Source organism: Geotrypetes seraphini, chromosome 11, assembly GCF_902459505.1.
Source record: "Geotrypetes seraphini chromosome 11, aGeoSer1.1, whole genome shotgun sequence".
Taxonomy (NCBI): Eukaryota; Metazoa; Chordata; class Amphibia; order Gymnophiona; family Dermophiidae; genus Geotrypetes; species Geotrypetes seraphini.
The window spans coordinates 127,896,565-128,040,743 of NC_047094.1; the positions used below are offsets into that span (position 1 = coordinate 127,896,565).

Here is a 144,179-nt window from a genome sequence, read left to right on the forward strand (position 1 = left end):
ACCCAACGAGTGGTGGACAACTGGAATGCGCTTCCAGAGGGCGTAATAGGGCAGAGTACAGTACTGGGGTTTAAGAAAGGATTGGACAATTTCCTGCTGGTAAAGGGGATAGAAGGGTATAAATAGAGGATTACTGCACAGGTCCTGGACCTGTTGGACCGCCGCTTGAGCAGACTTCTGGGCATGATGGACCTCAGGTCTGACCCAGGAGAGGCATTGCTTATGTTCTTATAAGCCCGCCTCTTTTTCCAGTCTGGAAGAGAGCAGTGGCCATATTGCAGAGCGCATGGCTAGATGAGAACCTGAGTGTAGTATTATTTTCCCACCAGGTTAACCCTTTAATTCTAATGATCTAACACAGCTTAGATTTATTTCTAAGTCTGGAGAACGGTGTCATCTCCACAAGGTGGACACTTCCAGCTTAACTCTAATATACTGGTAGAGTAAGAAGATATATAACAGGCTTGAACTGCATTGAATTCATCTGACAGTAAGTTTGTTTTTGCTTCATGTATTAAAGAAACTGTTCAATCAATTCAGAGTCTGGTGGATGACACCAAGATTATAGAATTAGGGGTTGGCTGAATAGGAACCTTTTAATAGTGGCCAATATAACTCAGAAGAGTCCTTGCTTTCATCACAAAGACCTGAGATCTATACAGTATGGAGGAAGGGAAGCAGCGTGCACATGCATGCGTGTGACAGTGGGGAGCGGAGATGGAGCATGTAGGGGTGGGGGGCAGGGAAGGGCACCTCTCATCCCCACTATGCCACTGACTAAAGTGGTTAGGGCTCTTCAGCTTGGAAACGAGAGAGCTGAGGGGAGATATGATTACAGACTACAAAATCCTGAGTGATATAGAAGAATATGAGTGAATCAATTTTTTACTCCATCAAAAATCACAAAGACTAAGGGTTACTCAATAAAACAGGGAAATACTTTAAAAACCAATAGAAGGAAATATTTTTTCTCTCAAAGAATAGTTAAGCACTAGAACTCATTGCCAAAGGTTGTGATGGCGCCCATGCCCCCCCCCCCCCACCCTGCTCCCCCCTTACTATGCCACTGAGCATATTCTATAAACGGCACCCTTTTAAGCCTTCTTTTACTAAGCCACAATAAAGGTTTTTACTGCAGCCCGGGGCGCTAAATGCTCTGACACTCAAGGGAATTCTGTGGGCGTTGGAGCAACATCAGAGCATTTAGCGCTCTAGGCTGTGGTAAAAAACGTTATCGCAGTTTAGTAAAAGAAGGGGTTAATTGGCAAAGCTGTGAAAAGTCAATTAAATAATTGTTTTTAAAAATATAGGTGCTTAGGGGTGCCTACAAAAACGTTGCTTTCATCGCATCTATGGAGATGCCTTAGAATACCTAAGGTTGAATTAGGCATGGTTAACATCAGAAACAACCTTAGGCATTCTTAGGCACCTCCGTACACGTAATTCATGTTTAACAAAGATACCAGAAATATAGGCTTTCAAAATCTTGGCATACATTTCTGGTGCCTATGTTTAGGTAGCAGTGATTCTACACATAGTGCCGTTACATGATTGACATGTGACCATTGGTCATCTTTTAGGTGGACACTGATATCGGTGCTTTTTTGTAGAATCCGGCCCATAGTGCACAGACATATTTGTAGCATGGCCAAGGAGTAGAGGAGTAACCTAATGGTTAGAACAGGGAGCTGAGAACTAGGGGATCCTGGTTTAAATCTCACTCAGCTCTCTGTGATGTTGAGCAAGTCACTTAACTCTTCATTGCCTTAGGTGAAAATTTAGATTGTGAGCTCTCCAGGGGAAAAATATCTACTGTATCTGAATGTACACTGCGTCAATAGCTTTTGAGCTTTCAGGTGGTATAAAGGAAAAATAAAATTCCCTAGCCAGGCTGCCTGAACACTGTTCTACCCCCCTCTCCACATCATGTCTGCAGGCTATAGCTAGTCTAAATCTGATGCACCTTTCCATGCAGCTGACAAGAATAGAACTTGATGTCTGGCTTCTACAGAACCCAGGAGGTGGGGCTGCACCTGCAACTACCTGCTGCACCAAGGAAGCTACTGAAGGATGGACATTGGTATAGGCAGGGCCGAGGGTGGAGTCAGGTGTCCTTTTTTTATTTACTAAATCTGGCAACCCTAGTGGTAGGTGAAGGATCAACCTGCTGGGATGAGGAAAAGAAAAGAGACACATGGAGAGGTGAATGCTGCTGAGTATAGGGAAAGAGGGAAAAGGATACCATTCGATGTGAGAGGGAGTTCTTGATATTGTGAGGGGGAGAATAGATGAGACAGGGGGATAATAATGCTGAGTAGAGAGAGGAAATGCTAGGGGGACTGAAAAAGATATGTACAGTAAAACCTTGGATTGCAAGTAACTTGGTTTGCAAGACAAGTAAAACATTTTGTTAAATTTTAACTTGATATACAAGCAATGTCTTGCAATACAAGTACATATAGTATACACACATCCCAACTGAATCAATGGTTCTTCTCTCTCTGACGCTGCAAGAGTGTAGTGACCGTTCTAAATAAGCAAAGTCTTGCAATATGCATACATACAGTGTACACACATCACATCACAACTGAGCCAATGGTTCTTCTCTCTCTGATGCTGCGGGAGTGTAGGGAGACTGTTCCCTCTAAGCTGAGCAGGAGTCCTCCACCCACAGTCTCACCAATAGAGGGTGCTGTTTTACTGTCACATTTTTCAATTGTGAGGGACAGGCAAGTTCTGCAGGACTCCAGGGAACATACCTGTCCTTAGCGACTGAAAATATTCCACCCCCTAGTGGTAGCAATGCAGCTGGAGGACACCTGCTCAGCTTAGAGGGAACATCTTACAATACAAATACGTATAGTATTTTGTATTAAAGATTTGGGGTTGTGGAACGAATCGCCTGAGTTTCCATTATATCTTATGGGGAAATTCACTTTGATATATGAGTGTTTTGGATTACAAGCATGTTTTCGGAACGAATTATGCTCGTAAACCAAGGTTTTATTGTATTGCGTATTGCTACCACCAACTGAATTACAAATTTCAGTTTTCACACAGACTATGGGCTTTCTGTTAATATGAGAGGGGAGAGAGGGGATGGACTAGGGGCTTTGGGGATTCTGAAAGGTCTGTGTTCACTCTTCTCAGGAACCGTCTCTTCTCACTGCCCCCCCCCCCCCCACACACACACACACACTCTCTATGCATCTTTGTATGCTCCTCTCTCCCTCCCTCTTCTCTTTCTCTTCACTATCCCCTTTCGGTTCCTCCTCTGTCATTCCTCTTACTCTATTCTCTTTCTACTCCTTCCCCATGGATAATTTCCATAATTCTAATCTAAACGCTTATTTCAAAATTAATTCTGAAGAGTGAGAAAGGATTAATACTTGAGAACTTCCTAGCCAGTGTGAGTGGGGGGGGGGAGGGGGGTAGGGTGGCTCCAGCCTCTAGCCATGCACAGACTTCTCTTTTTTTCTTGGCCATGAATAGAACCCAGTATATCCACTACAAATGCCTCGTAATCCTCATCAAGGTCTTTGATGCTGCTCAGGCAGAGAGCAATGTGTTGTGGTAGGGGTCACCATGGGAAAAGCTTTTAAAAAGGGAAAGAAAACTGGGAGAGAGGGAGAGGAAAAGAGAGTTTCTGGGCATATGAGAACAATACAGAAAGCTGTTTTTAACGGCATAAAGAGAACTTGCCAGAAAAATAATACAGTATTACAGACTGTAGCTGAGAAAATTCCCTTCCTTATAGTGACTGCTTATATTATGAACTTGCTGATTCCTGCCTGTGTGTCTTCTTCTCTGGATCTCATTTCAAGGTCTCCTCTCTTTCCATTTTTCTTCTTAAAATCACGTGTAACCCTATTATGGCTAAAAACCCAACATTTAAAAATCTCCTTCCTAATGGGTGGTGGGGGGGAATCTTTTTGGTTTATTCTTGAATAAATTGTTGGTTGGGAGGGGAGGGATATTTTTTTTCTGTATTGTTATTGATGGAATTTAAGTGCTTACATTGATTATTAATGTCTATATAATTCCTAGCACTTTGTATTAGTTTTGAAAATTAATAAAGATTAAAAAAAAAAAAAATCTCCTTCCTAATTCTTCTTTTCAAAAGGAGACCCGATTATCAGTCCAGCAGAGTACTTACACTCACTCTTCTTTAAATCATTATTTTTCAATTTTTTTAAGTGTAGCTCTACTCGGGTCTCCAAGGAGTGACTCTGTGTGGAATAGTCTCACTAATCACCTATGACATGATGCAGCCTGACTGATCCACTCATTAGGAGATGAGTCCATGAAGTGATTGTCAGCATCACAGTTGCTATGGTCCAATCAGATTCAGCAGCTAGGTATGTGTGAGCTATGTTCTACACTTCTCCCTCCATATTCGCGGTTTCAGCAATTGCGGTTTCGATTATTCATGGTTTTTAGCTTGCTGGCTCCTCTCCCCATAATTACGTCAGCTTGCATAGAGAAATCACCGATTCTAAGCGTTTACAGAGAAAATCGCAGATTTCCAGGACTTTCTTCACCGTGTTTTGCCTCTCCTTCAGGAACAGGCCAGGTCTCCCTCCATGTTATTTGCGGTTTCACCATATTCACAATGGTTTGTAATAGAAAACAGCAAACATATGAAAAAGTTATTCACGGTTTTTCTGTATTTGCGGTTCTGTTAATTCCCTATCACAGGGAATACGGAGGAAGAAGTGTATTACTATTTATCAGTTCTCAGTGTTACTAGATGTCTGCAGCACTGTACAAGAAGCTGCCCCTCTCTTTCTAGCATGGCTTCTTCCATTCATGTGGGTTTGCAATGTACTGTTGAAAATGCATTCTGTTTTCCTAGTAATTAACAGAGGGGGGGGGTATTTTATTTGTACTTACTCATACTTCTGAAATAATGCCCACCATGAAGTGGGTGCAGCTTTCCTTAAAGGTTAAGGCACAAGACAGCTATTCAAAGTGCCAGCCCACTTTGACCTCACCCTTTTGAGAGACCAACACTCTGCTTTCACTTCTTTTCAAATATGATCTTTTCCCCTGACATTTAAAATCCATAGACCGACTCCCCCACCCCCTTTGTCCCTGCCCAGGCAGAAGGACAGTGGGCTGCTTAGCAACCCTCAGAACAGGCCAGCTTTGTAATTCATGAATGCCACTATAAGATATCCTAGCACCAGCAGAGAGCAGCACCAAGCATTTGTGAGTTTGTTCCTTTTGTCAGATTGTATATTAAAATTTTTGCATAAGTGGGTGAAGTGATTGGGTGTCTGTAGAAGATGTCATGCCAGAAGTTCTCTGTCAGCCCTGTTTGCCAGAGGGTGCAAGCAACTACAGGTCAAGCAGTCTAGAAAGTCATGCATCAATCTGCTGAAGGTCAGAAGAGGGAATCTTAAAACTATGACTGTTCATTACATGGACCCCCTAATGCTTCAGCTTTACACTAGTGCTGCCCAATTCAGGGAAAAATTGTATGGCTTGATTTGATTTTCTCACCAAATTAGGTGTTTTTTATGTCAAACATCCTGGCGAGTTTATTTTGTAGCCTTTCCAACCATCCCACCCTCCCTTTGCTCTCTCCAACCCCACGCCGGCGCAGTGGTGTAAACAAAATAAATGAAAAAGACTTTTTCTCTCTCTGTTAGATCCTAGCTCATGCTCTCTGTCTAACATGAGCTCTGGCAGGATACACATTTCAAATCTGACGTATTATAATCACAAAATAGAAAATAAAATTATTTTTTTCTACATTCCACTACCATATCCAACATTTGTTTATTTCTCATTGTCTATTATCTCTCTCTTTCTCTCTCTCCCTGCCTTGTGCCATAGGTCAAATCTCTCTATTCCTCTCCATGCAGCATCTTTCCTTCCTTCCCTCTATTTTCATGTGCAACATTTCTTTCTCTCTCCCCATGCACCCTCTCTCCCTGACCTCCATCCTATGTGCAACATTTCTTTCTCTCCTCCATTCTTCTCCCTCCCCTCCACCATATGCAGGATTTCTCCCTCTCATCCCTTTCTAACTCTTTGTTTCATCTCTCCCTTCCTCTCTTCCACCCAACAATTCTTCCTTTCTCCTCCTATATGTAGCATCTTTCCCAGTGGGGCAGGCTGTGAGCAGCCTGTTCAGAATGCTGCTTCTGCTGACCAGCCACAACAGCCACTGCTGCTGCTTTAAGAGGCCGGGAGGTATGTCAGGTCTCACTGAGGGGGGGGGGGGGTTGATGAATCAATGAATCTAATTTTTTTCAGACAATGAATCGATTCAAATTGATTCACCAAAGTGAATTGGTGAATCAATTCAAATCAGCAAATCGGGCACTACTATACATAGAGATACAATTTGGTTGCACTCCTCTCTTGAGTACATGCCTAGTAGGGATAGGTATGCATGCCTTCAACACAGACTCACCACATCTGTGTGCATACCTTGTGGTAAAAATGATAGTTGGCTCATATTCGGTGCAATACACCTTACTAAAAACTTAAATGAATCAAGCCAGTCAGATCAGAGTCACCTGGAAATTTAAATTCAAACTGGATTAGAAAAGATTCAGAAATGTGGAGACTAATCCATATTGGAGCGCTCTTCCATCCATAATCTATATACATGACATTATTTGTATTCTGCTGGACATTATCTTCTTTCAGTCTAAAATGAAATAATATATCTAGGGCATTAACATAAGAACATAAGAATTGCCACTGCTGGGTCAGACCAGTGATCCATCATGCCCAGCAGTACGCTCACGCGGTGGCCCTCTGGTCAAAGACCAGCACCCTAAACGAGACTAGCCATACCAGTGCACGTTCTTGTTCAGCAGGAACTTGTCTAACTTTGTCTTGAATCCCTGGAGGGTGTTTTCCCCTATAACAGCCTCCGGAAGAGCGTTCCAGCTTTCTTCCACTCTCTGGGTGAAAAAGAACTGCCTTACATTTGTACGGAATCTATCCCCTTTCAACTTTAGAGAGTGCCCTCTCATTCTCCCTACCTTGGAGAGGGTGAACAACCTGTCCTTATCTACTAAGTCTATTCCCTTCAGTACCTTGAATGTTTCGATCATGTCCCTTCTCAATCTCCTCTGTTCGACGGAGAAGAGGCCTAGTTTCTCTAATCTTTCGCTGTTCAGCAGCTTCTCCAACCCCTTAACCATCTTAGTCACTCTTCTCTGGACCCTTTCGAGTAGTACCGTGTCCTTCTTCATGCACGGCGACCAGTGCTGGACGCAGTACTCCAGGTGAGGGCGCACCATGGCCCGGTACAGTGGCATGATAACCTTCTCTGATCTGTTCGTGATCCCCTTCTTTATCATTCCTAGCATTCTGTTTGCCCTTTTTGCCGCCGCCGCACATTGCGTAGACGGATTCATCGACTTGTCGATCAGAACTCCCAAGTCCCGTTCCTGGGAGGTCTCTCCAAGTACCGCCCCGGACATCCTGTATTCGTGCATGAGTTTTTTGTTATCGACTTGCATCATTTTACACTTATCCACGTTGAACCTCATCTGCCATGTCGATGCCCATTCCTCGAGCCTGATTATGTCACGTTGCAGATCTTTGCAATCTCCCTGCATCTTCACTACTCTGAATAACTTCGTATCGTCCGCAAATTTAATCACCTCACTCATCATACCTATGTCCAGATCGTTTACAAAGATGTTAAAGAGCACGGGTCCAAGCACCGAGCCCTGCGGCACCCCACTGGTGACACTCTTCCAGTCCGTTTTACCCCCACTCTCTGTTTCCTATGTTCTAGCCAGTTTTTAATCCACGTGAGTATTTCACCCTCGATTCCATGGCTCGTAATTTTCCGAAGTAGTCGTTTATGCGGAACTTTGTCGAACGCATTCTGAAAATCCAGATATACAATGTTGACCAGATCGCCCTTGTCTATCTGTCTGTTTACTCCCTCAAAGAAGTGCAGCAAGTTCGTCAAACACGATCTGCCTTTGCTAAAACCGTGCTGACTGGTCCTCATCAGCCCGTGTCCGTCAAGGTGATCAATGATGCTGTCCTTTATCAGTGACTCTACCATCTTTCCCGGTACCGAGGTCAGACTCACAGGTCTGTAGTTTCCTGGATCTCCCCTCGAACCTTTCTTGAAGATTGGCGAAACATTTGCCAACTTCCAGTCTTCCGGAATCTTTCCTGATTTGATCGACAGATTGGCTATTAGTTGAAGCAGTTCAGCTATGGTCCTTTTCAGTTCCTTGATGACTCTCGGATGGATGCCATCCGGTCCTGTGGATTTATTGCTCTTAAGCCTATCAATCTGCTTATACACCTCCTCTAGACTGACCGTCAATCCTGTCAGCTATCCATCTTTGTTTCCAGCATATAGCCTGATGGGTTCCGGTATGCTGTGTACATCTTCTTCGGTAAATACAGATGCAAAAAATGTGTTCAGTTTGGCGGCAATTGCTTTGTCCTCTTTTAGCGCTCCCTTTATTCCATGGTCATCCAACGGTCCCACCGCTTCCTTCGCGGGTAGTTTCCCCTTAATATATGGAAAGAACGGCTTGAAGTTATTCGCCTCCTCAAAGTTATTTTTTCCTCATAGTCTCTTTTGGCCCCTTTTACCGCCTTATGGCACCTGCATTGATGTTGTTTATGCTTGCAGTTTCAGGATATCCACAATGAATATTTATGAGTTAGATTTGCATACAGTTGGCAAGGATTGGGTCACAAATGGCTGATCTAGGGTATCTGTTCTGTCTACTACAGCATTTTTCTAAACTAAAACTTAACTTTGTATACCGGGTCATCACCTTCATGCATTCAGTCCTGTATCTACCCCTTCTGGTATCTCTCTAGTATCCATCTGATTAGAATAGCTGGTTTTATGCCTGTACTTTCTGCATCTAGCCATCTGCCTATCAATAATGTTTAGTACTATTATATCAAAACTGGGTTGCTATTTATTGTGTCTATCCTTTTACTGTATGTGTATGTCTGCTACAGGATCAGCTCTGCAGAATTTGTCTATGTGAAGTATCTTTCAAGTACAGTACATCATGCATATCCACTCCAGCTATTAATTTACTTTTTACTAGCTAGCTTGCTCCCTCTCCATGGTCGAGGCTGAAAGATTTCCTAGAATCTGTCTCTTTAAGAGGAAAAAAGGGCTGAGGAGCAGGGAGTGGGCTTGCAGTGTGCTTTATCCGGACTGAAGGGAGGAGAGAAGAAGAGGGAGTGGAGGACAAAGCAGGTTACTCCAGCTCCGAGAAGAAACCTGAGCAGAGAACTACAGCCTATTTTGGATTGTTTTAGCCTGTTTTTCCAAGTGAGGTGTGAAGATCTCATGTGAAAGAAGAGCACTAGCAGGAAAGAACAGAAGAAAGCGGGGAGTGCCGCTGCTGCCTCTGCTAAGCCTCCATGGTAGATACAAGTGAGCTGAAGCATTATAAATAGCTGTGATTTATAACCTTCCTGAGAGCCAAACACTGCACACTGCTTCCCTGACATGATACGCGTGCTTGGAAAAGAGGGATAGATGCTCAAGGATAATAGACAGAAGCAGTGAAACAGTGGGAAAGAACCCTAAGTAGATTTTCTATCTACCTTCAAAGTTATTTTTCAGGCAATTTAGAGGATGTTTTAGTCATTAAATTGTGACAGAGTCTGTGGTAATGTTTGCATTTGTGTGTTCCAGAATTGAATGGGAAAGTTTATTATATTCTGTTAAATCCCTCATTAGCTGTCAGAGTTTATATATAAACTAACTAATGGCAAGGAAATGGGGGGCTTCTCCATACTGCCTTTAAGCAAGGACAGTGTGAGCTGAGAGGGGATGACATGTGCACCACAGCTCTTTCAAAATGTACACAGGATAAACAATTTTTGGGAGTTTTGTTAGGTCCCCTTTTACTAAGCTGCGGTAGAGGTTTCTACTGCGGACCGGAGCACTCACAGAATTCCTATGAACGTTGGAACATTTAGCACTCCGGGCCGTGGTAGAAACTTTTACTGTGGCTTAGTAAAGAGGGGATTTATTGTTTCACACATTTTAAAATACATACTTTTTAACCATTGCCAAATCGACTTATCATGTGTTAATTTATAGGTTAACAATGGGATCCTTTTACTAAACCGTGGAAGAGTTTCTTAATGCAGGTCAGCGAGGTAAATGCTCCATTCAATTCCTTGGAGCGTTTACCTCGCCAGCCTGCGGTAAGAAGCTCTTCTGTGGTTCAGTAAAACCCGGCAAATGTTATATCTACTCTCTGCACTAAAAATTTTAAAAACACAAATGAACTGAATGCGTGCTATTTTACTATATGGTAACAAAGAGTAATAGTAGTGTTTCCGGACAGATAGAAAACTCAACATTTCCTTTTGCCCTAGAAACCTGGATTGGGTTTCTACTGAAGATTAAAACAAAAAAAACCCGCTAAGTTTTTGACAAAATAAGGAGGATTTATCTTTGGCCAAAGTGCAGAGGTTTTGAAAAAAATAAAGAAAATGGTGTTTGTGATGACTGTGATAACTGCCACACTTTGACCGATGACTTCAGATACTGATCCTGTCAGTAAGTTTTCTCTATATCTGATGTCATGAGCAGTGCAATTCTATTAAGTACACAAGAACAGTAATGCACTGATTCTTTTATGTCATTAGAATAATGGATATATTGTATATGTATATGTATGCCCCTAATTCTATAAAGTGCACAAGGATAGTTATATCATTAGAATAATGGCATGCAGGTGTGTATATGTGCACACATGCATTTATATGACACTATTCTACCTAAGTGCAATTCTATAAATATGTGCATATCTTAGCATACATTTTTCAGCTAGGCATACACATGGATGTGTCTGCACAGAGTGTGGGCAGGAGCTTACATATGTAACTTATGGGCATCTTTAGTGGTTAGCGCATGCTAATATGCTTAACGCCTTTTTATGAATCCCCCTCTCTCCAGGTGGAATAGTCTCTCCAGGTAGAATGGTTAAGAAAGAGAGCGTATTGTTGGTTAGTTCCAAGATGACCTGCCAGGAGTTATTAGGGGGGGGGGAGAATTTTTTTTGTAATTTAGTTGCCTCAAAGTCTTATTTTTTGCACAGGTTTTTACAGGCTAATATCCTGGGGTTTGAGCCAGGCGTCTCTGTTTTACATGATTGTATTATTGATACTTTTAGTAATGAATGATTGATCTTGAATGAATGTTGATAAATGTCTCCTATCCTGAAATGGAGCTCACAGTAGTTGTTTTTAAATTGTCTTTATTATTGTAAATTGTTTGGAATTGTAATGTTACATGGTTTATCAAATTTTTTGAACCTTAAACTTATAGAATACTATAAGTTATATGTGTATCTCCAGCACTTAGAGGCTCACTCAAAACATATCTATGGCTGGCATAAGTGTTTGTGCCTAAGTTATAAGTGCATATGTTCACTATTAGACTAATATTTTGTGAAGGAGAGTATGGTAGTTGCCTGCATTCCTTTTATAGAAGAGGTTCCTAATAGAGAGTGATGCGGGAATCATTACTACAGTAATGCTGCAGTTACCTTGGTAATTACCACAGTAATGGGGAGAGCTACAGAAAACTCCCATAAATGCCACATAAATGGTACAACATTCCATGGTAGTGCTGTGGGGGCAGGAACCATTCTTGCTGTATTTATTTACAGTATTTACTTATTTATTTAATTCAATTTATATCCTATCCTCCCTAAGGAACCCAGAATGGGTTACATGATAACATGCTTGACAGCAATAAGACTTTTTCCCTGTATCTTTTTCTTTTATTTTAATATTGTATTCTTACCTTTTTTCCTTTTGTTTCAATGTTTTGTTTAATAGTTGCTTTTAGTTTGTTTATCCATTCCCCTGACTTTTAATTAATTTTTATAATTCTGTAAGATGTAAACCGCTTTGGTACTTAAAGCGGTATATCAAGTCATAATAAACTTGAAACTTGATATATAGGGAACAGAAAACTAAGGCAATAAGGTACCATGAGATGCATCTAGTTCAATTGTTCTGGATTAGCAGACACTTGGAGCCTGAAGCATGCACAGGGAGAGAGTCAGTGTGTGTGCAGGGAAAGAGTCAGTTGAACATATATTAAAGATACAGTGGTTTTAACAGTCTGAACGCTAGCTTGTCCTGAAGAGTCAGGTGAAGAGGTGAGTTTTTATTGCTTTTCTAAAGCTCAAAAGTGTGTTAAGGGATTTGATGTTAGGAGGTAGTTGATTCTACTCAAAAGTGTGTTAAGGGATTTGATGTTAGGAGGTAGTTGATTCTAGTACTTTGGTAGGAAGTGAGAGTATGACCTTCATCTGGCTCTTTCTAGTTGGAGGCTCCGACCAGGGGGTATTTGAAGATGCGTTTCCTCCTGGGAGCGGAGGGGTCTGTTTGGGACATAAGGCAGGAGTTTGGCTAATATGTAGCCAGGTGCCATGTTGTGTAAGGACTTGAATGCAAGTACTAAGCCTTTGAAGATGCTGTGTTTGGCTACAGGTAGCCAGTGGGCCGACACTAGAACTTGGAATATCAAATCGCGGATGTAAAGGTTCTTCATTAGTCTGATTGCTGTGTTTTGTACACATTGGAGACGCTTTATATTTTTTGCCGTCAGTCCATTGAGTAGTGCATTGCAGTAGTCCATGCAGGAGAGGACAAAGGCATAGTGAAGTTGTGTAAAGTCCGGTTCAGAGAAATAGTTTCTTATTTTCCATAGTTGTCATAGATAGTAGAACGAAGATGAGACCACTTGCAAGATATGGTTAGTAAGTGATAAGTTAGAGTTAAGAAGTACCCCTTGGCTGTGTACTTGGTCTTTGGTGATTATGGTAGATGATTCCCAGAGGAGAGAGGGACGGTTGTAGGCGCAATGTTCTTTGTGGATCCAAAAGAGTTCAGTTTTTGTGGCGTTTATTTGGAGCTTGTTTGTGGACATCCAGATTTTGATTTCTGAAAGACAGTTGTGAAGTTTTCCATGTGCAATCTGGGAGTCACGGTTCTTTTCTTTAATGGGGAGCTGGATTGCCACTGCCACTGATACCATTCCAAAACAAAAGAAAACCAGAGGTCCACATTGTACTTACCTGTGGCTGCTAGTCCCAGACCTCTTGACGTCACTTCTTCTGCAGCAGAGCCAGCAGCCATGAGTAAGTGCAATGCGACCCTCCAGTTCTCTTTTGTTTTGCCGCTACTGGTTTGGGAAAAGAAGTGGGGAGGAGAGGGAAGTACATGCAGAATGGACATAGGGAGGAGAGGGGGGGCACATGCAGGATGGACATGGAGCTGAGAGGGGGACACATGCAGAATGGACATAGGGAGGAGAGGGGGCGCGAATGCAGGATGGACATAGGGAGGAAAAAGAGGCACATAAATGATGGACAAGGGGGAGGAAAGAGGGACAAATGTGGGGCACATGCAGATGGACATGGGAAAAGGGGGGCACATGCAGGATGGACATGTGGAGAAAAGAAGAGCATATGAAGGATGGACAAGGGAGAGAAAGAGGGACTCATACTGGATGGACATGAGGAGAGGAGAACACCTGCAGGATAGACATGAGGAGGAGAGGAGGGCACATGCAGGCTGGTCATGGGGAAAAGAAGGTGTCACATTCAGGATGGACATGGGGAAGAGAGGGGAACACATGTTGGATGGATATAGGGAGAGAAGACACATGCTGAATGGAAGCAGGGAAGAGAGAGGGGCAGATACTGGATGGAGGTGGGAAGGAGAGAAAGATCAAATGCTGAATGGTAATGGGGAGGAGAGAGGGGCAGACAATAGATAGAAGTGGGGAGGAGATAGAGGCCAAATGCTGAATGGAAAGAGGGAGGAGAAAGGACAAATGCTGAATGGATGTGGAGAGGAGAGAGAGGGCATGCTGAATGTGAGTGAGGAGCAGAGGAGCAAATGATGGATAGAATCGGGAAGGACAAATGCTGGATGGAAGCAGGGAGAAGAGGGGACAGACACTGGATGAAAGCATGGAAGAGAGAGGGGGCATACGCTGGATGGAAGTGGGCAGGAAATAGGAGCAGATGGGTGGAAGAGGGAAAAGAGATGGAAGATGCTGAATGGAGAGAAGAGAATACAGTTAGTCAGAATAAGAGGAAGTAAAATAGGAAAGCCAGGGTGAGTGATAGAGGAGGTAAGCTGTAGGGATATTGAGGATTGGGCATAAGAAAAAATTAAGAGCCAGATTCAATAAAATCCCCTACCGATCCGATCCAAGTCAGATCCGTGGCCGGGGGGCTGATTCACGACACATCCTCATGCAAATGGGGATAATCGGAATCATGCCCCCAACTGACTGCATGGATTGCTGAATAGCGATCTTGATGCATGCGCATACCATCTGTGAATGGTCTGCGCATGCTTACAGAGCAGCAACCTTTTTTAAAAAAAAATAATATTTTTTTTTACTTATACTTCATGAGCCCGTGGTTTTAACCCGCTTTAAACCCGCAGGTTAAAACCACAGGCTTGCACTGCAGGGAAGGCAAGGAGAGTCTGGGCAGAAGCAGGGCGGTGATCAGGAGAGTCAGGGCAAAGAGCAGGAGAGTCAGGGCAGAGAGCAGGAGAGTCGGGGCAGAGAGCAGGAGATGCAGTCGAAAAGGACGTGAGCGACTGGTCCCCATCAGTCGCTTGTTTCTTGATCAGCTAGCCCAGTTGGTGTTCCAGATTTTTGTTAATGAATTGCTGTTTGCCTACTTTACATGCCATTTCCCCTCATTTGCATGCATGGATCGGATCAGAGGATGATCGGCCATGAGGTTAGTGAATTGGGTCAGAGGAAAATAGGGTCGCAAACTGGTCTGGACATGATCGGTGTCCTTAGTGAATCCAGCCCTAAATCTGGTCAGAGGCAGAAAATAAATTGAAGAAAGCTGAAAGGAATAGGAGAGAAAATTGTCAGATGGACATGAAGTCATAGCAAGAAGAAGAAAGCAGAAACCTGAGACTGGTACTGACATAACTGAAAAATACAGTTTAAGATAAAATAGTGTGGTAGCTGTATTAATTAATGATAATAAGTAAAAGTAGAAAATGGAAATAAAGATGTTTCTATTGGATTAATTTTAATACTTTACTGACTAATTTTAGAGACCAAGACCTTTCTCCTCAGATCAATATTCTGTTCTGACATGAGGAAGGGGGTTTTGGCCTCTGAAAGCTAATTAAAATATATATTTAGTCCAATAATATGGTATCATTTTCCATTTTTTGTTTTATTTGCATTTGTTAATTTGTTATGTAGTAGTTGGAATATGTCAATTTTCTTACGCCTATTTCCTCCCCTCCCCCCCTTTTTTACAAAGCCATGCTAGCGGCTTCTGCTGCAGTAACTGCCCCAAAGCTCATAGGTATTTAAAGGGCTTTGGGACTTTTGCCGAGCGGCTTTGTAAAAGAGGAGGTCTATATTGTATATAGTACAAAAGGAATGCATTGCCTTCTCTTTCTCTGGTGTTGTATTATATGAACAGCCTGGCTTCTTGAATGTTCAGTTTAATTTTTATTTTGTACTTACTTAGGGCTCCTTTTACGAAGGTGCACTAGCGGTTTTAGTATGCGCTACAATGCCACGGCACTAGACGTTAACGCCTCCATAGAGCTGGCGTTAGTATTTTCCATGTAGCGCGGGGTTAGCACATGCTAAAAATGCTAGCGCACCTTCGTAAAAGGAGCCCTTAGTCTATCCTGGATGAAGGTCTCTGTTCTACACGTGTGAAAGAGATATGATTTTCTGTTAGCACTGAATGCATGATTGATGTGTTCTAATCTGGTTTGTTTAGTTTTCCAATAGGTTTGGTGATGTTCTAGTGCTTACTACAGTGTTTGTGGTACTATGTTTCCTTCTTGTTGTGTGACTTGTGGAAATTACTGCTATTATGGTATGTCGGAATTGCTCTATAGGTCCTGAGTGGCATTTGTAGTGTTTTGTATTACTTCACAATCTGTCATCTGCTATTGGATTTTGGATTTGGATTTAGATTACACCTTTTTCAGTAAGGGTGTTCAAGTACAGTAGGTATTTTCATGAAGGATTAAGTGACGATCTCAAGCAACATCAGTGGGAATTAAGCCCTGGCTTCCCGTGTACTCAGCCTGCTCCTCTAGCCATATTTGATCACTAATCAGCAAACTAAAGGGAAGAGAAGCTGAAGCCTGGAGGCCCTTTGGCAACCTACCAAAATCATTGCTTGGTAAATTATTTTATGATTATTAGTAATCTCATTGTGAGTGTGGCTAATACTGTAAGTGGCATTAGGTGGCCTAAAGTGCATTTCCAGTGCCTACCTTTGCCAGAGGCACAATTCTGTACCCGGCGCTGTTGTGTGATTGGCAGGCGATTGGCAGCTGCTTTTAAGGTGTCTGCTGACAACAGCATTGGTTACAGAATCCGGGCCAAAATGTTTAATTGCAATGCCTTAGGCCTATAAAATTGCATAAAATCATCTTTCTATTTTGAGTGGGGATATGTGAAGAAGAAAATTAGGCTTGCAGGGACAGTGTTTGGATTGGATTTATTTTCCTGATACACCGCTTGTAACAATATGAGGTGGTGCTGAAAAGTTCTCAGTCCAGCTAAGAAGACAGTGGTGTGGATATGGTTCAATCAATGATCTGAAACAATGTCCAAACATAGAATTTCGTTTCTGCAAATTGGCACTTATCAAAATAAGATAGCACTCTTTTCAACTACATTGGCAAAATAGCGCTCAGAATTTAGGAAACCGATTGGTTGGGTTGAGACCTTTACAGCACCCTCTCATATATTAAGTGGTTTACAAAGCTACAATCTTCTAATTTGCTCTTGTAGGATGAAACTGTACTCATCATTTTGCCAATGCATTTGTTTTTACCTTGTAGTTCAAGGTTCATATCACTTAGTTTGCCTGTAAAGTCAGCGAGAAATGCCAGATCACATAACCACTCTTCATCTTCCAACTCTGCTTGGTCATCTCCCCTCTCCTTCAAAAAACTTCTTATTTCATTCAGCAAATCATGAAATTTGTGCCTACTTAACCACCTTACATCTGTGTGCAAAATGATTTCCGCTGCCCCTTCATCAAGAGTAAGATTGAAAAGCCGTCTTTGAAGTGATCTTCCACAAACTGAATTTACAATTTTGAAAGTGATATCCATGACAGTCTGTGTATTGAGTCTCTTGCTTGCCAAAATTTGCTGATGAATGATATAGTGTTAAGAAAGGAAATCTGGGAAGTCATCATGCTGTCTACAGAAGGCTATGCAACCCTTAAGAACATAAGAACATAAGCAATGCCTCCGCTGGGTCAGACCTGAGGTCCATCGTGCCCAGCAGTCCGCTCACGCGGCGGCCCAACAGGTCCAGGACCTGTGCAGTAATCCTCTATCTAAACCCCTCTGTTCCCTTTTCCAGCAGGAAATTGTCCAATCCTTTCTTAAACCCCAGTACCGTACTCTGCCCTATCACGTCCTCTGGAAGCGCATTCCAGGTATCCACCACAAGTTGGGTAAAGAAAAACTTCCTAGCATTCGTTTTGAATCTGTCCCTTTTCAACTTTTCGAATGCCCTCTTATTCTTTTATTCTTTGAAAGTTTGAAGAATCTTTTCCTCTCTATTCTCTCTATGCCCTTCATGATCTTGTAAGTCTCTATCATATCCCCTCTAAGTCTCCTCTTCTCCAGGGAAATGAGACCCAGTTTCTCCAATCTCTCAGCGTATGAAACCTCACCTGTCATTGCTCTTGCTCCATCAGTAGTGATAGAAACAAGTCTATGCAATGGAAGATTACACTTTGTCACAAAAGAATGGAAAGAACTGAATATTTCATGACCGGTAGTTCTCCCTTTTAAAGAAATAATTTCAAGTAGTTCTTTAACACTGAAGTCTTCAAAAACCATCCGGATAAAGACTAGTAACAGGGCTATGTCTCTTATGTCTGTAGATTCATCCAGTTGGAGTGAGAAAGCAACACAATTTGAAACATCCTCCAACAATTGTTCAGTTGTGTCTCCACATATCTTTTCTATTCACGGCACGATGGTATTTCTTGACAATTGTACATCTTGAATAGCAACTATGATCTATCTCTTTTTTTTCTTTTTTTTTTAATCCTCCAAAAAGATTGTCAGCTGCTTCAAGAAAACAATCTTTTACAAATTCCCCTTCAGTGAAAGGTTTGCATTTCTATGTGATCAGGTTGCTGACATTGAAGGATGCTATGGTTGCACTGACCGAATGTGACCTTGGCTTTGCCATCGACTGTTGCTGAGTAGCCAATTTCGATTTAAATTCTTTGAGCTTCAGTTTACGAATTTCACTTTTGGTGGAAAATCAGCATCAAACTTATTCCTATGCAGAGCCTTATAATGACGTTCCAGATTACCCTTTTTGGGCAAGGATACTGGGGCATTACAAATTAGACAACAACACTTGTCTTTCACCATCATGAAGAAGTAGTCCATTTCCCATTCATCATGAAAGTGGTAGGTTTTGCTCTTCTTTGAAACACTCATCTTCGTTATACTGGGGTGGCTGGATGCAAGAAGGCCAAATCTGCTAAGTTAGTATAAACACTGGCTGAATCTGGTCCAAAACTGTCACTGTCCCAAAGTATTAAAAATCAACAGGAACTGAAGACCTCTGGATGATGTGCAATACAAGGACTGGAGATGCTAAAACCACACATGCAGTTCTAAAAGTAAAAATAAGAATTCATCATACTAGCACCAATAATCAAATACCACCAAACAATCATCAAAAAAACTCAAACACCTGTTCAACAAACCAGATAAAATCAAATGCTGCCAAACAAGTTCAAATACCACCACACACGATTTAATAAATTCTGCATACAGTGTAGAATCAATGCAAAGGCAAGGCAAAATAAAATTTCAGTTCAGAATCAACGCAAAGGCTAGGGAAAATAAAATTGCAGAGACAATCAAAAGGCACAGTGGTTTGAATCACTTCAAAGGCAAGGCATAAGCAAGTTAGAACAAAATTGGAAAAGCCCACCAAAATCACCAAATTCTTGACACTTTGTTGTGTCTGCCCGAACACATTTAATGAAAGCGAATTATAAAGTGACCAAAGACCAGCATACGACACAACTAATACGGTAAGTATATTCATGTAAAGCCCGGGTGAATGGATATTGCCCGGTATATAACACACTTTTAAGGGGTGTTGGGGCGGGGGCAAGAATGGGCGATTCTGAGAGGCAGGAGACCAGGTATGACGTCGGACCTGTGGCATATCGTTGCGAAGAGCAGATGGCAGCCCTATGGGGTACCCACACACTATTGGTACGAAAACAACAAGCGCCCCTAATACACCCAAAGGCAAGATTCCCGCAGGCAGGGAAAAAAGACAGTCAAAGGATCAGCAGCAGTGGCAAGCCCTCGGCAGATGACCTGCCGGCATGAGCTCTCTCCTAGTGAAGGGGCGAGCTGCTGGAGAAATGGAGCCAAGTGGGGCTGGCGATCTACCTCTGACCCCTCCGCAATCTGCAGGTAGATTAAGCTTTTGGTATTCTTTGTTCTTCTCCAATATCCATCTAACATTGGCAATAATGGCAGAAGAAAAGAAGTGGACAAAATGCCCAATGAAACAAACAAACATTCTATAGGAAACAAATTCATAATCTCCCTTTTATAAAATTGGTAAGATTTTTTGAAAATACAGGCCAACCCAGCACCCCTTTTCATCCCTCTTATCTGCGAAATACATTGATATTCTGAAGGGCACATTTGTAATGGCGAAATAGGGTCACCCTCAGTAAGCCAAGTTTCAGTTAAACTCACATAATCTAGACAAGTGGATCTTAAACCTGTCCTGAGGGACCCCCAGCCAGTTGGGTTTACAAGATATCCCTAATGAATATGCATGAGGTAGATTTGCATACTTGTCACCTCTATTATATGCAAATCTGCCTCATGCATATTCATTAGGGATATCTTGTAAACCCAACTGGCTGGGGGGTCCCTCAGGACAGGTTTAAGAACCACTGGTCTTGACTATTATCTAGAAATCAAATCATGAAGCTGACATTTTTTTGAACTTGCTGTTCTAGTATTCAAAAGCCCAATGTGCAATTTAACATTTGAATCAGTAAAACAATTAATAATATACTGAACAGGAGAAAGAAAGCCTCTAATTGAAGACCTACAAGGATGGGGATGAAAAATGTGGGGATGGTGAGGAGACGGGGATGAATCTTTGTCCCTACGTCACTCTCTAGTTCCTAATTGACCTTTATTTTAGAAGTGTCCCATGTATAAATAGTAGCCTATTCATGTTTGGACTAGTTTAAGTGTGTAAATGTTAGTTCATAATGGGGACTATTTACATGTGCTGATGCTTATCAATTTTTATTTGTGAGACGGCATAATAGGGAGAGGGAGTGATTTCGCTGTCCTAATACATCAATGTCCTAACACATCTTAAAAGGGGAATCCTCTTCAATGTGAAAAAATAAAAACATCGCCTTGTACAGCTACTCCCCAAGACATACTTAAAACCCTGTTTGAAGGGCAGATGTAAAGGCCAAGGCGTAGGAGGAGTAGGGTTAAGAATTGAAGACAATCTCAAAAGATGAGTTTTCATCCTACTTTTCAACAAGGTAAGGGAAGAGGCATGGAACATAATAATAATAATAATAACTTTATTCTTGTATACCGCAATACCATGGAAGTTCAATGCGGTTAACAATAGAAGAGACTGTACATTTACAGCGAAGTTACATATTACAGCGTTGTTACATTTACAGCAATGTTACATATATGGCATGAAAATTAACAGCGAAGTTACATACATTTACAGTGAAGTTACATATTACAGCGTTTTTACAATTACAGCGATGTTGCATATATGGCAGTGAAAAGGCATGTGCTAAAGAAGAGACTGTACATTTACAGCGATGTTACAAATTATAACGGTGTTACATTTACAGCGATGTTGAATATAAGGCCGTGAAAAGGCATATGCTATGGAGGCCTGAGGGGCCATTAGGTCAAAACCGAGATTGGGTAAGAGTGGCCATATCGAGGTAGGGAGGGAGCAGGGAAGGAGGGAACGCAGAGTTAGCGGAATTTGTCGAAGAGGTAGGTTTTTAGTGACTTCCTGAACAGGTGATAAGGCGGGGAGTTGGAGATGAGGTCAGTTAGGCAATTGTTCCATTTGCCCGCTTGGAATGCTAGGGTTCTATCAATGAATCTCTTATAGAGGCAGCCTTTTAGGGAGGGAAAGGTGAATAAGTGGGCGTTTCGTGTGTGAGAGGGACCTGCTATTTCAAGATGCTCAGACAGGTAAATTGGGGAGGAGCCAGTTAGAGTTTTGAAACAAAGGCAGGCGAACTTAAAGATGATCCTTGCCTCAACTGGGAGCCAGTGGAGTTTGGTGTAGTAGGGACTGACATGGTCATATTTTTTGAGATCGTAAATGAGGCGGACGGCTGCATTTTGGACTATTCTTAGACGTTTGATGGTATTTTTATAGGTTCCGAGGTAAATAATGTTGCAGTAGTCTAATATGCTTAGCACCAGAGATTGAACGAGTAGTTGGAAGGCTTGGTGGTCGAAGTAACGTTTGATGGTGCGCAGTTTCCAGAGGGTGCAGAAACATTTTTTCACCTGGGCACTGGTATGGTCATCGAAGGTTCAGACTCAGGTAGTCTATTCCAGGCATATGGGGCAGCGAGATGAAAGGAACAAAGTCTGGAATTGGTAGTGGAGGAGAAGGGTATTTGAGATTTTTTTGCAGTTTTCCGTATATGTGTGTGTTTAGGGGGTGGGGGTGGGGAGAGCAACAGAGTGTGCAAAAGTTTAGAATAAGCAACTCTATGCTGCTTTGACGGGCAGAAGATTAGCCTATTAGAGCTCATATGCAGGGGGAACTTTTACTATAATAAGCTGCTGCATCCTGTTGACATCCTCAGGAGAGTGGTGAAGCAATAGTGAAATGCCACTTGGAGAGTGTGACTCCTGATGCAGGCCTGGTGCTGAAACACAGATCCTCTGTTGGGTCTTATGGTTCAACATTGCTTTTTTTCTGTTGGACTTTTATGAAGTTGTATTCAAATAAAGACTTTGTATTGGAACCTTGAGTAACATCTTTACTCTGTGGAAGGCCTGTGGTTCATACCTACCTTACAGGACTTTGGTTTGGGGGAACTAGCACACTAATGTTATTTTGATACTTTAGTATGTGATTTTTTTTATATAACATCTTATTATGGGTAATTCTATAACTTGGCACCAAATGGGGTGAAGTGCACCAATTCTATAATAGCAGAAAGGGTGAACCTAAGCTGTTTATAGAACACTAGTACACAGCTGCGTTGGCACAGCAAAATATATGCGTACCCACTTATGGCAGGTCAATGGCTGATGTAAGTTGGCATTTCTGAATGATCCATGCAATCCATGCAACTGATAGTATTCTTTAAATTGTGAACATTGCTTGACGACACACTCATGGCATGCCCATACTAAGGAAGTCTGATATGTACTTTATCCCAGGACAAGCAGGCAGGTATTCTCACATATGGGTGATGTCACTGAGCCCGGATGTGGATGCCTCACAAGCAGACTTGCTTGAAGAAACTCGAAGTTTCGAGTCGCACGCACCGCGCATGCATGAGTGCCTTCCCGCCCAGCGCAGGGCGCGTCTCCTCAGTTCTCAGTTTTCCGTGGAGCCGAGAAGTCCATCTTTGACTCTATGTGTTTAACTTCGTTCCTTTGTGCCTTCTCTGAACCGCGATTTGTATTTTTTTCCTCAAGAAAAAATAATAATTTTTTCCTCTTCCGTCTGTTTCTCGGAACAAGCCATTCAGCCACAGCCCGAGTGCTCCGATCTTGCAGCAGCTATTTTTCCTTCTATGTCCCGGCCTGCCACGGGCTTCAAGAAGTGTAGCAAGTGCCAGCGTGCGATCTCTCTTACGGACCCACACCGTCGATGCCTTAAGTGCCTTGGTCCGAGTCATCATCCTAGGTCGTGCCTGCCTTGCTAAACGCTTCAGCCTCGTGCTTTCAATCGTCGTTGTATTTTGGTGGACAAGCTCTTTGAGATGGAATCTTCTACTGATCCCTCGACTTCAAAGGCAGCCTCGGCCTCGACTCCTACCGAGGTTCCTCCTGCTCCTACTGCTTCCACCTCGAGCCTCATCAGACTTCATCATTTGCAGCGGCTCTTTCTTCGACGACATCTGCTGTATCTTCCCCTGTTTCCTCAGGTCAGATAGCTCAGCAGTTGGTTCCACCGGTAGTGATTAAAGTGCCTAAGACTCTCAGGTCGAAGCACACTCACACTACCTCGAAGGAACCTTCAGCCAAAGCAGGTGGTCCAGTTTCAGACGTGGATCCATCCTTGCCGGCTTCTTTCCAGACCATGTTAGAGAAGCAGTTTATTTAGTTCCTTACAAATATGGGACCAAAACTGCTTCCTCTTATCCAGCCTGGGCATTCAGCAGACTCCCGCGAGGTCGAGCTGCTTCCTTTGCCTCAGTCTGAGCTTACACACTCTTTGCAGGGAGCAGAGTCTCTGCGAGTGTCTGGTCTGGTATCCAAGCACATGAAGCAAGGAGAAGATTCTTTGCGAGTGCCTCGGCAGGAATCCTCACACTCTATACAAGGAGCAGAGTCTTTGAGAGTGCATCGAGGTTCCTCCATCAAGCTTCTGGAACTTCGATCTACAGCCTCCAGTCCTATCCATTCTTTGATAGCATCGGCTGCTTCCGTCTCCGAGGCGAAGTCTCCTCGATCCTCGAAATCTGATTCCAGGCACAGTTCTCACCAACGATTGAGGCCTTCATCGAGGCATCCTTCCAGGCATAGTCCTTCTTCTAAAGAAAGACCTTCTTCAACTAAGCCTCGATCTACCCCAACTTCGACTAGACCACCGACTCCTCGTTCGAGGTCTCCAATGCCGGACCTCGAGGATGTCCCGGTTTTGATTGCCTCGTCCAAGTCACCATGTTCTTTTGATGCCTTTTTTCTTGCCGAGGCTTCATCTTCGACTCAAGCTGCCTCGACGTCCTCGAGTCCTTCTCGAGGCAAAGCATTGGCGGATCAGCTATCTTTCTCATCTTTCCTTCATCAGATGGCTGTGGACTTGGATCTTCAATTAGACACTGGCTCTAAATACTCTAAGGAGTATCTCGAAGTCATACATCTCCCTCAACCTCCGGCAGAGTCACTTAAGCTTCCTCTTCATAAGCTTTTGAATCAGACTTTTGGTCGATGCCTGGAAACACCTTATACCATACCAGCTGTTCCAGGAAAGTTGGACTCTAGATATAAAACTCTGCATCGCAAAGGGTTTGACAACTCGCAGTTATCTGATCAATCCCTGCTTGTCGAGTCCTCCTTGAAGAAGTCACATCCTTCCAAGATTTATGCCACCGTTCCTCCTGGCAGGGAAGGAAAAACTATGGACAAGTTTGTACGTCGCATCTATCAGAATGCTATGATGTCCTCTAAAGTCCTCAATTATAATTTCCATTTTATTACTTATTTTGAGTTCCTCATTTCTCTACTCCCAAAGTTCTTGAATTATTTGGATACTCCAATGCACTTTGAATTTCAAGAAGTCCTTGCTTCTTTATCTCAACTGCGTTTGCATCTCCTCCAGTCATCTTATGATGCCTTCGAGTTGTCTGCTCGAGCAGCTGCTTGCTCGGTAGCTATGCGTCGTCTTGCCTGGCTTCGTACCATCGACATGGACCCTAATCTTCAAGACCGCTTAGCTAATATTCCTTGTGAGGGCAATGACCTCTTTGATGAATCTATCGAGGCAGCCACCAAGAAATTGTCTGACTATGAAAAATCCTTTGCGTCTATTGTCAGACCCAAACCAAAGCCAGCTCCTGCTAAACCAACACACCCTGCTCTTATCTATCAACGGCGTTTTGCTCCGAAGCCGGCTCCTTGTACTTGCCCTCCTCTTAAGAATCAGCAGCCTCAGAAGCAACAAAAACCTCAGCCTACTGCTGCACCTAAGACTTCTCAGCCTTTTTGACTGTTTAAAACAAAGCATAACCTCCACCGTTCTGACTCTGCCTTCTTTTTCCCCTATAGGAGGTCGTCTCCATCTTTTTTATCATCGATGGACGACAATTACGTCTTACCTCTGTGTACTTACCATCATCCTGGAAGGATACTCTCTTCATTTCACTCAGGTTTCTCCAGACCTTCCCTCCAAGAGAGTATCCTTCCAATCCTTCCCAGACCGCCCTTCTTCTTCACGAAGCTTGAGCTCTGCTTCGTCTCCATGCCATTGAACCAGTCCTCTTGGAGCAGCAGAACAGGGGTTTTTACTCCCGTTTCAAAGTGTTGTACAATAAAATTCAAAAAAAACCCCACATACCATATAGGACAGACTAACTTGGGAGGGGGGAAGAAGGTAATAACAAAAGGATAGGAGGGAAAAGTTACAATTCCTAGAAAATATATATATATATATAAGGATAAAAACAAAAGGGTAAACCCTCTAGTCTCAGAGATGACAGGCTCTGAATCCCTGTGCCCATTCTCTAGGCCCAAAGGCGATAGGTTCTGTATCCCTGACCCAGTCTTCTATAGCCTCTAGTCCCAGAGGTGACAGATTCTGTATCCCTGCATCCCCTAAACCCTCTAGTCACACAGGTGGACAGGCTCTATGTTCTTGTGCCTATCCCTTATAGGTTCACAGGTGACAGACTTTGTATTCTGGGCCCATCCTCTAAACCCCTCTGATATACTGGTATGCATTTCTATTGTTGTGTTTTTAAATGATTGTTTTTAACTACTATAATGTAAACTCCCTTTCAAGGAAGTATTCACGTATCCTATGTATAGTTGTATTTTCCACTGAATATTCAGTACTCTTATGTAAACCACCTAGAACTGCTGGTGATGGTATAAAAAAATAAAGTTATTATTATTATTATAATTCTACAGGTAACAGGCTCTATCCTAAGCCCTATATCCCTGGGCCCATCCCCTATATCTCCTTGTCCAAGAAGTTATAGTCTCTATATCCCTGTGAAATAGTCTGTAGCTGATTTTTGAAGGCTTTTTGTTCCACGGAGAAGGCTGTGCAGTTAGTGATGGCTCATTGTGCAGCATGTGACTAATGCTTCTCCCATGTGTCTTAGCATCTCTTGGGATTTCTCTTATAGGCCTGCTGCATAAAATGTGCCTGATGGTGTGTCAAAACTTGGCTAGATACTCATCTTAAAGCCGAAAAATAAACTTGATGTGTCAGAGAATTGTACTTCCAAAACTCTTGGGATGTTTGTTTAGCACTGAACCCCAACCTTATAATCCAGAAAGTGCTTCAGCTAGAACAGCTGTAGTCTCTTTCCTTGCAATCTCTCTTCAGCTGCTTCTATAGATGCTGGGTGTATCCTGCTGCATGTGCAGCATGAGGTGTGAATGTATGTACATGGTACATGTGCAGTATACACAGGGTATATATTCAGTGTATATGTATTTACATACAGAAGGCATGTGCAGCACTTCCTATACATGTTTTCCTGGAGTGTGTTCTTTCTTTCCTCCCTGACTTGAAGATAAAGACTTTCTTTTCTTTATTTGCAGTTGGATACCTCCTCTGAAGCACTGCGAGAAGCTCAGAAGCTGGCCTTCCTTGCCAGAAAGGTGGCATAGAGTGTGGCAGAAAGAGAGTGTGATCGTTCATGTGTGCCAGGGCCAACAAGGCCCCATACATGGAGAAGGCATGTCTAGTGCAGGCAGCCTGTCTCTTCGAGCTGCCTGGCTCTTCTGGCTCTGTTCCCTGCTGCTGCAGCACTGTGAGGGTCGCAGGACAATAAGGTGGAAATGTCCATCCTGGTGCACTTGTACTAAGGAAAATGTGCTGTGTGAGGGCACCCAGCTCATCCCCCAGGACTTCGGACCTGATATTATGTCACTGTAAGGTTCCAATTAGAAGTCTTACCTGGGGTGGCTAAGACTGAATGCAGGCATTATCAATGTTAGAAAAAGGAGTTATTTACCTAGGGGGGCAAAGTTTGGAACATGCATGCATATTAAAATGTCTTGTGTCTATTTGTGCAAGATAACAAAATCATACCATCGTCACACTGAAAACAATATTTCACTATCATTTATATTGTGATCAACTATTCCTGTGCACATTTTCCCACTGGCACTTCAGTTTTCTGACATCATTTACCAATCTTCTACTAAGTATTGTGTGCTCATAAATGTGTTTTGGTTCAGAGTATTTGAAAGCTTAAATTACTTATCTCATATAAACCTTATAAAAAGACAAAATACCTTGTATTTTTTCACTCAGGGAAATTCTGTAAGAGGTGCCTAGGTTAGGCATCTACAATGAGGACACCTAGAGATGCCTAACTTAAATCTTCACCTAAGTTAATTGTTTTTGTAATGTATTAAATGGTATGGTAATTGACCATGCCATTAAAAACAAATAATTAATTTGGATTGTACATGGAATACTGCGTGTCACTTAGCAACATCTAAGTCAAGGTGTCCGACACCTAATAATGCCTACCTGAAAAGTAGGCATGATTAAGGGAAGAGAATAGGCATCATTAAGGATCTGCGGTAGGTGCTGGGAAATTGGGCCAGATTAAATATACTGGCGCCTACCTCTAGGACACCTAGGTCTGCTTAGGTGCCGCTAGGCATGATTCTATAAATGATGTCACATGGTTGATTGACAACCACGCTGACCGGTACATACAAGTTAGGTGCCATTAGGCACCTTTTATAGAATTAGGCTTTCAGTGCACTGGAATTCATTACTGGAGGATGTGATACATGAGTGGGATGTGGAGAATCCCCCAATTGCTTACTGATATAAACAAACCATGGCTATACCATCCCTCTGAATTTGGCATCATAAAGGCACAGGGGCTAGTAGGCCAATATTATTGGAATAGATGCCAGTCTATAAGTACTTTTGGTTTGACCCAGTATGGCAATTCTTATGCTATTATGAAATGGTCCAAATCCTTTGATTTTAGCAAAAAGGTCTCCAAGGATGTAATTTACAAATCCATATTCATCCATCTAAATAATGCTATTTTGATGAATATGAATTTATCAATGACATTATCAGGTACATTTTTGGTGAGATTAAAATTCCATATATTTAAAAGGCATAAAAGATTAAGGGCTAGACGCACTAAATAGGATTGGTAAGACTGCGTGGGTCCGATCCAATTTTTGCCCAATTCTTAAATAACTATTGATGCGTGCAGGGGTTCGTCGTAATCCCCATCTCTCCCATCTAATTGATTGCTGTGAGAGCGACACTTACACATGCGCAGAGCTGGCAGGGGTAGCCCGAACAGCTGAGAGGCAGGGGAAGTCCCAAAGCAGCCTCCTGCCCCTCAGCTGTTCGGGGCAGGAAATCTTTTTTTTCTTTTTTTTGTTTTTAATGGACATAGATGCTGAGGGGCTCATAATAAAAAAAAAGTCTAAAAAGTGGCCTAAATGGGTACTTGGACGATCAAAAAGCCTGATCGTCCAAGTACCCATAACCAAAGCTCGTTTTAGACTTATCTAAAACCAGCTTAGGCATTTTCCCCTGTCTCTAAATGCATAGAGCGAAAAAAGGCATTTTTAGAGGAGGGGAAAGGGTGGGAGATGGGCCAATCTAAACCTAGGCGTACAGCAGGTATAACCAAACATTTTGACAGGTTGCCAAGTTGACCAAGTCAAAACAGGTATAAGTGCCGAAAAAGGGCCCGCTGAGCTGATGGCGGCTGGCGTGATCAGCTCAGCGGCCTGGAAACCTACCTCCCCCCCCCCCCCCCCACAGCAACCATCGTGGCAGGATAGATGGCTCATCTCCCATGCCACGATGCAATCACCCCTCTACCCGAACTGCCACGACCCACCGCGGTTTGTGGCAGTTCGGGTAGAGCAGTGATCGCATTGCGGCAGGGGAGATAGACAATCTCTCCTGCCATGATGCCTCACCTCCCCCATACAAGATCGGGCAGGAGGGAGCTCAACCCCTCCTGCCCAGCGACTGCTGACACCCCCCCCCCCGGCAATTACGATCAGGCCAGGAGGGAGCCCAAGCCCTCCTAGCCCAGCGACTGGTGACACCCCCCCCCCCCACGGTGATTACGATCGGACCAGGAGGGAGCCCAAACCCTCCTGGTCTAGCGACCCCCACCCCCACAACAATCCAGCCAGGAGGGAGCCCAAGCTCTCCTGGCCCGGCGACTGCCGACACCCCCCTCCCCTGCGATTACAATCGGGCCAGGAGGGAGTCCAAGCCCTCCTGGCCCGGTGACCCTTACCCCACTGACTATGACTTGGGCAGGAAAGAGCATAAACTCTACTGCCCAGGTGACCCCCCTACCCCCCAAGCCCACTAAGATCCGGGCAGGAGGGATCCCAGACCCTCCTGCCCTCGGCGTACTCCCCTCCCATGATCGCCCCCCCCCCTGAAACCTCGATCGGCCCCCACCCACTGACCCTGTAACCCCCCTGCCGACTCCTAGAACCCCCCTCCCCGTACCTGTAAATACGTTGGCCAGACGGACGGGTCTCAAGCCCGTCCGTCTGGCAGGCCCACCATCTGTTGAATGGCGGGCCTTAGGGCCTGATTGGCCCAGGCGCCTCAAACCCCGCGCAGAGGTAGGACCTGAGGCTCCTGGGACAACCAGAATCGGCCCAGCAGCCTTAGGCCCCTCCTGTGGGCAGGGCCTTAGGCACATGGGCCCAACCCAGCAGTCTTCCATCACAATTCAGTGAACTTCATCACCGTAAACTGCATTAACTCAGATATGAGTTTCCCTTCAAATGAAAGAATTTTATCAAAGCATAATACTCAATTTTGTCTATTTTTTTTATAAAAAGGAGCAGTTGTTCACTTTATGTTCAATAATTTTTATTAAATTATAATAAACCAAACATACACATAATAAATCTTACAAATGATATTATACCAATATAGTTAATACATATGTACATGTGTGTATATTACTCCCACCCCCCTTCCCATCTCTCCAATCCCCCCTCCCCTCTACCCACTTCCTAATTACAGATGCAATGAGTTTACAACAAAACTATGAGCTCTGGCCGATAGCTGCTGTATATAGGGTTCCCAGGTCATCCAAAACCTACGCTGTTACTTATAGGATGGGGAGGTCGCTCTAGTTTCCATAAGCGTAAGAGCGTGAAATGCTGCCCTCCAATGCCAAAAAGTGGGTGGGCTTTTCTCCAACCAACATTGCAAAATGCATTTCTGACCCACAATAAATGCCTTACGAAACCACCCCCTAACCCCTTTCCTAAAAATCCCTTAAAATACAATACCTCAAAAAGGTCAGAATTCCCTCAAGATCCTACCATCATCATGTAACAATTTACCTGTCCGATCCCTAAGAGTCAAAACACAATGCGAACCCCGCTCTCGATGTACCATACAGGCCAACATACCACTAGGTTTACAACAAAGTGGTACAATTGATATTGATAATATATAGCAGATTTTTTTTGGCTCTCTGGTGAAGCAATTCATTCAATTCATCTTATGTAGCAGGTTAGACTGTAATCTCTCCTTAGGCCAACTACCGTAAACCCGTCTCAGCCGACCCAACCTCTATTCTAACCTCAAAATCGCACGATCTCATAGTTTCCACTTGGTACTAACATACGCTATTATATGTCCCCTTAATACAACTTTTGCAGCCTCCCAGTAAAGAACTGGATCAGTCCTATGTTCCGCGTTATGCTGTTGATAATCAGCCCACTTTTGATGTAAATATGCTAGGAAGGCATAATCCCCATACAACTCCAAAGGAAATCGACAAGGAACTTTATCCCTCACATAAGAATCCTGAATTATAGTCTACACTGGAGTATGATCAGAGATAACTGTTGGACCTATAATAGCCTCTAAAGTTTGCCCAAAGGTCCAATGATCCAGTAGTATATAATCTAAACTCATCAAGTGTGCCTGAGATAAATGGGTATAATCATGAACTGTAGGATGTAATACTCTCGACACATCCACCACCTCCAGGGCTTCATACATCAAAGATACCCCTTTAATCCCTTCCCCTAGAGTGGACCGAGAGTGATAAGATTTATCAAGAGCAGGATCAGCAACACGGTTGAAATCACTCCCTATGACTAGCTGTGCAAAACTTAACTGACCCTGCAACTTAGTAATGAAGGACTGAAAAAAACCCTTATCATAAACATTGGGAGCATACAGATTACATATGAGAAAGTAATTTCTATCCACTTGTACATGAGCTATAATGTATCTACCATGAGGTTAAATAATCATATGTTTCTTCTGCACCTGCAAACATTTATGATATAATATAGCCACTCCAGCTTTCCTCCCCACCGCCAGAGCCTCAATAATATCCCCCACCCACCACGTACACAGTTTTTTATGTTCTTCCCAGACAAATGTGTCTCTTGAAGTGATGGTATTTCAACCTGTTGTTTTTTCATAAAACGAAGCAACTTCTTATGCTTTATCCGAGAGGTAAACCCCCCCCCCCACACACACACACACACATACACATTCCACGTCATGATTTTAATCATGAGAACTAATAATCAGATACATCAAATCATGAAAGGGAAAATACAGAGGAAGCTGTCACAGCCTCCTAACTCTCTCCATACAGACCTTGCATATATCCAATTACATCCAAGTGAAGCGCATATTTGACACATTTTCCCCATCCCCATCCCCCCACCCTCTTCCCCTAACTACCTCTACTAACCCACCCCCCTTATCACTTCTCTTCCCATCCCCATCCTGTATTAAGTCAAATACTGTACCATTATTTTCTGGAGTATTTTTTTATCCAAAGTGGCTTCAACCGCTGCTGTAATCTCTGCCACCAACTCAGCAGTCCAAGACTCGCTCACCAATGAACTCGATGGGGACTTTAGATCTGCCATTTTAAGCGCTCACACCTTCACCTTTGGCTTCTCTTTCTTCCCCGATTTTGTTGCCATAAAGTTCCTTGTTCGCCCCCCCAACTAACAGGACACATTGCAAGGGCAATAAAGCTTAACTAATGGAAGGCTTAAATCAGGTAGTCAGCAGGGAACCGGCGTTTCAGAGATTCAAGGGGAGAGCATGGTGGAGCTCAGCAAGACTGCTGCTACTCCATTCCTCGGCGCCACCAGAAGTCTCCAGTTGTTCAATTTAAAAGGTTCCCAAACAAAACTCTGGGATAAGTTATATATCTCCCATGGTGATATGAACTCTAGTCAAAAAATGAAAACACCCAACTATGTATTTGTTAAACTCATTCAGAGATGCGTAATAAAGTGCTCAGGACCTTTCGGTAAAGAGACCACTACTGATGTCAGGTCCCAAAAATGTGCCTCTTTGATGCAATCAAAGCACTATATATATCTTTATGCACTTATCTGAAAAATGGCTTTTCAAATCTTGCAAGTTCTGACACGTTTCAGCAAACCGGCTTCTTCAGAGAACCCACTCCGCTTCATAAATTTTTAATATCAAAGTGGTCTGTGAAGTACAAAGCAAACTTTTAAAATGTGAAAACAAAAAACCAAATAAATAATACCTTACTCACGACACTGCAGAAGAGTATCTCACATCCTTTCCATTTTATTTCCTCTTCCGATCTGTAGCTTTCCACTTAATTCATTTATCCCCATGCTACCCTGGAAATGACATCACAAAATTAATGAAGGGACGCCCACCACTCAAAATCATGATTGAAATCATCCTTTTGTTCCATTCATATCCAGTTCTCATTTTGTTACACTTATATTCATTCATACGCCATTTACCCGATATATTTCCAGTTATCATTATGTTCAATTTAAATTCAGTTTTTATTTTCTCACACTCATCATATTCATTCACATACCATTCACCCAATGGATTTCTATATGTCATGTTAGTCATGATCACACATTCACGGGTACGATTGCACACTCACAGGTGTCATTAATGATTTTTTGATAGATATCACATTTTAGTATTCCTCTTTATTTATTATTTTTTCAAGACCCCTGAAGAAGGTTTATTGAAACACGGACAGTGTTGGGTCCCAAGTTTTGATACAGCTGGTTTTAGATTGATTTGTCTCATGTATTTGTGTGCATTTTAATGTTTGGATATTTTAAGCATATCCAATAAACTTTGCATTCATTTATCTGCTTCCTCTGTGACATCCAGGAGCTAGCGTTCCACTTTGTTTTGGTTTTGGAGTTTCCCGATTTGTTTGTGGAACACAGGTCCTCCTTTTTTTCTTTTGGATTGTGGTCATTATGTTACTTTGGAACTTATTTTCAAAGCATATTGGCATCTCAAAATGCCCAAATGGATGTCCATGTACTTGAAATATCTATACCCTAATTTTGCAAAGGCTAAAAAGAGATGTCCAATACTGCAGTATATCCAAATAACAATGGGACATGTAAGTGGGCATCTATTGCATGGGGCTAGGGAGGGCTCTAAATCAGGATGTCCAACAGTAATTATCATATGGGAAGAAATGACCAGGCTTAAAAAGAAGGACTTCCTAAATTAGACTTATTTCAGTCACATCCAGGGTACAAAAAAAGGTGTTCTGATTGAACAACAGACCACTGGAGGGATTAATCCCCTAGTGGCGGCTCTCCTCTTCTCTCTCCTCTGAAAGTGAAACTGTGGATATGGTGCGGTATACAAACCTAAGGTTTAGTTTAGTTTAGTTTAGAAAGGGGATACCAGGCACTATGACAGCTTCAGGTATTATAGCAGTGTCCCGCAACTTTCTCAAGCCTTGGCACACTAAATGTAGGCATCCGTAAATACGTGGATGTTGATGTGATGACGTCTCACTCAGGCATGACATCCTCACGTCACCATCCGCGATAACGTGAAGTCCCTCCAGACAGGCCCTGAGATGCCAGTGGGAGGTGCCAGCAGGGAAGAGGGTTGGAGAGAAGGAGAGGCACGGGTGCTGGCTGATTGCCTACAGAATGTGCCTCTCGCCACAAGAGGCACGTCCTGAAGGCAGTCAGACAGCGCCAGTGCCTCTCCTCCTCCCCAATGTGCTGTGGCACACCTGAAATCTCAAAAGGTACACCAGTGTACCATGGCACACAGTTTGTGATGCACTGTATTATAGGCATTCTTAGCAAAGCAAGTCTAAAGAGTAGCCAAGTGGTTAGTGCAGTGGACTTTAATCCAAAGGACCCAATTTAAAATCCTAATAACTATTTTTTTATTGTGAACTCTCCAGAAACAGAGAAATGCTTACTGTACCTAAATATATAAAATACCTGCAAGCTTGAAAATTACTGAAATTGTGTACATTCAGGTACAGTAGGTATTTTTCTGTTCTTGAAGTGCTCATAATTACAAAATAAGAGGGTTAAAGTGTGATTTGAATCCAAGTCTCTTTGTTTAAAGTCTACTGCCTAACCACTGCATTGCAGGGACATCTAAGAATGCTGACAGCTGCCCTTGTCCTTGATTTTTTTGCTGTTCATATGGTGGACATTCCAGTTTGTAAAATCACCATTCATGCTGACCGTCCTCAGTACACAGATGTCCATATCACATATTTTCAAACAGGAAATCCTGATGCATTTCCTGGGTAATATACATGTGAGATGGACATCCATTTTGGGCCTATAAATGGGCCGGATTCTATAAATGGCACTGTCAGTGGCACCTGCCTAAAAAATGGCCTCCGATCGCACATTATTCACGCAACGATGCTATTTCTAGAATCGTGGCTTTGTGTAAGGCACTGGAAATGTAGGCCAGGGTTTTAGAGGCCTACATTTCCAGCGCCTACCTTTATGACACCTAATACCACTTTCGCTGTTAGCCACACCTACAGTGACATTGGGCGTCGCAAAGCGCCTCCATAGACACGATGTAGATGCTGATTTTCTAGGTGGCAATAGGCACCTCCATTTTTTTTTAAAAGGTTTTAATAGTTTTAAAATGGCATTTTCCACTTAAGTTAGGTGCCGTTAGGGCACCTACTGGCACCTAACTTAAGGCACCATTTATAGAATATGGACCTATTCTGACTTGGACATCCTTTTAAAAATGTCCATTTTATACAGTTTATTTTCTCCTCAGGTTTCCAGTTTGTGCATTATACAATTATGTTTGGAAGAGGGTACACAATCTCCACCCCTCCTTCCTAGTTAGAGATGCTATGTGGGCCAAAATGATATTTGAGCTATGGCTTAGTGAGCCATCTTATTTCACCACTTGTGCCATTATCCTTCTCTAAGGGTTTTTCATTATTAACCTCAAGATCCAAGCAGATTGTACCAATAGGAGAAGATTACCTGAAGTTCCACTACAAAAAAAAATTTCACTGTTTCTTCTTTTTCTGCCTTCTTCTGTTCTAGGTCCTTTGTAAGATCTGGATTTAGCAGAATCCTTGAAGGGAGTTTTCTGCATACACCATCTCTGGAGCTTCTGTGAGGACCAAAATAATTTTTAAAATATATAAACTATTGGTACTGTAAGAGGAACATGGCTGATAGGGACAGTTATTACCGTATAATAGAACAGAGTACAGAATGGGGCTGTGCACACCAGCTGCATTTCATTTTATCCCTTGTCATTTCAGGGTGAGAATAGGGAGTAAGAATGTTGCTTTGTTGAGATTTGTTTTGTTTGTTTCATTTTTAGCATTTGTTATTTGCAAACAATTTGTGACAAAAATGAAATAAAAATCTCCCTGAATTTCATTAGAAGCATTTTTTATTTGTTTTCAAATGAAGCAAAATGAAACAAGCCTGTTTGCCTGAGATTTTCATTTCATTTCAAAATGAATGCACATCCCTAGTATTGAACGGCATCCTTCTGAAGAAAAGTTCAACTGGTGAGAGCTGTTCAGCTTGGAAAACACAGCTAAGAAATGTGATTCAAGCCTGTAAATTTAATCTAATCTAATCTGGCATTTCTGAATTGCAGTGTCTAAACAGACTCAAGGTGACTTACAGTTCGAAATTATAGGGATACAGGGAAAGGATCTAAGAGATTAGCAAAAGATGGTTGGTAGAGGAAAGGTCAGAGGAATTGATTGTGGCTTGACCATGGCGTGTTTAGTTTTCCCTTATGTGTATTGATGTTTTAGAGTTCAATATGTTTTAGTGCCTGCCACAATGCTTAAGGTGATACCTTTTCTTAGGTAGGCTCTTGTTGTAAATGCTGGGAGGGGAGAGGGACCTTGGGGTGATAGTGTCTGAAGATCTAAAGGTGAAAAAACAGTGTGACAAGGCAGTGGCTGCTGCCAGAAGGATGCCGGGCTGTATAAAGAGAGGCGTAGCCAGTAGAAGGAAGAAGGTGTTGATGCCCATTGGTAAGGCCCCACTTGGAGTATTGTGTTCAGTTTTGGAGAACGTATCTGGCAAAGGACATAAGAAGACTTGAAGTGGTCCAGAGGAGGGCAATGAAAATGATAGGAGGCTTGCACCAGAACACGTATGAGGAGAGACTGGAAGCCCTGAATATGTATACCCTAGAAGAAAGGAGGGACAGGGGAGATATGATTCAGACCAGGGGTGCCCAACACGTCGATCGCGATCGACAGGTCGCTCGCTCAGGAGACCCCAGTCGATCGCAGAGGTCATGCATATAGGGAAAAAGAACCCGTTGTTCAATTACAAATTGGGGGGGGCATTGTTGGGAGACAGCAGTCTTGAGAGAGACTTGGGTGTGCTGGTGGATGCATCACTGAAGCCATCTGCACAGTGCGCAGCAGCCTCGAAAAAAGCCAACAGGATGCTGGGCATCATAAAGAGGGGCATAACAACCAGGATGCGGGAAGTCATCATGCCATTGTATCGAGCAATGGTGCGTCCACATCTGGAATACTGCGTTCAATATTGGTCGCCGTACCTCAAGAAGGACATGGCAGTACTTGAGAGAGTCCAAAGGAGAGCAACGAAACTGGTAAGGCAGGGAGACAGAAGGAAAGAAGAGAAACAGAAAAAAAGAAAGGGGGCATGAAGAGAGAAAGAAAGAGAGGGCAGGGAGAGAAGAAGAAAACGTTGGGGGGGGATGAGGTCAGGAGGAGAGGAAGCATACAGGCTAAAAGAAGGGAAGAAAGATTGGATGCACAGTCAGAAGAAGAAAGTGCAACCAGAGACTCATGAAATCACCAGACAAGGTAGGAAAAATGATTTTATTTTAAATTTAGTGATCAAAATGTGTCTGAATTTATATCTGCTGTCTATATTTTACAATATGGTCCCCTTTTACTAAACCGCAATAGAGGTTTTTAGCGCAGGTAGCCTATGAGCGTCGAGAGCAGCGCTGGACATTCAGCGCAGCTCCCTGCGCTAAAAACTGCTATCGTGGTTTAGTAAAAAGGGAGGGGGTGGGTATTTGTCTATTTTTGTATGGTTGTTACTGAGGTGACAGTGCATAGAGTCATCTGCTTTGACCTCTTTGAAAAAACCCCGGAATAGGAATGATAATTAACAATTCTATGAGTACAGTGTGCGTTGTGTTTTTTTAAAATTTTATTGTTGGTAGATCATTTTGAGTTGGTCATTTTAAAAGTAGCTCGCAAGCCCTAAAAGTGTGGGCACCCCTGATTCAGACGTTCAAATACATGAAGGGTATCAACGTAGAACAAAATCATTTCCAGAGAAAGGAAAATGGTAAAACCAGAGGACATAATTTGATGTTGAGGGGTGGTAGATTCAAGAGCAATGTTAGGAAATTCTACTTTACGGAGAGGGTGATGGATGCCTGGAATGAGCTCCTGAGAGAGGTGGTGGAGAGGAAAACGGTGACTGAGTTCAAAGAAGCGTGGAATGAACACAGAGGATCTAGAATCAGAAAATAATATTAAATATTGAACTAAGGCCAGTACTGGGCAGACTTGCACAGTCTGTGTCTGTATATAGCCGTTTGAGGGAAGAAGGGCTGGAGAGGGCTTCAATGGCTGGAAGGGTTTGGATGGGATGGAGTCGGTTTTAATGGAGATTTTGGCAGTTGGAACCCAAGCACAGTACCGGGTAGAACTTTGGATTCTTGCCCAGAAATAGTTAAGAAGAAAAAATTTAAAAAATTTAAAATTAATCAGGTTGGGCAGACTGGATGGACCATTTGGATCTTTATCTGCCGTCATCTACTATGTTACTATGTTACTTCCCACTCCACCCCATGGTCTGGCATCTCTATCTCCTTCCCTTCCCTCCCCTCCTCCCATGCCCTGGCATCTCTTTCTCTCCATGCTCTGGCACCTCCTCTCCTTTCTCTCCCTCTGGTCTGGCATTTGTCTTTTTAGTTTCCCTTCCCACACCCCATGCCCTGGCATCTCTCTTCTCTCCTTCCAACTCCCCCTCCCCCTCCATTATCTGGCATCTCCTTTCCTTCCTTTCTCTCCCTCCCTCCTACCTTCCTTTCCCCTGGTCTGTCATCTGTCTCCTTCCCTGCCCCCATGCCCTGGCATCTCCCCCCTCCCCCTCCATGGTCTGGTTTCTCCTTTCCTTCTTTCCTTTCCCTCCCTCGGACTTGACATCTCTCCTTCCTCTCCCTCCTCTCTCTCCCTAATTGGGTGCAGCAGCAGCATTTCTCTTCCCCCTTCCCTGTGCAGCAGCATTTCTCCCCCCTTCCACCTTCCCTGTGCAGCTGCAGCACTTCTCCCCCTCCCCTGTGCCACATCAGCAGCATTTCTCCCCCCTTCCCCGTACAGCTGCAGCATTTCTCCCCATCCCCCTTCCCATCCCCCTTCCCTGCGCAGCAGCAGCATCCCCCCCATGCAGCAGCAGCAGCATTTTTCTCCCCCTCCCCCCTTCATGTAAAGCAGCAGCATTTCTTTTGTGCCTCCATCTGGCAAGTTTTTCATTTCTGGCCGGCTCACTTGCTGCCTATTCAAAGCCACGGGTGTCAGCTCCTCACGTGATCCGTGGCTGTGTCAGAAGTGTTCCCTCTGATGACATGACATCAGAGAGAAGGCTTCGGACGCAGCCGCGGATCGTGAGAGGAGCCAATGCATGCAGCTTTGAACAGGCAGCAAGGGAGCCTGCCAGAAACAAAGCACTCACCGGAGGGAGGCACAGAAGGAAGGAATGAAAAGAGAAGGGAGCACAAGCTGGGCCTGCAAGGTTGGACACTTCTGATTTAAAGGTTTGCTGCCGCTGCTGCTAGTTAAGAAAAGCAGCAGCAGCAAAATAGGAAGGGTGGTTCCGGCGTCAGGCCCCTCCTGACCATTTCGGGCCCTAGGCACATGCCTACTGGGCCTACCCATTAATCCAGCCCTACACATATGCTCAGAGGCCCTCCAGACAAGGCCAGGAGGTTGGGGCTTCCAAACTTAGACAAACCACCAGGTTTTGAAAAGTCCATCTGGGCACCCAGACAGTCCTCTAAAAAGAGGACATGACTGAGTTTTCCCAGATGTCTGGTAACTCTAATAAGGTTCCTGTTCCAAATATTCCTGTTCCAAATATGGAGAGGTATGATTTCCAAAACCTCTTTTAAAGTGTTTATACACATAAATAAGCTGTCTGAAACATGCCTTCCTCTATGCAACATCCCTGCCATCTTAGTTTCCAAGTTTATTAAAAATTTGATATCTCGCTTTATCATAATGAAAGCAACTTACAAAAAAATATAAAATCCAAGATTTATGGGGAAATCACAGACTATATGACTGACAAAATGAAACAGGGTTAAACATAGGTATCTAGGGGAGAAATACAATGTGTGATAGAAAAGATAAACAATGAAGGGAAAGTACAATAGGGAAGGGGAGTAATCTTCTTTCTGCATGGAGGGAGAATAAAGTGTTTACAGATTGAAGGCGTCTCTGAATAGAAAACTTTTTAGGCTGGATTTGAATTTATCTAAAGATGACTCCTCACGGAGAGAGGTTGGTAATGAGTTCCAGAGAGTGGGTTCTTTAACTGAAAAGATTGCTTTTTGTGTAGTATCATAGAAAAGATGATGTAGGGAAGGGGTAGCTAGTAGATTTTGAGAGTTTGATCTTAATGCTCTTGTTAAACTATAAGGGATACAGGATGTCTGGTGCAGTACTTGGAGAGACCCCCCCCTAGGAAAGAGACTTGGGAGTACTAGTCGACAAGTCAATGAAGCCATCCGCGCAATGTGCGGTTGCAGCGAAAAGGGTGAACAGATTGCTAGGAATGATTAAGAAGGGGGATCATGAACAGATTGGAGAAGGTTATCATGCCGCTGTACCGGGCCATGGTACGCCCTCACCTGGAATACTGCGTCCAGCACTGATCGCCGTACATGAAGAAGGACACAGTACTACTCAAAAGTGTCCATAGAAGAGTGACTAAAATGGTTAAGGGGCTGGAGGAGTTGCCGTACAGTAAGAGATTAGAGAAACTGTTTCTATTCTTCCTTGAAATGAGGAGACTGAGAGGGGACATGATCGAAACATTCAAGATAATGAAGGGAATAGACTTATGAGAAGATTGATGCTAACCTTTTCACAAATTGACCTTGCAACAACCCAATTGCTGTATATAATATAAGTTTATTAGCAATAGACAAAAGTCAGCTTTCATGAAAACAAAGTACAGCACATTGAGCCAATCGATAACATACATAATGGCCATCTCCTGTCATGAATCCATCCTAAAGTCTAAGGCAGCTGATATGCTACTTAAATACTTTAGTTCAGTAGCCTAAAGTATCACCTAGTTACAGATTACATACTCACTTTCTATTGGGTTGACACATCTATTGATTGTATAGTCTGCATACTTATCTTGGAGCCATATTGAAGCATGATACCACCCATTGTCAAATCTGACCTTTCTCTATTTCCCTGACGCATTCGTAATACTAAGTTTAATAATTTCTGAGAGTATGCCCCCTCCTTCCTGAGCTTCATTGTCCTTCGTTAGCAATTCAGATAACTTTTGGCAGGATATTTTATTTTGGTTTGTCGTCTTCTTGGACAGTCCTGAAATAACCAAGGCTGTTACAGTCAGCAAATATCTTCTAGCGACTGGATCAAAGTTGAACCTCTTACATAGCCTTCTTGTTTCTTGCTGACAGGAAGAGATATGATTGTTCAGAAGCTTGAATTCATAAGCACAATGTTTCTTAAAAATATAACTTTTGGGGTCTCATAGAGGTCTTCACCTTCATTCTCATAAGAACATAAGAATTGCCGCTGCTGGGTCAGACTAGTGGTCCATTGTGACGAGCAGTCCTCTCTGGTCAAAGACCAGCACCCTAACTGAGACTAGCCCTACCTGCGTACGTTCTGGTTCAGCAGGAACTGTCTAACTTTGTCTTGAATCCCTGGAGGATGTTTTCCCCTATGACAGACTCTGGAAGAGCATTCCAGTTTTCTACCATTCTCTGGGTGAAGAACTTCCTTACATTCGTACGGAATCTATCCCTTTTCAATTTTAGAGAGTTCTTATTTCCTATTCTTCCTCACTTAGTAGATAAAGACAGGTTGTTCACCCTCTCTAAGGTAGAAAGAACGAGAGGGCACTCTCTAAAGTTAAAAGGGGATAGATTCCGTACAAATGTAAGGAAGTTCTTCTTCACCCAGAGAGTGGTAGAAAACTGGAATGCTCTTCCGGAAGCTGTTATAGGGGAAAACACCCTCCAGGGATTCAAGACAAAGTTAGACAAGTTCCTCATGAACCAGAGCGTACACAGGTAAGGCTAGTTTCAGTTAGGGCACTGGTCTTTGACCTAAGGGCTGCCGTGTGAGCGGACTGCTGAGCACAATGGACCACTGGTCTGACCCAGCAGTGGCAATTCTTATGTTCTTATCAATCTATTCAGGAACCCTGGGGAATGAAAAAATTTTGTCTTAAATGTTAGCAGAATTATTGTATATGTGATTTAGTGACTGAGTGGTAGGCAGTAAGCCTTTATCAAGTACCCTCACACACCCCACATGTACCCCACTGTCTAACACATCAAAACCATTGCCTCCTACATACTCCTACCTCTAGTATCTAATCTAATCTGTTATTTGTGCATCGCACAATACCTATATAGGCTCAAGGCGACTTACAAAGAGAAGGGGAAATACATAGAACACCAGAGGATCAAGAAGGGGGAGAGGAGGAAATTAGCGAGATATTGAGAATAGGACAGAACCTATACATAGTAGTTTAAGTTTTTGAATAATGGGGAGGAGGGGATTGTAGTAGATGCAGTAGGACTTAGTTTTATGTATAGTTCAGGAATCAAAAAGAAGGGTTTTCTGTTTCTTCCAAAATGCTGCTTAGTTAGGTTCAGTTCTGATAGCTACTGTGAGATCATTCCAAGTTTTTACTCCCAAGAAGGTGAGCATGGAGTGGAATATTCATTTATACTTGAGATTTTTTTGTCATTGGGAGGTTTAACTGCATCATGTTAAGATTTCTACGTGAGGTGGACCATGCTGTGGAGAATAGGTTGATAAGTGGTGCAGCCAAGTTCCTGTAGAGTATGTAATACAGGATGTTTTGAATTTTATTCGAGATGGGATGGGTAGTCAGTGGAGTTGCTTGAGGTAGGTGGAGACTGAGTCATATCTTTTCAGTTTGAGTATGAGTCTTTATAACAGTGTTTTGAATGAGCTGCATTTTATGGACAAGGGTGGCGTTGATTCCCATGTAGGCAGAATTATAGTAATCCAGCTGAGGCAGGATCACCATCTGCACAATTAGGGCAAAATTGTGTTGATGAAAGTATGGTCTGATGATACTTAGTTGTCTCATGGCGAAGGTTTTCTTCCAGAGGTGAGAAATTTGTGGTTCCATAGATAGTGAGTCCAGGATACAGCCTAGGATTTTGGAGGTTTTGTCTACTGTGAGGGTGTTGCCAGAATGGAGGGTGATGCTTGTCGGAGCTGCTTGTTGGAAGGCATGAAAGTAGAGAACTTTGGTTTTCGAGGATGTTGCCCAGGTTTGAAGTCTTTCAATGTTATCTGAGGTTATTTTGGTAATGTCCGTTAGGTTGTTGGTTATAGGAATGAGGAGAATGTCATCCGCTTGATGTCAGTAGTAAGGTAAGAGGAGGTAGATGCGAGTAAGTCAAGAGTGTGACCTTTTTCATGTATGGGGCCGAAGGGCATGATTGTGATTAGGCAGTTTCTGAGTAGTGTTATGAGTTTGGTGACATCTTTGTTGGTGGTTGATTCAAGAGTAAGCTGACATCTCCGAGAATGAGTAGTTTGGTGTAATGGCAGGCTAAGCTTTATATTATTTCTATCAATTTGGTGATTTTGTTTGATTGGGAGTTTGGGAGTCTGTAGAGCAGAAGGATTCCTATGTTATTCAGTTGGGCTTATCCTCTAGTTTACATGATATGTATTCCAGATCTGGATGATTGGCAAAATCAGTCTCTGTAATGGTATATGAGTTTTTGTATATTATTGCTAGGCCTCCTCCTCTCCTGTGTTTCCTAGGGAACTGAAGTATGTTGTATCCTTGTGGGCAGAGGTGGGGAAGCTCTGGACTAGTTGGTTCTTTTAACAACGTTTCTGTAATGAATGACAGCGCTAGGTCATTTGTTGCAATTAGCTCATTTAGGAGGAATATTTTATTTACTTCTGATCTCACGTTAGCGTACATGCAGAGGATAGAGTGAGGAGTTTCTCATTCTTGGAGTTTTTTATGTGTTCAATAGGCTTTAGATTGTTGTATGTTTTGAAGGGGAGCTGTTTTCTCTGTCTATTGTTGGTATGGTGTTTGTTCCAGAGTATGGGGATGGGATTTTGATGAGATCCATAGCATTCCTCAGGTGTAGCAGAAGGGTTTTGGGGTCTATTCCTTTGTTGTCTATACCTTTGTTGAGATGGTGCAGCTTGTGGGAGATGTGTTATGAATTGCTATTAGGTTGGTGAGGCATAGCACTGGTAGGATTTGAGTGAAAGTGAATTTCATCATGAATTATGGGATAGATGAGAAAATTAGATTAGAGTACAGTGGAATGGGTGTTGCAGGGTAGCCTTTTTGCTGGTGAAGCTTTGGACCTGTGGTAGCATGATCTGTGTTGGTGTCAAATAGCGTTGCTTTGAAAAGCTTTTTGTAAGTCTGGGTAGATGTTGATTCCTACTTCCTAGTCTGACTGGATTCCCAGCAGCAGGAGGAAGCACCTGGTTGTTCAATGGACTTTCAGGGTGCGGTGATGTGCAGTAGCATTGTGATGATTAACTGGAGGAAGGGCTTTGTTGGCATGTTTGTCTGGGCCCCTGCTCTTTGAGAAGCCTCACTGTGCTCAGTCACTGAGCAAAGGAGCACGCCTGTGGCTTATATCTTAGGCGGCGCACCAAGTGGTGCTGTGCCGCTAGGCGCATCACCTTAAATAGTGTTGCTCTACAATGCAAGGGGCATCAGGCTGACGGAGCCCTTTTCCCATGCCTGCCCAACTTCCGCCCCTTGCGGCCAATGGCTGGGTTCTCGCTGGGGCAGCACCCAATATTTACACCTACACACTCACATTCTACCTCAGATACTCCTCAGTTCCCCCTTCCCCCTCCCAACTCCCTGACTAGAGCTCTGAAGGGTACCCTAGCCCCTATTACATTAGGAAACATGATGTTAAAGAGGACCATCTTACTTTTTCCACTCAGAGTGCATTCAGTCCTTGCTACACTGCTTGCTACAATTATAATGAAGTCCGGATCAGGATGCAATTACATAGAGCCCCTTCAGTTCAGAAGATCTCAGTTCCTGATGTGGATGTCATGTACACACCTGTGTAGATTTTCTGAAAGTGGAGGAGGTGTGACTATAAAGAGATGAGATGCTTGGTCCTTGTTCACAGGAAAGACAAATTTTTAAAGCCATCTACCAATGTAAAGGGCATTGCATCCAGGAAAAAGGGCTTTCTAAAAACTGCCTACCTTGTATGTAGGTAGAGGTGTGTGCTCTGTTCCTATTAATATGCATAATTTGAAATGGAGGGGTAACCTAATTATTAGTGCAGTGCCCTGGGAACCTGAGGAACTAGGTTCAGTTCTCCTACAGCTCCCCTGTGATTCTAGGCAAGTCACTGAACCTTCCATTGCTACATTGCACACATTGCATTGCTTCCAGTGCTACATTGCACTGAACCTTACATTGCTACATTGCACCTACTATTGCTGCACTATATAAGTGCCTATATACTTAATGTGTATACCTTCACCAAAAATAGCTGTAATTTTTCAGCCATTATAACAACTCTCCGTCCCTCCTGTTCTCCCTTCCACCCTCCTCTCCTCCCTTCCCCTCCCAGCAACTCTCATTGTCGTCAGCGCAGAGATTCACTTAGCCAGCCTTGGGTCCTTTGATGGGTCACGCCTGCCTCTGAGGAAAGAGGAAGTTGCATCATCAGAGGCGGGCCGTGACTCAGCAAAAGCCCCAAGGCTGCTGAAGTGAATTGCTTCCCGGTACTGGCTCTGCTCTTGCAAACCCGCCTGTTCCCCTCTTCTGGCAGCGTTGGGCAACGTGGCCTGGGATCTGAGTTTTGCACATTGCATGCTGGAGCATGAAGTCGGCCTGCACTTTTCCCTGGGAGGGCTGCAATTGCCCAAGAACACCACAAATGACAGCAAATAGGGTCACACTTTGCTTTTTCCACCCAACGAGCCTCCAGAAAGATATTTGAACCTCGATTGTTCTTCACACCTAGCCTTAAGATGCTTCTGAGCTCTCACTGTTTCATTTTTTTTAATTTTTCTTTGTACAGACCTTCTATGCACTGTTTCCGTTGTCAATAGCTGTATGGGAGTACAACCTGCAGACGCACACTAAATCTCACCCTTTGCTCCCCCCACTTCCCCATTAGAGCTTCTTTCAGATCGCTGGTCTTTAGCTGAGCTCACATCCAATAAGATCAGTGAGAAAGTGGTAAGCAGGACGTGAGGCACTCAAATGTAATTTGTTTGAACTGGAACTTCTCTCTTTTTCACTAGGGTCATTGAAGTGATTGACCCGGACCAGAAGTCACATAACTTGGCTCCTTTTAGAACACTTACAACCAAGACCCCTGCTTGTGGTCATCTAGGCATAACTGCCATGGAATGACCACAAATACACACACCCAGACCTGTGCTCTACTAATTTGGGGACCAGGCATTCTGACCCAGAAATTGTAACTGAAGACTGCCAGTGTCAATGTATCATATCCCCAATGGGAATGTGTACTGGGGAGTTAACTCTGCCCTCTAAAGCAGTGTTCTTCAACTGCCGGTCTATAAAATAATTATTTTATTTTCACCAGTCCACAGGTGTAAAAAGGTTGAAGAACACTGATCTAAAGGTAACACTTCTCCCTGCTTCGCTGACACAGTAATAGATCAGATGCATGCAGCAGGACTGCACAAACCTCCCCCCCCCCCGATGTCAATTCTGACATCGGAAAGGAAGTTCCAGGCCATCCTCTCCAACGTCAGAATTGACATGGGGGTAGGGGGAAAGGCTTGTGCAGTCGCTGCATGCACCTGGCCTGTTGCTGCAGCAAAGGTGGCGGCAGCTTGGGAAGTGAACAGTGTTCAAGCTCCTTTTTGCACTTCTGTCCTCTGCCAGCTGCAATTGTCTAGGACAGTTCACAATGCTGGTTGCTGGAGCACTTCTGCTTGCTTCTGAGCATTTGTACTGCCAATGCCAAAGAGGGCCAGGGCCAGTCCCTGTCCATAGCAGATCTTTAAGCCACTCTTTCCTGCCGCAGCTTGATGGCTCCGCCCCCTCTCTGTCCAGTCTGGGTGGATGTTGATTCCTACTTCCTAGTCTGACTGGATCCCAGCAGCAGGAGGAAGCACTTGGTTGTTCAATGGACTTTCAGGGTGTATGGGAATTTTCTGTGATGTTTTGGTGATGTCACACAACCCAGAGAGACAGAGAAAAAGGGCAAAGAGCAAGTCAGGCATTCCTGTGCGGCAGCTGCCATGTTATGTGTGTTATGCTTGGGGAGGGGAGGGGGAGGGAGAGAGAGAGGGGAAGAGAGATGGAGAGGGAGCGAGAGAGAGAGAGGTAGAGAGAGAGAGGGGAAGAGAGATGGAGAGGGAAAGAGAGAGAGAGGGGAAGAGAGAGACTGAGAGAGAGGGAGATGGAGAGAGAGAGGGTGAGAAAGAAATGGCAGGAAGAGAGAAAGACAGAAAGAAAGAAAGAAAGGATGCACAGTCAGAAGGAAGTCATGAAATCACTAGACAACAAAGGTAGGAAAATGATTTTATTTTCAATTTAGTTATCAAAATGTGTCAATTTTGAGAATTTATATCTGCTGTCTATATTTTGCACTATTTTTTTCTGGTTTTCTGTAGTTGTTACTGAGGTACATTGCATATTTTAAAGCCATCTGCCTTGACATCTTTGAAAAAACCCAAAATATAAATGATAATTAACATTTTCTCTGTGTACAGTGTGCTTTGTGTTTTTTTAATTTTGTGGTTAATATTATGTATTAATAAGATTACATTATATTAATAAGATTATATAAAAATGGATGGAAGAAATTGCATTACAATTAGTATTATTATTATGAGGGTGTACCAGGGGCGGAGTTTGGGTGGGATTGGGGTGGGGCTATGCTGGGATTGGTGGTGGGACTGAAAATTAGTAGATGTCCCGTTTTGAGGGAAAAAATAAATGGTCACGTTATATATTCTGTATAACTTGTAAACTACGTTAATGCAGAATGGCAGTATATCAAATTTCATCTCATTGCCTCATATCTACATTGTCATGGAGGTATTTCCTGGATACCAAAAAGGACACAGAAAAAGCAGTTCTAAATCCCAGATGGTTTGTTTTCTTTGTGCAGTTTTCAAAAGGAAAGCATGCTGACACAATCTCTTTGAGAACTGATAACAAAATCCTTGAACTTTTCACCTACTAGGCATAGTTTTGAAAATTGTCTAACTCAGGGAAAAACACTAGGGATGTGCATTTGTATGAAATGACATTTCCAATTGTTGTCAAATGAAAACTAGCAGAAAAAAACCCCATGAAATTATGGTTTTTTTTTCCTGTGCTTTCAACAGTATTCACTCTTCTGAAAGAATGCACACACTTAACATTGCTTCCAAGATGACATAATGCCTCAATCCAAATAAAACTAACATTCCCTGAACACAACAACACAAGCATTTTCGGATACACACCCCTCAAAAAACACAACGTCGAGAAAAAATTCCCAGTGAAACCTAGGGACATATCCCGAGAGATAGCCTTCATTTCAAAAGGAGACAGAAGTTTCAATGCTCCTAAAATGTGCTAGACTTGGAAAAGATTTTTTAGATAAAGGTCTACAAAAGAAATTAACGTTTACAATCACTTAAGAGTGCTTCTCTCTCCTTGAGAAGTTATTAAACATAGCTTATACCCTTATTGTAGAATAGAGTAATAGATGAGTAAAGACGATGATGTCTAATTGAGTCATTCTCCCCTCCTCTTAGTCTGTGGTCAGTCGCTTGTCTGTCCATTGCTGGGTGCTCTTCATGTGTCATATTTCTTTCAACAGATTATTTAACTCCAACTCGTTTGATGCAGTTGTGGACAACGCCTTTGTGGGGCTTTATAAACTGGAGTATCTGTAAGTGAGGCTCTGTGCAATATTAAAGATTTTACTGTCTTTTTTTATTATAAAAAGCAATTTTAATATCTGTATTTCTTTTTAGCTTTTGCATCACATTTGTGTAGCAGTACTAAAATGAGGACTCCATTTGGTTCAGTGATAGAGGGACTCAGCAGGCTTTGGGGCTAGGGAGAGCTCAGCATAGTGAGAATGGGTGTAGGAACCAACTGGTCGCTATTCAAAATGATTTAACTGGCTAGAAACAGCTGCTGACCAATTAAATTGCTTGGTAAAGGCTATTTTCTAATTTTCAACAGCATTTAACCAGAAAATTAGTGATTAAAGCTTAAGTGAAAACTGGCTATTTTGGGGGCATTCTGGGGATGGAGTCAGCACTTGGCTGGTAAAGTGCCAATATTCAATGATTAACTAGCCAGGGTAATCATATAAATGGAACCACATACAGTAAAACACAGTCCTATCATTATGCTGCAATCCATGGCCGGTTAAGTTCTGAATATCGACTTAACTAGCTATGTGTTTGCTAGCTGGTGCCACTTAAACCAGATATTCCATACTTAAGCATGGATATGGCCCAGCATTGAATAACCAGGAATAATTCCAGTGGTGGTCAGCAAAATGTTCCTCACCCTAGCTGAATATTTATCCTCATGACATTATTGTACTGGGTTGGGCTGAGTTTGGTAAGTGACTGTAGGATTTATGATGTTATTGTCCTGGGGGCTTTACTAGTGAAAGTGAGTTTAGACCCATGAGATTTAGTATAGGGAGAATTCCGATTGCTGGTAGTTAAGTGTGGTGCCCTGGAGGCTATTGTACCTGAGTGTCCAGCATGGTAGCAGAGAGTATGGAATCAAGGTGCCTTTCGCATTAGGAAGAGTTTGACTAGGAGGCAGTGTAAGATCATTTTACTAAAACTCTTTTCAAATTTGACATTTGCAGATTTATTGAAAACAACAAGATCAAGTCTATCTCTAGAAATGCATTTCAGGGGCTAAGATCTTTGACTCATCTGTAAGTAAGGGGTAACACAGTGGTTAAACTGATGCATGCCTGCTGTTATTACTATGTGACACTTATTCAATATAACAAAAAAAAACAAAAACCCCAGTATAAAATGAATTAAATAAATTATAGTTTTGCTCAGAAAATTCCAAACTTTTTCACTCATGAATAAAATATAAAGATTTCAATCATAGCACCAGTCCAAAGTTTTGCAAAATGAAACTCACTTAGCTGTATGATGCTGGGCCAGATGTGTTACCAAAGTTCTCAGCTATGGTCCAACTTTTAGATTTCATAATATTTTATAACATTTAATCACATGAACAAATTTCATTTTGTGAATTAATTTGGGCATAGGCGTCAGGGGCCATGGCCTCCCCCCAAAAATTGGCAATAGAACCTCTCATTATAAATGGTTAGGGAATGTTGGGATATCAATGGTTAGGGAATGTTGGGGATATCAATGGTTAGGGAATGTTGGGGATATCAATTCCCCTGTGAAATATACCAAAACTTTACAGGGCCTCCAATGGATTAAAACTGATGTTGCAATGCTCCAGGAGACACATGCTAAGTTACGGCACGGATGGGTAGGGACTTGTTTTGCCATGGCGGGACTGGAGAAAAAGGGTGGAGTGGCGATCCTCGTTCAGAAGAGGGTGGCAGGCCAAATCACTACGCTGGCAGTGGATCCGGAGGTTAGGTATGTTTTATGTATGGTACATCTGGTGGGTCAACAAGTCTTATTGGGCAGTATTTATGCTCCTAATACTTATGATTGAAAGTTTTATCAACGATTGTATGCTGTTCTTTCCCCTCACAGTCAGGTACCAATGTTGTTAGGGGGTGACTTTAATGTGGCCTGGAAAACATTCTTCGATAGATCAACTCCAATCTCAGGCAGACTTCCACCGGAGGCTAAGGGGCTTCCGGCTCTTGTGTCAGTTCTTGGAATTAGTGGATGTGTGGCAGATCCTGCATCCTCTGGATTGGGACTTTACTCATTTGTCCAGAGCGCACTTGACTCAATTCCATTTGACTACTTGTTGCTCTCCCGGACCCTATTCTCTCAAGTTGTGCAGGCAGAGATAGGTCCGTACGTAATTTCGGATCATGTGTAGGTGAGGATGGAGTGGGTCCCCTTGGCTCAGGCTCGTAAGAGTTTACGGTGGACTTACCCAAAATTTTATGATTCACTAGTGGCTTGTTGGAAGGATTATCAGCATCACAATCGCAAACATTCTGATGATCCAGTTTTATACTGGGAAGCTGCTAAAGCGGTCTTCGTAGTCACATTATTAGCTATGTCAGTCAGACTCACAAAGTTAGGGATCGCGATATTTTACATTTGTCTCGGCAACTAGTGGCTCTTCGTTCCACGTATGGGCTTTATCCTTTCGGAGTGAATAGACAGGCTTTACTTGTCATGCAGGTTATCTTGAATGAGAAGCTTCACAAGTGTACGGTTAAGAAAATGGCGTATTATAAATACAAACTTTATGAGTATGGGAATAAGTGTGGCCACGTACTGGCCCAGCTTCTCTCTCATAGAGAGAGCAGACAGAACATTGTATCTCTTTTTTTTTTTTTTTTCACTGCCATCTCTGTATCAGACCCATGGTCCATCGAGTCCGGCGAACCGCACACACGGAGGCCTAGTCAGGTGTACACCTGATGTAGTTTTAGTCACCCATATCCCTCTATACCTCTGTTAAGGAGATGTGCATCTAATTTGCCTTTGAATCCTAGCACTGTGGATTCCATAATAACCTCCTCTGGGAGAGCATTCCAGGTGTCCACCACTCGCAATGATCTGTCAGGTATTTCGGGATTATTATGCAACCTTATATGTTTTGCCATTAGAGTCAGGTTTACCGGGTTAATTATATGTAGATACCCTAGCTCTACCTCAGGTGACACCTCATCAGCTGGGTCTTCTGAACGCCCCGGTGTTGGAGGATGAGGTGGATTCTGCGATCAGACAGAGCCCCACTCTGAAAGCCCCTGGGGTAGATTGGTTCAAACCCTGTGGTGTACCCCAAGGATCGCCATTATCCCCAACACTCTTCAATCTCTACATTGCATCCCTCGGCCCTGCCTAGACAAAATAGGCTTAACCTCCTATAGCTATGCAGACAACATCACCATGCTCCTTCCTTTTGATCAGCTAATGCCCACCATGACAGACACACTACACAGAACTCTAGAAACAGTGGCAACATGGATGAAAGATCACAAACTATAACTGAACCCAAACAAAATAAAATTCATACTTCTCAAAAAAAATAAAACCCCAACCATAACAAACCTAGTAATAAACTCAATCACATACCCCATTCAACCCACTCTAAAACTTCTGGGAATGACTGTAGACAGATGCTGCACCATGCAACCACAAATGAACAAAACAATACAGAAATTATTCGCAGTCATGAGAAATCTAAGGCAAGTTTGAAAATTCTTCGACAGAAAACAATTCCAGCTCATGGTCCAGTCCCTTGTCCTAGGTCTCCTTGACTACTGCAACATCCTATATCTCCCCTGCCCTGCAACAATGATAAAACAACTACAAACAGTACAAAACACAGCCCTGAGACTAATTTATTCACTGAGAAAACATGACCACATCACCGAGGCATACCTTGACTCATACTGCCTCCCAATTCAAGCAAGAATACTATTTAAATTCTACTGTTTATTATTTAAATCCATAAATGATGACAGCCCAGCCTAATTGAACAACCGCCTAATCCAAACTACCACAACCAGACGCAGGAGAACCCAGACACCATTCACATACCCTTCAATCAGAGACATCAAACGGAAAAAACTGTACGATGGCCTTCTAGCCACACAGGCAAGAAAACTAAACCACCAACTCTCCAATCTACTAATCGCGATCCCAGACCACAAAACTTTCAGAAAAGAAATAAAAACCCTGCTATTCAAGAAATCCTTGAAGACTAATTAACACCGTATGAAACATTTCAATCCTCTGAAGCAACCCGCTCTACTCTGTAACACCGCTGGACATGTCCAGATATCCTCTTCTGTAATCCACCTTGAACCGCAAGGTAATGGCGGAATAGAAATCACTAATGTAATGTAATGTAATTCTACAAGCTTTAAGTGGTATATATATACTAAAATAAATACAATATATTGGTAAGATATTTTACGATACGACCCACAAAACTCGGTAATAGCACCCTTCCTTCATATATGAGACATGAAACTAATTTGGCCAAATTTAAAGTAAGCCTCAAAACCTCTCTTTTTAAAGATGCCTATGGGGTAAAAATATGAGTTCTGATTTCAGCTTATTCACCCTCCTCTTTGTTTTTACCCTTCACCATTCATTTTTTTAATTTTATGAGGTGCTGTAATGCTTGCCATCTTCCTTTTGTATCCTATGTTATCTTCCTTGTTATCATTATTGTTCATGTTAGCTCCCTAGGTTTTAGATTATTTTTTGTATTTAAACCGCTTAGGATTGTTTTAAGTGGTATATCAAACTGAAATAAACTTGAAACTATGAGAGCTTTGAATACACATATTATTTAACACAGAAGTGCTATCAAAAGACATGCCACTAATAAACCCTTGGTTGGATTTATGTTAATGTATAACCACAAATTTGATGACTTGTGTTTTTTTGTACTGCATAGAATATAAATAATCATTGGCGAGGTGGTGACATCAACAAGATTTTACCACAAGAAGAACAGAAATGGATCTTTAGATTTAATTCAGTTGCTCTGAATGGGTTAAATTAAGAGCTTGATCTTGCAGCTTTTTTGTAAAACCAAGAAAGACACTTTTTTTAGTCATTCACATATATTTTACATCAATGTCATTCAGTTAATAGTTGCTTTTTATGTTTTGAGTAGTTTGTGACAATGCAATATTTTTTTTGTTTAAATCTTTATTGATTTTCGAACTTTGATAGTGCAATACAATTGGTAAATCATAAATACTGCATAGAACGTACTAATAACTATACAATTATTACATTAAACAGTCATTTACTCCCATCCTCATCTTAAGTATGAATACAATGATACATATGATGTGATTTCAATATTATAATTAAATAATTTAACTCCTCAAAGTACATTTCCTCCCCCCACCCACCCACCCTCCCTGGATGTGTAAAGAAATCTAATGAAAAGGGAAGAAACATGACCCTTACTGTAATGCAACAAAAGTAGTCAATGGACTCCATACATCATTAAAGGACTAACTAGTCCCCAAACGTTCTGCCATCATTCTTTCATACTTATATGTGGTACACACATTTACCTACCAAAAAGTGTAATTAATCCTGTCATGGTTCTTCCAATTATGTGTGATCAGTTGAACAGCTATTCCCGTCATGATCAGGAAAAGGCGACTTTTATACTTATCTAAAGTAGGCTTAACATGTAGTAACGTACCACAAATTACAGCTTCATAGGTTTATTGCAGAAAGTCACAGAAATGTGTGAGCATTGGAATCTATTACATCTGTCTTGAAGGGGGAGAGTACAAACTGTTAAGATGATGATTTTGCCTGTGGTTTGTTACCAAATGGGTATGTTGCCAGGTTTTTTTTTTTCCGGGGTCTTTTTATAAAAAAATAAATAGTATTCTGACAAAATTTATTTGGTTTGGGAAAAATGCAAGAATTGCTCTAGTATCTTTACAAAAACCAATTGTGGAGGGTGGGATAAATTTTCCCAATTTTTATAGATTTCATCAAGCCTATATAATGCATCAGGGTATGTATTGGATCCTCCCTAGCTCATGGAGCATTTCCAGACTGGCTATATCTAGAATGGAAAATTATGTCCCCTATGTGACTATCTCATGTATTAAGTATCAGACTACCTAGATATGCTAAGGCCAACATAATTTTATTGGATACATGGAAAACAATTAAATTTATTGGTAAACTAACAGATGCTCCTATAATGAAATCTACCTTGCAGTCCTTATGGTTAAACTCCAAGATTCAAGTAGGCTGTGCTGGGATTGCCTGGAAGAATTGGATGCAGGCAGGTATTCAGACATTGGATGATGTTATATTTAATGAGAAACTGCTTGATTTTTCACGGCTGCAACAATCATTTGGCATACTAAAGTCTCAACAGTATAGGTGGAAAAACTTAAAAACGTATTACAGCTTGCAGATCCTTTGCTACCAGATAGATCTAGTAGGGCATCTGGCCGCCCAGTGGTACAAACTGATTTCTGAATTTTTAAATAAGAAGCCAAAAAGTAGTCTTAGAGATATTTGGAGCATCGAGATAAAACAGTATATTTCTGTGTCTCGTTGGCCACGAATTTGGACTTGGAGGTTGAAATTGTACAGCATCAGCATCTATGAGACAAACATCGTTATTTGTATTACATAGGATTTTTTGTACCACAGTTCGATTACAAAAAATAGATAATTCTAAATCTAAACTTCTCCCTCCGGATTCGCGAGGGATAGGGGCAGAGCCAGACCGCGAATGGTGAAATACCGCAAATATCTTCTGGTCCGGCTCTGACCCACCCCTGCCTCCCTCCTGCCTTCCCTCCGGCATCCCGGCCTTACCTGGTGGTCTAGCAGGCTTTCGGGGCAGAAGCGATCTTCCTACACTCCTGCCCCGTGCAGATCGCCAATAGGAAATAGCTGCCATGAGTTCCCGTAGTCTCTCGAGACTACGACGGGAACTCCCCACAGCCATTTCCTATTGGCGATCTACACGGGGCAGGAGTGTAGGAAGATCGCTCCTGCCCCGAAAGCCCGCTAGGCCACCAGGTAAGGCCGGAACGCCGGGGGGAAGGCTAAACTGTGGGGGGGGTTTCTTTTTTTCTCCCTCCCCAAAAAATCGTGAATATGTGAAATCGTGATTGCCAAAACCGCGAATGGGGAGGGGGAAGTGTAATAGGTGCTGGCAGTGTCATATTAATATAGGGACTTTGGATCATCTGTTATATTTTTGTCCATTGATACTTAGTTTCTGGAAGTCAATTTGGGGACAAATAAATCTTATTCTTAAGTCATCTATTCCCTTAACCTATGAAGCTGTAATTTGTGGTACGTCACTACATGTTAAGCCTAGTTTAGACAATGCAATTTTAATGAAGTTTTTAAGATTTATTTTAAGTTTAGTTATGATCAGAATCTTATTTTTTATGTACAATTAATAGTTTTTAATTTGTTTGTGTCCCAGTATGTGTTTTCTGAATTATTGACATCATTTGTGTTATTGGAATGCATCCAAAAGGCGCTGGAATGCATGGTATTCTGAGTTTATTTTTAATGTTTTTTCAGTGTTTTCACAATTTTTCTTTTTAAAAACTAGTAATTGGCAATTGGCAATGGATAATGATGTTGCTTTTATAATCAGTTTTAAGATAGAAGAATTTTGAAAAGATCAATTTTCAGTGGATTTAAAAAAAAATAATTTTAGTTACATTTATATATAAAAAGTATTTCATGTGAGCTGTCATTTCATACTTTGTCAGCTTAATTTTGGTATTTTTTAATGATTCTATGGATCTGCATTTTTCATGCATTCCGATGATGCCATTTGCATCATTGGAACACATCCAAAATGGTGCTGGAACGAATTATATTCCAGGTTTATTTTAATACAGTTACAATTATTTTATTTGATATACTGCCATTTTTAACAAAAGTCAATACAATTAATAAAAACAATGGGCAATCAAAGCGGTGTACAGTAAATAAAAATAGTGGGCAATATGTAAAATAAAAACATAAGGGGGAAAGTACATGAACAAATTAACCAAACTAGACACAAAAAGGACAAAAGGATAGGAAGGGTTTATAATATCTTAAGGAAAAAACCAAGCAAGATAGGAACAAGAGGGTAGAATACAGAAAGAATAAGGAAAAGAAAAGTAAAGATAAGCATAAGATAGTGACTATCTGATCACCAGGGCCGGATTAGGGCCTGAAAATATCAGGGGGGCCCAGGGCCGGCATTAGAGGGGAAGCAAACAGGGCAGGGGGCCCTCGACTGCCTGATAAAAGTCAGCATCCCTCCCTTACTCCCTCACTGCTCACTCTCCCTCAAGCAAACTTAACTCAGGCTGCAGGGTTCTAACTGCGTGTGGTGGCTTCTCTTCTTCGAAACAGAAAGTGCAGTGTTAGACCGAACTGAATGGGGGGGGCTGCTGGCTCTAACTGTACGTGCTGGCTTCCCTTCTTCAAAACAGAAAGTTATGTCATTCCTAGTTTCGTGTTCCTTTCTTCGCGATCTCCCAATGAGGACAGTAAAAATCAAATCCCATGAATGATACCACTTTTGTCATCGGCAGCCTCAGGGCAATGGGTCCCGGGTCACTGGGACAAGGGAATTACTCTTGTGCGCCGCTGCAGGCAGCACAAGGAAGAAAAAAATAAAGTAAACGTTCAGTGAAAGGATCCACCAACCCACTAGGTAAGTAATAGTCAAATAAAGGACTGGATTTATTTCTTAAATCAAAGCAAATGGGCTGCTTCACTGGTTTGTCCACAAGCCAGTCATAAAATAAAAACAAACATGTCAGGATTCTTGATAGGCAAACATAGTCCAAAACATCAAACTGGCACAACAAAACAGTCTCTGAGTTGAATGTAAACTCTAGGAGGTTTTAAACCCCCAAACATGCAAACCTTCTTCACAAGCTGTTATGGGCTCCACAATTAACTAATAGTCCCACCTTGGAAGGTTTCAAAAACAAAATATTAATACAACAGTCTTTTCTTTTAGGCAGCTGACCTTGGTGTATACCAGTGCTACGGCACTGGCTTTCCCAGCAGAGAAAATGCTGGTCAGGCGGTGTGCTCCACGTGGTGATACTATTGCCAAACTTAGGCCCTCGATCCCACCTCTTTGAACGCGGGGCAAACCCCACCACCTTGACTTGAAACAGTCCAACTTCCCAAAAGGAAGAAAAAAAACCAAAACAGAATAAGTCTTTCACCGTTCTTATAAAGGTTCCCACCCTGCTTCAAGCTCAACAGGGTAATCAAGGGACACTTTCAAAATAGTTCAAAAACAAAACACAGGATTTTATAATCCTCCTAGGCAGTTTCCATTACTTGCCTTTTTGGACCAGCGCACCTCCATGGGTTGGACTCCGTTCTCAAACACCACATTAGGCTCCAGATCCAGCTCCATGTCTTGAGGGATTTCAGACGGGTCAGGAGATAAATCTGCTCCGGCTTCTGTTAACTTCATGCATTCCAGTTGTTGGCGGCCTTGCAGAGCTCTCAGCCCTGAGCTTGGCTGCCAGTTCTTCAACTGCAGCTGCTCCTCTGCCCTGAGTTTCTCCCTCTGCCTCTCTAATAGTTCAAACTTCAGGTTTAGAAGCCTGCAACCATGCCCCAAACTCTCAGGTGCAGAGGATATCCTGTTAGGTGCTCTGGGACAGTGTGGGGGAGGGGAAATCTGCAGCTTAGCTCCCTGGTTCCCTCTACTGGACAAAGAAGGAAAGTCGGGGAACTTGTCAGAATGGGTTTTAAATGTACCCGAATGAGAAATGTCTGCTCTAGAAATGGGTCTTACACTAGGGCCAGACCTAGCAGGCACAGCCTGCATATCACAAGATGCCATATGGAAGAGAGAGAGGGTGGACACTGGATGGAAAGGTCAGAGAAGGCAGTGAATGGAAGGGCGAGACAGAGGATGAACAGGAGATGGAAGGGGTAGAGAGATGGGGACAGACACTAAATGGAAGTGTGGGGAGAGGGGGCAGACACTGAATGGAAGGGAGGGGGAAGGGGAGCAGACACTAGAAGGAAGTGGGGAAGAGAAATAAAAAAGGGCACATGTTGGATTGGGGAATTTTGTGGGTGCTTGTGCAAAGCTTTTTGTGAAAGTGAATTGATTGCACATAATTGGTTAGACGCTGAACTCCCGAAACCGGGCTTGTTTGAACCTGGATCGGACCTGGTATTAAGGGGGTTCTACCAACTTCCTCCTATCCTGGCTGGTTTACCCTTGAAGATAATTTAAAGCTAAGTCTATTTTCATCTTGGGGAGTTGGCTGGGGGGTTCCCTGAGTGGTCTCAATTGCGATTACACTGGTATTTATTTATACACTTCACTGTGTTTGATTTAGTTTTCATTTAAGGTATACATGCGGTGCTCGATGATGGTGTGCAAGTGAGGGCATGGTGGCCTCTACCTTATGGAGTAAGCGCTGGAGATATTCTCCCATCGCTGATCCTACACACTGAGGGCACCGCATCACTATTATTAATTATTTATTAGTAGATTTTTTTCAAGTTGTGTTTACACTTCCAGTGGTTTTCGCTTTTGAGTTTCCTCTCTCGGAACCTAGTGACTTTTGTTGCCTCATTGTTGGTATCTTTTGCAAGCTCCATTGGCAGTTTTTGGGGGGTTAGTGAGTTTACTATAATTATTAACAATAGCTGGATCAGACTTCAAAGATTTAACAACAGGAGTGACTATTGCATGCTTCCAAGTTACAAGAAATGTTCCAGAATCAAGACTATTAGAAACAATAGCAAGCAAGGGATACAGTAGACAATCCAAAAATCTTTTAACAAGGAAAGATGGAAATGAATCATTAGGAGAAGATGTAGAGGGTGAAGAAGAAACCACCCTCTTTACTAGGCAAGCAGATGGTGAATTGAAAGCCAAAAATTCAGAAACAGGAACCGTTGCAGTGGATGAATCAGTACTTGAGGATGGAAAAGGCACCTTTACTAATGAGTTCCTTAAGCTTGGGACCTTATCAGAAAAACCCTTTGCGAAATCGTCAGCAAGTTCTGAGGTAGGAACATAGAATTATGAGTCTTAGAAGAACCCGAAAGGGAATAGAAAAGACAATAGAACTGGGAGTTGTTCAAGTCACGTAAAATCTTATCTAAATAATTCCATTTAGCTTTCCGTGAGGAAGAGGAATATAGCCTTGAGAGAGATTTAAAGCATGTTTCAGATAAGACTGAAGGATTTTTCCTCCATAGGAGTTCCATACTACGTTATTGGCGTCGCAACAGTGATAAACCTGAATGATACCAGGGCTGAGATGGGTGATGTTTAGAAGTTATTAATTTAAGGGGGGGCAGAAAGATCCAAAGCAGTTTGCAGGGCATTGTCCCAGGTTGTGATCTGCTCAGATAACCCAAGATCAGAATAATCATCTAACCCTTTCCCTGGAGTTCCTTTCTCATTACAATCCCTGTAAACCGTGCCGAGCTCTATGACCATGGAGATGGCGCGGTATACAAACCTAAGGTTTAGTTTAGTTTAGTTTAGAATAATCATCAGGAAATTTTCTTCAGTGAGGGTTGAAAAATTTTGAACATATTTAGTTGTAGTATGGCTAGAGACAAGCGGTGTAATTGTAGTTTCAATAGACAGGATAAACCAAACTAGAAAATGATCAGGCAAAGTTGAAAGGAATGAAATTCTAGAGCTTAATGAGGAGTCAGCAATAACCACATCAAGCAGATGACCTGCGGTGTGAGTAAAACCGGAAACCAGTTGAGAGAGAGAGAGTAATCTTGAAGAAGGATTAGAAATTCCTTTGAAAGGTAATTAGAGACATCATCAAGATGGATATTTAAATCTCCAAGAATAAGAAACAAAGAAGCAGAGAGAGAAAATAGGAGATAAGATAAAAAGCTGAGAAACAGCTGAAAGTGTTATGGGTGGTGGGGCGTAGATCAAGAGAAGTGACAAATATTGTATTGTAAAGATAATTTGAAATTGTTTCCCTTATATTTTATCAACTTAAGGTGTAGGGAGGGGAGAATTTTATTATTACATGTTTTATATGATAATGGAATATATGGGGGTAGGGATGGGAAAGGGGAAGAGATAAGAATTTATGAAATGTATCAATGATTGTTTGTAAGTGATATATTTATTGTTAATGTGAATGAATATATTTAACACTTAATGTAATTTTGAAAATGAATAAAGAAAATAAAAAAAAAAAAATTAAGAGAAGAGAAGTGACAAATCTGATGGTGACAAAATTTTTAAGGCAAAATATTCTATTGTCAAGAGGGAAGAGCAATGGTCCTCCTGAGCAATAATCAGACTAGATAAAAATATTGTGAATGGTGATGATAAAAAAAACTAAATAACTGGGGGGACAGGCCTGATGAAGTAGATCCTCATCCCCTGGGGATAACCAGGTCTCTAAAATAGTTAGGACTTCCAGTTTTTCAGATAATAAAAGAGCGTAAATTAAATGTATCTTTGAACGAAGAGCCCATACATTTAAACTCGCTATTTTTAGGTTCAATATATTTGAAGTGGAACAAGAGAAAGAATAAACCAGAGACTGGAGCCACGGAACTGAAATAATATTTCTGGATTGGAAGGAAGGGCAGAAAGGCCTCAAATGAGGCAACCTTCGTACCCAAAGAGTAGGGATACATGAAAAATTATCCAGGTTTAAAGGTTGAAGTAATACAAATAAAATATAAAAGAATAAGGACATAGTTTGGAGACGCACGAAGGAGCGTGAACCAAGGAGCATGTCACACCGCTGAAGAGATTGGCAATAAAAATAGTCACCAGAGAATGAGGTCACCTTAGTGGGCGGAGCTAACTCAATCGTGAGAGAGTAAGCTTGGAAAGCAGGCAGACACTAGAGAGATTGGAATCAAAAACCAAAGAAAACCAAATTAAAATCAGAAACCACACAGCAGGTATGCTCTTGCCAGCAGTACTTTTAAAATTTACCCCACTGAGGAATTGTCTTCTCAGTGTTTTTACAATGTTTCTTTTTGAAAACTAGCAGTTCATGGTTGGCAGTGGTTAATAATGTTGCTCTGATAACTGATTTTTAGATATAAGATATTTGAAAAGATTGATTTTAGCGTTTTTTTAATAACTATTTCAGTTATATTTTTATACATAAAGTAATTCATTTGAGCTGTTATTTTATGCTTTGCCAGCATAATTTTGGTTTAAATTGTATCCAACACTATTTTTATATTTTTATATCCTTTTTTGAGATTTTTTTAACCTTTGACCTTGTAAGTCTGGGTTAAAATAGTTGCTGACCTCATATGGTTGACATTTTATGAAACGTTTGTTAATGTGTAAGGAGAATTATTACTTTTTTTGCACTTCCAACAGCAAGTTTTTCTTTCTGATGTTTAAGCTTTATGAAGCTGGTTCTCATTGATTTTGCAAATAAACAGATAGAGGAACCAGTTCAAAAAATACTTTCCACTTTCAACGGTGCTCAGAATCCAAGATGGAATGTAAGAACTCAGAGTGGGGGATTAACCCCTACCAGAACTCTTGTGGTATCTATCATTGCACCATGACTGCTGTGAAAAGTTGTTTTGAAACATTGAATAGAATAAGTGATACTTTGTAACTTGCACACTTTCAAATTGCTTATAATGTATGAATGGTTCAAAGGTTAAGTAACTTAGCTGAAGATTGCTGCTAGCGTTAGTTTGGCTGGGTCCTGACGCGTTTCGCCTTACTGGCTTCCTCAGAGAACCCGCATACAATCTTGCATATTGTTATTTATCCTGGTTTGAAATCAGTCAAATTTTCTTTTCCACAGGAAAAGAAAATTTGACTGATTTCAAACCAGGATAAATAACAATATGCAAGATTGTATGCGGGTTCTCTGAGGAAGCCAGTAAGGCGAAACGCGTCAGGACCCAGCCAAACTAACGCTAGCAGCAATCTTCAGCTAAGTTACTTAACCTTTGAACCATTCATACATTATAAGCAATTTGAAAGTGTGCAAGTTACAAAGTATCACTTATTCTATTCAATGTTTCAAAACAACTTTTCACAGCAGTCATGGTGCAATGATAGATACCACAAGAGTTCTGGTAGGGGTTAATCCCCCACTCTGAGTTCTTACATTCCATCTTGGATTCTGAGCACCGTTGAAAGTGGAAAGTATTTTTTGAACTGGTTCCTCTATCTGTTTATTTGTGATTCCGTTTTTTGGAACTAGGCTTTTTTGACCTAACCCAGTCGTTTATATTGGGATTCAGCATCTCATTGATTTTGAACATTATATTTTGTGATTGATGATTTCAATTAGTTACCGTATTTTTCACTCTATGAGACGCACTTTTTTTCACTAAAAAATTGGTTGGAAATAAGGCTGCGTCTTATAGAGCAAATACCCTCCCCCCATCCCCGACCTTAATTCATTTGGCGGTCCAGCGCTGTAGGGCAGGAGCTTTCAGCCTCCTGCCTTTTCCTCCGGCTGATTCCCTCTATGTAGACATCACTGTCTACAAGCTTACCCTCAGCGCCGCTCCACGCCTGCATGGAGGAAGAGCTGCTGAAGCACGTCTCTTCAGCTCCCTGTTTTCGGCACCGGCGGGGGAAGGCAGCATAAAACCACCAACCACCACAACAGACAAAAAAAAAAAAAGTTTTTAGCTCCGGTGGCTCTGTACAAAAGGGAGAAGGACCTCTGATGGTGCAGAAGTTAAATACCGCCACTGCCACTACTTGAAACGTGAAAACTCCTGCCGACCGCAAGATAGCACATCGGGACTGGAAAAGAACCGGCGAAGCGGCAACATCTCTCTTCAACTCCCACCCCTCAGGGCCCTTCCTCCGGCTGACTCCCTCCTACCCTTTCCTCCAGCTGACAAGGCAGGAAACAAAAAGCTCACGCAGCGTCAGAGTCAAAGTGCAGAAGGCAGGTGTGAGCTTTCTGCTTCCTGCCTTGTCTCACACCATGGGAGTCAGCTAGAGGAAAGGGCAGGAGGGAGTCAGCCAGAGGAAAGGCCCTGCCACTCAGGAGTCAGCTGGAGGAAAGGGCAGGAGGCTGAAAGCTCCTGCCCTACAGTGCTGGACTGCCGGAAGAATTGAGATAAAGAGGGGGCCCTGCCTGTCTCGGAGTGGGGGCCCTGTTGGGGGAGGCCTTGCCAGGGAGGGCCCTGCCTGCCTGCCTGCCACCAGGCCACTAGGCCTGCCTGCTATTAAGCCTGCCTGACCTGTCACTGCCCCTGCCCTGGGCCCTATCCCGGCCAGCCCTGTGCCCTGTCCCGGCCTACCACTAGACCACCAGAAGGGGGACAGGGTGCAGAGCCTGGCAAGGAGCGTGGGGTTGGGTGCAGAGCCTGGCAGGGAGAAATTGGTTCAGAATGTTTTTTTTCTTGTTTTTCTTCTCTAAATCTAGGTTGTGTCTTATGGTAAGGTGCGTCTTATGAAGCAAAAAATACGGTACATTTTTGGTTATTTTTCAGGCTATTTTGGATACATTTCAGCTAGTAAGATAAAGTTGTGTTTTTATCCCTTATAGGTATGTGGCTCTCTTGGTTTATCGTCCTTTTTGTTCACGTATATCCCACATCTGCATGCAGTTTATATCATAAAATGCTGATGCATTCTCTTTGCATGTACTGTTTATATTGATGTTTGTTATTCTTTTCTGATCACTTTCTCTGTTTTTATACATGGCACAGATAATGTTTAATTCATTTGCATATATTTAACTTATTTTTATTTGATTCATTTTAATTATTAAGTGGTTTGATTTGTTTTATTTTGGTGTTATAGCTTCTGCCCCCGAAGCAGCCCAAAGGGTGAAACGTGGCCACATCAAGCTATTATTAAATTGATTGCATGCATGTCTATTGGCTTGTTACAAAGTATTATAAGACTCTTTCCTGCAAACTGTATCCCAGAATGAAGCTGAGTTTCTCTGTTTGCTGCTAACTTCTGCTTTATAACACCATGTTCTCTTTCTTTATGTTTTAGGAGCCTAGCTGATAATAATTTCCAGGGTCTTCCAAGGGGCTTATTCCAGGGTCTGGATACGCTCACCAATGTGTAAGACTTCTCTCATGGAAATGCAAGTGGGAACTCAAATATAGCAAGTTTTCCAGTACTGTACACCATAATCAGCCAAAGCGGAATCATATCTGTACAAATCTCAGCTATCTTTATTCACGGAATCAATCTGCCAAATTAATTAACAACGCATTTAAAATGGAAGAAAACTAAGGGCTAAATATTCATTGGGTTTATATGTTAAACAGCTGCCTCTAAGGGGGATAATTCTGTAAAGTGGACACACATTTACATGCTAATTAGGCATGTACATGTTTAGAATACTGGCATAGAAAAAATATATGTGCACATACATGCCAAATTCCCTGTTCTGCAAATATGCACATACCTTATATAGGCAGTCCAAAGAAGCAGAACACATGTCTTGATGTCTGAAAGACTTCAGTTCATTAAATAAGATCAGGCACACTTGAACCACATCAGGGGTGACTACACTTTTAACAGGAAATAACAAGTATTAACAATAAAAACAAACAATTATAAAATCATGTTTAAAAATAATAATATATAATGTTACTCACAAGTAGTTCACACACAAACTGCAGTATGGTATTCTAAAATGAGCACTGGACAAGCTAAACAATAATCAGTCCAAAAGATTACAAAATATATGGACATAAAATCAGTATGGAACAATTAAATTAGTTAAAACAGACTGTATTTGTTTAAAATAAAACAGACATATACCTGTAACCTGTTCCGAGCTCTTTGGGGAAATTGGGATAGAAAACTAATTAAATAAATAAATTACAATTTATACAAATAAAATTTTGACAGCATACTAGGTGCCCCTTTTACAAAGAAGTGATATTGAGTCCCAGTGTGGCAAATGTGATTTGGGGGATTTGGGGATTTCTGCTGCAGGCGCTCAGATGATCACAGCAGGGAGATTTTCTTGCTACGATCAGTTTAGCAGCTGCGTCTATTTGAAATTTCAGGCACCTATCACAGCCCTAGGGAGATGCCTAATGCCATTTAAGCTCACCTAAGGCCGCTTCTGGGTGAAACCATGCCCATGCCCAGCCTAGGATGAGCTTAAACATCCCTAGGTCCCTCTCTGCACCCGCAACAGATGCCTATAGTGTAGGCGGCCTGCCTCAGGTTGTTTTTTATTTTTTTTAGAAAACATGCATCCTGATTGGCTGGTTAAACAACCGTGGGACATCTACCACTGCCTACAATTGGACACCATTTATAGAATATGGCTCTTAAGGTTCTACTCCAAAATTGGGGAGGGAAGCCAATGATAGACAGATCCTCACTTTGCTGACTAACTGCCTGAGATAGGGTTAGGGAAGGAAGGGATCCAGCCACTCAGGAGTAGCACTCTCCAGCCATGAGCAGGAAAGAACCAGGCATTCCCTGCCCACTTCCCTTTCAGGGGACTTACCTGTTATTAACTTTTCAAACAAATTCAAATAAGGCCAAAATGAACACTTCTGACTAGACCTACCCCATTAGATCTAGACTGAACTTGATAACACATCTACCAACAGTGTGAAATTGAGGTATACTGGTTGTTGTGGACTGTTTAGGATACTTTGGGCCAAAACATACACATGTCCCTCACCATTCTGAAACAGGGAATACAATTCTGAGCACCAAAATCAATGCTAGGATTGGGCACCTGCTTTTGGGCATGTCTAGGATTTGGAAAAGTGCTTGGTTTGGGCAGCGCTCTATATGAGGATTAAAAGAAGTCCTCCTCCATCCAGAATTATGAGCTCTGTACCTAATCCTAATGGAATAGTATAGATATCTAGGTTTCCATAATGACTGAAATGCACATCTAAGTGTTGGTACTTACAGTATAGGTGCATGTTGTCTAGTTGCTTCTGTCTATAAAATAGACAGTAGAACGAGTAGACGTGAATCGCTTGTTTACTCCTTCCAAAAACACTAGGAGTAGGGAGCATGCAATGAAGCTACTACGTAGTAAATTTAAAACAAACTGGAGAAAATATTTCTTCACTCAACATGTAATTAAACTCTGGAATTCATTGCTAGAGAATGTGGTGAAAGCAGTTGGCTTAGCAGGGTTTAACATTCATTGCTAGAGAATGTGGTGAAAGCAGTTAGCTTAGCAGGGTTTAACACACACACCCCTCCACCCCCAACCCCCGTTTGGATCATTTCTTAAAACAAAAGCCCATAAGCCATTATTAAGATGGACTTGGGAAATGCACTGTTTATTTCTAGAATAAGCAGCATAAAATCTGTTTTACTCTTTGGGATCTTGCCAGGTACTTGTGACCTGGGTTGGTCACTGTTGGAAACAGGATTCTGGGCTTGATGGATCTTCAGTCTGTTCCAGTATGGTAACTCTTAGCTTCATATGTTTTTATGATGTTTTAGATGTTGATAAATGCAAAATGGGTGCTGCCACCATATATACCCAACACATACGTATCTATTTATGCATGCATTTTAGATAAAGCTCTACATCTGCAGATCTTTTTATGAAATATTACTGGCATTTGATGTGTCCCAATGTGAATATCTGAATTCCAATTTTTACATTCTTTCTAATCTTTGCTTTTATATGTATAGTACAAAGTGTATAGTTACTGTTCTCCTGTGTCACTATAGAGTTTATAGTATAAAATTAAGCACAGGGTGTAGTGATATACTCAAGGACATATGCTGAGTGGAGGAATGGGAGAAGGTCTCCAAGATTTGAGCTCTCTAAGCACTGTTCCTCACAAAAGCTTTACAGAATCATAGGGTAACTCTACATGAAAGGATCTCTTTTATGTTGCAGGGATCTTCGTGGTAACACTTTTCATTGTGATTGCCGATTGAAGTGGCTGGTGGAGTGGCTGGGCACCACTAATGCCACAGTGGAACCCTTCTATTGTGAGAGCCCTCCAGAGTACAGTGGGCGCAAGATCAATGACCTGAAGCCTAAGGACTTTGATTGTATCACCACAGGTAAAGCTACATATTAGAACTCAGGAACCAGAAATACACAGAACTAGCATTCCTTGTCATTTGGAAAAATAAAAGAATTTCAAGAAGCTGGCAAAGAGTCAGGAATTCATCCAAGACAGAGTCACACTATTCTTCTGCTATGAGATCTATTAAAAGGTTGGAATTCTTTCAAGAACTGTTGACTTCCCAAATTACAAATCTTGGGGATTTTCATATTACTTGCCCTGACATATAAGGCCTCAAAACTGCACATCTAGAGAACTTGTCTCCCAAGAACATCACAGTAATATAGTACTGTATATCCCTGTATCAACCAACAGGGAATACTGATCTCAGAAAATCTGATTCCTTCATTGTATCATTTACTTTAAATACAGTAGTTCTCTGTTTTGTGTACAAATAGCATTAAAGAAAGACCTTCATATGCCCAAAGAGCATTTCTGCCAGCTGTAGGAGATGACATTAGAAAATGATTAGGGTAACTGAACTCAAACTATATAATTGCACTCTATCCACAGCAAGTAAAGAAAAAAAATTACCCAGCACGATGGCTTGTGAGTGTGACTGACTAGCTCAGAGCAAAGAACTCAAACTTCAAGAGTAGAAAAGGTTATGTGGCCATGGGGAAGAAACAGGAAACCAAGGAAGTATCCAAAGTCCCAATTTTCATTTCTGGTTCTATCCAACAGTCTTTCCTTTTCTCGCTCCTGTCGCCTATCTATACTATACTCTCTCCATCCCAGCCTATCCATACCTCATGTCCCCATTAGCTAGTCTTTATCAGTCTCTCTCTCTTGCAGGCCTCAATGCAATAAATGCCAAATAAATCTACAGTGCAAACTATCATTTTGTTAAAAACTAAGCAGTGTGTACTGCTGCAGTAACATTCATCAGTTTGCTGCATTAGGTGAAAATATCTTCCTTCATATCTAAGCATGAACAGGGGATTAGTTCACACATTGACAGGAAGAGATTATTTGTAAGCAAACATGTCAAACTCTCTGTATCTCTCCCCGCCCCATCTTACCCTGCTAAAGTTCCCTGGTGATGTAATAGGCCTAGACAATGACATGTGTCCCCATTCCCGTGTGCTCTATCCCTATCCCCATGGATTCTGTCCTCAGCTACATAAGCCTCAAACACTTATGATTTTATATTTTTATTAAAGTATAAAAAGGGACAATACTTGGTACAACTGTTTGTAAATTACAAACAAAGCCGTCCATGTCGATCTGGTCTAGGAAGATAGTTGGATTGTCTTTCAGACATGGGTGCAGAAGAGAACCAACACCATGTAGTGGATGAATAGGAAAATAAGGGTCTATTAAATGTTGGAAATGTTCCTTTATGCCAGCATCAGTGGATGAATCTGTTGCAGTAAGATGCTTGAGCAACTGCTCATGTGATGGAAGGATGTTGTAGATGGTAGGCAGGGCCGGATTTAGATGAAAAGAGGCCATAGGCTATTTCACTTATGAGGCCCTTTCACCTCCCATTTTTAAGTTTGTAAATTACATGAGAGATAATAAAATACATCATTACTGTGATATATATCAATATGTTAAATGAAACATGTTGTTATTGGTACTAACCTTTATAAAAAATGTGACACGGATAATAAATAAAAAAAAGTTGAGAACACTTATTTGGACATTTATTCTCAGCACCATATATAGTACTTGTAACAATAACTAATCAAACATAACACACAACATAGTAACATAGTAGATGACGGCAGATAAAGACCCGAATGGTCCATCCAGTCTGCCCAACCTGATTCAATTTAAATTATTATTTTATTTTTTTTTTTTCTTCTTAGCTATTTCTGGGCGAGAATCCAAAGCTTTACCCGGTACTGTGCTTGGGTTCCAACTGCCGAAATCTCTGTTAAGACTTACAACATTGCCCCTTCCTATGTCCATAGTGCCCCAAGTGCATCCTTCTTCACCTCACCCCCCCTCCGATGCCCGCCTGTCTCCCATCCCCCTTCCATTGAACACCCCCATGCCATCCTGCCTGCCTGCCTTCCATTAAACCCCCCCACTCCCCCTCTGATGCCAGCCTGCCTCCCATCCCCCTTCCACTGAAACCCCCCCACCCCCACCCCTGATGCCAGTCTGAGCCGCCCTGTCCTGACGGATCCACATTTTGTCTCTCTCCCCGTGGGGCTGACGTCTTTCCCTCCCCGATCCTCCTCCCAGGGCGAGAAAAAGAAAGGGAGAAGCCGAGTCTGCGCCCTGTTGCGGCCGGAGCCGGTTCCGATCCCGAAGCGTAGAATTTCTCCTTATTTTCGGTTCAGTGTTTTAGTGTTCACTATTTTTAGAATAGTGTAATTTTAATTTTGCTAACAATTTGAATGTAGGCCCCTCTTGATCTTGAGGCCCTAGGCTGAAGCCTAGTTAGCCTATAGGAAAATCCGGCCCTGATGATAGGAGTCTGATCAGTAGATAAGACTCTTGTCGCCAAATCAAAAGCAGGCAAGACACAAATGATGTAATTTAACAGTAGTTCATTTAAATCCAAAAACAGCTTCTTCAGTATTTTTTAATCATTGAATTCAGTTGCCTATAGATGCTGTTCCATCTAGTTCAGGGGTGTCAAACTTAATCATATAAGGGGCCGAAATCTAAAACATAGGCTAAGTCGCAGGCCAAATTTTTTATTAAGATACTTAGGGATCCTTTTATCAAGGTACACTAACCGATTTAGCACATGCTAATTCTACTGCTGTCTAACCAACCATCAGGATGCACATTTTTTTAAAAAAGGTCCCAAGGTAGGCCACCTACATTGGAGGCGCCTTCGGGAGACTAGGGAGGCCCGCATGCCCACCTAAGCTCACCTAAGGTTAGGCTTGGGTGTAGTTTGCCCCGGAACTAGCCTTAGGCAAACCTAGGCGGCCATAAGCGTCTCCCTAGTCCAGCGGGAGACGCGTACAATGTAGGCTAGCAAAATGCTGGCCTACATTGTAAGTAGATGCGGCCGCTAAGCTTATAGCGGTAAAGGATCTCCCTGCTGCAATAAGTTTAGTGGCCGCAGCTGCGGCCGCCAGTCCCACCCCCACCCCCACATGAATGCAGCATGTGGGATGCCCAATTCCTCCTGCCCGGAACATCCCCCATCCCCCCAAACAAATGTGGCAGAAGGGATGCCCAATCCCTCCTCCCCAGAACACACCCTCCACCCCGAATGAATGCGGGAGGAATGCCCCCTTGAAGATTGCCAGCAGGAGGGTGTCCAATCCCTCTTGCCAGAACACCCCCCATAAAAATCACCGGCAGGAGGGAGCCCAATCCCTCCTACCAGAACACCCCCAGCCCCCCTGAAGATTGCCAGCAAGAGGGTGCCCAATCCCTCCTGCCGGAACACCCCCTAAAGATTAACGGCAGAAGGGTGGAAAGACCCATTCGGCCATCATTAAAGGTTAGGTGGATCCGCGCATGGGAAGGGGGTTGTCGGGGTGGGGGGTCATCAGGTTATCTATGGTGGGGGTGGGGATTGTGCACCCTCCTGCTGGCAATCTTTAGGGGGGTCCCGGCAGAAGAGATTGGCCAGCCAGCGATCTTCATGGGGGGTGGGGGTGTTCTGGCTGGAGGGATTGGGCACCCTGCTGCCGGTGATCTTCAGGGGGGTGGGGGGTTTCCAGCAGGAGGGATTGGGCACTCTCCTGCCGGCAATCTTCAAAGGGGGATGTTCAGTGCAGAGGGATTGGGCATCCCTTCTACTGTGTTCATTTGGGGTAGGTGGAGGGTGTTCTAGGCAGGAGAAATTGGGCATCCCTCCTGCTGCGTTTGTTTGGGAGGGGGACTGGCGGCCGCTAAACTTATCGTGGTAGGGAGATCCCTTGCTATGATAAGCTTAGCGGCCGTGTCTACAATAACCCGATTCTCTAATCGGTGTCTGTAACAAGGATGTCAGTTAGAGAATCGGGTTTACTTTAGACAGTGTTAGGCCTGATTCTATATAGGATGCCCATCAGCTTTTGAGACCAGGCATCCTATACAGACTCTGGGCCTAAATGCGCACCTTAATAATAGGACCCCTTAGTCTTAGTAGATGTATAGGGTTACAGCTTCTCCAACCGAACGCCGGTTCTGTGGTGTAAACAAAATAAATAAAAAATACTTTTCCTCTCTCTTTTAGGTCCTAGTTCACACTAGCTGTCTAACACCAGCACTGGCAGGATACACATTTCAAATCTGACATATTGTAATCATAAAACAGAAAATAAAATTATTTTTTCTACCTTTGTTGTCTGGTCATTATTCAAGTCATGTTGGTCCCAGGCTCTGGTTGTCTTCTGATTACTTGCTTGCCGGGGTTTCCAGCTCTCCTCTCCCCCCACCCCTCCCCCCCATGGGTCCAGTGGGTCCTGCGGAGCAGTAAAAGGCTTTGTTCCCGCACTGGTGGTAAACAGACAAAATTGTTACCCATTCCTGTGGTTTTACTGTGGTTTACCACTGGAACGGGTCACTGTGTCATTCTCTAATCTGGATTTCAGCTTTCTACCTAAGAGCCTCAAGGGCACGGACTCGTTCTCTGAGAGCTAGGAGCTCTTTGCAGTGAGCATACACATATAACTTCTCGCCAACTGAGAGAAAATCATACATGTAACACTCAGTGCAAGAAACTGGATAACACCCTCTTACTGGTGGACTACTGTCTGCATCTTAGTATTATTTAGCTGATTAATTAAACCTTAATAAGGTAGGAATATTAGACCAGTATAGGGACCCTTAGGATTATATTGTATGCTTTATTTTGTGTTTGATTCTTAGCAAGTAATGAAATGTAATAAGAATATGTAATAAACAGTTCTCCTCTTATCCTAATTAGAATAACTGACTATTAATAAAGAGTATAAATAAAGAAATGGGCTAAGGGTGGGCAGGAGTGGGGAGGGTGAGTGGGAATAAAGACTAAGCCATACCCTGCTTTGCCTGCCAGAGACTATCTCTAGCAGAAAGTTCAAGTTAAAATTAATAGAAACATGATGGCAGATAAAGGCCAAATGGCCCATCCAGTCTGCCCATTTGCAGTAACCATTATCTCTTCCTCGCTCTAAGAGATCACACATGCCTATCCCACACTTTCTTGAATTCAGAAGTCTCTGCCTCCATCACCTTTTCCGAGAGACTATTCCATGCATCTACCACCCTTTCCATAATAAAACTATAAACTTTATACTACGGAAACTAGCTAAGTAAAGTTTGGTCTTTTAATATCTAAATTGTCTTTATAAAGGAGCCTATAATTTAGCTTTTATCCCCAAAATTATCAAAGCACAGAGTAGAATAATGTATACCTATCCAGAAAAATGTCCTCTTCTCCTCCCCTCTGAGAAAGAGAAATGTCCTCCTTTCCTTTCCTCTCTCTCCTCTCAGAAAGAATATACAATATATGTGTGACAATTAAATTTTGCATTTGTATTAAGAGTACGATAATATGCTTTTCTCTGAGATCTATAGTAAATGAAGTATTTATAATATAGTAAAAGATCTCTATCACCTGGCCTCTCCTCCCCCTACAACTGGGTTTGACTTCATCTTTCCCTTTCCAAACGGGTCCTACCTCTCTATTCCCCCTCCCCCCTCCCCAGTCTGGTTGCTTTATCTCTCCCCCCTCAGTGGATCTGGCCTCTTTCTCTATTTATTTCCACTCTTCTTAGAGGGTCCTTAAACCTTATCTTTTGTTGCTAGCAACAGAAGCATTAAAGAAAGGTAGCCGCTGCTGGGGTATAGGGCCACAGATGTACAGCCTTTAATGGAGTATGGGGCCACAGTGGTGAAGATAGGCATCTTCTGGCAGGGTAAGGAGCCACAGCGATTAACACAAATAACTTCCAGTGGGCTTCGAGGCTGCAGCCTGTCTTCACTGCTGTGACCTCATAACCCACCAGAGGTTGTTTGTGTTAATGGCTGTGACTGCTAGTTACCGAAGGCAAGTTTTAAGGACTGCATAAGGGGAGGGAGAGTAATGCTATATGTGCGTAGTGAGAATAGATTAAGAGAGATAGATCGGACCTGAGAGGGGAAGCCTATATTTACTTCTGCAGCTGCTAGCGACTGAAGGAACATTTTAAGGACCCCCATAGGAGGAAATGGAGAGGGATATTTGAGTCATGTGAAGAAGAGGAGGGGGTGGAGAAGAAAATTTAGTTCTTCATTCATTTTACTTGTAATGAAACTGCAGTGTAACGAAGTAAAAGTACTTGAAATTGAACATAAGAAATGCCTTCACCGGATCAGACCGAGGTCCATCAAGTCCGGCGATCTGCTCACGCGGTGGCCCATTTAGGTTCTCTATTTTGAAGACCTGAAATTACCGTATCCCTCAATATGATTTGCAAGAAGGTGTATATCCAACTTATGCTTGAAACCCAGAAGAGTAGTCTCCGCCACAACATCCTCCGGAAGAGAATTCCAAGCGCCCACCACTCGTTGTGTGAAACAAAACTTCCTGACATTTATCCTGAACCTGCTGCCACACAGTTTCAGGCTGTGACCTCTTCTCCGTGTCACATCTGAAAATGTTAGTAATCCTGCTTCTTGGTCTATTTTATCAAATCCTTTTAATATTTTAAAAGTCTCTATCAAATCGCCTCTCAGTCTTCTCCTCTCGAGTGTAAACAGTCCCAGTTTCCTGAGGCATTCTTTGTAGCTCAAATTTTTCATTCCTTTGACTAGTTTCGTGGCTCGCCTTTGCACCTTCTCCAACAAAGTTATGTCCTTCTTGAGGTAAGGAGACCAGTGTTGGACACAGTATTCCAAGTGTGGTCTGACCATTGCTCTATAAAGTGGCATTATGACTTCTTCCGATCTACTCATGATCTCGTTCTTAATCATGCCCAACATCCTGTTTGCTTTCTTCGCCGCCGCCACACATTGCGCCAATGGCTTTAGGGTTCTATCAATCAGTACCCCCAAATCCCTTTCATGTTCGCATTTTGCTAATGTTATCCCAAACAATCTATACTCGTGTTCTTTGTTCTTCTTTCCTAGATGCATCACCTTGCATTTATTTATGTTAAAATTCATCTGCCACTTTGTCGCCCACGTTTCCAGCTGTCTTAGATCCTTCTGGAGCTCCTTGCAGTCCCTTTGAGAGCCAACCGCCCGACATAGTTTTGTATCATCGGCAAACTTTATTATATTACATGTTGTTTCCTCCTCAAGATCGTTTATAAAAATATTGAACAAAATAGGCCCAAGAACCGAGCCCTGGGGCACTCCACTAGTCACTTTCACCCAGTCCGAGAATTTCCCTTTTATGCTAACCCTCTGCATTCTGTTCTCCAGCCATTTACCGATCCATCTGTGCACTTCTCCTCCTATTCAATATCCCTCTTCAATATCTACCTCATCTCATTGGGTCACCTATTACAGAGCTTAAATCTCACTTTCCACATTTATGCTGACGATATCACCATCGTACTGCCACTATCCGATATTTCGCCGAATTTCAACATTTACCTATCCAATATCCTAAACCAAATAGAACTCTGGATGAAGGCCTACAAACTTAAACTGAACACAGAAAAAACCAAATTTTTCCTAGCCTCTCCCAACGAGCAGATAAAGGACAACAAGATTCACGTGAATGGTAAAGATTACGAAATTGATCAATCTATTAAAATACTCGGGGTTACCCTTGACAGACACCTAACACTAGAAAAACACACGGATCTAATGTTCAAAAAATGCATCTCTACCCTCTGGAAACTCCGCACCATCAAAAAATTCTTCGACGGATCATCCTTTCGTCTACTAGTACAAGCCTCCATCCTGAGTACGCTGGACTACTGCAACATCATATTTCTGGGAGCATACAAAAAGTCCCTCCACAAGCTAAGATTAATCCAAAACACTGCCGTCCGTCTCATCTTCGGACTCAAGAAATGGGAACATATCTCGCCATATCTCCAAATACTCCACTGGTTACCAGTTGAATCCAGAATACTCTTCAAATTCGCCTGCATCAGCTTCAAAGCAATCTTCGGGATGCTACCAACTTACCTAGCTTCCCAATTCCTCACCTACCGTCCAATAAAGACCTCCCGCAGAACAAACCTCTTTACTTACCCATCCCTTAAATCATGTCACTACAAAAAGTACCTAAACAGAATGCTTTCTTTCCAGGCTGCCCAATTGAACACATGGCTAGCAAAACCAATACTCGAAGCCACATCATACGCGGACTTCAGAAAATCCCTGAAGACCCGCCTCTTCAACATCACCTAAACTCTCCCCCTACCAGTTGTAACACTCCTCGAAAGTCCTCCCCCTTCCTCTCCCTTCCCCTAATGCTTAATGCTGTACACCTCTCTTACGCACTTTACACTTATCCAGTTGTAAACAGCATTGATCTCTAGTGACTGTTCATACTGTACCAGCCTAGAACTTACTTTAACACCCTGTATCCTATCGTAATCATCCCGTAACTGCTCTCTGGTAAATATCTTGTACCTTTTGTAACACCCAATACCCGCTCACTTTGTTTTATCCTGTATCTCTTTGTAAACATCCTGTAACTGTTCTCATGTTATTATCTTGTACCTTATTGTAAACATCCATTACCCTGTATCTTATTGTAAACACCCTGTAACTGCTTTCTTGTTATTACCTATTGTAATCACCCAATACCTGCTCACTTTGTATATCCTGTATCCTACTCTCTCTAGACACGACTTTCACTGTAAACCGCTTCGAACTTAGGGTATAGCGGTATATAAGAAATAAAATTATTATTATTATTATTATTCCATGGCTTAGTAGTTTCTTCATAAGCCTTTCATGTGGGACCTTGTCAAACGCTTTCTGGAAGTCCAAGTAAACTATGTCTACTGGATCACCATTATCCATATGTTTGTTCACTTTCTTAAAGAATTGTAGTAAATTTGTCAAACAAGACTTCCCTTTCCTGAAGCCGTGTTGACTAGCCCTTATTAGGTTGTGATCCTCCAAGTGTTGCACAATGCTGTCTTTAATAAGTGTTTCAATTATCTTCCCAGGAACCGATGTGAGGCTCACAGGTCGGTAGTTTCCTGGCTCACCTCTTGATCCTTTTTTGAAAATCGGGATGACATTTGCTGTCCTCCAGTCTTCTGGTATTTGCCCTGTTCTAATTGACATGTTAGCTACGGTTTGTAATAGTTCACCAATTTCCACCTTAAGTTCCTTTAATACTCTTGGGTGAATTCCGTCTGGTCCAGGGGATTTGTCATTTTTTAGTTTTTCAATCTGAACGTATATCATGTCCAACGTCACATTTACCGTTGCGAGGTTCTCCTCTATGCCTCCGGTTAATATCTTTCCTGTGTCTGGCACTGATGAAATGTCCTCATTTGTGAAGACCTAGGCAAAGAATGAATTTAACCTATTGGCAACCTGTTTGTCCTCTTTAATTGACCCCTTCATTCCTTGGTCGTCTAGAGGGCCCACTGCCTCTCTTGCTGGTTTCTTTCCTTTTATGTATCTAAAAAAGGACTTGAAGTTTTTGGCTTCTTGTGCTATCTTTTCTTCATAGACTTTTTTGGCGTCTCTTACCACTCTGTGACACTTTTTCTGGTCGATTTTGTGACAGTTCCAGGCCTCCATTGTTTTTTCCCTTTTCCATTTTTTAAATGAGTTCCTCTTCTCCCTCACTGCCTCTTTCACCTCTTTGAATAACCAAGCTGGTTCACCTTTGTTCTTTTTTCGTTTTCTTTTGGATATCCTCGGAATGTGTAGATTCTGTGCTTCTATGATGGTGTTTTTCAGCAGAGACCATGCTTGATCGACTGTTTGGTATTTGGTATTTGCTCCGGATAATACTTAGTTACAGTAAAAGTGCTCATTCTTATGTACTCAATAACGAGTAAAAGTAATGAAATGTTTATTTAAAGTATTTGTAATGCATTACATTTATTTTGTTACTGATAATTTGGACGTCTATGTATGCCAATGTATTAAGGAACACTAACCAACTGTATCACCATGTAATATAATGTATAATTTAAAACACCTGGATGAAATATGTTAAATTATTTGCTAGATGAGCTGCTGCAAATGTACTCCACTATGTCTCTAAAATGCCAGTCCATAAACAATTTATCATATTTTCCTCAGAACTTGCCTTATACCAGTCCCTGCCTTACCAGTCACTGTCCATCAATGCTTTTGCATACCTAAAGGATCAGTATGTGATCATTGCACAACCTAACACAGGAAAGTGCAGTGTCCTGGAGTGGGATCATGTGGAAGCCATGTTCCGAAGCTATGATAACATCACAGGTAAGAGAAGGCCGCTTCTATGTTCCTTCTAGTATGTAGAACGTTCTTAGCCATTCTTTGTCAGTATTCTCTCTCTCTCATTCATATTTCTTAAAGAAAGGGTTATCATATGATTATAGGGCATCAAGTATAGATTATATTCCATCATTCTTATGAAGATAAATATCTATGAGCATCAGTTACTAATGTGTGTCAAGGCAATTCAATATACAATGAATAACCCACACCCACTATTCCTCTAAGCTGTCCAACTGCACTGCAGTCAGTGGGGAGTGATATTTAATTATTGCATTTTCAATTGCCAGGGACAGACAAGTTCCCTGGAGTACTGTAGAGGTTGCCTGTCCCTCACTATTGAAAATGTGATAGTGAAACAGCACCCTCCCCCATTTGCAGGACTATAGCTGGAGGACTTTTGCCTACACACCATTATTTTCAGTGGAGGCTATTTACTAACTATAGGAGTAATTCAATAATTGGATTTCTCCATTTAGGTGCACCAATGCTATGAGGTGAGAGCCTATTCTGTAACAGCATCTGGACACCCTAATTCCATTTTAGAACACTAGAGTAACCCAATATAGGCATACCGTACATTTAGGTACCCATAGTTGCACCAGTCATAGACCAGCTTGTGGCACAATTGCGAGCATCTATATGTGGCAAGGGAGTACGTAACTTACTGTACTCTATAAGTGGCAGCCACAACCAGTCCATCCCATACTCCACTCATTCAAATCCCTCCCTTTTCTTTACATACTGTGAAGGGCATTTTCAATAGTGCATCTAAGTCCGATTTTGGACATTTCCTGCAAGATGTTCAAATATCAGGGTGAGGAAACATCCATCTTCAAAACCAATTTTTTTTAAAATTACTTATTTGGACGTCTTGGCTTTTAGGACAGCTAAATTGACATCCCAACAGAGCAGTGGAGCAACTTAGAGGGTACTTCTGTGAATTTCACTGAAAGGGTGATAGATATATATCTCACCATAACCCCCTTATAATTTATGGTGTGCCCTCCAAAACCTACTACACTTCTCCCTCCATATTCGCAGTTTCTGTATCTACAGATTCGCTTATTCGCAATTTTTTGGCCGCTAACTCTGCCCCCCCAAAAAACATCATCCCTAAAGTTTTTTCCTTTTACTGTACAGTACCGATAAAAAAGTTTATCACTTACCATTAATGTACTGTAACTCTGAAAATCGCTGCTTCCATGCTTTCTCTCACAAATTTGCTGCTTCCATGTTTCCCAAAGTGCACTGAGAAAAACGCTGCTTCCCAGCATCCCTAGAAAGGCTTCTTCCCAGCATGCATGAAATCGCTGTTTGGCTGCCCTGAAATCGCTGCTTGTAATAGTGGCAGCTTAATTCAAAAACTGCGAAGAATAATAATATTCATGGTTTCAATAGTAAAAACAATGTCACTTTCCAAAAACCGCAAATAACATATAAAAAAGTTATTCACGTTTTTTTTTATATTCGCACCTATTGCCAGAACGCATACACTGTGAATACGGAGGGAGAAGTGTATACCCACCTGGCGATTAGGATGTCTAAGTGCCGATTTAGGACGTTTATATTTTTTGATTATGAGCCCCTATGCCTCTTTGACACACCCCTACAAAATAGCATTTGGGTTTTTTGCTGCCACTTACATGAATAAGTGTACACTTATTCACCAAAGTTAAACTGGAGACTTCCTCTCTTACAGCTACTAGCTGTTCAGCATTGCTTTTAGTAATCAGCTTAATAGCTTTCAGCTCTGCCATCAGATCCAGTAAATCAATTTCTCCATCAGTGTCAGGTAGTGGAACTTGGAGGGAGTAACCTGATCCTGTTTCACACGTTTGCTCTTTCTTCCAGACACAAAAGCCACCTCTAATTTAGTTTGTTTTGTTCCAGCCATCATCTATTATTAGATATGAAAGGATTTTTCAAAAAATAAATAAATAAATAACTTTTAAGGTTGAAAATAACTGAAAAATAGCCTGGGTGTGAGGACCATTCCACAGCGTTCTCAAGCCACGCCCCCCTCTTCCCATTAATTTTAATCAAATTACTCATGTCCCTTTCTCTGTTAAGAAAAGGTTTCATGCCTCTTCCCCCTTTACATCTGCTGAGGTTCTATAAGATCTGCCCCCTTCCCTCAGCAATCTCCACTCACACCCTTTCTTTTACATGCACACAACAATCAGCCACACCAAATAAAAAACTAAAACCCAACAAAATTAAAATTAATACCTTCCAAACATTTTCCCTTATCTGCTTGCCTGCATCGCTCTCTCAGGGAGCAAGCTCAAGGAACATAAAAACATATGAATTGCCGCTGCTGGATCAGACCAGTGGTCCATCCTGCCCAGCTGTCCGCTCACGCGGCGGGCTTTAGGTCAAAGACCAGTGCCCTAATTGAATCTAGCCTTACCTGCTTATGTACTGGTTCAACAGGAACCTGTCCAACTTTGTCTTAAATCCCTGGAGGGTGCTTTCCCCTATAACAGCCTCCGGAAGAGCGTTCCAGATTTCCACCACTCTCTGGGTGAAGAAGAACTTCTTTACGTTTGTATGGAATCTATCCCCTTTTAACTTTAGAGAGTACCCTCTCGTTCTCTCTACCTTGGAGAGGGTGAACAATCTCTCTTTCTCTACTAAGTCTATTCCCTTCATTATCTTGATCATGTCCCCTCTCAGTCTCCTCTTTTCAAGGGAGAAGAGGCCCAGTTTTTCTAGCAACTCCTCCACTCCCTTAACCATTTTTGTCGCTCTTCTCTGGATCCTTTCAAGCAGTACTATGTCCTTTTTCATGTACGGTGACCAGTGTTGGACGCAGTAATCCAGGTGGGGGCGCGCCATGGCCCAGTACAGCGGCATGATAACCTTCTCCAATGTGTTTATGATCCCCTTAATCATTCCTAGCTTTAGATTTGTCCCTTTCGCCGCTGCCGCACATTGCATGGATGGCTTCATTGACTTGTCTACAAGTACTCCCAGGTCTCTTTCCAGGGGTGTCTCTCCGAGTACTGCACCGGACATCCTGTATTTGTGTATAAGATTTTTGTTACTGACATGCATCACCTTTCACTTGTCCACATTAAACCTCGTTTGCCATTTCACGGCCCATTCCTTGAGCGTGTTTATGTCTCGTTGTAGGTTTTCGCAATCCTTCTGTGTCCTCACCACTCTTAATAACCTTGCATCGTCCACAAATGTAATCACCTCGCTCGTCGTACCCATTTCTAGGTCGTTTATAAATATGTTGAAGAACACGGGTCCGAGCACCGAACCCTGCGGCACTCCACTCGTGACGCTTTTCCAGTCCAAGTATTGTCCATTTACCCACATAACCTGCTCCTTGGGCAAGCACCTTTGGCATATGCCCATGATACTGATGCCGCAATTGTGAGCTCCTTATGTAGGGCAGTCACGTGACCACTGATTCAATGCTCCTATCCCCAGCTAATTCTCACACACATATCAGATTTTTTCATGAGGGTTTGGACAGTCATGTGACTACTGATTTGCTGCTACTATCCCCAGATAATTCTCACACATCCAGATTTTTTCAGGAGACTATAAAAACAGAGCAAAGTTTAAACTACAAAACAATTTAGATATAGGGCGCCTTTTACTAAGCTGCGATAGTGGTTTTAGCGTGCGCTCAGCACGCGCAGAATTGCCACGTGCGCTAGACATTAACACCAGCATTGAGCTGCCGTTAGTTCTAGCCATGTAGCGCTGAAAATGCTATCGCAGCTTAGTAAAAGGAGCCCATAGATGTGTAAAAAGTTAAACTAATTGTTATTTTAACAAATACATTCAAAATTCAGATTTCTGTTGTGTGTTAGATTAAATGCTTGGAAGAATCAGCCTGCTTCCATATTGTAAATTACTCATGAAGGGACCTCCTTCCTTTCCTGAGAAAAAGTCTTTTTCACTGTCATTCAATCCTGAGGGCTCTAGCAACCAACCATCAAAAGAACTATTTATTATTTACAATTGTAGGGGCATATATTTAAAGTAATTCAAACAGCCAGGAGAGGCTCCTAGTTGTTTAAATCAATTGGTCACAACTAAGCACAGATATTCAGTGGTACATAATCTAAAAGTGCTGCTAAATATTCCTGCTCTCGTAGCTGGCCATTCCATAACTAGTGAAGTTAGGGATGGGCCAGGCCAGAATTTGTAGGAGTAGTGTTCTAGTTGTGTTCTAGCAGTGATATTCCGTCCACCAACCTGCTAGGTAACTGCATAAAGTTAGAACAAAAAAGGCTGAATATTGGCCAGTCTGAATATCAGCCAGCACCTGGTTAACCTCTGGGAAACAGCAGATAAGGCCAAATGCCCACACCTTCTAATTCCCTTTCCCACCCCAACCCCCTGGAACTTTGGAATTCCCCCCTCAAGATCTCCCTCCTACCCACCCGCCCCAATAAGAAAATCTAAGCCCTAACCCTTCCCCCTCAGGCCAATTTTTGCCGGTCCTTGATGATCTATTCTAGGTGAAAATGGGAAGGATTGATACCCAGTGGCAACATCTAGTGACAACATCACAGTATTTCCGTACCATAATCAGGTACTTTGGTGCTTGAAGTACTGCAAGGCTGCTGCTAGAGGTTGTTGTAGCCATTTTGAAGAGTAGCCCATGCCAGGGGGAATGGGTTGGTTCCTGGCTGATATTCAACTGGGACCTGCATAAGATTAGGTGGCTAGCACCTAAATAATTAGTCCTGAATATTTAATGCTGGTGCCCGGACATGGCCCAGCAGTGAATATCTGGAGCTAATTCTGACCACCACAGGCTGAATATTGACCAGGTGATTTTTGAGTTTATACAGTATGTCAAAACTGAAAAGGAGGAATTTGTCCACTAAATTCTCATTGTTCTCCTCCTGGCCAATTATTTTCCTTACCATCTTTTCTATTTTTCTCTTCTTTTTATGTTTGCTTCTTCTCACTATATATTTTATTCACTGTTTTCATTTTTCTCTTCTTTGTTTTTTTCCTTTTTCATTCTATTTCTTTTACATTTCTCTTTTTCTTCTCTGTTTTTACTTTCTACCTATATACCTTCACACTTTTATTACGGTAATCATTATCCTCACTTCTCATTTTTTGCCATCTCTTATCTTTTCCTTATTCTTTCTCTCTTTCCTTTTTCTAATGTCCCCTTCCTTATCTTCTCCTCTTCCAGGCACTGCCATTGTAGTCTGCAAGCCCATGGTGATTGAGGACCAGCTGTTCATGGTCGTTGCACAGCTCTGTGGTGGATCCTTTATTTACAAGAGAGACAATATAGTCAACAAGTTCATAAAAATTCAGGACATTGAGACCCTAAAGATTCGTAAACCTAATGACATTGAGACCTTCCGTATAGATGGAGAATGGTACTTTATTGTTGCAGATAGCTCTAAAGCAGGATTCACTACCATCTACAAATGGAATGGTCATGGCTTCTACTCCCATCAGTCCCTGCACCCTTGGTATCGCGACACTGATGTGGAATATCTTGAAATAGCAAACAAACCCCACCTCATCCTTTCCAGCAGCTCTCAGCGTCCCATCATATACCAGTGGACCAAAGCAACTAAGGAATTTGTCCGCCGTACTGATATTCCAGAGATGGAGGATGTCTATGCTGTGAAGCACTTCAAGATTAAGGAAGAGGTCTTTGTCTGCCTTACACGGTTCATTGGCGACTCTAAGGTAATGAAATGGGATGGCTCTATGTTTCGAGAGATTCAGAGAATGCCATCACGTGGCTCCATGGTCTTCCAGCCCCTCAACATCAATAGTTACCGCTATACTGTCCTGGGCAATGACTACTCCTTCTCTCAAGTCTACCGTTATGATGGAGGAAAGGAAAAGTTCATCAAATTTCAGGAACTCAACATTCAGGCACCAAGGGCCTTCACACACCTGGCTGTGGACAATAAAGACTTCATATTTGCCTCAAGTTTTAGTGGGATCACACAGATCTATAAACATGTCATTATTGATCTGAGTGCATGATGAAATCAGGATCAAACAGTTGAAGAATCCAGGAAGAAAAAAGCTGACATTATGGCAAAATCCCATAGTACCTGAGTTTATCCTTTTACCTGGGTATTATACATATAATTGAAACTCTTGAAATCCAGTGACAGCTAAACTGAATGAATATATATCTATTTTAGTCTGGTCCTCTGTGTTCAGTTCTATCATTGCTTTTCTTTATGTTTATTATGTCACAATACAAACATAACATCTGATAATTTCTTAATTGGAAGTGATTTCTTTGTGTGTAGTTTTGGTTCTGGCTAGTGCCAAGTAATCTAGTAAACAGACTAAACTACAATTCCCTAGTGAAGAATACCTAAACGAAATAACACTAAATAAACCAATTCCCACTTATATGCAAAAGTGCATTTAACTACCTCTTTAGGTCTGCTTATATACAGGACTAGCTTTATAGCCCGTTACATTAACGGGTGCTAGAATATGTGTGTGTGTGTGTGTGTGTGTCTGTCTTTATTTCTTTCTCTCTCTGTCTCCATAGCCGCTTTCTGTGCTCCCCTAGGGGGTGAGGGTAACCCTGTCCTGAAGATCCCTTACATTACCGGTAATATTTCTATAGGGGCAGCTATTACTTTAACTAGGGAAAATTATGAAAAGAGAGCAAAGCAGGGCACCAGAATTAAGATAAAGGATCCCAATGGATAGGGGGAGACGGAGGTCAAAGCCTAAATTGAAGACAATTAAAAGAGACCAAAAGCAAGAAGACAAAAGTGTGCCTGGTTAAATGGTGCTGCCTGGGTCCCTGGATAATGTTCATTGGCTCTTAACTAGAGGGTATCGCTGACTATTGTCACAGATTAGAACATAAGACTAGCCATACTAGGGCAGACCAGTAGTCCATCTGTACCATTATCCTGCTTCCTACAAATATGCTAACCACTCTTCCAGTGCAATAGGTGAGACATTCTAAACCAGACATGGGCAACTCCAGTCCTTGAGGGCTAGAATCCAATCAGGTTTTCAGGATTTCCCCAATGAATATGTTTGAGATCTATTTGCATGCAATGCTTTCAATGCATATTCAGGTTTATTAAAAAATTTGATATACTGCCTTATCAAAATTCAAAGCGGTTTTACATAATATAAAAACAAAGAATAAAGAGGGCATACGTTAAAAACAAATTACAATTATTATTACAGACGATCAAACGCACAGACAAACATTAACATACCGATACAAAATGGAAAAGGGCAGAAATACATTTGTATAATGAAAAAGAGAGGGAGAAGGATCAAAACAAAAGGGAGGGGAACAAAAAAATAAATATTCTGGTACTTTGTAAAATAGGTTAAAATGATTAAAAAATGGCAAGGAACAAATTTCCATTACAGTCCTTAGAAGGACTGTTATACTCTAAATGCATCTTTAAAAAGAAAGGCCTTCAAGTTACTTTAAAATTTATCAAGTGATAAAATTTCTCTTATATAATTTGGTATTGAGTTCCAGATGGTAGGGGCCGTAACAGAAAAGATATTAGTACGCATAGTATTAATGTGTCTTAAAGAGGGAATGGATATCAGGTTTTGAGTAGATGAATGTAATGTATGATGGAGGGCGTGGGGGATTAGTAATCTGTTGATAAAATCAGGTTGGCCGGAAGTTATGGTCTTATGTGTCAGTAACATTATTTTATAGGAAATTCGGTGATCTATGGGAAGCCAATGGGAATTGATCAAAAGTGGTGTGACATGATCAAATTTTCGAGCTTTTGAAATAATTTTAATGGTAGTATTTTGAATAATTTGAAGACATTTTATTTATTTCTTAGTGATGCCTTTATATAATGCATTGCTGTAGTAGTCTAAACATGAAATGACAAGCGAATGGATAAGAATATTTAAAGAAGATTGATCTAATAAAGTGGCAAGTGATCTAATCATTCGGAGGTGGGTCAACATTTCTTGACTACTGAACTTATTTGTTCATGGAATGAGAATTTTCCATCAAAGATAATGCCAAGAAGTTTAATAGAAGTAACTATCTGAACGGGAACTGATTTTATTATAATAGGGTAGGAAAAGGAGAAACCATCCTTAACTAGGAAAATCATTGGGGAAATCCTGAAAACCCGAATGGATTCCGGCCCTCAAGGACCGGAGTTGCCCATGTCTGTTCTAGACCAGTGGTCCCCAACCCCATCCTGGAGGACCGAGAGATCTGCTTATAATGGAGGTACCAGGCATGCAAATCTGATCCATGCATATTCATTTGGGCTAGCCTGAAAACCCGATTGGCCTGGTGGTCCTCCAGGACAGGGTTGGGGACCACTGTTCTAGAACATAGGTTATTTCACCTTACCCGCATGGGCTGCAGAAGAGAATTATACATTTTTCATTCTGCCTCTAGGATACATCACAGGCTAGCTTAGTTCCCTCCATCAGTCTTTCTCTTCTGCATGTGGCTGTAGTGTGTTAGTTCTGCTTTTTCCAATTTATTATTTTTAATTCGACGTAGTTTTGTTCTCTTTTTGCATTCTACGGACATTTGAAGTGCTGCCTGCTTGAGAATTCTGACAGGCTGATCCCTTCAGGATACCTGTCAGGCAGTCTGCTAGGCTTCCTTGGATGTCAGGGCCATCCCTGACCTTATCTCACTGTCTGTTAAGCAGGGGTCGAGCACATACTATTCAGCTCACTTAGGGGGTTCAGCAATGTTCCACAGTGTGCAGGCTGCGTTTTAGCACCTCCGCCCATCTCCGTGCACAGTCGGTGGTCCGCAGGGGTGGAGGCATACTCAGACAGTGGAGTCTGACCGGCAGCCCGAAGATCAGATTGAGGACAGCTTTTCCAGCATTATAGCAGTGAATTCTCACTCTGGCTCTTAATCGGGGCTAAAGAGCAGCTGCAGTTTCTGTGACCAGTGTTTGTAAGTAAGAGGAGCTGACAGGCTCCAACAATGATTTCTAAAATTAATTTTGAGGGGTTTTGAGTGTTTTCCAGTGATCTTCTGTGTTCCCCCACCTGAAAAATCCTATTTTGATATTTTATAGCGTATTTTTGGCACGTATTCGGGTCCAGTAGCCATCTTGGATTTTCAGCAATATTTTTTCAACTTCTCCCTACTTCTTTAAAATTTTGATTTTTTTTCCAGGAAAACTGCTGGAATGGGATCCTGAGGGTCTCCTAGTATGGATTAATGCCAAATTTGTGATAATTTGCCACTTTTTAGAGCAGTAACTACTGGTTCAGCCTCCCCTTCACAGAAGCAGGTGATTACACTCTCACCTAGCCTGTACTGGTGGCCGTTTTTACTTTTGGAGCTTGATTCTGTGGAGCCAGCCATGAGACGGACACTCTTCAGCCTAAAATGTGCAAGTTTCAGGCATCTGAGGGTGGCTCTATATCCCAGAGTCCAGATACCTTCTCAGAGTGCGTGAGATTTTTGTGCTCTGAGCAGTGGCATACCAAGGGGGGTGAGGGGCAGTCTGCCCTGGGTGCAGGCTTAGGGGGGTGCACAGCTGGCCAGGTCCGGAAAATTCAGCGGTGAATTTGAAACAGCTCCCTTTCTCCCTCCTTGCCCCTTACCTTCGTGGCCGTGAGTCTAAATTACCTTCTTACAGCAGCTGGAGTTGCATGTGGCTGCTGTAAAGGTCATCTCTGACGCAACAGGAAGTTGCATCAGAGACGACCTTTACAGCAGCCATACAGCAGCCGGCTGCTGTACAAAGGCAGTTTAGATGTAGCCGGCCACAGCGCAGGGATGTTTGTTGGACGGGGCCTGTTGTCCGGGGGGAGGGGAAGAAAGCATCATGAAGGTAAGGGGCAGGGAGTGAGAAAGGGAGGAACTGTGGGGTGGAGAGGAAAAGACGCTGAAGGGAAATGGGTAAAACATAGGGGGAAGAAAGACGCTGAAAGCACATGGGGAAGACAGAGGGGGAAAAGGACGCTGAAAGCACATGGGGAAGACAGAGGGAGGGAGAAAGATGCTGAAAGCACATGGGGAAGACAGAGGGGGGAGAAGGATGCTGAAAGCACATGGGGAAGACAGGGGGGGAGAAGGACGCTGAAAGCACATGGGGAAGACAGAGGGGGAGAAGGACGCTGAAAGCACATGGGGAAGAGAGGGGGAGAAGGACGCTGAAAGCACATGGGGAAGACAGAGGGGGAGAAGGACGCTGAAAGCACATGAGGAAGACGGGGGAGGAGAAGGACGCTGAAAGCACATGGGGAAGACAGAGGGGGAGAAGGACGCTGAAAGCACATGAGGAAGACGGGGGAGAAGGACGCTGAAAGCACATGAGGAAGACGGGGGAGAAGGACGCTGAAAGCACATGGGGAAGACAGGGGGGAGAGGACGCTGAAAGGACATGGGTAAGAGAGAGTGGGAGAAGACGCTGGCATGGAAGAAGACAGAGATGCCAGACTTTCCCAAAACCAGGCTTGGTTGGACCTGGTATCTAGCGGTCCCTCATTGTGGGCAGCTGCTTCCGTGACAACTGTTTAAGAACATCTTCAGTTAAGTCGGCTTTATGATTTTTGGAGTTGTTTGGGGAAGGTTCTCTGAGTGGCTCCTTTATTGACTTCATCTGTGTTCACAGGTCTGGTGATTTATTTTTTCACTTTAAATTTTGATTTATTGCACACAAGGAGGTACCCTATGATGGTGTGGGGGCAGGGACTTGTTGGTCTCTGTCTCATATTGTAAAGCTCTGGAGAATTTCTCCCCTCGCTGCTCTGTCACACTGAGGGTACCCCAACACTAAATTCTATTATATCTTAAATTATTCACGCTCTTTAGCGTGTGTGCACAGCTGGTTTGGTCATTAAGTTGCCACTCTTTGAACCATGTGATCCATCTGCCTCTTGGTTGGTTTCAGACAATAAGGGAAGCAGAGGGAAGAAGATGGGTGCCAGACCAATTTGGAAGGGGGGAGAAAAGGAGAGGCACAGTAACAGAGCAAATGGAAGACACAGAGAGAAGAGAGACAGTGGATGGAAGGAATTGAATGAGAAGATGAGGAAAGCAGAAACCAGAGAAGACAAAGGTAGAACAAAAATGTTCTATTTATTTATTGCTTTAGGAGACATGTGTCACTGTTTCTGTGGTGTTGCATTGTATGCAGAATCCAGCTTCTTGCTGGTTCAATTTAACATTTGTGTATGTATTTCTATTTTATGCCCCCTTTTACAAAACTGTGGAACGTTTTTTAGCGCCAGACATGGTGATAGCAGCTCTGATGCTCAGAATTCTATGAGCATCAGAGCTGTTACCACCTTGGCTAAAATCCACACTACAGTTTTGTAAAAGGGGGAGGGGTTAGTTTGTGATGACATATTCCATATTAAGTGAAGGTGTTTTCTGTGTTCTGTGTGTTCGAAAGACATGGTTTTCTGTTAGGATTGACGGTGTAGGATTGATCTACTAGTCTGTCTTGTTTAGTTTTACAATGGGTGTATTGATGTTGTACTGCTCACTGCTGTATGTAAGATGCTGCTTTTTCCTAGGTACTCATGTGTGACGTGTGGCTTGTTACTAAAAATCATGTTTTTCGTACAGATGGGGGGGTGCCAAAAAATGATGGGCCCCGGGTGTCACAAATTCTAGGTACGCCACTGGCTCCGAGTTTCAAGCCAGGGATCTGGCTGCTGCTATTCTGTCCTCCCGTACAGTCTCTTCCCGATGTTACCTTCTCAGGGAGATCAGCATCTGCGCCAGTTCCATCTGTTCCTTCTTTGCAGCCAGCAGCAAATCTGGTCCTTGATGAGCCTTTTCTTGCAAGGCTGCGCTGCTCGGACTGGAGGATCCAGATTTGAATGCTGGATCCGTGGATCCCTTAGGGGCTCTGGATCCTGGTGCTGATCAGACTGTGGTGCTCTTGTTTAACTTTGCAGTGCTGCTTGATCTGATTGCTCAGTATTTGCAGGGCTTGAGCATGGATGCAAAGCCTCCTCCTATTTCTATTACTTCTTCTCCCTGGTTTTGCAGCGTGCGCTCGCAGTCTGAATCCTTTCCGTGGCATCCGGATATCAGTCTTGTAGTTACGGAACAGTTTGACTCTCTGGATGGGCTTTTCCAGAATGCTAGCATTATCTCCCGCCAGTATCCTCTGGCACAAGAGTGACAGCAGCTGTTGTGGCAGCCCTAGGTGATTCCCGGGGCACTCAGGTGACCCGATGCACGTCGCTGCCTGGTGACAGTTTTTGACTCAGCTAATTTAGGAGCTAAAGCAGCTGTGGCGATGTCCTTTGTGCCACGCCTGACTAGCTTACTTTGTATCTAGAGACTGAGGCAGTAGAGCCTCCTCCTCAGCTTCTGATGGCTGGGATGGACTTCTTGACAGATGGTTCTATGACCTTTTGAGAGGGTTGGCTTTAGGTCAAGCTTATTCTATGTTAGCCCGCCGAGTGCTTTGGGTTTGGCAGTAGGCTGGTGATATGTCCTCCATGGCAACTCTAGCCCAGCTGCCTTTCAAGGAGGCAGTTGCTGTTGGGCAATTGGCTGGATGCCCTTAGGACTTTGGTGATGGATCGTCATTTACAGGTGCTGCCGGATGCTATAGCAACCCTCTGTTTGGGGCTCCCAAATAATTTTTTTGTGCCTACTGATCACATTCTCCTTCTTTGTCGCAGGGTTCCAGGGGTTGGCCTGTGATCTACAGACGCTCTCAGTCTGCTTCGGCCCGATCTGCCCGAAAGAAAAAAAATGATGCCAGGGAGCTGGGGACCCCTCTGTGGATAGGGGGTCGAATCTTGGAGCGTCTGCAGGCCTGGATGCACATTGCGGCAGACCAGTGGATCTTGGATTTTTTTGGTCAGGCTACAAGCTGGAATTTGCCCAACCCCTGTTAGATTGATTTGTAGCTTCTCCTGCCTGGAGACTGGAAGCAGTGTGCATAGTCCAGGTTACTGTTCAGCGCTTCCTGGATATTCGAGAGATAGAGCCGGTGCCAAGTGCCCTTTCAGGCTCAGGCAGATACTCCATATACCTGATCGTGCTAACGAATGCATCAGTACATTGGAGACATCTTCTGGATCTGAAATACCTGCAGATGGCTCTCAAGCTTACTCGGTTTTGGATGGAGACCATGAAATATGTCTTTGAAGCAGTAGCTCCGGGGGAATATCTAGCCTTCCTTGTCGTTATGGAAGCGTATTTACAGATTCCCATTATTTTCCAGCTCCAGCTAATTATTTTCCAGCTACTTTCTGAGGTTTCATGTACAGGATCAGCATTTTCATTTTCAGCTCTGCCATGTGGTCTGACGACAGCGCCCCAAACCTTCACCACTGTGCTGGTGGTTGTGGCGGCTCATTGGAGGAGGAGGTTGCAAATTCATCCATATCTGGATGCCTAGTTACTCAGAGCCCCCTCATTGGAAGCGGAGGGCACCACGGTGGAACAGGTATTCTGGGTTCTGGATGACCTGGGCTGATTTGTCAATTTCATCTTCAGCAACAGCCATCTGTCACCCTAAGAGTCGCTGGATTTTCGGGGGGTGCTGTTCGATACGGTGGTGGACAATGTATACCTGCCCGAGGATCGGAGAAAGAAGCTGTGTTTGTGGATTTCTGAGTTCTTAAAAATATATATTTTTTTAAACCCACAAGTCGGCTCCATGGGGGCCCGCTGGAGGTGGTTCCTTTGGTGAGGGCACTCATGCGTCCTCTTCAGCAGGCCTGGCTCTCTCGCCAGGCACCCCAATTATATGTCTTAGCCAGGAAGCTGCCATGGACTTTGGATGCTTCACCCTCAGTTGCTCTGCCAGTACGTTCCATTGCACATTGCCACCTGGATGATGGTAACCACGGATGCCAGCCTTCGGGGCTGGTGGGGCTCTCTGCCCCCATCTCTTTCAGGACAACTGGATTCCGTTACAGAGGAAATGGTCCATCAATCGTCTAACCCTAAAAAACTTGCCGAGGTCTCTGCAGGGGCTGGAGGAGTCCTGCCTTCTTTTCCTTTGGATGGAATCTCTTCTCCAATGCTGACGGCAGCGCATGTGGCTGGAATGGACTATATTCAAGCGGACTTCATCAACCAGCAGGCACTAGACACTGGAGAGTAGACCCAGTCACCTCAGGTGCTTCAGGCAATTGTGAGGTCAGCCCCGCATTGACTTCATGACCACGTCAGGGAAAATAAAAGAGTGCCATGCTTCTTCAGCCGCAGATCAGAGCCCAGAAGCGACGGGCTTGAGGCTTGAGTACAGCCATGGCCTTCAGACATAAAAACATAATGTAACCCCTCCCTCTTTGAATATCAATTCTCACTTACTTCACCTTCTGTAGTCAGGTTACCCTACAAGTCAAAGTGAGAATTTTTCTAAAAAGAGGGAAAAGTTAGCATAAAATATATTTCATCCTAAATAAAAGATACCGGGTGAACAATAAGTGAAACCTTTTAAACAAATACTGATTTTTAAAAAGTTTTTGTTAGTTTATTTATACATCTCTAATAAAATGTTTATATCTATACAGCTTTAGAATAAGTTTCCAAATAAAACCTTTCTCAAGGAATTTAGTTCTTTGTAATAATTTTTTTTCTCACAGGGTCCAGGTGTAAACTTCTTTTTTTTCTCTGCAGGGCCGTTGGGTACCAGCCCTTCTTCTTTCCAGGAGATTCAGCTTCAACAAATGAAGCTGAATGAAGCTTCAACAAATGAAGCAAAGGAAGCAAAAACCCTATATCCCTATTTGATGGCTAAAAAAGAAATAAACACTGTAATCACTAGCTACTCAAATAAATCAAAGGATAATTGAAATTTACTAAACTAAACTAAACTAAACCTTAGGTTTGTATACCGCATCATCTCCGCAAGCGCAGAGCTCGGCACGGTTTACAGAGGTTGAGAGGAAAGGAACTACAAAGATGGGTATAGGAGAGGGAATAAGAAGTTAGGGAGGGAGCAAGGTACTAGAGAACGGGGGGTGATTAGATTTTTGAAAAGAGCCAAGTTTTCAGGTGTTTACGGAAGGATTGGAAGGAGCTAACATTTCTGAGCGGGGATGAGAGGTTGTTCCAGAGTTCTGTGGTTCTAAAAGGGAGGGATGTTCCAAGTTTTCCAGCGCGGGATATACCTTTTATAGATGGGAAAGATAGTTTCAGTTTTTGGGAGGATCTAGAGGAGAGTGGGTTAGAAGAATTCCAAAGGAGTGGGATAACGGGGGGTAGGATGCCATGTAGAATCTTGAAGGCTAAGCAGGCACATTTATAGAGGACTCTGGAGTATACTGGGAGCCAGTGAAGCTTGGAGAGGAGAGGGGAGACGTGATCAAACTTGCCTTTTGCAAAAATAAGCTTGGCCGCGGCGTTCTGAATTAGTTGAAGTCTGTGGAGGTTTTTCTTAGTTAGGCATATATAGATGGAGTTGCAGTAGTCCAGTCTGGAGAGGATGGTGGATTGAACGAGGATGGCGAAATGGGAATGGTGAAAGCAGGATCTTACTTTCCTCAACATATGGAGGCTAAAGAAGCATTTTTTTACCAGGGAGTTGAGGTGATCACTGAAGGAGAGGGAGGAGTCTAAGACGAAGCCTAGGACTTTGCTTGAAAACTCAAGCTGGAGAGTGGGGCCGGAAGGTAGTGGAATGGAGGAGGGTAAATGGTCTGAAATAGGGCCAAGCCAAAGTAGTTTTGTTTTGGACTCATTTAGTTTCCCTAAAAACTAATCCCACCCACTTTCTATTAAACCATGGTTTAATTAATAATTGATAAATATCAAAATATCAATAAACATCCAATATCCAATCAATAGCAAATTCCAATCTCTAATAAATATCCAATTTATCCTTAATAACCAATTCCACAGAGACAACACAAAACAGACACCTGTCTTTGCCAACAAACCAACTCAACCCCTCAACTGCTCTCTCTGGCAATTTTAGAATTCTCCCCAGCACTGCTGACTTCTATAAGAGGTCATCAGACCTGTTCCAGACATCAGCAGTCTGGAATTCCAACAATCACTCATGCAAAAACAGCATTAAACCAGCCAAATATCAAAATAAAATAAAATCCATCCAGGTAAATAAAAAAAATATATCTATACAGTGGTACCTCGGTTTACGAGTGCACCGGTTTGTGAGTGTTTTGCAAGATGAGCAAAACATTTGCAAAATCGGCACCTCGGAAACCGAGCGCGCTTCGATTTGTGAGCGCCCCCCCTGCGAACTGGCACCCTCCCCCCCGCGATCCGGCACCCCCCCCCCCCCGCCGCCACCATCGGGCCCCCCACTGCCATCGGGCACCCCCCCCGCCGTGACCTGAGGTCCCCCCAACCCACCCGAACCCTCTTCTTACTTTTCTGTAGCCTCCGCAGCGGCACCGGCACCAACATGTCCTGTGCGTGGTTCCGGTGCCTGAAGATTTGCTTCCTGTGCTGGGCCTTGAGAGTTCACGTTCGACATGAGAGTTCACATTCGACGTGAACTCTCAGGTCTTGCAGACCTGAGGACCCTGGGGTGTATGTTGTCTGGTCCCATGGATTTGTTTTCTTGGAGTCTTGAAAGTTCATAGTAGACGCTGCTGGGCGTAAACTCGAAATCTTGAAACGGGTCTTTCTGGTTGTCTCTTGTCCGTAACTGTGGACCGACTCCCGGCACTTCACAGGTGAAGACTGAGCAGAAGTATTCGTTTAGTAGTTCTGCCTTGGCAGAATCCGATTCTGCATAGTTTCCGTCCGATTTCCTAAGGCGTTCTATCCCATCTTTGTTTCTTTTCCTGTCACTAATATACCTGAAGAAGGATTTATCCCCTTTCTTAATGTTCCGTGCTAGATCTTCTTCTGTTCGGAGTTTGGCCTCTCTGACTGCCTTTTTGACTGCTCTAGATCTGACCAGATAGTCTTCTTTTGCCCGCTTTCCGAAATGTTTATAGGCAATAAATGCTTCTTTTTTCTCTTTAATGAGGTTTGAAATTTCGGAGCTGAACCACTGGGGTCTTTTGTTTCTCCGGCGCTTGCTAACTGTTTTTATGTAGCGGTTTGTAGCTTCGTGTAAGGTGACTTTCAGAGTTGACCACATAGTCTCCACATTGTCAGTTTCTGCTTGGTTATACAGCTCCCGATGGACAAAATCTCCCATGAGGTCGAAGTCTGTGCCTCTAAAGTTGAGGACCCTCGTCGCTGTGTTTGATCTAGAGAAGCCTTTCTTGAGGTTGAGCCATACCATGTTATGGTCGCTAGAGGCCAGCTTATCTCCTACTGAAACCTCCGAAACGCTGTTTCCATTGGTGAGTACCAGGTCCAGTATTGTGTGGTCCCTGGTGGGCTCCAATACCATTTGTTTGAGTCGTGCAATGGTGCGCCCGCACCTGGAGTACTGTGTTCAGTACTGGTCGCCATACCTCAAGAAGGACATGGCAGTACTGGAGGGGGTCCAGAGAAGAGCGACTAAACTGATAAAAGGTATGGAAAACTTTTCATACGCTGACAGGTTGAAAAAGCTGGGGCTTTTCTCCCTAGAGAAGAGGAGACTTACAGGAGACATGATAGAAACCTTCAAAATCCTGAAGGGCATAGAGAAGGTAGACAGGGACAGATTCTTCAGACTGTGGGGAACCACAAGTACTAGGGGGTCACTCGGAGAAATTGAAAGGGGACAGGTTTAGAACAAATGCTAGGAAGTTCTTTTTTACCCAGAGGGTGGTAGACACATGGAATGCGCTTCCAGAGGTTGTGATAGGCCAGAGCACAGTACAGGGGTTCAAGGAAGATTTAGATAGGTTCCTAAAGGATAAGGGGATTGAGGGGTACAGATAGAAGCAGAGGTAGGTTATAGAAATGGTCAGGAACCACTTCACAGGTCATAGACCTGATGGGCCGCCGTGGGAGCGGACTGCTGGGCGTGATGGACCTCTGGTCTGACCCAGTGGAGACAACTTCTTATGTTCTTATGTTCTTCCAAATCCAATAATACTTAACTGATACAAAAATAAAAATAGTGGGCATTGACAGAAAGAGAAAACTGCTTCTTTCAAAAGCACAATTAATTGAGAAGTCCAGTTCTGCAAATCCACAAAACAGTCTCAGGTAGAAATTCTCTGGGTGCTCCTTGCCTCTAAGACTTGCCCAGGAATGAATCTGTGATCCTCTGTTGCTGTTTCTGGTATTCTCTGGTACCTGCAGTCTCTATGGAAACTCCTCCTCTCTTTGTTTTGGATACCCACCCCAGGTTGCACTCAGATTTCTCCTTCATAAAAACTTGGGCAACTTCCAAATTTTGCATCACTATATTTTATTCCAAAAATAACCTGAGAGGGTTGAGTCAGAGAAAAAGTCAACAATTGCACTGTCTTTCTAAACTTCTATTTCAGACTTCACCTAGAGAAATCTGCTGCTGAACATCTTTACAAACCACTACAGCACTGTTTGGATAGTGCTCATACATTTCTTACTTTTCCGTTATTATAGCTTATTACGTACTCCATGTATTTATGTTTTAGTTTCATTCATGATTCATTTTATCCATAGCTCAAAAACACGTACACTGTTTTGCTCATATTTTTATCTTTGGACCCTATATCATCTGGTTTCCTAGCACATTTTTACTGTCATATCATGAAATTCTCCAGTGCTTGCTCCCACATCTGTACGTGCACATCATGCACTATGGAATTTTCACTGGCTAGTCTCAGTACTCTCCATTCATTTACATTATCTTCCTTCTAATGTCTGTTGTTGTTCTTTGCCACCTTAGACAGCATGGTCACACTTGGCACTTCTCTAATTCTTCTTATTTTGTGGTCAAGGTCAGATATCAATCTTGTAGTCTTGGCACTTCTCTAATTCTTTTTATCTTGTGGTCAAGGTCAGTCATCAAATTTGCATGCATATGGTTGGCACCATGGTCACCTTCATGTCATTTTTACTTTTCGTTTATCTTTCTTATTTCATTTCATTATATCTTATCCCCTTTAGGACCCCTGAGGAAGGCGGTCTCACCGAAACACGGACCGTGTAGGGTCCGTCAGGACAATCGTACGTGTATTGCTAATTCAGACTTTTATTTGTATTTTTATTGTGAAGAGCGAATAAAAATCATCTTTCTGGACATCCACATCCATAGTCTGTTGTTTTTATCTTTGGATTGTTTTTACTGTGGATTATTGGATCTTCTTTTTTGGTTTTTTGTAGTGCTCATACTGAACATCTTTAAAGAAAACCACTTGCCCCCTCTTTTACAAAGCTGCGTGACAACAGCCCCGAAGCTCTTTAAATCTCTATGGGCTTCGGGGCTGTTGCCGCGCAGCTTTGTAGAAGAAGAGGTTAGTATCTGGATAGTGCTATTGAATATTTATTTGTCTTTATTTACAATACTTGATATACCGCAACATGTCCAAAAAGTAGTGCCTAATGCAGTTTACACACGCAAAAAATAAATCTACAAAGTAACTGGCATGTTGAGAATGGCAGAAAAGACAAAAAGGGCAGGAAAAATAAACAGAAGGAAAAAGCATAAAAGATCAAGCAAGAAAGGAGAAAAGAGAAGAGAAAGAGTTTTAAGCTGTTTATTGAATTTTAGTAGGAATAATTTTGATCTTGCAGGGGGGCAAGCAAATTCTAAAGAAAGGAGCCTATGTAGCCGAAGGTTGGTGCTATCTGGGGGCAGTTGGAGACACAAGTTATCCAGATAACTTAGGACAGCAAACATGAGTCCTAAGTGCTCTCTGGAAAAGCTATCCAGAGATCAGCTGAATATTTCTACTATCTGGATAGGACCAGCAGCTCACCGCTTAATCTAGATATTCAGCAGCAACTACTATCTGAATACTTCCACAGAATATCCACATTTTTTGCTTACAACAGCTGGCACTTAAAAAAAAAAAAAAAATCACACCCTGACCACCTAAGGCTTACTATCAGGTGATCTATCAAAAAAGAGACTGTGCAAGGAATCAGGGGGACCCCCTACAAATATTTAGTATAGATATGCTGTAAATAAGACAGGTTTGCAATCTTCAGGAAATGGCAGTGAAAGTGTAAGCTAATCAGGTAGCAGGGCAGAATCCAAATATTCAATGCTGATGCTTGGACATGGCCCAACACTGAATACAGAGACTCAATTCAACCAACTGGTCAGTGTTTACAGCATGTTGAATATTGACTGCAATAAAGTGAAATTGCCACTAGAGGTCATAGTAGCCATTTTGATGCTGGAGCTAGAGATTTTGCATTGTTCCTATCCCTAAGGCAGAATGGGATGATTCATCCTAGCCAGTTCAGAGGACATTTCATCACAGCTGTGCTGAAATGGCTATGATGAATCGTTCTATTCTGCAGTACTCAACTTCAGATCTCTAAGCCCTGATTTGTGCAGTTTTCTTCCCACAGAATGTGTGAGCTGAGCTCTGCCTTGCTGCTTCTCTGTCATTATTTCATAAGGCCTGCACTGATGATCCTCTAGGTCAGTGTTCTTCAACCATCGATCCATGGACCAGTGCCGGTCCACAGAAATTTCCTGCCGGTCCACAGGGCCAGCACATGCATCAGGCCTAAAACAGTGTTCTTCAACCGCCGATCCACGGTGCGATCGATGCGGCGTTATCTTCAAGCCAGCTCCCTCTTCCAAACTGATTCAGTGCACAAAGCCATGGGCAGTGGCTCTTACGGGCATCCTGCGCCTGAACTGGAAGCCTTCTCTCTGATGTTGCAACGTGGGAACGTACAAGGTGCAATTAGTACTATTATGGGGATGGGGTCTGGGGTGGAGATTGGGTAGAGATGGGCGGGGTCTGGCCCACGACTTAGCCCCGTGTTCTTCAGCCGCCGGTCCACAGAATAATTCTTTTATTTCTGCCAGTCCATAGATGTAAAAAGTTTGAAAAACACTGCTCTAGGTGGTAGCTATGTGAATCCCTGCCAAAAAATACATAAAAGGGGCAGACCAGTGTAATTCCGTCTTACCTCCTCACCAAGAAACATGAGCCTCTAATTTACAAACAGAGACAGCAGAAAGGAGCTGAGCTTGAAGGGGAGGATATAATTTTTTTGCGGAGAGAAGGCATCACCCCACCCCCAATGCTGATTTGTTGCTTGAAGAACAGGTGCTGGGCAGTTCTTCACTGGACGTTTCATATGAGAATTCAGCACTGAAAAGGCCACGATGAAACAGCCATGATGAATTATCCTAGACCTAGACCAAATCACAAAGGCTCCTTGACTATCAGAGAATGTAAAGAAAGGCCCAGGAAGGGTCTACTGGGGGGAGGGAGCGCTACTAAGAACATAAGAACATAAGAAGTTGCCTCCACTGGGTCAGACCAGAGGTCCATCGCGCCCAGCGGTCCGCTCCCACGGCGGCCCATCAGGTCTATCAACTGTGAAGTAGTTCCTGACCATTTTTATAACCTACCTCTACTCCTATCTGTACCCCTCAATCCCCTTAACCTTTAGGAACCTATCTAAACCTTCCTTGAACCCCTGTACTGTGTTCTGGCCTATCACAACCTCCAGAAGCTCGTTCCATGTGTCCACCACCCTCTGGGTAAAAAAGAATTTCCTAGCATTTGTTTTAAACTTGTCTCCTTTCAGTTTCTCTGAGTGACCCCTAGTACCTGTGGTTCCCCTCAGTCTGAAGAATCTGTCCCTGTCTACCTTCTCTATGCCCTTCAGGATCTTGAAGGTTTCTATCATGTCTCCTCTAAGTCTTCGCTTTTCCAGGGAGAACAGCCCCAGCATTTTCAATCTGTCAGCGTATGAAAAGTTTTCCATACCTTTTATCAGTTTAGTCGCTCTTCTCTGGACCCCCTCAAGTACTGCCATGTCCTTCTTGAGGTGTGGCGACCAGTACTGGACACAGTATTCCAGATGTGGGCGCACCATTGCACGATACAGCGGCATGATGACTTCCTTCATCCTGGTTGTGATACCCTTTTTAATGATACCCAACATTCTGTTCGCTTTTTTTGATGCTGTCGCACACTGTGCCGATGCTTTCAATGTTGAGTCCACCATCACCCCCAGATCTCTTTCAAGGTTGCTCACCCCTAGCAATGATCCCCCCCATTTTGTAGCTGAACATCGGGTTCTTTTTCCCTACATGCATGACCTTGCATTTCTCTATGTTAAAACTCATATGTCACTTTTTTGCCCATTCTTCCAGTCTCGTTAGGTCCCTTTGCAGGTCTTCACAGTCTTCCGTGTTTCTAACCCTGCTGCAGAGTTTGGTGTCATCAGCAAATTTAATAACCTCACATTTCGTCCCCGTCTCTAGGTCGTTGATAAATATATTGAACAGGAGCGGTCCCAGCACTGACCCCTGCGGAACTCCGCTCGTGACCCATTGCCAGTCTGAGTAATGGCTCTTTACTCCAACCCTCTGTTTCCTGCCTGCCAGTCAGTGTTTGATCCATCGGTGCAGTGGGACAATGTTAATCATAGGTAAGGTGAAAAGAGAGTGCTATTTTTTTTGTTGGGGGGTCAGAATCAGAGGGAATGGACATAGTGCATCCCCTTATGCGGGCCCAACTAATATTCGGTGGGAACCAAATAAACGTCTTATATAGGTCCTCATTGAATATTGGCCAGGATTCACAAAAGTCCTGGCATCCAGGAGCAGCCTGGTCAGACCCAGATCTTCATTGGTAGAGCTGGGGCAGTTAACTAGATAGCAACAATATTCAGTCCTGTGCTTGATTAGATCACCTGGTAAAGTTAGGACAGAAAAAAAATTGCCCTAACTTTACCAAGGTTTTTCAGCTATACTACACATTTTGGTGAAACTACTAAATATCCACATATAATGTGTGCAGGTCAATGTTCAACTGATGGTGGTCAGAGTGTTTTTATGCACTGTCACTTGCTAAATGAGATCCAAATAGTCTATACCAGGCCATGTTCAGGTGCTGGCAATGAAGATCTGGGTATGACCAGAATGCTCCTGGATGCCAGGACTGAATATTAGTTGGGACCCGCATAAGGGGATGCACTATGTCCATTCCCTCAGGATGATTCATTTCTAACATAGTTCAGCACTGCTTCTACAAGCTGAAAATGATCTTAGTGCACCAGCTATTCACTAAAGAAACTCTCCAGATTTTCATTCACTCCTTAGAGTGGGCCAATCAGAGTCTCTGGCCCCTCCCCAGTGCATCCCAAGATGCACTGGGTGTGGGGAATACCCAGTTAAATGACGCAGCAGCAGCTGCAAGGAGGATGTCCTGCCGGCTCATCTGTTTAGGTAAGGGGGAGGGGATTAAGTGGCGACGGGAGTCACTACTAGCAGGAGAGAGTGGGCATCTCTCCTACTGCTGGGGAGGGGGCATTCGGGTCGGGTCAGGTTGGGCAGGATTTTTAAAAAAAATTATTGTATTTGCAGCAGGAGAGAGTGAACATCTCTCCTGCTGCCGGGGGAAGGGGGGGCACGCTCGGGTCAGGTCGGGCAGGATTTTATTTTTTTTTATATTGGATGGGTTTTCTAGCAGTCTCTGACATTCACCGGCACCCCTGGACCAGTAGTGTTTTTAAGTCGCCAAAAGCTGACACTGCTCTTTTAAAATGGCTCAGCATTTTTAAAGAATCCACTGGAGGGCTCATTTTAATGTTGAAGAGCCCATTTGCATGTCAGTGTCAGATACTGCTAGAAACCTCACTAAAGACAGAGATAATCCATTTTGATAATCTGCCGCTAAACTGCATAGAGTCTAAACCACCGGAAAACAGTTTAGCGACAGCATTAAACTTTTGAGAATCTCGCCCTGAGTATCATTAACTAAAGGATTTGCTCATTTATCACCTGACAGTAAGCACATAAATCCTTTTGAATATTGACCCACAGAAGATTAAATACAATTGCCACCTCAATCGCTTCTATTAACACCTAGCTAAAATCACAGGCCTCCCAAGCATTGGACAAAACTAGGCAGTCACTTAAGACAGCAACTTCTCTGACTGTTAAATAGCAGCATACAGCAGGGAGTAGTGAGGACAAGATGTCAGAAATCCAGCCAAGGGTGTATAGTTCAAAAAGTCACTTTATTGATGAATGTGTCACAATAACTCAATGACTCGACACTGACAATGTTTCGGCATACGTGCCTTTATCAACAGCCTAAAAGACCATGTTAAAACAAAATTAAACATAATTAAAAATAGAACATGGCTGAGCAACGTAATGCAAAGGCATCATAGGAACGTGTATATAAATGTAAAAAGCATTACAGGCTAAAAATGTGCAAGTGACATAATTCAAAGCATGAATTAAAAGCATATATATTGTGGCCGGGCCAGGCCCCAAGAAAGTGGGAAAACCCGGCTCGGACCACAGGGAAGATTTTCGATGCACCTTTTATATAGCTGGTAGAAGGAAAACCCGGACACTGGATTTCTCTCAAAAAAACTTCACCGGGTTTATTATAAGGCAAAAGAAAATTTCCAAAACAGACTATTGTTTCTCACAGGTACCAATTATACAGTTCCTCCCTTTAGTTCAATGCACGCTATCTGTGGTTTAGTTCATGGACTGGACAGTCGTCCGCAAAAAGGTAAACCAAAATCAAAACAGGCTTTCAGTCTCTCAAATTCCCCCAGTTCTCCCTCCTTAGGGCAGCTGGCTTCTACTAGCACCAGTTCTTGCCAGCACTGCACGTGCCCGCCCTTCCTCCAAACACTTTTCCCACAGAGAAGAAAAACGTATTCTCTGCCACTGCTTTTCTTCTCTAGCACTTGGTCCCCTATAAGGACTTTCACAGCTCTGCTTTGCAGGCTGTGTGGAGCAAGCCTCCCTTTGCACTAAGGTCTTCAGACCTTCCCAAATGCTACCACAGTCCTAGAGCTTCTGTTACCTAAGGACTTACTTGCCCATACGGCTTTTAAGCCTGGTTCAAATGGACAGACTCTGCTGCCTTCTGCTTCTTTGGCATTAATTAAGCACAGGCTTCTCTGTGCAGACCTTACTTTGGAAGGAGGAATGATTCAGCTTATAACTTATCAATCAGGTTTCCATATATTCCTCTGGCACATTCAACTATGCTTCAGCCTCACTGCACCACCCCCACCCTGTGTCACTGGGGCTATAGTCATTTTCTATCTCCATAAATTCCCCTGTTTCACTCCCCACCTCCCATCCCCCTGTCTGGGTGTTTGGGAAAGTTTCCTGGCCAGGTTCTTCTCTGTCTGAAAGAACTTCTAGCCCTACCCCGTCAGGCTCCCCTGGGAATTCACAGTACCTAGCCGGCTGCTGGATTCTTCTCCCTGCTTGTTAGCCTGGGGCAATCATATGTTCCTAGTGGTTTGCAGAGAGCGTTGGACTGCTTTCAGTGTGCTCTGTTCTGCTTCTCCTGTTAAGAGTCAGCTGAGGACAATTTATCCATTTGCAGTCCTCCTGCTTGAGGCTTAGGTGACTACAGAGCTCGGTGGCTAACTCCACCCCTTCTGGGTTGATCCTATGTTTCTCCATAGCTCTGGGAAAAGAATAATAGGGGATAGACTGTGGTTTCTGTGCCCTCCCTGCCTGAATTCCTGGCTGTGACATCACCTGCCTTTTCTCTTTTCTGTCCTAAACTAGGGCTTTTAGCAGGGTGTACAGGCTTTATTTTAGGGATTGCAGGTTTGAGGGCTGTACTTTGGACTGGGTTAGCAGTCTTTTTAACTGTGACAGGAGCTTCCCTGTCACAATATAAGAATAAACATTATAAGCTGAACAAGAAACATTAAGAGAAAAAGTAAAAAGCCAATGAAGGAGAAACCATAAATTGAGTAAAAATGTAATTAAGCTCTAAATCAAAAGACATGAATGAATACATGAACATCAATAAAATCTACCCAGGTGATTGAGATATGAATAAAAAAAGGTGTATATATACTGTATTCAATATGAAGCAAGCCAAGACAATTAAGAACAATGGAACATGATACAGTCTACCAAAAAGCCATCCTAAGCACTTTAGAGCAATAAAAAGGCAAGTAAAGCATAACAAGGCAATGAGTAGCAATTAAAAAGTAAACATTTAAAAGCAAATAAAACAGAGCATTAAAAAACAACATAAAAGAAAAATGTGAAAGAAAGCCATACAAAGCAGTTTGCAGCAATTACTAAGCCATTATAAGGTCATCTACAGCAATTATAAAACAATTGAGAAAAAGCATTAGTGGAGCAAATAGTGGAATGCTAGACAAGGCTTCAAGCCAAAAGAAAATCTAATACAAAAATAAAACAAGTCATCAGTGTAGTAGCATCATAACCACTATATACACAATTAAACTACTATGTACACAATTAAATGCATGTAAACCACTATGTACACAATTAAATGCATGGCGACCTATTCTATTCACAGTAGAATACATGGCAAGAACAAACAATATAATATCAAGTTAATTTTACTACCAGACTTCAAACACCCGAGGCACTACTTGTTAATTTTTTTGTGCCCTTGCAGGGGTGATTTGTTCATCATCGGTCTTGGTCACATGTACACATTGGTCATGCAGCTTATTTTTGACATATTTTTTACAGGCTCAAAAATGGTAAAGTGCTTATAGTTTAGTAAAGGAAAGGCACTTATCTTTTTTTGTTTGTTTTTCAAATAGTTTATTCAACAATGCAAGAAAGCATACACATGCTGAATGCCGACAGCAAAGGCAAATCATATCCCATTAGAAAAACACCTCCCCTCCAACCGAGTGGTACACAACACCCAAATACAAATCAGGCAACCCAATGAACAAAAGTGATGACGTCAAGAGGGAAAGGAAGCAACAAACTTTATTGGAAAACATAGGGAACAACAAAAAGGCAAGTTAAAAATGAAAATGCTCTACGAAGGGGCTATGGAGTGTGTGAGTAAAAAATGAAAACAATAAAAAATGACCAGACTCAAGGCAAACATAAATACAACAGCGATTATTAAGCATGGGATTATAATGCACCTTTGATATGCATCAAAAAAAGTACAAAAGCAAGAGCTAGAACAGGGATAAATGCAAATGGAAATATTAAGGGACAGATTGGGAAGGAAAAATCAGTACAAACAATGAACCCCGAAGTTGCATCTAGGAACAAAAAGTCAAAGAAAAGTGAACTACTGGGAAATGAAAGCAAAGGAAATGTATCTACACCTGAACACTGTGAATGCTATTCAGATAAATGTGATTGTCATAAATTAAATCCTGAGGACACATGGGAATGGGAGAAAATCAGAGAGTCTATGTCTAAGTTAAGACCACTGGAGTGATCACTTTGGAATTCAAAAATCGTTCTCTGCTCTTCTTGTATTAAGATCCGATCTATATCTCCCCCTCTTGGTATGGGATATATGGTCTTGTAAACAAAAAACTTGAGATCAGAAGAAGCATGGTTGTTGTTATTCCAAATTTTGACTAGGGGTACTGATTGGATATTCCTGTTGATACAACTTCGATGTTCTATAATTCTGGTGCATATCATACGTTTCGTTTTTCCTACATAAAGAAGGTTACAAGGACAGATAATTACATATATGACATTAGTTGAATTGCAGTCAGAATGATGTTGCAGATGATATACCTTTTTTGTATGTGGATGTACAAATGTAGTTGTTTCAATGCCATGTTTGTACACACTGCAGCGTCCACAGTAGTGGCCTTTCGATGTTGCTTCATGATGTGATGTAGGTAGAGCTATCGGTGGTAAAACTGAAGGCACCAATTTTTCTTTGAAGTTTTTGTTGCTTGAATGTGCAATAGTACATCTTTTATCTTTAAAGCATGCATGGTTTTCTAAAATGTGCCAATTATACCTTATTATTTTTTTGATGTCATTGTTAATGTGTGAAAATTTGAGAGAACATATGAGGTCAGGTGATGATCTATTGAAGTTCTTCTTCAAAAGTTCTTCGCAATCCTTTTCTAGTGCTTTGTTGTAACTTGCTTCAATACATTCTTGTGGATAACCCCTATTGGTAAAGCATGATGCCATCCCTGTGGATTGTTGTTCAAAATTTGAAATCGAGGACGACGGAAGTGACGTCATCATGGCTCATCGCAGCCTAGATCAATAGCTCCACAGCCTCCGATGCTTTTATAGGCTGTTTTTGGCAAACCTCAGTGCACCTGCGCACAAAACAATGTTCCTGCCTCGGGGAGACTCTGCTGAGTGAACGGAGATGACAACGCACAGGAAGCAAACGGATATTAAGGCCTTTTCTTCACCGCTCCCAAACGGGCTGTCAAAGTCTGATATAAAGATGGCAGGGGAACGTGCAAGGCCTCCCCATTTTCAGTGCAGGGTAGGACCAGACACGGCTGCCCATTATCACCCCTTATTTTCGAGTTGGCGTGCTTCTGGCAATATCCATGGAATTGTGGTGGGGGCTCAGGAGCATAAGATATCGCTTTATATGGATGATATCCTGTTTAAGCTTGCCCAGCCACTTGAGTCTTTGCCGACGGTGCTTTGGGCTTTTGCAACAATATGGCCCAGTGGTGGGGGTTTAAAAGTCTGAGCTGCTCAATATTTCCCTCCCTGCTGATTTTTGTTTCGTTGGGCTGCTAAGTTGATCCGTTACCTTGGGGTTTGTATTTCTCAGAACTTGGATGACCTTTTTCCGTTGAATTATCCCCCCTTATTATGGACTGTGTTTGTGGATCTTGACCGTTGGGAGGGCTTACTTTTGTCTTGGATGGGTCGGATTAATGCTCTGAGAATGAATGTACTACCCCCATTTTCTGTATCTATTGGCCTCTCTCAGTCCTTAAACAGTTTTTGATTAAACTCCAGCGGAGGGCTCTCACCTATTTATTTATTTCTATACCGTTCTCCCAAGGGAACTCAGAATGGTTTACATTAATTTATTCAGGTACTCAAGCATTTTTTCCTGTCTGTCCCAGCGGGCTCACAATCTACCTAATGTACCTGGGGCAATGAGGGGATTAAGTGACTTGCCCAGGGTCACAAGGAGCAGCGTGGGTTTGAACCCACAACCCCAGGGTGCTGAGGCTGTAACTTTAACCACTGTGCCATACACTCCTCTATCTGGAACCACAAACCACCCAGGGTGAGGAGTGAGCGCATGTACTTGAATAGGAATATGGGAGCATGGGAGTCCCTAATTTCCTTAATTATTTTTATGCAGCTCAGTTAAAACTTTTGTTTCACTGGGCGTATCCATCCTGGCGCTGGGTCTTTTTAGAGCAGGAGCTTCAATCTCTTTATCCCCTTGCGGCATTGCCGTGGCTCCCATCAGTCACAATTGGGCAGGTTAGTGAATCGGGCCCTTAGTAGTTTACCATCTTTTGTGTTATGATGCTACTACACCGATGACTTGTTTTATTTTTGTATTAGATTTTCTTTTGGCTTGAAGCCTTGTCTAGCATTCCACTATTTGCTCCACTAATGCTTTTTCTCAATTGTTTTATAATTGCTGCAGATGACCTTATAATGGCTTATTAATTGCTGCATAATTGCTTTGTATGGCTTTCTTTCACATGTTGTTTTTTAATGCTCTGTTTTATTTGCTTTTAAATGTTTACTTTTTAATTGCTACTCATTGCCTCATTATATTTTACTTGCCTTTTTATTGCCTAAAGTGCTTACGATGGCTTTTTGGTAGACTGTATCATGTTCCATTGTTCTTGTCTTGGCTTGCTTCATATTGAATATATATACACCTTTTAAAAAAAAAAAAATTGTTTATTATAAGCAAAGCACATAACAAAATACTTCCCATAAAAGAAACATAAAATACAAACCAATGGTATCATTAACAAAAAAACAGAGCAACAAGCACATATCCATTGCAATAAAAATATAGAAGTAACACATCTTTAACATATATTTGAATATATCATCTCTCCCCCATCCCCTTCCCCTTCCCCTCCCTCTCAAGGGTACCTAGGTTAATCTAAGATCTTCTTCATATAGATTAGATAACATACAAAACATCCTCATTTCCAAAATTTTTATCCATATTTCCGTCTCTAACCATCCTCCAAATCTTCCTTTTCCACTTCAATATATTTCCCCCAGATATCTTAAATTGTGTCCATCGATTGGTCAAAAGAGCTGATAATATATATTTTTCACAAACTACTCCTAATTAATCCCTCATATTGCTTAATTTAGGAGCATTGGGATTACGCCACTGTTGAGCCACTGTCAATCGAGTGGGCAGACTCGATGGGCTATAGCCCTTTTCTGCCGTCAATTTCTATGTTTCTATGGCTATAAATGCCAAATTCATAAGTTGTTTGAGCAAGTGATAATCCCTCAATCTCCACTCCCAGTAATGCCCTCTCAGCTTTCATATCAACAGGGATTTGAATTAATCTACTCACATAATGAAACACCTGTTCCCAATATCTCTGAAGAACTTGACATTCCCACATGTGATAGAATGTACCTCTTTTAATACACCCTCTCCAGCATCCATCAGTTCTTCCTTGTACACATTTACTAATTAAGACTGGGGTAATATACCAACTCACTAGAAGTTTAAATTGGAAAAACTGGGATAGGTTGAGTTATAATTTTTGGTACAGTTCGTTGTGCCACATTTTTTTAAAATGGAATGAATAATTGCCATGCAGCAGGGGCATTGTAGGAAATTTAGGGATGTTTGGGAACCATTAACAAAATACTGTACAGAATGAATATTGTTTTTTCCCTTTATTTATACACGCTCAGGGTAGGGAGGGGTGGAGGGATATGTTTTCTTATGATTAAATACAATTGATGGTATAAGGGGAGAGGATATTTGATGTGTATTAGCTCTGATGGAATATTAAGTAATGTTAAAGTGTAATGTGATTGTATCACATGTTGAACTTATTGAAAGTTTTAAAATGAATAAAGAATTTAAAAAAGAGCATTTTCCACTAAAAGAGAGTCCCTAGCTGTATGAAATAAATAATGCCCCAATACATTCCATTCTTCAATAAAACATTACCTTCTTAAATCCTGTTCCCAGGCCCTCATATAGGATGTTTTCCTCCCCTCATCTTCACGTATAATTTTATATAACCAGGAAATACACCCACTGTTATTCAGGAAATTCTCCCCACCTGACTGCCTGAAGTATGAATATCCTACTGACCCTTCTTATTTCTGGACCATAGGCTGGGAACCATCCACCCTTGTTTTAAATGGTATAAAACAGAGTTCTTAAACCTTTTGACACCTATGGACCGGCGGAAATAAAATAATTATTTTGTGGACCAGCACCGGTCCATGGACCGGCAGTTGAAGAACACTGGGCTAGGTCATGCCCATCTCCACCCAATCTCCACCCCAGACCTCGCCACATTATAGTACTAATTCAGGGGTGTCCAACCTTTTAGCTTCCCTGGGCCGCATTGGCCGAAAAAAATTTTTCTGGGGCTGCACAAACACTAATACTAGCTGATGAGCAAAAAAAAGGTTGAGCAGATCCCAAATTTGCAATCACTAATATAGAAGATGTACATATCTAATAATAAACCATCATTAAAGGGACACTGTGGAGAGGAACCCAAAAAAGCAGTAATGCTTACCTTGACTGAGTGATCCTCCACGTGTACCGCTGACAGATGGAGCAGCCACAGGCTTCCGCATCCCCACTCTGATGAGTAGGGATGCGCGCTCCTGGTTTTCCAATTCACTTCTATTACAGCTTCGGTGAGCCTCTTCAGAGGTGAGCCTCTTCAGAGCGGAGATGCTGAATCAGCTGTCGTCAGTGCACGTGGAGGATCATTTAATCAGAGTAAATATTACTGCTTTTTTGGGCCTTCCACTTTGAGCTTAGGCTCCCTCAAAATGAATATCTCCCTTGCTGTAGCTAGTAGGGATCCCCAAACCTCACCAACTGACGGCCACCTCCTCCCCCTCCAACTTCCCAAGTTCTGCAGCTGGCAGCAATATTGCAGAGTGGCTGCATTCCCTCCCCCCTGCATGCATGAAAGCAGTGGCAGCTTGAGGATATTGCCATTGGCTGCAAAGCTTGGAGATTTTGGTTTGAAAGACTGGAGGAAGATGTCTCCAGTTGGCAGGGCTTGGGAATCCCCACTAGCTCAAGTATTTATAAATAGTACTCAGGCAGGGAGAAATTTGGTGCCCATCCACTAATTATGGGCTCCAGTCCCTCCCCCAAATCAGCTGTATATGACTACGCCACTGAATACAAAAATAATTGTGATGCACATATCCCAACCCTAACATATTCCAGTTAATAAATTCAATATAAAACAATTTTTTCTACCTTGTCTGGATGTTTTGTTTTTCCATCATCTTGGGCCCAGTTTCTCTTTCTGCTTTTTGTCTGTCTTCAACTAATTCTCTTTCCAGTGTCTGCTGTCCATTTTTTTTCTCCTCTTCTCTCGTTCCATTTCTTTCTTATGCCTGTCTCCAACGTATTGAATTTTCCTTTTCAGCTTTCTTAACTTTTTCTTTTCTTTTTTGCCTCTGTCCACTCAAATCTTGCCTTCTTTCTCACCCTTCTTCTTCTTAAATGTTCAGCTACCTCTTAATTCTCCATCTTCTCTCAGTTCCTAACTCTCCCATCTCACTCCTTTCCCAGCCTCCTATTTCCTGCTATCTACTCCCCAATACCACATTTCTACCACTGTACTCACTGCTCTGTCACTCATCTTGTCATCTCCCTTTTGATCTCATCCACCTGGCTCACCACTTTAAGAATCCCCCTCCATCTCTCCTCTGGTCAGGCTATAATTCCCTGTCCTTTTCTTTCCATCTCCTAGCATCTTCTTATCCCAGCTCTCTTCCCTGCTGCCCTCCTATGGGTCCATCTCTGCTCCTCTATCTCAATGGTTCAAAATTTTGCTCCCTTTCTTTTCTATTTTTCTTCTTCCTTCCCCACCCCCCCCTTGATGCTGAACAATGAAATGGAGGGGAAAAAAAGAGAGATGCTACATCTCTCTGCCTTCCATTCACAGGCCTAACATTTTCCCCTCCCTTCCATCCCCAAATCCAACTTCTCTCCCTTTCAGTTTCCAACTGCCCCATCCCATCTCTCCTCCCTGCCTGCCTGCCTTCCTCAGGTCCACCATTTCTCCCTTTCTCTTCCCAACAGTTCTCCCTTCAAGTATCTCTTTTCCTCTTCCTCCACACCACCCCAGGTCCAACTTCTCTCCCTTTAGACTATTGCTCACCATCTCTCTCCCCTGTTTCTGGCCATCATCTCTCTGTCATCTGTTTCTGGCCCTATAAGCTCTCTCCCCACATCCAATCTAGCACTTCTTTTAATACCCTCCCCCTCTGTACTTAAAAAAAAAGTCCAGGAGGCTTCCTCAGCCCAGTATGTTCTCCCCCTTCTCTCTCCCCAATTGCACCATTTCTTTCCCTCTCTCAGACACCCAATTCTCCCTTTCTATTATCTCCCTCACCTCTGCATCTCTTTCCTTCACTCACTCCATTCTTCTATGGCTCATGCTCCCCTCTATCTTTCCCTTCATTCTAACTCCTTCACTGCTGCCCCCAGCCCTCTCTGCCTTCTCCTGAAGGGCTACTCGCTGCTGGTATCTGTAACTCCCAGTTCCTAAGCCCGTTGACTTTAAAGATTATTTTATCACAGGGGAAGAGCTTGGATCTTTATGAGTCTGGAGAAGAGAGGGCTTAGTCCCCAAAGTTCACTCAAATCTATGAGCAGTACAGGAGGGGAGGGAGGGAAGGTGGTGGGGAGAATGAATGAATTCCACGCCGCCCTTCGGGACTAGAAACCACTGGATGGGCTTTTCTCTGCAAGATGCATGCGGTGAGGGTGATGCGGTGTTTTCTGTCTTGCTGGTTCCCTCCTCCATCTTCTTGCAGCGTTCGCTGAAAGCCGCGGGCAGCGGCTTCCATGCACCTGCTGCGGCTGATCTGGAAGCGTTTCCTCTAACGCGCAGATTTTGAACCAGTGACGGGAGCATCCTTGTCACAATATAATATAAGACAAAAATAAATCCCCTTCTCTTTACCCAATAATTTTTACTTCACCCTTCCATACCCTCATTGAATAACTGGTAAATGGATTAGTTATATTTACCAACTCCTTTTCCCCCAGGGTTACCCAAGGTAAATATTTCAGATCCCTAATTCCTCACATCTCCTCCAATAAATCTTGTTCTACCCTCACTAAGCGGCTATAAAATAATTTTCCAAATGGGGTAAACCTAAACTCCCTTCCACCTTAGACTTAAACATAGCATAACTGGCTACCCTTGAACGTTTTCCTCCCCAAATAAATCTCAATATCTTTCTATTCCATCTTTGAAAATAAAACTTTGGAATTTCAATTGGCAATACTTGAAAAAGATAAAGAAACTTGGGGAGGATCATCATCCTTATCACCTCCATACGCACTAACCAAGATATATACATATACATTCTGTTGAAATAAAAATTTCTAATCTGCACCTAAATTTACTCCTAAATAACGGATAGGCCTTTTTACCTATCTAAGGGGAACTATCCTTTGTAATTCTTGGACCCTTTTTGCAGATTCTGATATATTCATCACCTCTATCTTAGATAAATTAGCCTGAAAGCTGCCCATATTCGCTCATAAAATTTTTAAGGGCATTCAAAGATGACTCTGAGGCCCAATAATAGCCAATACATCATCTGCAAACAAAAACAGTTTTTGTTCTTCCCCAGCAACTTGCAATCCTCTTATCTGTTGGGATTGTCTAATTCTTTGTGCCAAAGGTTCGATAACTAATGCAAAAATCAGGAGGGATAATGGGCATCCCTGCCTTGTCCCACTTTGGAATTCAAATGTAATGGAGTAAAGCCCATTTATTTTAACACATACCATTGGTCTATTGTATAATGTAAATATCCAGTCCATAAATCTATTCCCAAATCCCATATGCCTTAACACTGACTCCATAAAACTCCATTCTACCCGGTCGAATGCTTTTTCAGCATCGACCAATACTGCCACCCACTCTGATCCTTCCCTTCTCGCCTGCCATACCAGATTTAATACCTTTCAAATTCCATCAGCTACCTGCCTCCTTTTAATAAATCTCACCCGGTCCAGGTGAATAAGTGCTGGCATTTGTGGTGATAATCTGTCAGCCAGGACCCTAGCAATAAATTTTGTATCTATCCCCAATAAAGATATAGGTCTATAGCTGGCACATTGAGTATTATCTTTCCCTAATTTAGGCAAAATCTTAATTCCCACTAACCGCATAAAGCACATGTGTCAAACACATTCGGCCCACCTAGCCCGCAGCAATGTTCCTGATCTTCCCCTTCTGAGCCCAGTGTGTCCTCCCCTCCGCGCCAGTCCGACGACAATGCCGCCACACCGGAAAGTCCGCTGGCCTTGGCAGCGACTCAGCAGTGCTCTTCGTGGCTTCCCCTCCTGCCCTCCGTCCGCTGCAGCCCACCCGGGTGGAAACAGGAAGTTGCACGTCATTGGAGACAGACCGCGGCAGGCAAAAAGCAGGAGGAGGAGCCACGCACAGCACTCCCGAATTGCCGAGGCTGGCAGATTCTCCAGCCCGGCAGCGACATTGGACCGGCGCAATGGGCTGTGAAGGGAGTAAGATGAAGGGAGAGAGGTTGGACCTGAAGTAGTGTGGAGAAAGAGGGAGAACCGTTGGGAAGAGAAAGGAAGAAATGGTGGACCTTGGGGGAGGGAGGCAGGCAGGCAGACAGGAGGAGAGATAGGATGGGGGCAGTTGGGAAGAGAAATGGAGAGAAGTTGATGGAGAAGGGGATGGAGAAATGTTAGGCCTGGGGGTGGAAGGGAGAGAGAGATGCAGCATCTCTTCCCCCCCCCCTTCCATCTCATTGTTCAGCATCAAGCGGGAAGGGAAGAAGAACAACCGAAAAGAGATGGAGCAAAATGTTGGACCAAGAGGAGAGAGTTGGAGAGATAGAAATAAATAGGAGGCTGGGAAAGGAGTGAGATGGGAAATGGGAAATGGGAGAGTTACAGAATAAGATGGAAAATTGATAGGTAGCTGAAAATCTAAAAAGGAGAAGGATGAGAAAGAGGGCGAGAATTGTTGAGTGGACAGAAGCAAAAAAGGAGAAAATTTGAAAGGGAAAAACCAATATGTTGGAGACAGGGACTGGAGCAAGAGAGAAGAGGAGAAAAAAATGGACAGCAGACACTGGAAAGAGAATGAGAAGATAAGACAAAATCAGAAAGAGAAACTGAAACCAAAAGCAAAATGACCAGACAACAAAAGGTAGAAAAAATATTTTTATTTTCTATTTTGTGATTACAATATGTCAGAGGATCTATCACTAAATTAACCCCCCCGATTTAAAATATGTATCCTGCCAGAGCTGGTGTTAGACAGCAAGCGTGAACTAGGACCTAAAAGAGAGAAAAGTCTTTTTTATTTATTTTGTAGCCAGCGTGGGGTTGGAGATGTTGTATCCCTATACTAAGACTAACCCCCTCCTTTGCTGGTGCGCAGGTGGGTTTTGGCACCGGCGATTGATCTGATGCTCACAGAAGTCCTGTGAGCATCGGAGCCGCCACCAGTGCTGGAGCCCTCACTGAGCGTCAGCAAAGGAGGGGTCAAGTATCTTAATTAAAAATCCGGCCCATGACTTAGCCTGCGTTTTAGCCGCTTATGTGATTTGAGTTTGACACCCCTGGCATAAAGTATAGCAGCTGTTCCCTCTCTTTCAAGTTATTAAAAAGTCTTGCCAACAAAGGAGTCACAAATGATATAAATTTTTAATAAAACATTCCCGTAAAACCATCCAATCCCGGGGATTTGCCTGTCTTAATATTATGTATCATCTTATGTATCTCATCCTCAGTTATGTCCCCATCTAGTCCTTGGGCCTCCATTTCCTGCAAAGTTTCTAGACCTAATTGAGACAAATATTCATCCAAAGAGGCATCTGATCCTTGGTGTTCTGATGCATATAATTCCTTATAAAAATCCAAAAATCGTTCATAAATATCTTCCTCTTTTGTTAACATATCCCCTTGCTTAGAACGTATAGCCATAATATTGAGATGAGATTGTAGGGTTTTAATATGATGTGCTAATATCTTACCTGCTCGGTTTCCTGATTCAAAATGTTTAAGTCTAAGGCCATCTAAATTAAATTGAATAGTTTCATCTTCCATTTTTCCCAAAGCCATTCATATATCCCTAATTTAGATCTTAATCTGCTCTCCTCCTAACCCCTTCTTATGTTATGCTACTAATCTCATCAGATTCTCTCTCAATTTTTTCTCCTCTAATTCCCAAGTCTTTTTCTTATGTGAGGCCATAGAAATAAATTCCCCCTTAAGACGGTTTTTAATGATTCCCAAATCGTAATAGGTGAATATTGATCAATATTATTATTTGCTAAAAATGTTCTAATAGTCTGCTCTGTCCTCTAAATTAACTTTGGATCTTTTAACAAATTATCATTTAATTTCCAATATCGCATCCCTACTCTTGAGTATCCCCATAATAAATCCAACCATGTTGTGGCTTGATCTGACCAACTAATTTCATCTGTCTTAGCATCAATCATTTTACACCCCCCCATCCTTTATCTAAACATATCATATCAATTCGTGTATATGCATCATGAGGTGGGAGGTAGTAGGTATAATCCCTTCCTAACAGGTGAGTAGCTCACCACCCATATGTTAGATTTAATACTTCTAAAAATGTTTTAATAATTTCCTATCTTTTTTAAGTCTATCACCCTTACTGCCCGTAGAATCCCACTGAGGATCTATCACTAAATTAAAGATCCCTCCCCCTAACAAGTAATGATCCTTCTTGATACTTCAAAATGATACGCATAATTTTTTCAAAAAATTTCCATTGATTAACATTTGGTGCATACAAATTTGCAAGGGTCACCTTCTTCCCATTCAAGTCACCCACCCAAATAATCCATCTCCCTCCCTCTTCTCTCCATTCACCTTTTGTAATAATTTTTAAATGTTTAGCAAATAATATCCTCACCCCTGTTTTCTTTTTCTCCTTTTTATTAGAAGCCCAAATTTGAGTTGAGTAATCTCAATATTGAAACATCTTTTCTCCCATTTTTTGTAAATGCATTTCTTGAACAAAACATATATCAAAACTCAGTCTTTTCATGTCTTTCAATAATAATTGATGTTTGCATGGTATATTAAGTCCATTCACATTTGAACTTCCCAGTCTTACTTTTTCAATTTTTCCTTCATTTTATTTACCTCATCCTTCCAAATCTTAAAATTTTTCTTCCCAAGTACTCCTTGATTCCCCTTCCCTCCCCACAAATTACCCCTCCATCCACTCCTCTCCCCCCTCTTCCTCCCCTCCTCCAAGACTTCGTGTAACTTTCACCCAACCTCAAAGTACCTCATCAAACTACCCCCCTTCCTCTCACCCTTTCACACAGTTCAATCACATTATTTTTCCTCCCCATATACCCATACTATCATACATTTCACCTGGACCAACAATCCACTATTAATTTAACTACAGGTAGCTTATTTGCAATATAGTCACTGTTCTGCAGTCTGTTCTTCATATAGGGACCAAAACATCCATAGGCCCCTGCTCCAGCAATATTTCTCCAATTTTTGTACCACCGATTTTCCTGGGCTGCTCCAGTTGCTTCCATCAAGCCCTGTTTGTATAGGTATTCCTCAGCCGCTATCACAGTTGTAACTCTCTTATGAATGTCATTTATTGTTATTAAAAGGCCAAAAGGAAACAACCATATGTAGCACAGATTTTTCTGCTTCAATAGTGTAAATATTGGTTGAAATTCTCTCCTCTTCTTTAATGTAATAGCTGATAAGTCCTGAAATATCTCAATACTGTAGGTCTGCAAAGTTATCACACCCAGTTCTCTGGCCTTGCGTATCAGCCTTTCCTTGTCAACAAAGTTATGCAAACACGCAATTATATCTTGGGGTCATTCAGTAAATCAGAGACCCATTGTTCTGTGTGCCCTGTCTACTTTTACAGTGGCTGGGGGAGTTGCTTCTCCTTTATCAGGGGCTAGCATAAAGGCAAATATTTCTTACACCACTTGTACAGCGTCTTTAAAGTCATCAGTGTCAGGGACCCCTCATATCCATACATTTTGCCGCCGAGATCTATTCTCTAGATCTTCTATACAAGATATACAATCCTGCAATTCCTTTTGGGTATCTCCCACCTGACCGTACTGTTTTTATCATAACTTCTTGTTCACCAACACTCCGTTCCGTTTCCTCTACTAGTCCCAACAAATCTGCCAGATCTTGCCTTATTTCTTTCAAAGCGGCTTTAATGTTCCCCTTTACCCCAGCCACTTCACCTTTTATTTCCAGGGCCCACTGTTGAAGTTCCTCCTTTATGGCTGAAACCGCCGGGTCCTTGCGCCTCAGTCGCGATGAGACCGTCCACTCTGAATCCTCCTCTGACACACTCTCTCCAGACTCACACGGCACCCCAATTTTCTCCTGCCCTCTATCCCGTGTAAGGCTTTCCTCAGGTCTTTTTTTTTTTTTTCGGCATCTCAGCTCTCCTCACTTTTCAAACACTTTTCGGGTGTATTTCTCCTGTTTTTTTCACTCAAAACTTCACATAGAAAGGGGTATAAGACTCCAGGAGGTCAGAGCTCCATCTTCAGGCCGCCATCAAGGTTGGTGATGTCACTGGAAATCTGAAACCCCCCTCCTATATACACATTTTTTTATTCATATCTCAATCACAAGGGTAGATTTTATTGATGTTCCTGTATTCATTCATGCCTTTTGATTTAGAGATTAATTACGTTTATACTCAATTTATGGTTTCTCCTTCATTGGCTTTTTGCTTTTTCTCTTAATGTTTCTTGTTCAGCTCATGTTTATTCTTATATATATGCTTTTAATTCATGCTTTGAATTGTCAATTGCACATTTTTAGCCTATAATGTTTTTACATTTATATACAGGTTCCTATGATGCCTTTGCATTATGTTGCTCAGTCATGTTCTGTTTTTAATTATGTTTTATTTTGTTTGAACATGGCCTTTTAGACTGTTGATAAAGGCACGTATGCCGAAACACTGCCAGTGTCGAGTGTTATTGTTACACATTCATCAATAAAGTGACTTTTTGAACTAAACACCCTTGGCTGGATTTCTGACATCTTGTCCTCACGACTCCCTGTTGTGTGTTCTTGTCTCGTTGTTGAGTCCAGTCTTTGGCTTCTGATTCAGTGTTAAATAGCAGCTGTAATCAAAGCAAAATAATAGGTCCTGATTATCACACAAACTCAAAGAATTATCAGAGATCATAGGCAATTGTCAAATAGCCCATTTATTCGGTTCATATTGGGAGGGATGGTATTGGGATGAATGTGATTAAGGGGGGTGGCACAAGGTTGGTTTGCCTAGAACTAGTGCTGCCCGATTCACGATTTGAATCAATTCACCAATTAATTTCGGGTGAATCGGTTCGAATCGATTAAAAAAAAAAAATTAGCCTCCCGATTCAGCGACTGACCCTCCCTCCTCTTGCTGGCCAGCTGCTGCCACTCCTGCTTTAGAGGGTGAATGGGGAGTGTCAGTGCTTCTGTCCGGCTTCCCCCCTGGCCTCCTGGCATCAATTTACCTCATTTCATCAGCCTGCATAAGATTGCTAGTGCTGGCGATCTTTACAAGCTGCCATCGGTTCTACAGAGCTGCCTTTTCTCTGTCACGGTCCCACCCCTCCTTTAATGTCACCCAATTGGGCAGGAAAATCGAAAAATCAATTCAATAGGCTGTATCAAATCGAATCAAAAAATTTTTTGCTGAATCGGGCAGCACTACCTAGAACACCCAATATCCATGCACTGGCCATGGTTGAAATAATCAGTTTGCTTACAGTTTTGAGTACCTTGAAAGAAGTGGGGGAAAACAGGAAATAAAAAAAAGGGACTTTGACAGCCCTGAAAGTTTTCCCTTTGCTACAGCTTCCTACTACGGGGACAGGAAGACAATTGAATCCTGGATTTACATTTGGAGCAAAATTTGTTGATATGACAGTGTATTTCTTTCTATCTGGTGACTTTGTGCTGACCCCATTATTACTCTTCACTGGAAGAATCCACGGGCTGCAGTGAGATGACTGGTAATTTGCAACATATTATCTATACTCTTACAGCAGTGGTCTCAAACTTGCGGCCCACCAGGTGCTATTTTGAGGCCCTCGGTATGTTTATCATAATCACAAAAGTAAAATAAAACAGTTTCTTGATCATATGTTTCTTTAGCTATAAATTACAATATTATTATTAATACTTAGCCAAAAGGAAAGATTTATAAACTATAAAGAGTTTTACCTCATGCAAAATTGTCATTTATTTAATAAGACATTAACTATTTTTTTCTGAGGCTCTCCAAGTACCTACAAATCCAAAATGTGGCCCTGCAAATGGTTTGAGTTTGAGATCACTGTCATACAGTGAAGAAGGATAAGGGAGTTAATGCGGGTAGATTAAAATAACTCAAAATTCCAAGAAGTAAATCAATTCTTCTAAATAGCTCTCTTCTGGATTTAATACAAACTTCACAATAGATAGAGTCAACACTCAAATATTTTGTCTAAATAAATAAACCAACATGTGATATGTGCTATAGTTTTGTAGAAAGTATTCAGTGTCCGCATTTCCTACAGCTGAGCCACTTAGAAAACATATTCGGGACCATCATATCATCTCTCCATCCCTTAGGATCATCTTGTGCTTATCAACCACCATACATAAGTGTAATAAACCACTGTTCTTCAACCACCGGTCCATGGACCGGTGCCGGTTCACAGAAATTTCCTGCCGGTCCATAGGGCCAGCACGTGCATCAGGCCCAAAACAGTGTTCTTCAACCGCCGGTCCACAGTGCGATCGATGCGGCGTTATCTTCGAGCCAGCTCCCTCTTCCTCACTGATTCAGTGCACAAAGCCACAGGCAGTGGTTCCTATGGGCATCCTGCGCCTGAACCATAAGCCTCTCTGACGTTGCTTCCAGATGAGGCATGGGACGCGCAAGGAGCTGCTGCCTGCAGCTTTGTGCACTGCATCAGTGAGGAAGAGGGAGCCGGCCTGAAAATAATACCGGGGGCGGCATAAAATGGCCAGGCGGGAGCAGGCCAGAAGGTAAGGCATAGCATGAAGGGAGGGAGACAACAAAGATAGGGAGGACTGATTTTATTTTTGAATTTAGTGATTTAATTATGTCAGTTTTGAGAATTTACATCTGCTGTCAGTGTGCTTTGTGTAGTTTAATTTTGTGGTTAACCATTATGTGTTGTTAAGATTATATTGTGTATCTGTGAAAAATGAATGGAAAAAATAGTGTTACAATTAGTACTATTATGGGGGCAGGGTCTGGGGTGGAGATTGGGTAGAGATGGGCGGGGTCTGGCCCACGACTTAGCCCAGTGTTCTTCAACCGCCGGTCCGGACTATGCCCAGCTTCAATGAAAAGCAGCTCTGCAGGATTGAATAATAATGAAACACAAACTTCAGTGCTCTTCTTTATGTCATAGGTGCTCCCCTACTCAGACCTGAGTTTCAGCATCTAAGGCTCCCTCAGCGAGACCAACCAAAAAAGGAAAAATGTTAAACTACTAAGCTATACATATCTAAATATATAAACATTTCATCTTTCTCAATAAATACTAATATATTATGTTACATCTCTATGCCCTGAGAGAAGCGCACCAGGGCCCACGGTCCGAGCGCCTCCATGGGAGTGGGAATAGGTGGCCACTAGATAGCTATTATACTATATTTCTAACCTGTCTTGATTTTACATATAGTTTTACAACTGCCCAATCTCCCAATTCTCCCAAATCCCATTTAATCAATGGAAAAATGTATATCCTTCACTGGCTAAAATAACATAACAAATAAATAAACCTAATTAAAGAAAGCCCAAACACAAACAGATGAGTGCGTCGTATGAGCTAACAAACAAAGCCCAGGAACTTTGCCGGGAATAAGTTACTCATAAGCTAAATACAAGCTTACAGCTCCACGCAGCTGACACACTCACCTGGTTCTCAACCACCCTCTAAATGATATGGAAATTGTCTTTCAATTGACAAGTCCACAACCTCCCCCAGTACGGAAACATACCCCCAACTCAGTCACTACCCCTACATTACTTTTCTAAAAAAGAGATTATATACTGACTCCTACACCCAATTAAAATCTATCTACTTACTACATTCTAGGACATAAATGGCTTTCTGTTGTTACTCAATGGATGCTAGCTACACCATGCTAACTTCAAACTCCGGGCCAAAACCGGAAACAAAGCACAAACGCACCAACAAAACTGACACTAGTTTTAAACACTGGTGCGTCTGACGTCAAAAGGCTTAATCAGGGCAGGATTAATTCTTCGAGGGCCCCTAGGCACACAAGTACACTGGGCCCCCTGGCCCTGCCCCGCCCCACCCCACCCATGCCCCGCCCATTTCCCACCCCCATTTATCTGTTTTCTTATTTACTTCTTTATTTCCACTTGTATTTCTTTTTTAAATTCAAAATAAACAAAGATTAGCACCGTTTTTCTTCTATGCAACCCCCAAACATCTCTGAACAAATCCCCCTTCCTTCCCTTCCCACCTACTTATCCAGGACTTTAACTCTGAACCCTTTCCATGCATATATAAAAGTGTTCAAATATTGTAAAGCAGTAATACTATCTGAAATATATGTCTATATTAATAACCAAGTTTACAACGCCTCTCAACTGCCCCACTCTACATCAGTGGTCTCAAACTCAAACCCTTTGCAGGGCCACATTTTGGATTTGTAGGTACTTGGAGGGCCACAGAAAAAATAGTTAATGTCTTATTAAAGAAATGACAATTTTGCATGAGGTAAAACTCTTTATAGTTTATAAAACTTTCCTTTAACAGTTAAAAGGAAAGATATATAAACTATAAAGAGTTTTACCTCATGCAAAATTGTCATTTCTTTAATAAGACATTATTTTTTCTGCGGCCCTCCAAGTACTCTATTTTTTCTGCAGCCTTCATATTTAAAGTTTAATATCTTTTCTTTCTCAAAACTGGCACATTTCAATCACTATATTGAAAATAAAATCATTTTCCCTACCTTTGTTGTCTGGTGACTTTATTTTTCTGTGCTTTCAACTATGTTTCCAGGGCCTTCTTGTCCTTTGACTGCTTTTCTCTCCATCTTCATTTTCTGCCTTGCATCCATCTTTGGCATTAACTTAATGTTCAATTTTTCTGCTTTCTTTTCAAAATCTACATTTCCATGTCTTACTTTCCTTCCTATCTCTCTCTTCTTCTGTCCTATTTCCATGGTCTGGCATCTCTTTCCTTCCTTTCTCTCCCTCCCTCCTTCCTTCCTTTCCCCTGGTCTGGCATCTGTCTCCTTCCCTTCCCCCATGCCCTGGCATCTCTCCCTCTCCCTCCATGGTCTGATATCTCCTTTCCTTCCCTCCCTCCCATGAACTTGGCTTCTTCTCTTGTTCCTCTCCTCTCCCTTCTCCTTCCTTCCCTCTCTTTCCCCAATTGGGTGCAGCAGCAACAGAAGCAGCATTTCCCTTCCCCCTTTCCTGTGCAGGAGAGGCATTTCTCTTCCCCTTTCCCTCCCTCTCCCTTTCCCTGTACAGCAGCAGCAGCATTTCCCTAGGGTCCCCCTTCCGTTCTCTTCCTTGTGGAGCAGCAGCGTGTCTGGCCGGCTCATTCCGTTCAAAGCCATGGGTGGAAGCTCCTTGCGAGATCCGCGCCTACATCTGAAGCCTCTCTGATGTTGCTGCTCCAAAAGGAAGGGAAAGGGGAAGAGAAATGCTGTTGTTCGCGTCTAGACCGCGGGCCACAAATAAAACCTGGAGAACCACATGCGGCCCGTGGGCCGCGTGTTTGAGACCGCTGCTCTACATCAACCAACTGTAACCCATATGTATGTATAAACAACCAAATTTGTAACTCCTCTAGTATGTTCCACTCCATGTATGTTAACTTGCAACAAAACAACAAGGCAAGAAGTCCACCAAAGAATCCAACATGAAACAAAAGAAGATTGGCAGAAAATAAGGAGATTCAAATCAGGTTTGTTCAAAGTGCTCCCAAGAACCATGCCCAATGCATTTCGCCAAAAAAGGCTAGTCATCGCTAACAGAAAGCCATGTCTTTCATACAAACAGAACACAGAAAATACCTTCGCCTAGTATGAAATATGTAATCACAAACTAACCTCTCCCCCTTTTACAAAACTGTAGTATGTTTTTTAGCCATGGCCAGCGCTAAAAAAATGCTCTACAGTTTTGTAAAAGGGGGGATAAAATAGAAATATGTAGACAAAGGTTAAATAAGTTCGATATGTTTATTTATTTTCAATATAATAGCAAATCAATACATGACCGAGACTTACACAATGATAGCAAGATAAAATAAAGAAAAGAAGCAAAGACAGTCAAGGGCGTGAAGACATCAGTCAAAAGTACAAGAAAATAAATGTACAGATAATCATATATGAGTAATTGCAGCACAAGTTACCAGTAACCACAGTACCACACTTCAGTGTGATTGGGATAAGGAGCCACAATAAGAGGACAATAAATGCCAAACAGCTTCATGAGAATGTGAAGTGCCTCTTTTTTCAGCGAAATGGCTTTCATATCTCATTATTAAGCAAACATTATTCCACCATAAATTATAAGATAGGTTATCAGCATGTTTCCAATTAGTGATCACAAGTTTTAAGGCAATCATTAGTAAACACCTTAGAAGCTTAGCAGCAGAATCATCCAATGGAGCACGCAGACCATATCTACCATATATTATTATTGCTAGGGACAGCTCCTCCTGTAATCCGAAGATCACAGAAACAGTTCTCCATATACCAAGCCAGAACGTATGAACAGAAGGGCAATAAAAAATCATGTGATCTAGTGTTCCCCCGTTAGACTTACATGTCCAACAACAAGAGACATCAGAGTTAGGGAGTTTAGCAAGCTTGGAAGGTGTCCAAAAGGCTCTGTGCATTAAATAAAACAAAGATTGCTGAATTGAGGAAGAATGAAGTGAGGTGTAAATTTCTTTCCAAATTTTAGGCCTAGTGGTTGATGGTGAGGCCGGTATCCTGCGACCATGTATCCCATATGCTTAAAGTTGTATTAGATTTCAAATCGTTCAAGATGGTATACCACGCAGCAGATGGATGGCTTTATGTTCTTAGAGACAGACAGGTCATACCCTGCCTTGATAGCATGGCATAATTGTAACCATTGTAATGAGATTGAGGAAGATTATAAGTTTGACGTAAGGAGTCAAAAGGTATCCATGAACTATCACAGTACAAATGCTTTAAAAAAGCGATACCAGCTTTCTTCCATGATGACCAGTTGACAGGTTTTCCTTGTATTTTAATTTTAGCATTATTCCACAAGTAGATATATAGAGTGTCTTCCCATCTCGTTTTTAGTAATTGATCAGTTAATCGAAGAGCCAATTTAGTGGAATTAATTGGTTCAAGGAAAGTAGGCACAGTCGCTTCAGTGAAAGTAGAACAAAAGATGTCATCTGTCCTATGTTCATTTTCAAGTGATACCCAGGCCTGCCTGTTCATAGAGGAATTCTTGGTAATCCAATTGGAGCTCTGTCCCAACAACATGGCTGTGTGATATTCATAGAAGCTAGGAAATCGAACTCCTCCATCTAATTTATCTTTTTTCAATTTTTGAAGACTAATACGGGGTGTTGAGTTATTCTACAAAAATCTGGAGAGTAGTGTTTCAATGTGCTTATAGGTAGTTCTGGGTAAGTAGACAGGAATCATATTCAAAGTATAATTTATGACAGGAGCGATCATCATCTTAATCGTATCCAGTCTACCCCACCACGATAAACGGAGAGGAGACCAGCGATTAGTAAGATTGTGTACAGAGGCGATTAGCTGTTCCACATTACATCTCACTGTTTCTTCAATAGAAGGGGAGAAATAAACACCAAGGTACTTAATTTTTCTACCCGTCCAACATAGGCCAAGTTTTTGAATGGAATCATAGGCTTTGGGTGAATTCAATGCCATAACTTCTGTTTTAGACAGGTTCAATCTATAACCCGAAATACTAGAGTACGAATCAATAGTTCTCAATACGTGTTGGATGGAGTCAACGGTAACATACAACAACACATCATCCGCATAAGCCGATAGTTTGATCTCTCGGTCTACGCATTTGAGTCCATGGATGTTAGGATGTGTTTGAGTGCTATAAGCAGAGGTTCCAATGCAATGTTAAACAATAAAGGTGACAGGGGACATCCTTGGCATGTTCCTCGTGTCGGAGAAAATGGAGTAGAAAAGGAACCATTAATATATATCCTCGTAGTCGGAGCCTTATATAAGACCCTGACCATGGCGATGAAAGTAGAAGGGAAGCCAAACCAGAGCATAACCTTTTTCTGCATCGAGACTCATTGCCACCAGAGGTTCAGTCATAGAATGAGCACGTGCTATTACATTTAAAAATGTACGTGTATTATTATTAGATAGTCTGTTGGCTAAGAAACCATTCTGGTCCTCAGAGATGAGTTTTGGAAGAACCTTTTGAAGTCTGGAGGCTAGCAATTTAGCATAAAGTTTGGCGTCAGTGTTAATCATGGATAGCGGTCTGTAGTTGGAAACATCAAGTGGGTCTTTATTTGGTTTCAGTAATACTATAATGGAAGCTTCAGTAAAGGAGCCTCGCACATCCCCCGATGTAATGAGATATGTGAAAAATTCTAGGAGATGAGGTAGTAGCTTTTCAGCAAAGATTGAGTAGAATTCAGTTGTGAGACCATCCGGTCCAGGTGTTATAGCCTTGGCCATAGATGTGATAGCTTCCTGTAATTCAGTAATAGTGAGAGGATGACATAGGAGTGATTCATCTGAAACCTCAACACAGCCATGAGGTAAATGTGTAAGAAATCCAGTAGCATCCGTGGTAGCATCCACTTCAGCCGTGTAGAGCTTCTTGTAAAAAGATTGAAATGTGGAAAGCACATCTTTCGGGTCAGTCACTACCTTATTATCCACAGAACGAATTGTTAAGATAGTAGTCCTGTCTGCTCTTCCTTTCAAATAGTTAGCAAGGCTATGGCCACATTTATTTGATTCTGCATAGTAAGTAGCAGATTTAGCAAAAACTTGCTTAGCAGCAGATCTGCTCAGTGATATGTTGTATTTGTAGCAGGAGGCTTGTAGTTTGCCTAATATGACCATGTTATTGGGATGTAGGTAATGAGAACGTTCCAGGTTCTTTATCTCCAGCTCCAGTGTGAGAAGGTCAGCCATGGCAGCTTTTCGTTTGGAGGCAGAAAAGGAGATGGTAAGGCCTCTGACGTATGCTTTAAAAGCATTCCAAACAAAAATCCAGTTGGTTTCAGTGGAGGAATTGAAAATAAAAAATTCCTCAATCGCCTTAGACATGTATTCAATATAGGCAGGGTCCTGTAGTAGAGTATTATTAAATCGCCATGGACTTGAAGAGAAAACTTTAGGACCAAATGCAGTGAGTTTAAGTTGCACAAGTGCGTGATCCGACACACTGATTTCTTTAATAGCAGAAGAATCTATAAATTTCATAAGTGAAGGACTCACCAGAAAATAGTCCAGCCTTGAGTAAGAATTATGCGGTGTGGAGAAAAAGGTAAATTCAGTGTTCATCAAGATGAGTAATCCTCCATGGGTCAAGAAGTTGAAATTGGGAGATGATGTCCTGTAGTAAAAACCAATTTTTGGACTTTTTGTATGCCATACTTGACTTTCTGTCTTTCAAAGGATCCTGTATGACATTAAAGTCACCTCCTATGATGCAGTGGTGGTCTCTATGTGTATTTAATATGTCAGCCATGTCAGCATAATAGGTCGCATCATCTACATTAGGACCATATACATTCAGAAATATAAGTTTAAAATCAGCAATGTCAAGAACTACCTGAATCCATCTGCCAGCAGAGTCAGTACGGTGGGATACAATGGAGATGTCAGAACGCCTCCTTATAAACATCATCACCCCATTTTTCTTCCCCAGAGCAGGAGAGCAGAGAACAGGATATGCCCAAGGGAAGAACCACTTTTTGGCTTCTGATTCAGTGAGATGGGTTTCTTGCAAGCAAATAACATCTGCCTGAAATCTGGATAAATAAGCATGTATTTTCTTTTGTTTGATAGGATTATTCAACCCCTTAACATTAAGAGTTAAACAGTGTAATGGCATGGTATATATCACCTATTAACATTTGTGGAACAGGAATCATGCTGCAATAAAAAGAAGAAATAGGTATACCTGTGAAATACCTGAGACTGTCTAAAAAAATAACAAACATACAGAAAAGAAAAACACATCTCGCTATCTGACTGGGAAGTTAACCACGGGATAGTGAACTCGTGAAGAGAGGAGGAACAAATACATCCCTCACAAGGAACAACTATAACAGCAGAATATTAAGAATTATAAAGGCATCAGCACATCAGCAACACAGTAAACACAGTAAACAGTATGTAATGTCACTCAGCCACAACGCATGGAGACAGCATGTGGAGAGTAAAGAGGCATATTATACAGCAGCAAGCAAAGAATGCTGTATTACCGTATTTTCACGCAGATAACGCGCACCCGTGTAAAACGCGCACATGGGTATAGCGCGCAGAAACCACGATTTTATGTACAAAAACTTTTGTATACCGCGCTCACGGGTATACCGCGCATGCAGCCCGACTGTCCTTTCGCCCGCCCCGACTCTCCTCTGGCCACCCCGACTCTCCTTTCGCCCTCCCCGACTCTCCGTGCGCTGTCCCGACTATCCGTTCACCCTCCCTGACTTTCCGTGCACTGCCCCGCCTCTCCGTGCGCTGTCCCGACTCTCCGTTCACCCCCCCAGCCAACCCGCGACCCCCCTGGCCGACCCCCACGACACCCCCACCCCCCTTCCCCGTACCTTTGGTAGTTGGCCGGACAGACGGGAGCCAAACCCGCCTGTCCGGCAGGCAGCCAACGACGGAATGAGGCCGGATTGGCCCATCCGTCCCAAAGTTCCGCCTACTGGTGGGGCCTAAGGCGCGTGGGCCAATCAGAATAGGCCCTGGAGCCTTAGGTCCCACCTGGGGGCGCGGCCTGAGGCACATGGGCCCAACCCGAGGTTCTTGGGGGGGGGGCGGTCGTTGGAGGGAGGGGGGTTTGCGTCGAGGGCAGGAGGGCCTGGGATCCCTCCTGCCCGTAATGTAGTGCGGGGTGGGGGTAGGGGGTCGCCGTGGCCAGGAGGGTTTGGGCTCCCTCCTGGCCCGATATTGTCGGGGAGTTGGGGAGTCGGCCGGGCAAGAGGGCTTGGGCTCCCTCTTGCTCCGATCGTGGATGCGGGTGCGGGTGGGAGCGCGTGCGAGCGGTCGTTCGGGGTGGGGGTTTGAGCGGTCCTGCTGGGGGGGGTGAATCGGGCGTCGGGCGTGGTGGGAACTATGTAAAAAAAATTTTGTATACCGCGCTCACGCGTATAACGCGCGAGGGGTATGCGTGGTAGGTAAAAACGCGTATAACGCGCACGTTATATGCGTGAAAATACGGTAAGTGGCATCAATGGGGCTGGGCACCAACTTTTCCAGGTAATCAGCCAGCTCGTGAGGATGAGTGAAATCTTTAGTGCAGTTGTTGTAGGTCACCCGGAGTTTTGCTGGGTAAAGCATACCAAATTTGGCACCAAGTTGCTTCAGGCGGGGTCTATATTCCAGCAGTTGTTTTCGCGCCTTGGCCGTCTGCTTGCATAAATCAGGCACAATTAGGAGAGAGTGGCTTTCAAATTTTATAGGTGCTTGAATACGAGCCTGTTGCATAATCTCGAGCACTTGTGGATATCTGAGCAGACGGACGATCACCGGTCTTGGGTATTTGCCTGGGATCTTGGGCAGTTGTGAAGGGACACGGTGTGCCCTTTCTATTTCCATCGGTTGCTTGAAGTTTAGAGTGAGAATTTTGGGGATATTATCTTCTAAGAATTTTATCAGATCTCTCCCCTCACGAGCTTCAGGTATCCCAAGAATTCTAAAATTGCACCTCCGTGATCTATTGCTTTGGTCTGCCAGATCATTCTCAAGCAGGGCAATTTTCTTCACTTGTCGTTGAAGCAGCTTAATATTTTCTGTGTTTACACCCACCTTTGCTTCTACAGTGTCCATTCTGACATTCAAATCGGCCAGTTCAGCTTTGAAGGTGGAGATCTCCGACAAGATCTCATCTGTGACCGATTTATTTTCGGCCATGAGGGAGCGGAGCGCGCGTATTTCATCCAGCAGGGAGGCCGCGGTGACGTCATCAATTTTCAACGGAGGTTTGGAGGGAGAAACCGGCTCCAAACTTTTCCGTTTTCCAGTTTTGCCTGATGCCATTATCTTTAGGCAAATATCGATAGCGTTGTGCGCAGTAATGCGTTGCTGACAGTGCCGATATCGGGTCTTTCAGGGATCCTCGTGCGGGAGCAACTCGCTCAAGCAGCCATCGTCTCCAGGGCTCACTAGCGCCCCCCAACAAAGGTTAAATAAAACCACCAAGAAGCTGGACTCTGCATACAATGCAACACCACAGAAACAGCAATGCATGTCCCCCAAAGCAAAAAAATAAATAGAAATTTTTTTTCTACCTTTGTCTTCTCTGGTTTCTGCTATCCTCATCTTCTTGTCACTCTCTTCCTTTCATCTTCTGTCCTTCTGTGTCACTTCCAGAAACTGTATGCCTCCCCCTTCCATCTTTCCCTTCACCCCCATTGGTCTGGCATCCATCTTCTTCCATTCCCTCCTCCAATGGTCTGGCATCTCTCTTCTCCTCTTCTTCCCTTCCCTCTCCCACACCCATATCCCCATAGTCTGGTATATCACTCTTTCCTCTCCCTTCCCCCCACTTCCATCAGAATCAGCCCCCTTTCTTTCCCTCCAACCTAAATCCATCCAGTATCCTTTCCCCTTATGTTTTCCCCCTTTCCCTGCATACCAATTCCATCAGCATCTGCCCCCTTTCTCTCCCTCCACCACCCTTTCCACATGGCAACGGAAACGCCCCCCATGACAACGGGCCCCCCACCCAATGACGACAACACCAGCCACCACCACCCCCCCCCCAGCATCAAAGGCAACGCAGCCAGCTCAGCTCCATAAAGATCCCTCGATGACTGCGTCTGCCGGAAGAAGTAAGTGACGTAGTAGGGGGATGAACACATTCATCGCAGGACCTTCTTGGAGCTGCGTTGTCCGCGTTGCCTTTGATGCCGGCGGAAAGCCGCGTTGCTGTCCGTTGATGCTGGGGGGGGGGGAACGTCTGGTGTTGTCATCGTTGTCGGGTGGGGCCCGTTGCCGTCAGAAAAAAAAAATTGGCATATTGGTAAGTCATCCTTCAGCGGGCCCCCCCTGACTATTTCGGGCCCTAGGCACGTGCCAAATGGGCCTATTCATTAATCCAGCCCTGGGCTTAATCCTTGCTCTGTACAGGTCCAACCCTTTCTTTCTATTGTGAAGTTAGATTAAAATAACTACATAAACTTGCATTTTGTTTATTTATTTATTTTATATTTCACTCCTCCTACAACACATAAGAACAACCATACTACGTCACCAAGTACTGTGTAAAAATTAGTGCAAACTTTTCTTTCACTTGAATGCATCTTGCTCCTCATGGATAACTGTCAGCTTTTACTGAAATTCTTCTAAGGAACATCTTGTATTATCAAATCTGATTCGATCTGGAAGTGCTGGGGCTCAGATTTCAAACTCTTTCCTCTTGAAAGTGTTTTCTTTTTCAGGTATCCATTTTATCCTATGTTTTGATGGCAAAAGAAAACAAAAAATGATTTAGTCAGGCGAAAGTCTTTGTTACATTAAATAGTTTACACATGACCATTGAATTGAATGGAAGTTGTGTAGCAGGAGCAATGCAGTGGTTGCAATATTAATTTTCTGATAGAGAACTGGTACAAAATCCACATAGGTCTGAAAACTGCTCTAAGGAAAATAATGCATATATAGTAAAACCTTGGTTTGCGAGCATAATTTGTTCCGGAAACATGCTTGTAATTCAAAACACTCGTACAGTGGTGCCTCGCATAACGAACGCCTCGCACAGTGAACGCTGCGCACAACGAACTTCTTGTCTTGATTCGTACAACGGACTTCGTTTCACACAACGAAGTCGCCCGAGCTGCATCCTTCCGCGCAGGCACTGCGCTTAACTGCCCTCTCTCACTTGTTTCCCCCGATTATCCAGCATCTAGCCCTCCCCCCCAAACACTTCCTGTTTCCAGCGAGGCGGCCCGCGTCAGAGGGGACGGGGTATCGAAGCGCGAGCGAGCTGCGGAAGTGGTGTTGGTGGTGGACGGCCTCAGGTATGAGCTAGGATGGTGGGGTGGGGAGGGGAGGCCTGAGAGCGAGCATGCGCGCACAGGGAGGAGACGGGGAGAGACGCGCTGGATTGGCAACGGTTGCTCTCTGTCGCCTCCCGGCTCCAGCGGCGTGACAGTTTTAAACAGGCGCGTGGTTCTTTCTAAGCAGAACCACCAGCTTTAACGGCGCTGACTCCCGACTACAGCCTCCAACAGATGACTGCTTCCCATTGCATCCGGCCGCTGGCAGGTCTCGCGCGCAGCAGCCAATGGGTGCCAGCCACGAGTCGGCCAGCACCAGAGGGGGGAATCAGGAGAGACGAGCATCAGAGGGTGGAGGAGAGGCAAGGTAGAAGAAGAAAATCAGAGAGGAGGAGAGAAGCAGAGAGAGAGAGATTGGACAAAGAGGAGGGGATGGTGAAGGAGGAAGAGAACAGAAAAGGAAAGCATAGGAGGAGCATTAGAGAGGGAGAGGAGAAGACAGTTTGCCAGCCTGAGAAACTCCCTAACCCCTTATGCTGCTGCACAGGGAAATGGGGAAAAATGACAGACAGACAGCGGGAGGGAGGGAGACAGAAAGAAAGAAAGAAAGAAAGACACAGGGGCAGTGAGAGGGACAGAAAGACAGACAGAGATAAAAATAATAACAAAAAATTTATCTTTTTTTATGTCATCTTAGCATATTTTATGCTACAGAACGAATTATTTTTTTTTACATGTATTGTTATGGGAAAACGTGTTTCACATAACGAACTTTTCGCATAACAAACTTGCTCCTGGAACGAATTAAGTTCGTTGTGTGAGGCACCACTGTATATCAAAGTGAATTTCCCCATAAGAAATAATGGAAACTCAGACGATTCGTTCCACAACCCAAAAACTTTAATACAAAATACTGCACTATATAAAACAGTCACCACACTCCTGCAGCGTCAGAGAGAGAAGAACCATCGACTCAGTTGTGATGACACGACACGCGTATACTGTATGGACTCGTATTGCAAGACCTTGCTCGTTTATCTAGTTAAAATTGAACAAACATTCTTACAAACACTCGCACGCCAAGTTACTCGCAATCCAAGGTTTTACTGTAGTTTTAAGTACATGCAGCAAATTTTACCAGCTTTTCTGTGACTACCTTTCTCAACCAAAGCAACACATATAGTTTTGAAAATACATAATTGCCTTTTCTAGCTTAACCCCAATATAGGAGTGCCTTAATAAAAAAAAATGTGGAAAATGTGTTTTTTGGCAGAATCCATATACAGTACAGTTAGCCTTATACCCAGCTAGCTAGTCATTTTCAGCAGAAAATAATTTTTGAAAATTGCATGCCCCTGCACTAATGTGCTGACAGAGACTGGGCTTCTTCATTTGCTATTAGATCAGCTTGTACTTCCACTTTACAGTGAGGCTTTGCACTACAGCTCTAATATGGCATTTTAGCACCTGCACTAGATAAACATATTTCTAATCCATTCTCTTTTCTTTCTTACTCTACCATTCTGATCCCCAGTCCTTTTTTTTTTTACTCTTTGCTCCCACACATGGTTAATAGGGGGAGAGCTGAACTCTTATATAGCTTTTCATCTGTTACTGGACCACACTTATATTTCTGTATTTTTTCATATCCATTGGGTTTTGTGCCCTGGGCCACCTGTGTTGCCCAGCCCTAGCTGCAGGCCTGCTCTGGAGGTGTCTCATCTAGAAGATGAGTCTAGGACAGGGATAGGCCATTCCGGTCCTTGAGAGCCGCAGCCAGGTCAGGTTTTCTGGATATCCACAATGAATATGTATGAGATGGATTTGCATGCACTGCCTCCTTGAGATACAAGTCTATCTCATGCATATTCATTGTGGATATCTTGAAAACCTGAACTGGCTGCGGCTCTTGAGGACCAGAATTGCCTACCCCTGGTCTAGGAAAAAAAAGCATGAAGGAAAGGGCTCTTTTTTGGTGTCCTAGGTTCCAGTGGTGTATGTAGTCTGTCTTTCTTTCAAAGGTTTCCTCCAGGGAAGCAGAGGTTCACAAGTGACAGAAGATTGGCTTTCCATCTGTTCTCCAGTTCACATGGAATCTGGGAAGACAGATAACAGTGAGGTTTATTTTCCAGTCATAAAAGGAACCTAAGCTCCAACAGTACCTTAATAACCTACTTCTTAAGGAAGCCCTATAGACAATGGGACATAATACCTCCTACTATTATGAATTAGGGACTTCCATGGGATCTACAGTCACAGTGCACCCTTCTTGCAGCATAGAAGTTTCTACAGAGCCTAATTATACACTGTTCCCTACTGCCCGGGTTAGGATCTCCTGTGAGGCCCAAAGACAAAAGCCTGTTTATGGCTAAATACTCTAAGACCCTCCACTATGGGCTCACATTGCTTTTTAATACCTTATTTTTAGACATTTTTTCTTGAGGATGTTGGTGATTAGGAAAGTCACCTGATCTACCACATAATATGTGCTGTTTCTTTTCTGCAGTGGAGCAGATGCTTATGGTGCGGAAGATGCTTAAGAGTAGATGATAGTAGATGCTAGAAATAAGAAGGTATCCTTTCCTACTACAGCGAGTGCTGATAATTATAAGATGCATTTTCTATGGCAGAGAATGGGTGCTAATGATAAAATTCCAAGTTTATTCTAAACTTTAATAAACTGCTTATGAGAAATCTATCAAAGTGTTTTAAAAATTATTTTAAAAAAGAAAAGGAATTACAATGATATAAGAAAGAAAAGATTAGAGACTGTAGAACAGAGGTGCCCAAATGGTCGATCACGATCGACCAGTAGATCGTAAAGGCAATGCAAGTCGATCGCGTTGCCTTTGCGATCTTTTTCTCCCTGCTGCTTCCCCAAGCCAGCCTAGCACGTACAAGCGCCGGACTCACAAGACTTCACCTCCGATGTCAAGTCTGACGTCGGAGAGGAAGTTCTGGGCCAGCCAATCACTGCCTGGCTGGCCTTGAACTTCCTCCCCAACATTAGAATTGACGTCGGAGGTGAATTCTTGTGTGCATGACGCTTGTACGCATCAGGCCTGGCTCAGGGAAGCAGCAGGGAGAAATCGGCTTTGGGAAGGGGTGAGGGAAAGAATCAGGGAAGTGAGTCACGGTACAGCTGACAAATTCACTCCTCCCACTAAACATTAAGGTCACATTGATATAAAAACAAGCTTGATGTAAGAGAAAAAGAAGAACAGGCTGTCGGGTACGGCCAGGGGAGGAAGAAGAGTCGTTTCTGCTACCTCTTTCCTGGGCAGCATCACATCAGTTTCCCCTGCCTGCCACTCCTTTTCTTATCCAGAGCCTACTTCCCTTTTCCCGCTCCCACCCCACTTTCCCCACTTCTGTAACAGGATTTAGCCCCTCTATGAATCAGAACTTCATCTTACCCTTACACAAGACCCGGAAGCTGCAGCTAAAAATGAGGGGGGGGGAGCAGAGGTGACCTTTCAGCCCAAAGACTGCAGGGTGCTTAACATCTGGCCAATCCTCTCCTTTTACAAACCCACAAGTAAACAATGGGCAACAGAACAAAAAAAGAAAACAGGATAGAAAATCTAACATGAAGCCAAGTCTCTAGGAGCTCGTTAATGGACCCAACAGAAATACTACAGTGACAGGGAAGCCAGGTAGTTTTGGGGTGGTGGGTTGTAGCCAGAAAAGGGAATGGGGCTGCATTCCCCTCAGATCTAACCTTTCACCCTACTGCGAGAACACGGTTTGAGCACAGGCAGCCTGCTGCTCTTTTCCTACTCAAAGTAGTATGTTACATAAAAATGAACCCTGAACTGGGGTATCAAACAGCCCATGTGAGAAAGCAGGTCCTTAGTGCGTCTTGGACCAGCCAGTGTTAGGAAAAGAATCGGGGAAGTGGAGAAATTGGCGCGATGGCTTGGGGGGGGCAGGGGAAGGGAGAAAGAAAGGCAGAAATAAAAGAGGGGGGTAGGGGGAGAGAGAAAGAAAAGGGGAGGGGGCAGAAAGAAATAACTATTGGATTTACAGAAGAAGGAAGTACAACCAGAGACTCATGAAATCACCAGACAAAAAAGTAGGAAAAATGATTTTATTTTCAATACAGTGATCAAAATATGTCCGTTTTGAGAATTTATATCTGCTGTCTATATTTTGCACTATGGCCCCCTTTTACTAAACCGTGATAGTGGTTTTTAGCGCAGGGAGCCTATGAGCAATGGGAGCTGTGAGGGGCATTCAGCGCAGCTCCCTGCGGTTTAGTAAAAGGGGAGGGGGTATATTTGTCTATTTTTGTATAGTTGTTACTGAGGTGACATTGCATATTTTAAAGTCATCTGTTTGACCTCTGAAAAAAACCCCAAATACAAATGATAATTAACATTTTCTCTGCGTACAGTGTTCTTTGTGTTTTTTAAAATTTTATTGTTGGTAGATCATTTTGACTTGGTCACTTTAAAAGTAGCTCGCAAGGCGAAAAAGTGTGGGCACCCCTGCTGTAGAGAATAGAGGAAAACAAATGAGGTCTAGAAACCAACACCGCTGTAAATGGGATCCGGAAGGTTCGCCCCCCACATTTCGCCCCCAGCAATTCGCCCCTCACATTTCACCCCCCACATTTCGCCCCCAGGTACATTTCGCCCCCACACATTTCGCCCCCACACATTTCGCCCATCGGAGGAGACTTCTAACCTCGGCCTGCCCCGGAACTCTTCCTGCAACAGCAACTTCATGTTCCTGCCTAGGCGGGTGGTGGCTGCAGGAAGAGTTCCGGGGCAGGCCGAGGTAGCGTTGGATTATGACCCCCATCTTCTTTCAGCCTCCCTCCCCCCCCCCAACGCGGGACCCTGTGGCACCATCAGCTCTTACTCCCTCTAACGCCGGCCCTGCAGCTCCGGACTTCCCCACACCTCAGGCCGAGGTAGCGTTGGATTATGACCCCCATCTTCTTTCTTCCTCCCTCCCCCCCCAACGCGGGACCCTGTGGCACCATCAGCTCTTACTCCCTCTAACGCCGGCCCTGCAGCTCCGGACTTCCCCACACCTCAGGCCGAGGTAGCGTTGGATTATGACCCCCATCTTCTTTCTTCCTCCCTCCCCCCCCCAACGCGGGACCCTGTGGCACCATCAGCTCTTACTCCCTCTAACGCCGGCCCTGCAGCTCCGGACTTCCCCACACCTCAGGCCGAGGTAGCGTTGGATTATGACCCCCATCTTCTTTCTTCCTCCCTCCCCCCCCCCAACGCGGGACCCTGTGGCACCATCAGCTCTTACTCCCTCTAACGCCGGCCCTGCAGCTCCGGACTTCCCCACACCTGCTCTCTCCCCCCCCCCCCCGATCACTATTATTTTAAATGTTATGGCAGCCACGGCGCTGTATCCATCGGAGGAGACTTCTAACCTCGGCCTGCCCCGGAACTCTTCCTGCAACAGCAACTTCATGGCCGAGGTTAGAAGTCTCCTCCGATGGATACAGCGCCGTGGCTGCCATAACATTTAAAATAATAGTGATCGGGGGGGGGGGGAGAGAGCAGGTGTGGGGAAGTCCGGAGCTGCAGGGCCGACATTAGAGGCAGTGAGAACAGCCAGCTGTGCACTTTGAATTTGTAGCCTGCCGTCGTGTCGGCAAAGAAATCGCCTGCGAGAGGAATAGTCTGACACTCAAGGGCGAAATGTGCGGGGGCGAAATGTGTGGGGGCGAAACATCCGGGGGGCGAAATGTGTGGGGGCGAAACTTCCGGGGGCGAAACATACCTGGGGGCGAAATGTGGGGGGCGAAATGTGAGGGGCGAATTGCTGGGGGCGAAATGTTGGGGGCGAAACTTCCGCAAACCGCTGTAAATTAGGCTCCCTTATCCAATCGAACAGAAAAGGGCATCTCAAGACTCATATACTTCGAAGAAACATTCCAGATGGATATGAGAGTAAAAGCAAACAATGAACAATCAGAATCCTGGAACAACCCTTGCGGAGTCCCCCAAGGCTCCCCACTATCACCAACACTCTTCAACCTTTACATAGCCACACCGGGCACATGCTTAGACAAACAAGGTATAACATCATACAGCTACGCAGACGGTATCACCATTCTCCTGCCTTTCGATCAAACCACCCCAACACAATGAACAATCTACACATTGCACTAGAAACAGTGTCAAAATGGTTGAGAGACTACAAATTAAAACTAAACCAAGACAAAACCAAATTCTTACTTCTAGAAAGAAACAAAATCCCAACCATAACAAACATAGAAATAAACTCCATCACATATCCCTTACAACCCAACCTAAAACTGCTGGGAATAATGATAGATATAATGATAGGCTGCACCATGCAGCTAGGAATAATGATAGGCTGCACCATGCAACTTCAAATCAGCAAACGGTTCAGAAGGCATTTGCAACCATGCACAACTTAAGACAAGTCCGAAAATACTTTAACGAACAATTCACTCATAGTACAAGCGCTAATCCTAGGACTCCTGGACTACTATAACATACTTTACCTGTCTTGCCCCGCCAACATGCTAAAACAATTACAAACAGTCCTAAATACAACCCTAAGACTAATATACTCGCTGAAAAAATACAACCACATTACCTCAGCTTTCCAAGACTCACACTGGCTCCCAGTACAAGCACACATACAACACAAATTCTACTGCACCCTATTCAAAGCCCTAAATGGAAATGGACCAAGCTATCTGAACAACTGCCTAATCTGGAAAAACACATCTAGACCAAGGAGAACTCAAGCACACTTTATCCACCCCCTTCCCCCCAATCAAAGGCATGCAAAGCAAAAAAATATATGACGGTCTACTAGCCACCAGAGCAACGAAAATAGACCGCCACCTCTCAAATCTGCTAACCATGACGCCCAACTACAAAACATTCAGGAAAGAACTGAAAACCATACTATTCAAGAAATTTGTCAAATGATCTAACCAAACTGTATAGACCATTCCCAGATCCCGACGCATACTATAGCTATCAACCTTGTAATCTCCCTGGGAATGCCCAGACTAAATTCTTGTTGTTAACCACCTAGAACTGAAAGGTATTGATGGGATTGAAGAGATCAATGTAATGTAATGTAACATTCCAGATGGAGGTCCAGTGAAATTGAATTCCATATAGGCAGTGGCTTTATCTGTAGCCATGGATGCTATTAATGTGCATTTCCTTGCCACAGGACATGTAGGCTACTAATGGTAAGGAGGTTATACTTTCATCTATTTGAGAAGATCATAACCTAGAGATCTCTTTATTAGAATGGATATAGCATGTAGAGGTCTCCTGTTTTTCTTTAGATAGGTTGATGACCCTTGAGATGTCATCTCCTTGCCAAAGTCTGGTATTGTGGAGGTCCTGCCTTTCAGTAGAGCAAGCAAAACAGATGTTGAGAAGATTGTGGTGACATGGATGTTCTGTCTTTCATAGAAACTTGATGGCAGACAGTGGCTTGCAGTCAGGACCTTCAGGTGATTCACCCAACCCCAGATCAGTACTGTCAGGGTTTGAATGAATCCCTAGCCCTAGAGCCCTTTGGACCGACTACATCCTGTTTATATCTTTTTGAAGGTGCAATCTCCAGAATTGTACTCAATGTTCTAAATGAGGTCTCATCAAAGTCTTATACAAGGGAATCAATACCTCCTTTTTCCTACTGGCCATACAGTACCTCTCCCTAAATACACTAGCATCCTTCTAGCTTTCGCTGTCACCTTTTCAATCTGTTTGGCCACCTTAAGATCATCACACACTATCATAACCAGTCCTGTTCCTCTTTTGTGTACAAAAGTTCTTCACCAACTAAACTGTACCGCTCCCTCGGGTTTATGCAGCCCAAATGCACAATCTTTCATTTCTGAGCATTAAATCTTAGCTATCAAATTTCAGACCATTCTTCAAGCTTCACTAGGTCTGTCCTCATGTTATTCACACCATCAGGGGTATCTATTCTATTGCAAATTTTTGTATCATCCACAAAGAGGCAAATCTTACCTGACAACCCTTCAGCAATATCGTTTACAAAAATGTTAAAAAGAACTGGCCCAAGAATAGAACCTTGAGGCACACCACTGGTAACATCCCTTTCCTCAGAGCGATCTCCACTGCCCACTACCCTCTGTTGCTTTTCATTCAACCAGTTCTTGACACAGTCTGTCACTTTGGGACCCATTCCAAGGACACTCAGTTTATTTATTAGACACCTGTGTGGAACACCGTCAAAGGTTTTGCTAAAATTTATTTACATCACATCTAGCACACTCCATCCATCCAATTCTCTGGTCATCCAGTCAAAGAAATTGATCAGAAATGTCTGACAAGACATACCTCTAGTGAATCCATGTTGCCTTGAATCCTGCAATCCACTGGATTCTAGAAATGTCATAATTCTCTGTTTTAAAAACGTTTCCATTAATTTACTTACTGGCCTGTAGTTCCCTACTTCTTAACTTCCACTTTTGTGGAGAGCGACCACAGTCGCCCTTCCTTCTCCAGTCTTCCAGTACCACTCCCGATTCTAGAGAAGCATTGAAAAGGTCATCCAACGGAGCTGCCAAAACTTTCCTAATTTCTTTCAATACCCTCGGATGTATACCATCTGGCCCCATCGCTTTGTCTACCTTTAATTTAGCTAACTCCTCACAAACAAAACCTCTGAAAATCGATCAGGGTCTACCACTCCTCAATTCCTATTCACGTTTGTCTTCTGCGGTCACGCTCCTAGAGTTTCAGCCATGATCACACAACAGAAATATTTGTTAAGCAATTAAGGCTTTTCCTTATCAGCTTCTACATATTCCTCCCCTTCACTTTTGAGTCTCACAATGCCACTTTTGTACTATCTATCACTGATATATCTATAAAAATGTCTTGTGTCCCCATTTTACAATGTCAGCTATTTTTTTTTTCTTCCATTTGCATCTTTGCTTTCTTGACTACTCAACCCACCGCTCTTAATTTTTTCAGATATTTTTACCTGTCTTCCTCTTTGTGTGATTTTTTGTAGTTTATGACAACTAATCTCTTTTTCCTCACCTTCTCAGCTACTACTTTTGAGAACCAAAGTGGTTTTCTATTCCTCTTACATTTACTTATTTTCTTTACAAAATGATTTGTTGCCCTTACAATAGCTCCTTTCAGCTTTGCCGACTACTTTCCTACTTCTTCCAGAGGTTCCCATCCAAACAATTCCTTGACATAATTCTCTATCTGAACAAGGTTAGGGTTTTGTTTTTTTTTTAAGTCTACAGCCTTTACTTTTGTATGAGCCCTCTCAACACCTGTGCTCTTCAACATGTTTATAAACAATCTGGACATTGGTATGATGAGTGAGGTGATTAAATTTGCACACAATACAAAGTTATTCAGAATAGTGAAGACAGGAGGATTGTGAAGATCTGCAACGTGACATAATCAAACTCAAGAATTGGGCATCGACATGGCAAATGAGGTTCAACATGGATAAGTGTAAAGTAATGCATGTTGGTAACAAAAATCACATGCATGAATATAGGCTGTCCGGAGCGGTACTTGCAGAGACCTCCCAAGAAAGAGACTTGGGAGTTCTGATTGACAAGTTGATGAAGCTGTCCGCGCTATGCACAGTGGCGGCGAAAAAGGCGAACAGAATGCTAGGAATGATAAAGAAGGGGATCACAAACAGATCAGAGAAGGTTATCTTGCCGCTGTACTGGGCCATGGTGCGCCCTCACCTGGAGTACTGCGTCCAGCACTGGTCACCATACATGAAGAAGGACATGGTACTATTCGAAAGGGTCCAGAGGAGAGCGACTAAAATGGTTAAAGGGCTGGAGAAGTTGCCGTACAGTGAGAGATTGGAGAAACTGGGCCTCTTCTCTCTTGAAAAGAGGAGACTGAGAGGGGACATGATCGAAACATTCAAGATACTGAAGGGAATAGACTTTGTAGATAAAGGCAGATTGTTCACACTCTCCAAGGAAAGCAGAACGAGAGGGCACTCCCTAAAGCTGAAAGGGGATAGATTCCGTACAAACGCAAGGAAGTTCTTCTTCACCCAGAGAGTGGTAGACAACTGGAATGCTCTTCCGGAGTCTGTTATAGGGGAAACCAGCCTCCAGGGATTCAAGACAAAGTTGGACAAGTTCTTGCTAAACTGGTACGTACACAGGTGAGACTGGGCTCATTTAGAGCACTGGTCTTTGGCCTAAGGGCCGGCGCCTGAGTGGACTGATGGGCAAGATGGACCACTGGTCTGACCCAGCAGCAGCAGTTCTTATGTTAATATTAAACCACACCATGCAGTGATCACTGGATTCCAAATGATTACCCACCGTAACATCTGAAATGCTTTCCCAATTTGTATACACTAAGTCCAGTATGGTCCCATTCTGTATAGAGCAGTTCTCCTTGTAGAGAATCCAGGATTTCCCTTCTTCTAGAAGACCCTACAACAGGGATACCCCAGTCAACATTTGGCATGTTAAAATCACCTATTAGTAATACTTCCCCTTTTACAGCTACAGTATATTTTGAATGTCTACTATTAAATCTCTGTCCACTTCTGTCTCTGAAGGAGGCCTGTATATCATAACAATGTAAATATATTTTCCATTCCCTCTTTCTATATTGACCCACAGTGCCTCTTCCTTACCCTACTTTAATATGATCATTAACATAAAATGCAACTCCTCCTCTTTTTCTTCTACCTGTCTTTTCTGAACAAATTAAAGCCCAATATGGCCAAATCCTAGTCATGGTTCTCTGTGAACCATGTCTCTGTGATTACCACTAAATCCAACTCAACCTCTTCCTTCACAGCCTCTAGATCCAAAACCTTGTTTCCCATACTTTGAGCATTCGTATACTGTATACTGCTTTCCAGACATTGTCTCCTTTTCCCATTTGAGTACAGGTATTTAGTGATTCACTTACCTGAGAGCTTATATTCACCTGGGGGCTTTGATCACTCTGCTCCAAAGATTCTAGTTTAAAGCCCTCTTCAGTAAGTTAGCCAGTCTGCTGCTGAACACACTTCTTCCTTTCTTTGACGCTGGACTTGAGGTATCCTGATGTACTCTTGGTGTTGTAGATGTCTTGCCTTTCAGCACAGCAGATATGTTACAGTAGAGCAGGTGCTTATGGTAATCATGGTGCCCTTTTTTGGCATTAAAGGGCATTCTGATGTTACATATCCCTTATTTTTCAATAGAGTAGGATATTGAGCTTCCCTGTACTGCAGTTGGAGAGGCCATAAAGACACACCAGCATTCTCATAGTCTTCTTTCATCTCCATATTCAATGGTGAATGCCCAAGGATTGACTATAACTGCTATAACTAATTCCTCAATTTTTTTTTCTAATATATTGTAAGTAGATAGGAGAATATTACTGAGCTGAGGAGAAGATGAGAATATAAGAGCCTCTCAACTTGTCATGCTTTGATTGGGGGATGGGAGGAAAAACTGATCTGGTTGATTCCTGTAAAATAAAAAAGAATGAAATGGATGTATTAAAATAAAAACAGAGCCAATTTAATAGAAAAAGAATCACTTTGCCAAACATTGACTTTATGCTTTGAAAGTATACTTACTTCACAGTTCCATTTTTTGAAATTCGTCATGCCTGCAGATATTTGTTCAGATGTTTTAGGGATAAGCAATTGTGTTGGGCAAGCAGAGATTATAACAGCCTCCAGGTGTTATGGTATCCTCAAACAATGATGGCATAACTAGGAGACGAGATGCATTACTGGTGGTTGAGTTCCCTCCTGAGTGGAATTGCTCACCTGTTCCTGCACAGCTAGAAGGAAGATCGGGCAGGAGGCTGAGAAGAGGATGACAGGACCTAAGAGGAGATGGTATTGGTCGATGGTACATTCCTCCTAACAATGTTAGGGCTAGTGGGAGGCCAATGAGAAAGTCCTGAGACACAGTGCAGGCTGCTTCCTTCAGACGCCTTCTTTTTCCTCTTCCTCCTCTTCTCTGATGTCTTCCAGGAACATTGGGAAGAAGCTGACTTTTTGCCCTCTCACTGGGATAGAAGGCGGAATGGGCTCTTGCACACCGCGGAGAGCCATCAGAATTTGATCTGCATTAAAGAGATAAGACAGAAATAAAAAGAGTACAATAGTAGTGAAATATGAGTTTTTTTATAAAGGTCTTATACAATAAGACTAAATCCAGATATAGGCAGATTAATGTGGCTATGTTCAGTAGCCTACAATGCTTGTCTAGTCATGTGTAATTTGTCTGCAGATCTGCAAGCCATTTCTGAAACAGAGACTCCCAGTGGAGTTTTCCTCTTTGACCCATCTGTAGCTGGCAGAAACTATAAGTATAAACATATCTGCAGAGAACAAATTTCTCAGCAGCAATACATGAATGGAGTTAAAAATAAACTCCCTGAAGGATTATTTTTTGCCATTTTTGTGCACTCTATTTTCTGAATAAAATAATATCATTAAAAAAAAAACCAACAACAAACTTCCCATTTGTGCTTTATAGAAATTCTATGATATAGAAATGTGAGCTCTTACCTGTCCATGGCAGCTGTGAATTCAGCATCTCCTGCCTCTGCACAGTCATGTCCACCAGAATTGATGTTACTTTATCCCCTTCTCCGATGGAACTCCCTCTAGCTGGTAGCTGCTCAATGACCTCAACCTCTGAGTTGAGGGACCAACTAGAGGTGGTGGTACTGTGGTGGCTTCTTATCTCCTCAAGACTCATGAAAGTACTATGAATCTCAATTGAACTCCAGGCACATGGCAGCTCTGCCTCATCCTGGAGTTTATCTGACCCCTCGTTGTCTGGATAAACCCTTCGGGACCTTTTGAAATTAAAACAGTCTATGCTTTGGGTATTAGATGTACCCTCATTGCTGTTTGAAAAAAAAATCCCCATTTTCTCTTTCTCCTCAAAAAAAGGAGCTGCTACCTTCCAGAATCCGATCAGTAGCAAAGAACCAGCTTCCTCGCTGTCTCAAGGCTGTTAGCAACCTCTGATATCACAATGCTAGCCCCACCCACTCAGCCAGAGATTCTGCCCATAAGATCATGATGTTTATGTTTATTTTACGTTTGATATACCACCCTTATTGAGAATATAGGCAAGAGCAGTGAATATATGTACATATCAGTAAAAACAAAAGTCAGGAAAAGATTAAGACAGGAAAATTAACATCCAGCTAAGGCATTCATACTAAAAATTAAAAGGCAATAAAAGTCTCTTACAAAATGAATTGCCCCATGGGAAATGTTTTAACCTGAATTTACGTTCTCAAAAGCCTGGGTGAAGAAATTAGTTTTTAATTGGACCTTAAAATGTTTGAATGACTGTTCTTTGTGGAGTGTGGAGGTAGATTGGAAAGGCATTCCAGAGTAAAGGAAAGAGAAAGAAAAATGCTGACTGATGTGTAGACTCCAAACGTGCACATGAAGGTGGAGGAATTGATCATTTTTTTCTCATATAATGAATGGATTGGAGAAGCTGAATTTAATTATGTAATTAAATTTGCAAAATACAGAGGCAACA

General features: G+C 42.7%; 1 protein-coding gene across 3 annotated transcripts; it reads left to right on the forward strand.

The window, feature by feature from the left end:
* Positions 1-9,179: 9,179 nt before the first annotated feature.
* On the forward strand, positions 9,180-83,728 carry LGI4 (leucine rich repeat LGI family member 4). Of its 3 annotated transcripts, none has more exons than XM_033962556.1 (9): positions 9,180-9,400; positions 26,557-26,889; positions 35,335-35,406; positions 48,380-48,451; positions 49,397-49,468; positions 64,180-64,251; positions 67,034-67,203; positions 77,310-77,474; positions 82,669-83,728. In XM_033962556.1, the coding sequence occupies exons 2-9, from the start codon at positions 26,696-26,698 to the stop codon at positions 83,484-83,486; spliced, it is 1,635 nt and encodes a 544-aa protein (XP_033818447.1). In that variant the 5' UTR covers positions 9,180-9,400; positions 26,557-26,695; the 3' UTR covers positions 83,487-83,728. The 3 variants fall into 3 exon arrangements, with proteins under 3 accessions (XP_033818447.1, XP_033818448.1, XP_033818449.1); XM_033962557.1 differs by having other exon boundaries at positions 9,180-9,390; XM_033962558.1 differs by lacking the exon at positions 9,180-9,400 and adding an exon at positions 16,172-16,193.
* The last annotated feature ends 60,451 nt before the right edge of the window (positions 83,729-144,179 follow it).

Coding starts and splice junctions, on each gene's coding strand:
- LGI4 (XM_033962556.1), top strand. CDS start 26,696: ATGTCTAGTGCAGGCAGCCTGTCTCTTCGAGCTGCCTGGCTCTTCTGG. Junction 48,452..49,396: donor CTTTATAAACTGGAGTATCT/GTAAGTGAGGCT, acceptor TGACATTTGCAG/ATTTATTGAAAACAACAAGA. Junction 77,475..82,668: donor AAGCTATGATAACATCACAG/GTAAGAGAAGGC, acceptor CTCCTCTTCCAG/GCACTGCCATTGTAGTCTGC.